The sequence below is a fragment of the Silurus meridionalis genome, chromosome 14, assembly GCF_014805685.1.
Source record: "Silurus meridionalis isolate SWU-2019-XX chromosome 14, ASM1480568v1, whole genome shotgun sequence".
Classification (NCBI taxonomy): Eukaryota; Metazoa; Chordata; class Actinopteri; order Siluriformes; family Siluridae; genus Silurus; species Silurus meridionalis.
Window position 1 is genome coordinate 17,359,959 of NC_060897.1, and position 144,179 is coordinate 17,504,137.

A 144,179-nucleotide genomic window follows, 5' to 3' on the forward strand; every position below is an offset into this window, starting at 1 on the left:
TGTCCCACTTCACATGACACAAACATACATCTTGTTTGTATCGTCTCCTATAAATAAATCGTTTAAAGTGTTTAACTCCACCTCAATAATAGTTACACTTTAAAAGGTTTAGTAATATACCTGTTTTAATGTATCTCTTCTTTTTAATTTCAAAGTTGATTTAAAATGATCTCTTTATTCTTTCTTTCCTAACAAGGGTGCATTGTATACACCAGAATCAAATGTTGTATTACCATAAATTATACCTTAAATACTGGTCCCGGTACATTGTACATCTGTTTTAATGCTGTCTTTTCTTTTAAGGCTTGATGTCAAAGTCGACATAAAATTATCTTCTCTTTATTTTCCTAACAAGGGTGCATTTTATATACCGTAATTTCCGGACTATAAAGCGCACCGTTATATAAGCCGCACCCACTGAATTTTACAAATATTTTTATTTTTAACATAAATAAGTGTCTACACTGAAACTAATGAACTTTATACAGGCTTTACCGAAAGAGAGTGTCTGTTACACGGTGTAACGGGTGAAATACGTTGTGGCTCCTTTAAGAGCAGAGCGCCATTTTGGGAACAGCATGGCACCGCATTCTGCCGGTATTACTGCATGTGTGTGTGCGTGTACCCGTGTGCGACTGAGGATTATGTGCTCATTATTTTCTGATGCTCATTTCTAAGTTCCTTTGACTAACCCATAACGCTGTTGCCAAGAAAAATAAAAAAGCACGAGTTTTGGAAACCTGTCTGTGCTTATAAGATTTCATTTGCAACTGGAGTTAGCGAGCTATCCCTTCACCCAGACTCAACACGTTACAACGGCTTGTATCTAAACAGTAGCCGACCAAGTAAGTCATTGTTCACTGTCTTCCTCCTTCCTTTCACAACTATTTCTCTCTGGAGTTTATCTTTTTGCATTGTCGTGCGTTTAAAAATCAACACCGGTGAAAGTTTTCTCTCCCGATGCCGTGCAGCTCAGAACACAGGTGAGGTGCGTTTTTTTTTTCCGTTTGGAAATTTCATTGGTCTAATGTTATTGGGCTCAGTTTTTTGGCTTGAAGTTTGTGAAACCGGGAAAAACCCAGGAAAAAAGTTGCTTCGTTGTTTAAGCCGCGGGGTTCAAAACGTGGAAAAAATAGCAGCTTATATGCCGATAAATACGGTACCTGAATATAACATTGTATGGACAAAGTTATACCTTAAATACTGGTATGTTAATAGTAAGTTAAATGTTAACTGATATGTAATGTACCTCTGTTTAATGCTGTCCTTGCTTGCCATGTCTGATATCAAAACAATCACCAAAATTCTGTTCCTTATTTTGCAAACAATGGTGCATTTTATTTGATCATGAAATGTACCATACTGCCTTAATACACTTTGGATAAAACTTTAAGTTCTCCAAAGCAAGTATAACACGGAAACCATGCCCACAAATGCATGAACAAAGGGAGTTTCTCCCTGCAAAATTTTAGGCCATAGCATTGGCCATTCCCCCAAAGATGGGTGGGGTTCAGGACCTTTAAAACACCTTGAACCCAACTAATCAATAGTCAGTCAAGAAAAGCAAGCTCGCTCACTCGGTTCGACCGGAAAGGCTCGGACCTCCGGGGCCCGAAGGCCCGGAGAGTCGGGCGCTTAGAACAGCCCAGCAGCGACTCTTCGGGACTCTTCGCGACTCTTCAAATCCTTTTTAAGATCTTCCAGCAAGCTTTATCTTCAGGAACAACAACTGCTCTGATCTTCAGGATAACCTGGAAGAACATCTGACTCCATCCTAACTGACTCTTCAAAGATCTATTTGTCGCATCCGGACTCTTGTGCAACAAGCCAATGCAAGTAACCGGTTTACCAACCAATTTAGACGTATTTAAGTTTGAGCCCCTTAATTTAAGGTGAATATGAATCCTTGATGAGTCTTGTTTTAGGCTGTATTTTATTGTTGAAGATTAGGCTTGCCATTCCTTTCCTTTCTTCCTCTCTCTCCTTTCTTCTTTTCCCCTCTCTTCCTCCTTCTTCTATTTTTAACTTTAATTTATATTATTTTAATTTTTATTTTCTTTTTCTTTTTGTTTGTTTGTGTAGTTAGTTTTATGTTATGTTTGTCTCATTCATTAAACGGCGTATTTTTCATAAGTGATTGTCTCTGAGTGCCGCTCACATTTTAAGGTTCCTGCAACATTCGATCTGAACTACATGCTCTATTAATTGTATATAGTGAAGGGGGGTTGCGTCTTTCTCTGCCGGGGAGATACCTCTTTTATAGAATTAATAAGGATCATACTGTCTGTTCGTCGGATGAACAGACCAAATAAGTGTAACGTTAATTCCATTACCGTCAAATTCAACTTAAATATTTAGGAGTAATTATAACCTAAATTCGCTACATATAATGGTGGAGAGTGCGGGCAAACTATTATTCAAACTATATACTAATTTTATCTTTGTCAATGGTTTTTCCCTCTTCTCTCCCATTCGCTACAACTTCTAGTAGTTCCTAGAATAGCAAAGTCCACTAAAGGTGGAAGATCATTCTCACATTTAGCTCCTAAACTCTGGAATAGTCTTCCTGTGGTGGGGGGTTTAGACACACATTTTCCCAGTTTAAGTGCAGATTAAAAACATATCTTTTTAGCAAAGCCTACACATAACACGTCTCACATCATAACCTTTTGCTCCAGAACATCTGATCACATGCACATTATCAACTTGTGCTGTTAATATCATAAACAGCAGCTACGATAATTTCTCCCCACTGCTTCTATTTCTCTCCCCATCCCGAGGCATCCTGAGGTTGGGGTCCAGTCACGTCCCACCTCATGAAGATTATGGACCATTGAAGAAGTAGATGGCGAACTCGCAAACATCTCAAACCATCTAGAGACGTACCAGTGCCATTTGGATCCCACTGCATGTGTGGAGTTTGACATTGGACTTCCTGAAGTGTTTAAAGGCTCTGGCATGGAGAAGCTGATGCTGGATCTGTGATGATCACAAATGTTGAGCTCAGTAGCGTCTACTTTTATACCAAAGACTGTTGAAAGAACATTTACTTATAATCTTATACTCTAGTGCTTATGTTAGTTCTCACTCTACAGTGTTCTGTATTGTTGAAAGATTTATGATCAAACTCTTGATGTCACCCAAATGAGGATGGGTTCCCCTTTTGAGTCTGGTTCCTCTCAAGGTTTCTTCCTCATTACATCTAAGGGAGTTTTTCCTTGCCACAGTCGCCATGGCTTGCTCATTAGGGATATATGCACACCGTTCACCTTGACTTTTGATTTCTGTAAAGCTGCTTTGAAACAATGTCTGTTGTGAAAAGCGCTATAGAAATAAACGACTTGACTAGTTTGTTGATCACAAACAGCAGAATCGTAACTTTCAAGGGTGCGCTGTGGACCACAAACACTCAGGTCATCATTTTGACATATCTTTAACAATTGTCTGTATTTTTGAACGCCCTTGCAATTTTAGGTACAAGAAACTCACAGTCCTAAGAAAGGATTTACTGATTACGGATTTATTCTGTGGCAATTCACTGGCTTCATGTGTTGCATCATTCGGGCTCTGGGAAGCATCTTCACATGCAACGACTGAGGAAGACTGAAAAATAGCTTCCCTGTAAAGCTCACTTATGCTATCAGTCAAACATGCTCTATGTTTCCTGGACATATGAGCAGTAAACGACGATGTAACAGTAAACATATTTTTACAACCTGTTACAGGACAAACCACAGTTCACCCCTCCACTATATGCTCTTTTAAGTGGCATATGAGTTCTTTAACAGTGTGAAACTGCGGTCACACAACGACATGGAAATGAAGTGTAGGAAATGAATAAAACACTGTTACTGGTGCCCCATATACAAATATCAGCCTGATACAACATATGCTCTAATTTTATTTCATTTTTTTATCATTAATCTACACATGACAAAGTGAAAACAAAATTCTAGAAATGTCTGAAATATTTCATTTACACAAGTATTCAGAATTGAAATGAGCTCAGGTGCCTCAAAATTCTCTAGATGGTTGCTGCGATGTTTATACACCTTGATTAGAGTCCACCTGTGGAAAGGTTTATTGATTGGACATGATTTGGAAGGGCACACACATCTTTATAGAAGGCCTCATGGCTGACAATGCATATCAGGAAAAAAACACAAAGCCATGAGATCAAATAAACAGCCTGCACAGCTCAAAGACAGGCGCATTGCAAGGCACAGGTCTGGGGAAAAACTTGCTACTGCACTGAAGATTACCACAAGCACAATGGCCTCCATAATTCTTAAATTGAAGAAATGTGGCACAACCAGGCCTTTTCCAAGAGCTGGTTGCTCAGCCAAACTGAACAAGGAGGGCCTTCAGTAAGAGAACCCGATGGTCACTCTGACTGAACTCCACAAAGTGTGGAGTTGGGACAAAGATCCAAAAGGACAACTATCACTGCAGCCTTCCACCAATCTGGGCTTTATGGCAGAGGGGCTAGATGGAAGCCCCCTTGGAGTTTGCCAACAGGCACCTGAAGGACTCTCAGACAATGTGGAACAAGATTCTCTGGTCTAATGAAACTAAGATTAAACTGGGACTTGTCAACTGGTCAGGCTTGAGGGGAAAGCTGAATGTACAGAATAGAGATATCCTCTATAAAAACCTGTTCCACAGTGCTCAGGACTGCAGTCTTATCCGAGCCCTAATCACACAGTCAAGAAAACACAAGCTTAGGAACATCTCTGTGAATGTCCTAGACTGACCCAAACAGAGCCCTGACTTGAACCCTATTGAACATCTTTGGAGAGACCTGAGAGTGGCTGTTTATGCATGTTTATAATTCGAGACACTAAACTCAACACAGAGCATGAAGACAAAATATATTAGTAAACGTTTAAAAGTAATTATGGTGTTTTAAATTAAGTAATTTATCAGGACACCAAACGGAACATTTGCTATGTTTACACACATGATTAATGAGGTGATACTGGAGAAACTGCACCTCTTAAAAAAATGTCATATGGATAAACAGAAAACATTTGTATTTGATGTGAATTTGTTCATTTAAAAGTATAATTATTGAGCTTTCTATACATATATTTATGATGTCTGTGAGGCAAATGTTCACTGAGATTCAGGGTGTTTTATTTTATTTTTGTGTCTCATATTATCTGTCTCATCCACGTTAACCCCATGGATCCGACAGTTGCCTTCTGCCTGCTCATTATTAGCTTAATAAACTAGTCTATGTCTGTGGTGTGTGAGAGCCAGGAAATGATAGACCAGTGGTAGATTGAAAAAGCCACACAATGAGAGGAAATAGGCTGATGGTCTGAAAACAGCACGCAATGAGAAGGAAAAAAAGAATTTCATTTTACCAAATAGATTAAAACTAAAGTAAAGAGCCTGTAAAAATCTAACAAGTAGAAAGTACAGATATTTGTGTCAAAATATAACGAGTAAAATAAAAAGTTGTCTGAAAAAAATAAATAGTGAAGTAAAGTACTGAGACCAGAAAAATCTACTTGAGTACAATAAGGAATTACATGTACTTTGTTACTTCCCCCTCTGCTGTCCACTGATGGTCCCCATCCAAACTGACTTGAGAGGATTTTCCATGAAAAATGCCAGAAAATCCCCCATTTCTGGTGTGCAAAGCTTGTTGCATCATACACAAAAAAAACTGAATTGCCAATGGAGATTGTAAAGGGTTGAAATACTTATATACCTGTGATATTTCAGGTTTCTTTTATTTTTTATTTAAAAAAACATTTACAGACATTTCTAGAATTCTGTTTTCACTTTCTTCATTATGGGGTACTTGGAGTAGACTAATGGGGAAAAAAAAATCTATTATAAGAATATAGAACTTGCCGGTTAATGTGAGGAATTCTCAAGAATCTTTTTATTTGCTAAAAGATTTAAATGAGCACTGTATTGACTGTTGCACAGTTTATTTAACAATAAGTTATAGAAGTATGAAACAAGTTCTTTTAATCAGTATTTACAACTTTCTCAATTTGTTTAATTCCTCATATATACAGCATCTCAATCAGCATGATTTACATAGAAGAATTTTCCTTACTCAATTCAAGTTTCATTAGAGAAAAGCCTCACATACAGAAATTAGTGACCCTGAACCTTACTCCAAAAGGGATTTTTTTTCCCACTGACCATCAGAAGAAGGGACCAAGCAATGTTCTATACCTTGAAACATATGCAATGCAGGACAATAAATTACATATTTAAGCACCTTAAAAATAAGCGAAATTACAACTTCTCACATTTTGTAGAAGAGATCATTTCTGTACAAATAAACACCAGTCTGTTTATACAAGCACCTTAGTTTGGAGAAAAACATGGTGCATTTTCAAAGGCATGTTTACAATCTAGCATATATGAATAAACATCAGCAAGTAATCATAACTTATAAACACAAAAATGCATCTGAAATTTCGAAACAGTCTTCAGTAATAAATGGCAATACATGACCTGGGGGAAAAAGTAAACAAAACAGTACAATAGGCTAAATCAATTCAGTTGCTGCCTTGACTTATATATAAAAAAAAAAAAAATAAAAATAAAAATAAAAAAAAAAGGATAAGTGATTGATATATCCACATATAACCATCAATAGAAAAGCAGTCCATTGGTTGGCATGTAAACCATTCACATTCTTTGTCTGAGATATCAATACAATCGGTATGAAAACAACACCTCTCTATCGTCTCTCATTGCTATAATCCTTCCACAAACTTCTCTAAAGTGTCTCCAGTGGTATCTCCCACCATGATCAACTCATTGTTCAGCCCTCTATGGTTTGGTGTGTTAAGCTGAGAGAGCATTGTGCTCTGCTCTGGGGTACATAGATAGCCCTGTTCCATGGAGCCTGTCATTACCCCAGCAAGTGCGGGGCGGGGGGAGCTGGAGTGCATTGAAGCATGCTGGGGAGAGGGTTGAAGCTGCATGCGTGGGGATGGACTGGAATGTTGGGGCTGCTGCAAAGGAGGATGGGGTGACTGCACAGGTGCAGGTGATCTAACTTGGTTGCCCAGTGCATTCAATATGGCCTGTCCAGGTAAATGTGAGCCTTGCTGCTGTACTGGGAGCATATGGGGCTGAGGGCTCATAGAGGTGGCTTGAGGTGGTGATCCTATTTGCTGTTTTAGCATTTGCTGTGGAAGCTGTTGTGGCGACATAAGCTGTTGCATCATATTCTGGGTTGGGTCCATGCTCATTCCAGGTTGGCTCATACCAGGCATCATGGGAATATTACCTCCCTGCATAGTCAATTGCTGCTTCATGCGTATTTGCGAGTAGTTAGCTGCACCTTGAGATTGGGAAAACCCCCCTTGGGCAGGAGTCAAGGTCCCTTGCTGCTGCTGTTGCATTTGGTGCATTAGTTGTCGGCGATAAAGCTGCTGGTTGCTGTTGTGTGTAGCATTCATGAGTTGTCCCTGTGGCCCTAGAGTGCCCATACCCTGAGATGCAGCAGCTTGCTGAGACTGCATTCCTGGTCTCATCAGTGGAGGATTCTGCATAGCAGCCATATTCTGAAACCCTGACTGGACTCTGATCATAGCTTGTGGGCTCTGCTGCAGCTGTGGCAGGGATTGCCGGGGTTGACTGGCCTGATATTTTGCTGTTCGTTGTTTGATAAATGCAGCCATTAAGTGAGGGTTTAACTTGAGAATGTTGAGGACCTGCTGCTGTTGTTGAGGTGAATGCGGTGACTTCAATTTGCACAACAACTCCTGGAGGGCACCTGGTGCAATGCTGCCTGTACCTTTTTGGATCATTTGATTTTGCTGTGGGGCTTGAGGAGGCACTGGCTGAAGTGGCATGACACCCTGTATGGGCCGTGGTTGCTGTTGCTGGATAATAGCCCGCTGCATCAATGTAGGCTGTTGAGATGAAGGTGTTAACTGAGGTTGTTGAGGTACCACATTGGCCTGTTGTGTTGGCATCTGCTGTGGTTGAGGGGCCTGTGGATTCTGCATGGGGCCTTGCTTACCAGCACCCCATGGTCCAGACTGCATTCCCTGTAGAGGTTGAGGACCTCTGTGGCTCATTATCTGCATGGGTGCCACTATGCGAGACTGGGTCATGGACATGCCATTCAGGTTGACCCTTAAATCTGCCTGCTGCTGCTTTGGCATGCTTGTCATCTCTATCCTTCGTACAACCTGCAAGGCAGCTAGTGCCATATGGTGTTGTGGTGTTGGTGGCTGTGGCATGGGCAGGGAAAATGGTTGTTGTGAGGGTGAGGATTGAGCACCTTGTTTGCCCTGGGAGCCTGGTGTAGGTGGCTGACTGCTGCGTCCATTGTTGTCTAAGGCTTGTGGCACAGTGGTCATGTTCTGATTTGATGATTGGGGCTGGTTTGGTAATGGCTGAGGTGTCTGTGGTGTACTAGGCTGCTGCTGCTGAGAGTTTGGTGTCCCAGGAGCTCCTGAGTTAGGGGAAGGCAGGGGCTTTTGCATGGTCCGGCCCTGCATGAGTGCCATGCGCCGCCTCATCAACTGAGCCTGTTGTAATCGCTGCTGGAGCTGTTGCTGGCGCAGCTTGTGCTTGATATTGAGGCAGAAGGGAACAGGACACTTATTTTCTGGGCAGTGCTTGGCATGGTAGCAGCACAACGCAATGAGCTGTTTGCACACGGGGCAGCCCCCATTTGTCTTGCGCTTACAGCCTTTTGTGTGTTGTACCACCCGCTTCATTTTTTGGCAAGATGGCAGTGAGCAGTTAGCGTTTCGACACTGGCAAGCATGTACCAGAGATTGGATACAACGCTGAATGCTCAGACGCCTGCTTTCCTGCGGACTCTTGGAAGCCTCACTATTCTGGTTGTTGCTGTCATCATCAAGGCCAAGGCCCCATTTCACCATTGGATGCTCATGACCATTCGAATTGTAGCAATTAATGCATAGGTCAAAGTCCTGGAAAAAAAATTCTAGTTAATGTTTTTTTTTTAATCTTGATACTAATTTTGATTTAATTATGTAGAATCTTGTTTTGCTAGCAAAATTCTTTTTTCTGCTATTTCAAAGTATTGAAAATGAAATCTGGTGAACAGAAGGTCTTAACTGTACACATAGACTAACCTCACAGACAGTGCAGTGCCAACGTGTCTCTACATGGTGCTTGCACTCATTGCATGTGTAGACAAAACGGTCCTGGCCCTGATTATGCAACTCTACCAGCATACACATAGTGCTCCACTTGCAATGGCGCAAGGAGCTGAACTCCCAATGCTTGTCCCGTGCCAGCGTAAGAAAGGCATCTCGACCATCCATCAGATCACAGATAAGTAAGGGATCAGGGTCCATGATGGGGGGCAGTGTGTTGATCACAGGACCAGCATGGAGGTGGATTACAAAGAAAACCTAGAATGAAAAAAAAGTTTGAGAAATGTATGTGTATATATATATATATATATATATATATATATATATATATATATATATATATATATATATATATATGTATGTATGTGTGTGTGTATATATATATATATATATATATATATATATATATATATATATATATATATATACACACACACACAGTGGAACCTCGAGCTCGCGGCCTCAGCGCTCGCGACCTCACATGCTCGCGACTTTCATTCCGACCGGCGACTCTCATTCAGACCGGCTCGTGAGCAACCGCGAGCTGCTCAAAACTCTAGTTTTAACATTTCTAATCAAGGTTTATCTCATTACAATTGTCTAAAAATTGCTTTAAAACTATTTTATGATGTAAATAGTGAAAGTGCTATTTACTCATTTAAATCGATTTCGTATAGTGTTCTTTGGGTTTTACTGGGTTGGAAGGGTGTATCAAAAGGTCGCGAAAATTGAACTCATGACGGTCTTGGTCCCTAACCCTCGCGAGCTCAGAGGTTCCACTGTGTATATATATATATATATATATATATATATATATATATATATATATATATATATATATATATATATATATAATATAATTTTTTTGAATTTTAGAAGTTTAGAGATTATAACTGACAACAAGAATTGTGATGTATACCTGTCCCTTGACATTTTGTGTGCATGACAATTTAACCTCATACTATTTGCAACTACAAACTATTGGAGACATTACCTCCTTGTGCTTCTCCATAGTTGCATAGAGCTTCTGGGACAGATCATTTGCTACATTTGGCATTCCAGGCTTCTTCTTGTTGGCTCGGCTCACGCTGCTCTTGTTTTTGTTAGTCTTCTTGTTGTTCTTCTTTTTTCCATTTTTACTATCAGCTTGGGTCCCCTTCAGGAAAAAATATATTAATGACTTTTTATAACCCCATTGTTAAACACTTGCCACAACTCCCATTATTTCATGTATCTTGCCTCTACTGTCTCAGAGGAAGCTGTACTCTCCTCCTTCTTCCTTTCCTCCTCCTCTTGCGCCAGCTCCTTGATGCTTTCCTCCAAAACATTGGGCCAAAAATCTCCCTCAAAATAAGGCAGCTCATAGGCACTTTTAATTCGATCCTCTGTAGCCTGTTTAAAGATGTCCTGTAACAAGGAATATATATTTTTCACCTGATTCAAGCAAAAGGAGATACTTCTAGTAAAAGTGACTGTTCTGTTTCAATGCTCTGGTCTATCATCTTACTTTATAGTCATGAATTATTCTTTCGGCAAAGGCTTTGTCCAGCATTTTGCGGTACCACTCCTGAAGTCTTTTGGGTTTGGGTATCTTCTGATCAGAAGGGTGACTGTGAAATATATAGTCATCTCCTTCACTTGGTGGGCAGGCCCAGATATGACCTGTCACATACCTGTATATAGGGAAAATTAAATTTTATCTACTGTGTGTAAGATTATTGTTAAAAATGAAAGAAAAAAGCAAGAGTTGGGCTGGATAGTAAAAACCTGAATGGAAACATTTCAGTATATTCTGCACATTAAAATACAAAGGACCAAGCACACAAAGTGAACAGGAAGCACGTAAATTTATCGGCAAAATAAAAAAGAACCAGAGAGATCAAAGAACAAGCAAGATGTGAAAACAGCTGCAATAAAGGCCCGGCAAACCATTCAGAAAAATCATGGGGTTTGGTTAGGTTCAAGAATTAAAATGTCAAAAATTGAGGTTTTACTTCCTGATATTTAAATCTCTGTGTGTTAAACATGGCACCTTTTAACACATCCATTTTTAAATAATTAAAATTATTGAAACCTGTATTTGGTAGATGTTGCTTGTTGCCTAGTTGTTACCTGTGATTGATTTATTAAACAATGAATAGCTCTAAAAGTGTACCCTTAGTTTAAATCTAGCATTTTGCCTGAGAAAACAATTGTTTAAAAAAACAAACAAAAAAAAACAAACAAAAAAAAACAATTATTCATGTTTTGAAATAAAAAACCTTGTGTACTATAACCATACCTTGAATAAGTCAGTCAAAAGAAAGAGCAGTAATTTATGACAAACATTTTAGTTTATTTAATTTTTTCTGAAAAGAAGTACATATGTTTATCAAGGCAGAATTAAATTTTTATTAATGCAACAAAAACAGAGGTCAACTAACGGACAGTTTAAAATCAAAAGGAAGAAAACAAGAAAAAAACAACCAAAACAAAACAGGGGACACCTGCCAATTGTCAATAAACAAAAACAACAACAACAAATCAATATTAAAACAACATTTTCCACCTTAGTTCTTAAAGGAAAAGCTCTCATTTGCTTTACTTTTGTTTCAAAATTGAATAAGTAAACTGACTACATAAAACCAATTCACCCAGACAAAAAAAATTACTTTTTTTTTACTGACTGCCAAAAGAATTAACATCAGTCTATAATCTTTATGTCATCCATTAAAGGAAATATTGTCAAAATACAGTGATTTACAATTGAATGCAAAAACTGCTTCTAAATGTCTTTCTAAATGTCACCAACAAAATTCTCTCCACATGGCTAAGTTTGTTTTTCCACATTCATCAATTGAAATATCTTGATTTTCCTCTTTGCAACATTTGTCTTATTTGAAGGTATCTATAAAAACAAATTTTGATTAAACCTAATTTTTTTTTAGTGACTCACATATATAGATTTTACCTTTATAAAAAACAATAATTAGTAATTCCTTGTGTAATCAAAGTTCGAAATCTATTATCTAGTCTGATCTGTCTTGTATCAAATTTTATAGTTTGATACAGGGGTTTATTTCATCAGCTATTCTAGTCTCAATTTGGTCATTAGCTATTAGAGCAGATAATAGAATCTCCTGCTCTATTTCCATCCATCTTGCTCAATATGTTGGACAATTCCAGCAATTTAATGGTCTTAGTAGAGATGCATAATAGTAGTATTTTAAGCAGGGGAGGCCTAATTTACCCTTTTCTTTAATTAGTAGTAATATTTTAAATCTAATTGTTTTTTTTCCCCTGCCATAAAAATCTTGATAATTCATTCTCTGAATTGCTGGGTTAATATTTCTATTATTTGAATGTGTCTGAAAAAGAAAGAGTAGACTCACTGAGTAACTTTGGAGCCTAAATGGTACAAAGGATTAAGGTACCATCTTAATAGAGCCACTTTTATAATTTTTTTCTTTTAAAAAGAGGTCCATAATTTGTACCTCATTCTAATTTACTTCTGTGGTTTGTAGTTAAACACTAATACTTGAGTCTTTGAAATATTAAGCTTATAACTAGATATTGCCGAAAATACTTCTAAAAAATGTAACTATTTACGAAGTAATTTTGTAGGTTGACACATATTAATAGATCATCTGCATAAAGTTCTAGTTTGTGTTTTTCAGTCCACAAATCAATTCATTTAATTGAATAGTTTTGCCTAATCCATTGACTCAAAGGCTCTATAAATAAAGTAGAAAGAAGGGGTGAAATCGGACAACCCTGTCTTGTGCCTCTCTCTAGTTCAAATGGATCAGACAAATATCCGTTAATACTTGCATAGGGCTTGTTAAATAGTGCTGTAATTATGTCCATAAAGCTTTTATGAAAACCAATTTTTGCTCTATTTGAGTCAAAGGCTTTCACTGCATCCAGACTTAATTGGGCAGCTTTTACACTATGTTCTGTAAACAAGAATGTGCAGAGTTATTCTAACATTGTTTTGAACTTGGCTTTGATGTATAAACCCCGTTTGATCCAAATGAGTAAGGCCTGGAAGGACTGTTTTCTTGTTATATAGAATCTAGAATCTTCTAGAATAGATGTAAACAGCTTGTAGTCAATGTTTAGAACACTAACTGGGCAGTAGTTACCACATTACATTCTATCTTTCCCTTCTTTTGGTATTAGTGAAATCAGTGCTTTCCTCCATGTGGGTAAAGTTCTTTAATTTTACATTACTTAAATCAATACATTTACCAAATTCGAAGGCAAGTGAACGGACATGGATTTATACCAGTAGCAGTCTGGTCTTGGGGATTTGTAAAAATTAAAATCTTTGAATGGACTTTTCCTCTGATGTTGCTCTCGCCTTCCCATTTTCTGACTGCTTGTTTGTAACGGTCTCTTTTTAATCTGGTACAATGTTTTAAATTTCACACCTTCAAAACCATAAACACGAGGGGGCTGGGGGGTGGGGGTGCATTGTATTATCATTTGCCAGGCCTTGTGGAGTATTTGCGGTTTAGTTGTAAAACTCAAAAAGTTAACAACAATCAATTGTGGTTTATTTCTACCAGCTTTGCACCAGCTTTGCATCTAGACACAGTAATGTTTGCCCATTCTTCTTAGCAAAACAGCTCCAATTGAATCAGATTGGATGGAGAACATTTGTGAATAGCAAGTCTTGAAGATTCTCATTGGGATTTAGGTCTGGACTTTGACTGGGCCATTCTAACACATGAATATGCTTTGATCTCAACCATTCCATTGTAGCTCTGGCTGTATGTTTAGAGTAGTTGTCCTGCTGGAAGGTGAGCCTCTGCCACAGTCTCAAGTCTTTTGTAGCCTCTAATAGGTTTTCTTCCAGGATTGCCCTGTATTTAGCTCCATCCATCCTTCCATCATCTGTAACAATTCTGACTATATTTCTAGCAATTCCGGCTTTTTTTAGCATGTCGGGCAGCACCTGCCCCACTATAGTGGCAGAAAGCTTTACACATTAAAAATTAAATAGGCTACAATCATGAGAATAGCATGATATCAAGCTTTTGATTCCTGGAGAAAACTCTGTCTAACAATCAGCTCTGGAGGAGATGGATAAAAAATAGATGAAGCAGAGGTGGCCTCGTTCATACAACAACAGCTTCAAACTTTAGGCCTAGTTACTGGTTACATGGTTACTGGTGGATGCACTACGCATGTTGGATGTTTACAAGAAATAAAGTTGGAATTGCGAATAAAAAGTCTGAATTGTGATAAAAAAAGTCGGAACTATGCAAACTTTGTTTTAATGTGGCGAAAACAGGCTTTCATATGAATCTTCTCCTTGGCCCTCGCTGTTTTCTCCTCGTTCAGCCATTTTTTCTTTATGCAGCAACTTCTGTGTTTACTTGTCCAGAGTGCTTAAGAGTTTAGCGGATAGTGCGTATGGTATTTTCTGTAGTACATTTCAGTATTATTTCTTTTAGTTTATTGTATTTTATTAATTATTGTCATACTTTGTTTTTAATTTTTTAAATATTTATAGCATTTAATATCACCAAAGAACGTGAACTCTGTATATCCACAGTAAGTGCTTAATGTGTGCACATGGGCAAATACATAAGTCCCATTCATGGTCAGTAGATTCGTTGATAGGCTTATAAGCAGAGCTGACAAAAGTACACACATCCTACATTTAAGTAGAAGTACAAATACTCGTGTTTAAAAAACACACGGGTAAAAGTTGAATTTCTGGCTATACTTTTTTTTTTTTTTTTTTTTTTTTACTTAAGTTAAAGTAAGGAAGTTTGGGCTCTGACATAAAAAGTAGCTATTATCACTACCTGTTTTAGTGTCACGCTAGTAACTGGACACCACGCCATAATAATATTAGGCTGTCAATCGATTAAAATATTTAATTGCCCTGTTCAAAATTTACCTTATATTAATACTTTTTTAATACTTTAATTAACATGGGCATGGACAGATATTGATGCTTTATGCAAATGTATGTTTACTATTTGTGAAACCAAACCAAACAGAGTATGAAGACAAAATATTCTTCTATGCGACTTGTTTTATTTAAAAGTAGACTTTTCGAGCTTTCTATACATATATGTATGTGAGACAAATGTTCACTGAGATTCAGGGTGCTTTATTTTATTTGTGTGTCTGTGAAGAGAGGAGACAGAGACGGCAGAAAGTGCACCCTGTCTGTTTTCTTTACATTACAAAAGCACAAGGATTTGTTGTTGTGTGTACAAATAAAATAGACCCTTTACATATTCCAATAATATGTTGCTCTTATCTGTACAATCAAAAAAGACAGTAATTTATGTTTGTATCGCCATTATGAGGAAATAATGCCACAAAATGTCCCAGTGCATTTGTCGACCCAGAGAGATAATTGTGTGCATCATGGGGCTTTAAGACTTGGCAGATCAGTAAAACAAATGTTTACTGATTAAAATGATTTTTTCAGTCATGTTTATGTAGCTGATTCCCTCGGTCACATCCATGTTAACCGAATACTTCATGTTGCCTTCTAGATAGGCAAGGAACCAGGGCACACCGAGGGCCCCAGTGGGTTCGCTGTCACAGACGGTCATCTCGGTTTCCCCCAAGCAGTGGCCGATAAAAGGTAAGCATATTTGCTTTAGTATAATTGGTGCTTGTGGGTCTGCCTGTAAGGCTTCTCTTAACCAAAAAACACAATTTATTTTGAAGAACATAACCAATTAACAGCGTTTTAATCTCAAAGCTATAGTACATACTATTCTTTTTAGTACTATTCTTTTTAGTTAGGTGGGCCTTGATCGATAACAGTATAAGTTAGTAGAACCCATCAGGAGAACACCATCTTCACAATAGATTAAAACTAAAGTAAACGTAAGAAGTAAAAAGTATAGCTATTTGTGTCAAAATGTATTGAGTAAAAAGTAGTCTAAAAAAAATAGTGAAGTAAAGTACTGATACTGAAAAATCAGTATTTGTACTTTGTTACTTCCCACCTCTGCTTAAAGTAATATCAATTTCTAATTCTATAAGTTTCATTTATGTCATGTGCAGGTGCAAGGCCTGCCTGTGCTGCATGTGCTGAATTAAAAAAAATAAAGATGTGGGGGTTTGTTTTTTTCTTTGCCATCATTAAATTATTATACTGAAAAAGCATAGTAGATTTTGGCGATAACAGTGACAGATATACCTGTTGTCAAATAAAAAAATTTGATGTAATAACCATTGACATAAGAAAAAGAGGTGTTACCTAGACTTTAAGAAAAAGCATATAAAAAGGCTGTTTTTTTTTTCTATAACTTTGGACACTTTTATGGAACAGTCTGACTTTGTTTCTGGAGAATAAATCCTGAAGCTTTGACATCACAACCCTAGATTGTGCACTTAGTTTTTTGGTATTGATTGGAGTCTTTACTTTGATACTAAATTTGTTTGTTCTTTTTCCAATTATCCAGATAGGCATGGAGCCAGGGCACACTGAGGGCCCCAGTGGGTTCGCTGTCACAGACAGTCATCTCGGTTTCCCCCAAGCAGCGGCTGATAAAAGGTAAGCATATTTGCTTTAGTATAATTGGTGCTTGTGGGAATAATTAGGGGTCTGCCTGTAAGGCTTCTCCTAACCAAAAAACACAATTTATTTTGAAGAACATAACCAATTAACAGCATTTTAATCTTTAAGCTATAGTACGTACTATTCTTTTTAGTACACCGTTAAGTGGGCCTTGATCGATAACAGTATAAGTTAGTAGAAGTAAGCAGCTGTTGAACTCTTCTCCTTGGTGAATCTCTGAGAGATCTTAATTAGAACTGAAAGTGACATTGAAGGCGATAAGTCCTGCCAACAGTTTTAAACTGAGTGAAGTTGTTCTGGACACATTAGAATAAAAAGATAGTATTTGGCTAAGTGTTTTCTTTACCCTTAGAGGAGTACGAGGACAAACTTGACCCCATTGCGAAGCACGAGACTAAAGGAATTTATACACGTCTGGAGAGAGAATTTATACAAGGACATATATGGGATAGCACATGTCTTGACTCTACAAAAGATGTTTGATTTATGGGGTGCAATTTAAATGGTAAAGGACAATCAGGGTCTGTTAGATGAGTGGCCATATATAAATTTTGTAGCAATCAAAGACAAGTTTTTGAAATTTTTAGACCTCATTTTCAATTCTGTAGTGCCATTGCATTTTGGTTATTTTAACATAACAAGCAAAACCATATATAGACAGAGGTGAGGAGTTACAGTACAGTCGAGGTAAGGGAGACAGATTGAAGAACCTCATTTCGCACTTTCCAGTATTTCGTAAGGTGCAGTGGTCAACTCGATGGTACACCAAGACAAGTGGAAGCCTTAACTTTGAAAAGTTCAAATCCCTAATCCCTAATAAGTTAGAAAGCAGTTGCCACGAAAGATTTGTTTGGGGAATTCCCAGAGTAAGAGGAATGTAAAATGGCAACTGCACCAGTTTAGGTGTTAGGAGTTTCAAAGAAGTGGGAACAAAGAACTAAAAAAATAAAGACACATTGGCCTGAAGCAGGTGCATTCAATGTAGTGTTGCATTAAGAGATGGGAAAAAAAAAAATACATGTAAGTAATAAAAGTAAAAAGGACTTTTTTAAGAGAAGCAGAGAGTTAGAAGTGATTAATATGTTTAAAAAAGAAGCAAAAAAAAACAGAAAATTGAGAACAGCTAGGAAAAAATATTTAAAAAAGCAGATAAGGAGACTGAGGAAAAGCTAAAGAAGGCATTTGTGAAACCTCTACCTTATGAGTCTTAAGGGGATGAGTATCCAGTAATTAAAGGAACAGTGCAAGTTGAAGGGGTAGTAAAATTAATAGAAGAGCAAGAGCAAGTAGAAGACAGAGGAGCAATAAGAGACAGAAGCGGTGCAGCAAATACAGTACAGCAGCACACCCAGAAATAAGGAGAGAGAGGAGGAATAAGCTAAGTTGGATTGCTATAAAGAGGTTGAGAATAAGTTACACGAGTTAAAGTTTACAGATTATTGTGAGAAAGACGCACAGAAGTATCGAGTGAAGTATCAAGAAGTCAGAAGTATCAAGTGAATATAAGGAAGAGGGGAAACTGATGAGGAGTATGAGAGAAGCATCAGAGGAGATAGTAAAGATTCTTAAAGAAATAGGGTAGGGAAATTGATGTAGCCAGAGAAACTTTTAAAGCACAGAAAAGGAGAGAGTGAGGTGAAGACAAACTTGAGGAATAACAGATTTTAGGAGAACATTTTGCTTTTGCAGAAGGAGGAAATTCTCCTCGAAGCAGAACAGGGCATCCATAAGATTATAGAAGGTTTGCTAAAGCTGGAGTTTTAATTGAGATATCCAGCTTATGTAATACACCAATATTGCCAGTTGCTAAAACTGACACATCCATATGGCATTTACTCCATGACTTAAGAGCTGTAAATAAAGTTGTGTTAAAGTTGTGTTGACAGGCAGAAGTTCCTAATTCACACATGTTGCTAAATAACGTTCCACCTGATGCTAAATAGTGTTCCTCTGGCTGAGGAAAGCAGACATTAATTTGCCTTTAGATATGCAAGAAAACGGCATACTTACACCAGAATGCCTCAAGGTTTTAAACATTCACTGCATGTGTTTATTCAAGTGCTAAAAGTGGATCTTGAAGAATGAGTGCTGGATAGTGTTATATACACTCACCGGCCACTTTATTAGGTACACCTTACTAGTACCGGGTTGGACCCCTTTTGCCTTCTGAACTGCCTTAATCCTTCGTGGCATAGATTTAACAAGGTACTGGAAACATTCCTCAGAGATTTTGGTCCATATTGACATGATAGCATCACGCAGTTGCTGCAGATTTGTCGGCTGCACATCCGTGATGCGAATCTCCCGTTCCACCACATCCCAAAGGTGCTCTGTTGGATTGAGATCTGGTGACTGAGCCATTTGAGTACAGTGAACTCATTGTCATGTTCAAGAAACCAGTCTGAGATGATTCGCGCTTTATGACATGGTGCGTTATCCTGCTGGAAGTAGCCATCAGAAGATGGGTACACTGTGGTCATAAAGGGATGGACATGGTCAGCAACAATACTCAGGTAGGCTGTGGCGTTGACACAATGCTCAATTAGTACTAATGAGCCCAAAGTGTGCCAAGAAAATATCCCCCACACCATTACACCACCACCACCAGCCTGAACCGTTGATACAAGGAAGGATGGATTCATGCTTTCATGTTGTTGACGCCAAATTCTGACCACACCATCCGAATGTCGCAGCAGAAATCGAGACTCATCAGACCAGGCAACGTTTTTCCAATCTTCTATTGTCCAATTTTGGTGGGCCTGTGCGAATTGTACCCTCAGTTTCCTGTTCTTAGCTGTCAGGATTGGCACCCGGTGTGGTCTTCTGGCTGCTGTAGCCCATCCGCCTCAAGGTTCAACGTGTTGTCAGAGATGCTTTTCTGCATAACTCGGTTGTAACGAGTGGTTATTTGAGTTACTGTTGCCTTTCTATCAGCTCGACCAGTCTGGCCATTCTCCTCTGACCTCTGGTATCAACAAGGCATTTGCGCCCACAGAACTGCCGGTCACTGGATATGTTCTTTTTTTCGGACCATTCTCTGTAAACCCTAGAGATGGTTGTGCGTGAAAATCCCAGTAGATCAGCAGTTTCTGAAATACTCAGACCAGCCCGTCTGGCACCAACAACCATGCCACGTTCAAAGTCACTTAAATCACCTTTCTTCCCCATTCTGATGCTTGATTTGTACTGCAGCAGATCGTCTTGACCATGTCTACATGCCTAAATGCATTGAGTTGCTGTCATGTGATTGGCTGATTAGAAATGTGCAGTAACGAGCAGTTGGACAGGTGTACCTATTAAAGTGGCCGGTGAGTGTATACACCTCTGTATATATGCCTCTGGCTGAAAGTATACATAAACATGGCTACATAATATATATAAGCTGTATATTTCAGCAAAGCCAGTTGAGCGAGATCAGCTTAAAAATGTTGAGTGTGTAAAAAACATTAGACAGTGGATGCTTGGTAACTTTCTTTTGCTCAACTCGGATAAGACGAAAGTACTTTTACTAGGACCATATGCAGCTAGAAGTAAACATTCTGATTACGTAGCATCTCTGGATGGTGTTTCTGTCTCAGTGTGTACAGCAGTCAAAGACCTTAGTGTGAATATTGACCCTAGTCTTTCCTTTGAGGCTCACGTGAATAATATTACCTAATTACCAATATTATCCTTTACCTTAGAAATATTGCTAAAATTAGAAACATGATGTTACAGGATGCAGAAAAACTAGTTCATGCTTTTGTTACATCTAGATTGGAATGACTGTAATGCTTTACTGTCTGGGTGTTCGAGTAAGTGCATAAATAAGCTTCAGTTAGTTCAGAATGCAGCAGCAAGGGTCCTCACTTAATCTAGAAAACATGAACCCTGTTTTAATCAGTCTACACTGGCTCCCAATTGAACTTGTATTGATTATAAAAGACTACTACTGACGTATAAAGCACTTAACGGTCTCGTGCCGCAGTATCTGAGTGAACTTCTGTACCAATATGATCCTCCACGCATACTTAGATCAAAAGGTGCAGGCTATTTGTTGGTACCTTAAATAATGAAGACTACAGAAGGGGCAGATCTTTCTTTTATAAAGCCTCACAGTTATGGAACAGCCTTCCAATCAGTGTTTGGGACTCGGACACAGTCTCAGTCTTCAAGTCAAGACTAAAAACATATTTATTTAGTCAAGTCTTTTATCAGTAGATTTTTCTTAGGTAAAGGCACAGATCTGGAGGGATCATGGATATAGAGTGCTCGGTGAACTGGGATATTTGTATGCTGTCGTCCCCTCACTCTCACATCTTCACTCAGGTTTGTTGACTGTGGTGTGGTGGGTCGTCTCTTATCCCAGAGATCCCTCATGTCTGTGTTACCTTCTGGTTCTCCCTTTTAGTTATGCTGCCATAGCGAGTCTTGCCGAAGTCCAAACTGCTCCTCAACTTTCATACAACAATAAAAACACATAATAATCCATATCCTTCTCTTCCTGTCACCCCTCTTCTCTCTCAGTCGAGTTAAACATGCTCCTGCCCCTCTTCCCTCCTTGGATCTTCCCACTTCGTCCAGGCCTGCCTCTGGATAGTGTTCTCTTCGATTAGAGGCCACTCTGTGCAGCTGGGGACGGTTTCTCATCAACGCCTTGGGTGGTTCCATAAAATTTTGAAGTAAGAACGGGAGCTTTGAAGATGGATTTGGACTGTAGTTAATGTGAATAGTCTGCTACACTGACTCAGGGCTACAGTTTGCTTCTGATCATCGTCACTGTACCCCACAACATTGTTTATCTGTAATAAATGTACATTTGGTGCAACCCAGATGAGGATAGGTTCCCTCTTGAGTCTAGTTCCTCTCAAGGTTTCTTCCTTATGGCATCTCGGGGAGTTTTTCCTTGCCACAGTCGCCACCGGCTTGCTCATCAAGGACAAACTTACACTTATAAAGAACATCTTATTCAATTTTATCACCACATTATTTATGTAAAGCTGCTTTAAGAATGTTCATTGTTTAAAGCTCTATACAAATAAAAATGAATTGAGTTTATTTATTTTTTTTATATACAGGGAGTGCAGAATTATTAGGCAAATGAGTATTTTGACCACATCATCCTCGTTATGCATGTTGTCTTACTCCAAGCTGTATAGGCTGGAAAGCCTACTACCAATTAAGCATATTAGGTGATGTGCATCTCTGTAATGAGAAGGGGTGTGGTCTAATGACATCAACACCCTATATCAGGTGTGCATAATTATTAGGCAACTTCCTTTCCTTTGGCAAAATGGGTCAAAAGAAGGACTTGACAGGCTCAGAAAAGCCAAAAATAGTGAGATATATTGCAGAGGGATGCAGCAGTCTTAAAATAGCCAAGCTTCTGAAGCGTGATCATCGAACAATCAAGCGTTTCATTCAAAATAGTCAACAGGGTCGCAAGAAGCGTGTGGAAAAACCAAGGCGCAAAATAACTGCCCGTGAACTGAGAAAAGTCAAGCGTGCAGCCGCCAAGATGCCACTTGCCACCAGTTTGGCCATATTTCAGAGCTGCAACATCACTGAGTGCCCAAAAGCACAAGGTGTGCAATACTCAGAGACATGGCCAAGGTAAGAAAGGCAGAAAGTCGACCACCACTGAACAAGACACACAAGCTGAAACGTCAAGACTGGGCCAAGAAATATCTCAAGACTGATTTTTCTAAGGTTTTATGGACTGATGAAATGAGAGTGAGTCTTGATGGGCCAGATGGATGGGCCCGTGGCTGGATTGGTAAAGGGCAGAGAGCTCCAGTCCGACTCAGACGCCAGCAAGGTGGAGGTGGAGTACTGGTTTGGGCTGGTATCATCAAAGATGAGCTTGTGGGGCCTTTTCGGGTTGAGGATGGAGTCAAGCTGAACTCCCAGTCCTACTGCCAGTTTCTGGAAGACACCTTCTTCAAGCAGTGGTACAGGAAGAAGTCTGCATCCTTCAAGAAAAACATGATTTTCATGCAGGACAATGCTCCATCACACACGCCCAAGTACTCCACAGCGTGGCTGGCAAGAAAGGGTATAAAAGAAGAAAATCTAATGATATGGCCTCCTTGTTCACCTGATCTGAACCCCATTGAGAACCTGTGGTCCATCATCAAATGTGCGATTTACAAGGAGGAAAACAGTACACCTCTCTGAACAGTGTCTGGGAGGCTGTGGTTGCTGCTGCACGCAATGTTGATGGTGAACAGATCAAAACACTGACAGAATCCATGGATGGCAGGCTTTTGAGTGTCCTTGCAAAGAAAGGTGGCTATATTGGTCACTGATTTGTTTTTGTTTGGTTTTGAATGTCAGAAATGTATATTTGTGAATGTTGAGATGTTATATTGGTTTCACTGGTAAAAATAAATAATTGAAATGGGTATGAATTTGTTTTTTGTTAAGTTGCCTAATAATTATGCACAGTAATAGTCACCTGCACACACAGATATCCCCCTAAAATAGCTAAAACTAAAAACTACTTCCAAAAATATTCAGCTTTGATATTAATGAGTTTTTTGTGTTCATTGAGAACATGGTTGTTGTTCAAATTAAATCCTCAAATAAAATTAATCCTCAAAAATACAACTTGCCTAATAATTCTGCACTCCCTGTATATATTTTTTATTTCCATGTGCAACTGGAAGCTCCTGTCACCAAAACAAATTCCTTGTAAGTGTAAACATAGCAATAAAGCTCTTTCTAATTCTTCCATCAGCAGGGCTTGGCAGCTGTGCATTATGCATATGAGAAAACTTCCACTTTGTCTATGGGTTATCCTGTTATTTTTTACACTCATCAAAAAGTTGTAGAACTATTAGAGCAAGGAAGGTTTGTTTTGACTCAGGCTCATTCTCTCTCATAATTATCTACACTATATTGCCAAAAGTATTCGCTTGTCTGCCTTCACATACAAATGAACCTTAACATCCGATTTTTAATCCATAGGGTTTAATATGACGCTGGCCCACCCTTTGCAGTTTTCCACAAGGTTTAGGAGTGTGTTCATGGAACAAGAAGGCCTGCATCAGTGTCTGACCTCACAAATGCGCTTCTGGAAGAATGGTCAGACACTGATGTTGCCTGCATCGCAGTCTCCGCTCTAATTTATCCCAAAGGAGTTCTATTGGGTTAAGGTCAGGACTGTGAACTTGACTGTGCAGGCCAGTAATTTTCTTTCACACCAAAATCATCCATGTTTTTACAGACCTTGCTTTGTGCACTGGTGTGCAGTCATGTTGGAACAGGGACAAGACTGTTCCCACAAAGTGGGAGCATGAAATTGTCCAAAATGTATTGGTATGCATAAAGAATGGGACTGGGATTCCTTTCAATGGAACTAAAGGGATGAGCCCAACTCCTGAAAAACCCTACATCATAATCCCCCTACACCAAACTTTACACTTGGCACAATGTAGTCAGACAAGTACCGTTCTCCTGGCAAACACCAAACCCAGACTCATCCATCGGAATGCCAGACAGTGAAACGTGATTCTTCACACCACAAACAGGTCTCCACTGCTTAAGAGTCCAGTAGCAGCTAATAAAAACCCAAAGTTTAGTACCTCAGAAAATTCAATTATTGTGAAAAAGTTTAACATTGGAGACTGGTGGTGTCACACTCTAAAAAGCTAATTAAATCCATCCAAAGACCTGCAAAGGTTTCCTGAGCCTTTAAATGGTGTCTCAGTTTGGACCACCTCAGCAGTGCCACAGACTGATCATCTCCATACCACACCAAATTGAGGCAGTTATTAAAGCAAAAGGCGCCCCTACAAAGTATTGGGTACATATACAGTAAATTAACATAATTTCCAGAAGTCCAACAATTCACAAAAATGTTTTTTTGATTGGTCTTATGAAGTATTCTAAGTTTTCAAGATAGAGAATTGGTGGGTTTTTGTTAAACATGAACCAAAATCATCAAAATCTAAAGAAATAAACACTTGAAATATATCAGTCTGTGCGTGATAAATCTATATAATAGACGAGTTTCACTTTTTGTATAACTTTTTAATGATATTCTAATTTATTGAGATGCACCTGTATAACCATGGAGGTAATTGGAACACCTGAATTCAAATACAGTGGTCCCCAGAGTTCAGAAAATCCGTGAATTTTGGATGCACCTCTGCAGCCCCTACGGTACCTTGGTGAATTCATCTAGACATTGCCACTTTAAAACAATAATGTGTTTTAAAATGTTTATGAAATTTGTTAGTGAAAATGTTATTTCTAATGTTCCTGAACATTCGGTCCTGCTGCGGATTCCCGTGAATTTTAAAATAATCCGCAACTTGCTGTTTGTTAGGTTCCAAATAAGAACCCATAAATTTTTTAAACAAGTTCCAAAACCATGAATTATCGGGGGTTGACTGTACAGGGAGTGCAGAATTATTAGGCAAATGAGTATTTTGACCACATCATCCTCGTTATGCATGTTGTCTTACTCCAAGCTGTATAGGCTGGAAAGCCTACTACCAATTAAGCATATTAGGTGATGTGCATCTCTGTAATGAGAAGGGGTGTGGTCTAATGACATCAACACCCTATATCAGGTGTGCATAATTATTAGGCAACTTCCTTTCCTTTGGCAAAATGGGTCAAAAGAAGGACTTGACAGGCTCAGAAAAGCCAAAAATAGTGAGATATATTGCAGAGGGATGCAGCAGTCTTAAAATAGCCAAGCTTCTGAAGCGTGATCATCGAACAATCAAGCGTTTCATTCAAAATAGTCAACAGGGTCGCAAGAAGCGTGTGGAAAACCAAGGCGCAAAATAACTGCCCGTGAACTGAGAAAAGTCAAGCGTGCAGCTGCCAAGATGCCACTTGCCACCAGTTTGGCCATATTTCAGAGCTGCAACATCACTGGGTGCCCAAAAGCACAAGGTGTGCAATACTCAGAGACATGGCCAAGGTAAGAAAGGCAGAAAGTCGACCACCACTGAACAAGACACACAAGCTGAAACGTCAAGACTGGGCCAAGAAATATCTCAAGACTGATTTTTCTAAGGTTTTATGGACTGATGAAATGAGAGTGAGTCTTGATGGGCCAGATGGATGGGCCCGTGGCTGGATTGGTAAAGGGCAGAGAGCTCCAGTCCGACTCAGACGCCAGCAAGGTGGAGGTGGAGTACTGGTTTGGGCTGGTATCATCAAAGATGAGCTTGTGGGGCCTTTTCGGGTTGAGGATGGAGTCAAGCTGAACTCCCAGTCCTACTGCCAGTTTCTGGAAGACACCTTCTTCAAGCAGTGGTACAGGAAGAAGTCTGCATCCTTCAAGAAAACATGATTTTCATGCAGGACAATGCTCCATCACACACGTCCAAGTACTCCACAGCGTGGCTGGCAAGAAAGGGTATAAAAGAAGAAAATCTAATGATATGGCCTCCTTGTTCACCTGATCTGAACCCCATTGAGAACCTGTGGTCCATCATCAAATGTGCGATTTACAAGGAGGGAAAACAGTACACCTCTCTGAACAGTGTCTGGGAGGCTGTGGTTGCTGCTGCACGCAATGTTGATGGTGAACAGATCAAAACACTGACAGAATCCATGGATGGCAGGCTTTTGAGTGTCCTTGCAAAGAAAGGTGGCTATATTGGTCACTGATTTGTTTTTGTTTGGTTTTTGAATGTCAGAAATGTATATTTGTGAATGTTGAGATGTTATATTGGTTTCACTGGTAAAAATAAATAATTGAAATGGGTATGAATTTGTTTTTGTTGTTGCCTAATAATTATGCACAGTAATAGTCACCTGCACACACAGATATCCCCCTAAAATAGCTAAAACTAAAAACTACTTCCAAAAATATTCAGCTTTGATATTAATGAGTTTTTTGTGTTCATTGAGAACATGGTTGTTGTTCAAATTAAATCCTCAAATAAAATTAATCCTCAAAAATACAACTTGCCTAATAATTCTGCACTCCCTGTATAGTGTATGTTGACCTATCCAGATGTGACAATCAAAAGATGTACAACTGTAAATCCAGCAGAATTGCTCCCTTTGGAATTTGAGTCTCCACATGATTGTGTTGTTGAGTCATTAGCATTCACTCATTTACGCCCAGATTTAGATTTGTCACCCGTTACTAATGCAGACGTTAATTAATTTATAGATGGCTCATGGTTCAGAGATCATCTTGGTTCTTATGCAGGTTATGCAGTTGTTAGACGAGATGATGATCAGTTTGACACCATTGTGTCACAGCATTGTCCTCAACCTTGTTTAGCACAATTAGCAGAACTAAAAGCTCTTACTACAACATGTCAGTTGGCAAAGGGAAAAGTAGTCAACAGCTATACTGATCCCGCTTATGCACATATAGATTGTGCCATTTCTTTGGGTCTGTATGGAAACAGCATGGATTTAGGAAAAGTGATGGTACTCCAGTTCAACATGCTGGACAAATTAGCCAACTAATTTCTGCCATGATGACACCTAGCAGGCTAGCTATAGTGAAGTGTCAAACACACAAAAAGGGCAATGACTTTTTTCTAAAGAGAAATAATGCTGCTGACTCAGAAGGAGAAAAGGCTTCAGGATGCCAAGTTTCAATATTTGCTCCTATTGTACTAAATAAACCCCAGGTACAGCCAGATGATATTGTTCGCATTGAAGAACAAGCAGGTGCATATGAAATGAGCATGTGGAATCAGAGAGGGGCTAAAAAGGATGCAAGTGGTATTTGCATTTACATTAAGGTATGATTGCTGGCCCTAAAGTACTTTTGCATGTTCTGGTTGCAGATGCTCATGGATTTGATCACTGTGGAAAGAGTAAAGTTCTCAGAAAGATTAAACAGCAGGGGTATTTGTCTTCAAATCTGCAGTCCACAGTAGATGAGTTTTTTTCTACTTGTAAGGTATGTGTCGAACAATGTCAGATAAAAGTTTATTACTCTGATTGGTCATATCCCAGTGCCTGGGTGTCCATTTAAACATCTAGTCATGGATTATGTAGATATGATTAAGCGAGTGCAAGACAAGAGATATATGTTGGTAATCATTGATAGATTTCAATTCAATTCATTTAGATTTGTAAAGCGCTTTTAACAATGAACATTGTCTCAAAGCAAAATAAATTTAGCAGATTAGGGCAGGTTAGGGTTAGGGCAGTGCCGTCTGCAGACCAGGGAGCAGGAACAGTGGTTAAGTTTTTGACAAGAGTACTGATTCCTAGGTTTGGCATACCATCAAAAATTTCAAAAATTTTCAAAAAAAGTTCAGATAATGGATTAGCTTTTATCCAGAGAACAGTAAAACAGGTGTTGCAGCAACTTAGGATAAAACAGAGGCTAGGATGTGTGTATCATATGCAATCTCAGGGCATGGTAGAGAAGTGAATAGTACTTTAAAAGCTAAGCTTAACAAAATCTGTGCTAGTACCAAACTAAACTGGGTTTTGCTTTGCCGCTTCAATAATGTCCAATTGCATGCAGACTAACAGAACTATGCATCTAACAACGCATGAAATGCTAACTGGTCGACCAGTGCTTATGCCTTCCTTTATATAAAGGGCCTTCACTTGAGCAGTTGCAAATGAAGCTCAAAGCTTATATTCAGCAACTAAATGCAATACATAAGTCTATTGTTCCAGGTGATCAAGTTTATGTGAGTGTTTGAAAGGAAGGTGAAATGAGCCTAGAAGGGAAAGTCCGTACACAGTGGGGAAAGCTACTCCGACAGCAGTACAAGTTGAAGGCAGTATCACTTGGTATAATCCGAATCACTGCACCAGAGTGCCAATGTTGCGACCCAGTGAAGCAAAGATGGGTGACAAAGGAGATACTCCTGACTAAGATGAAAAAGTGCCAGAGAAGGAAGAGGTATCAGAACCTAGAGTTCAGGCTGCTGCTGAAAAGTATGAGAGCGACACTAAAAATGCTTCTGGCATTAGTGTGCCTGATGTGTCTGATGAACCGCAGCCTGGGCCTAGTGCCCTGGGAAGGCAAGGATATGCTGGAACAGTACAGTTGTTGGTAATAATATTACTTGTTTTAAGTTTGCTGTATTCTTGCGTTATTTCTGTTATCAGATCTCTCTTTATAAAAGCAACCATGAAACATGAGCAGCTTGTGGACTCTCCAGAGTCAGCTGGATATCTTCGAGTGAGTGATTAATACCTGGAGATGCATGGGATCTATGAGCGGGCAGCAACTCTAGTTTGAGATCCTGAGCTAAAAGGTGTAGCAGCCACAGCACCTTTGCTGAATGAGTTACAGCAGGGCACATGGGGTGTCAATCAGGGAGAATAATATATCATTACAGGAGTTGGGTTTGGATTTATGGTTCTGGATTTTGGACTGGATATGGGTTTTTTGCTTTTTGATCCTGATCTTTGGCTTGGTCTGACATGGATTAACTTTTAGATTTATCCTCTTTTTGATTTATGTTTTTGACTACTACTAACTGCTGATAATCACTCACATACACTGGACTATACATTTTTTGCTCCTGATTTCACAGTGATTCATTTCACATACAAATATTCACTCATCTACACAAACACATACACACACACAAACATTCATATTAAGAAAGTACAAATTATTGTTGGAAAGGTTTCTAAATCACAATTTGGTTATGATCACTCACACATACACTATACATGTTTTCACACACACACACTATATATATATATATAGTGAGGAAAATAAGTATTTGAACACCCTGCTATTTTGCAAGTTCTCCCACTTAGAAATCATGGAGGGGTCTGAAATTTTCAGGTGCATGTCCACTGTGAGAGACATAATCTAAAAGAAAATCCAGAAATCACAATGTATGATTTTTTAACTATTTATTTGTATGATACAGCTGCAAATAAGTATTTGAACACCTAAGAAAGTCAATGTTAATATGTGGTACAGTAGCCTTTGTTTGCAATTACAGAGATCAAATGTTTCCTGTAGATTTTCACCAGGTTTGCACACACTGCAGGAGGGATTTTGGCCCACTCCTCCACACAGATCTTCTCTAGATCAGTCAGGATTCTGGCCTGTCGCTGAGAAACACGGAGTTTCAGCTCCCTCCAAAGATTCTCTTTTGGGTTTAGGTCTGGAGACTGGCTAGGCCATGCCAGAACCTTGATATGCTTCTTACAGAGCTACTCCTTGGTTATCCTGGCTGTGTGCTTCGGGTCATTGTCATGTTGGAAGACCCAGCCTCAACCATCTTCAATGCTCTAACTGAGGGAAGGAGGTTGTTCCCCAAAATCTTGCAATACATGGCCCCGGTCATCCTCTCCTTAATACAGTGCAGTTGCCCCTTCCCATGTGCAGAAAAACACCCCCAAAGCATGATGCTACCACCCCCATGCTTCACAGTAGGGATGGTGTTCTTGGAATGGTACTCATCATTCTTCTTCCTCCAAACACGTTTAGTGGAATTATGACCCAAAAGTTCTATTTTGGTCTCATCTGAACACACAACTTTCTCCCATTTGGATCTCCTCTGGATCATCCAAATGGTCATTGGCAAACTTTAGGCGTGCCTGGACATGTGCTAGTTTAAGCAGGGAAACCTTCTGTGCCATGCATGATTTCAAACCATGACGTCTTAGTGTATTACCAACAGTAACCTTGGAAACGTCGGTCCCAGCTTTTTTCAGGTCATTGACCAGCTCCTCCCATGTAGTTCTGGGCTGATTTCTCACCTTCCTTAGGATCACTGAGACCCCACGAGGTGCGATCTTACATGGAGCCCCAGTCCGAGGGAGATTGACAGTCATGTTTAGCTTCTTCCATTTTCTAATGATTGCTCCAACAGTGGACCTTTTTTTCACCAAGCTGCTTGGCAATTTCCCCGTAGCCCTTTCCAGCCTTGTGGAGGTGTACAATTTTGTCTCTAGTGTCTTTGGACAGCGCTTTGGTCTTGGCCATGTTAGTAGTTGGATTCTTACTGATTGTATGGGGTGGACAGGTGTCTATATGCAGATAACGACCTCAGACAGGTGCATCTAATTTAGGATAATAAATGTAGTGGAGGTGGACATTTTAAAGGCAGACTAACAGGTCTTTGTGGGTCAGAATTGTAGCTGATAGACAGGTGTTCAAATACTTATTTGCAGCTGTATCATACAAATAAATAGTTAAAAAAATCATACATTGTGATTTCTGGATTTTTCTTTTAGATTATTTCTCTCACAGTGGACATGCACCTACGATGACAATTTCAGACCCCTCCATGATTTCTAAGTGGGAGAACTTGCAAAATAGCAGGGTGTTCAAATACTTATTTTCCACACTGTATGTGTGTGTGTGTGTGTGTGTGTGTGTATATATATATATATATATATATATATATATATATATATATATATATATATATATATATATATATATATATATATATATATATATATATATATATATATATATATGTATATATATATATATGTATATGTATATATATGTATATGTATATATATATATATATATATATATATATATATATATATATATATATATATATATATGTATATGTATATATATATGTATATATATATATATATATATGCTGGAATATACACAAGTATTGTTTGAATGTATTATTTTACTATGTTGAAAGTACTGGTTGATGGATTTTTGACTAAGTGGAAGAATTTTTTAAGTTTGATTGTTATTGTATTATTGATCATTTAAAACTTTCTTTTGGCTTCTCCCATTAGGGGTCGCCACAGCGGATCAGCATATTTGATTTGGCACATGTTTTTACGCTGGATGCCCCCTCCTAACGCAACTCTCCCCATTTATCCGGGCTTGGGACCGGCACTAAGGCTTGTGCAACCCTAATGGCTGGGGTTGGTTCCCTGACATGCACTTATACAGTAAAACCCCATTGTACGAGCAACCTATAGTACAAGCAAACAGAGATATTAGCGACCTTGCTAGAAAAATGTTACCCTGTTTCACAAGCAAATTTCGAAGGCACGAGCAAACCCACGCTGCCAGTTCCCCGTTTTTGGCTCGTTGTTCAGTGCAGCAACTTAACTTTTTCTTTTAATTATTTCACTAGAAATCTTGAAAAATGTATTTAAAGAAAATCAGTGATGGTGCTGGGAAAACGAAAGTAAATAGAATTACCTTGAAAACCGACGCGGTTATGAGTGTGGTGTGTGTCTCACACTCGCAATCAACCACTACCACATGAGTAAGTGTTAAATTATGTTTACATTACGGTAATTTGTGGTGTATTTGTTTGTTAAAATAGGCTACAAATATTTTTTTAAGTGCAGAAATAAGCGATCGAATGAGATCTCGGAACGGATTAAATCACTTTTACATTCATTCCTATGGTAAAAATCTGTTCGAACGTACGAGCAAATGGACCTACGAGCAATTTTCAAGAACGATTTATGCTTGTACAACGGGGTATTACTGTATACTTATTCATTCATTTAGTGCAATTTTATTATATGCTCATTTATTATAAGATATACTGGACAAATTTTTCCTTTTTAACAGGTATTAACTATCTTGCCAAAAGAGTATTGCATTAGTTTATAGTTTGTATGCTGTATTAATGTAACTGCTAGTTAATTAATTAATACCTTTAGAGCTGCGCAACCGATATCCCATTGTTCTCAGGTGTTAATGTTTAGCAATGAATTAAATAAAAAGGGAGAAGTGTAACCATCATTCTAAAGCGTTAAGCCTCAAGCAGCGATTTCAGATCACTGTTTTTCAAAATAAAATGTAAACCAAATGTGATTGCTGAATTTGTACAAAGCACGGATGAGGAAAATATTATTGTGGTGGAGTAACAACCAAGACTTGGAGATCTGCATGGAGAAGCTATTTTACATCTGTATGTTACAATATATCTCCTTTACAATTTTATACCATGTTATAGGTTTTATTATGTTTGTTTTTATAAGAGAAATGCTTAAAAGTGTGTGTGTGTGTAAATTGTTGAAATTGGATTGGCCTTACAGCGATATGAATAGCCATGACTGTAAAATAATAGCTTGTCTGGCTACCTGACCATCAATATAAATGCCAAATCAATAGCCAAACATGTATAACAAAAGCCTTTAATGATCAGCCATTCATTTATATGCAGACTGTATGAAGAGAGTGTGAATGGCCACTTTCGCAGGTGGCTCTCAAGCAGAGGGAGAAACGGATCAGACAGTCTCAGATAAATGTTTGTAGAAATCTAATTTGTCATAAAAATCTTCATGAATTTTTAAATATAAACTCATGAGACATGTGGCTTTCAACCCAGTTCTTTTCTGGACTGCTCTAGGACTGATTTCATGGATTTATATATGAAATAAAATAATGTGAAATGCAGGAAATGTATATTTATGGCACTTCATCATCTATAACCTAATATCTTTTTAAACAATATAAACTTTGATTGACAGTAAAGCTCAAAGTGTCTTCTTTGCAAAGATATCTAAAATGTGTATGTAGCACATTCTTATCAGGAACTGTTTAAAGTTAGGTAGGGCATTTTCGATGCGAGTCCTAAAATTTGGACTGTGTGGCCCAAATTTTTTATTTAAAATATAAACTCATAATACATGTGGCTTTTAAAGAATTACTTTTCTGGATTGCTCCAGGACTGATTTCATGTATTTATACACTGGCGATTAAAATTGGAGACCAATTTGTAACACAATTGAACTATTCTGAAATAATGTCATCCTCACTGCTCAACAGTTGGAGTTTTTGTCCTGTCTATACCATGCTACAAGAACACCTTTTCCACAAAATAACTAAGGCATTTCCAAAAAAAACAACAACATTATTTTCCAGAAAACACACTGATCAAAATTAGAGAACACTTTCAGATACCTCCAAGTTATTGGTGTTAATCTGGTACCTGGTGCTAATTCCCTTGATTATCTGTCAACCCCTATTTGTCTGGCAGCCTAACTTCCAGTTTCACTGACTCTGCAAGATGGTGGGCCATTCTAAAGTGACTGAAAGCCTCCAGCAGCAGGTTGTCCAGATGAAGGCCAAAGGCGTGACCCTATCAGCCATAGCAAGACAAGTTGGTCGTTCCAAATCTGTGATTTGAAGAATATTGAATCTTTACAACATCACAAACTCATTCAAGTCCGCCAAGAAGGCTGGTCGTCCACGGAAGACAAATACAAGAGAGGATAGGATACTGCGGAGGATCTCAATGGGCAATCGTTTCCACACTGCAGCTGGAATTGCTCACCAGTTCAGCGCTGAAGAGGGTAAGGATCTGTCTCGTTATACAGTGTCTCGACGTTTAAGAGAATTTGGACTGAAAGCCCACTCTGCAGTGACTAAACCTCTCATTAGCAGAAAGAATCAAAAGGCTAGACTAAGCTTTGCTGAGGAGCATGTTGTGTGGACAGAGGAGAACTGGTCCAAAATTCACTTCAGTGATAAAAGCAAGTTTAATTTATTGGGTCCAATGGGAAACATTATGTTCAGCGACAAACTGGAGAAAGACTGAACCCAACGTGTGTAAAGAAGTCAGTGGGCAGTTGGGCCTCTTATACGGCTACAGTAAAACCCCGTTGTATGAGCAACCTATTGTACGAGCAAACGGAGATACGAGCAAACTTGCTCGCAAAATTTTACCCTATTTCACGAGCAAATTTCGAAGGCACGAGCAAACCCACGCTGCCGGTTCCCCGTTTTCGGCAGAGGGTCGCATCAGTCTCTTAGTTAATGACCTATCACTCGGTTGCTCTCGTTCTTCAGTGCAGCAAAAACTTAACTTTTTTTTTTTCACTAGAAATCTTGAAAAATGTCTCCCAAGTTAATCAGTGATTGTGCTGTGAAAACGAAAGTAAATAAAATGACCATGGAAACCGAGGAGGTTATGAGCGTGGTGTGTTTCTCACACTCGCAATCAACCACAACCACACAGGTAAGTGTTATGCGAGAAACAGAGGTGGAAGCCGAAGTCAAAGCAAACAAAGTTTATTTTGCAAAAATGCGTACTCGCAGTAACTGGGAAGTAATCCAGTGGTGCGCGGTGGGAGCGCGGTCCACTAGTCCAGAACTGGATGAGAAGCAGTCTGTGTAATATCCAAAGGAGCGTGTAGGAGAAGCGCGCCGCTGACCACAAGCACGGGAGAATCGTGACATGTACAGCCAAACCATTGATGATAACGGACAGCGAGTGAGGGTGAATGAGGGGTTTATATATGGTTGGGTGATGAGTGCTAAACGAGAGTCAGGTGTGTGACTAGTAAGCCGGCGAGCAGCTCTGTACGGGCGGGGCACGCATGGGAGAAGAATCAGGGAGCTCCCTGACGGTAAGTGTTAAATTATGTTTACATTACGGTAATTTGCGGTGTATTTGTTTGCTAAAATAGGCTACAATTACTTTTTAAGTGCAGAAATAAGCGATCGAATGAGATCTTGGAACGGATTAAATCACTTTTACATTCATTGTTATGGGGAAAATCAGTTCAAACGTACGAACAAATGGGACCTACGAGCAATTTTCAAGAACGAATTATGCTCGTACAACGGGGTTCCACTGTACATGGCAGAGTGAATGCAAATATTTTTCAGAACCTTCTTCAACAACATATGGTTCCTTCCCTGCGTTCATCACACAATCAGCCCACAGTGTTCATGCAGGACAACGCTCCATGTCACACAGTAAAACAGGTAAAGCAGTTCCTTGAAACTGAAAACATTGAAATAATGACATGGCCTGCCCAGAGTCAACCCAATAGAGAACCTCTGGAAAATCCTTGGCGACAAAGTTATGGCCAAGAAACCCACTACAGTCACCGAACTGTGGAGGAGACTGGAAGAAGAGTGGACCAAAATCACACCAGAGCAGTGTGAGAGACTAGTGCTGTCCTGTGGCCACAGATGAGCTGAAGTCATTCAGAGCAGAGGCCTGTACACTTTCTACTATTTGCTGACTGTTGTAACCTTCAGAAAAATTTGTTGTAATCTTTTTCCATGCTACAGTTATTGTTGTTCTCTAAATTTGATCAGTGTGTTTTCTGCAAAATGTTTTTTTTTTGGAAATGTCTTATTTTGAGGAAAAGGTGTTCTGGTAGCATAGTATAGACAGGACAAAAACTCCTTCAACTGTTGAGCTGATGAGTGAAGATGACATTATTTCAGAATTGTTCAATTGTTTATAAATTGTTCTCTAATATTGATCGCCAGTGTATGTGAAGAAAAGAAAATTCAATTCAGGGAAAAAAAAGTAAAAAAAATAAATAAAAAAAGGAAAATCTGCCAATAAAATCTGAGTTGTATACTTTAGAGATAAATGTGTCAAGAGATCTCTAAACCAGATGTGTCAAGGATTTGAAACTTACCCAAGTTTCTTGACATATTCAAGATAACCAATCAAGATTTCATGGTAGACACCAGTTCTTAGCATACGAGGTTTGAAGAAGTGGATACTGTCAAGGTATGATATATACACACGTCTGGAAAAGGAAAATGATAGAAACAAACAAATCAGATGTTAACATTAATAAAACAACGCATATAAATTTTTAGTATTTGACTGTTATTACCTGGTGTTAGGGAAGGGACAATCAGATCCATATTCCTGGACATGCATGCCAAAGAAACACACATCTACTCCATCTATCTCTTCGAATGCAAAAAGTGCTTTGGTTCTGTATGGAAAGTTTTCTGCCATCTCCCCTGACTCAACAAACCTAAAGATCAAATAATCAGAACACTCAGGTCATTACTATCTTACAAAAATCTATTAAATATTCCTCCCAAATCTCATTTCAAAATATCATTTCAAAATGTCTATCCAGATGGAAGGTTCTTCAGTTGAATGCTAAATACAACACACAAATGTCATATTATAATATTGATGTAGTCATGTCTTAAATACCTAGATTTCATTCCAGGTTTCACATCAGCCATCTTGTCTGAGCTCGCCACAACCCGCACAAACACTTCCCCAGCATCAGGATGGTTCTGCCTCTTCAAGTACTTATTTACACGATGCTCTATGTACGTACCAAGCCTTGTAATCTGTAATCCTAAAAGAGAGTGTGTGTGTATATATATATATATATATATATATATATATATATATATATATATATATATATATATATATATATATATATACAGTGAGGAAAATAAGTATTTGAACACCCTGCTATTTTGCAAGTTCTCCCACTTAGAAATCATGGAGGGGTCTGAAATTATCATCGTAGGTGCATGTCCACTGTGAGAGACATAATATATATTAAAAAAAAAATCCAGAAATCAAAATGTCCACCTCCACTACATTTATTATCCTAAATTAGATGCAAATGTTTGAGGTTGTTAGCTGCATAAAGACACCTGTCCACCCCATACAATCAGTAAGAATCCAACTACTAAACTAACATGGCCAAGACCAAAGAGCTGTCCAAAGACACTAGAGACAAAATTGTACACCTCCACAAGGCTGGAAAGGGCTACAGAGAAATTGCCAAGCAGCTTGGTGAAAAAAGGTCCACTGTTGGAGCAATCATTAGAAAATGGAAGAAGCTAAACATGACTGTCAATCTCCCTCGGACTGGGGCTCCATGCAAGATCTCACCTCGTGGGGTCTCAATGATCCTAAGGAAGGTGAGAAATCAGCCCAGAACTACACGGGAGGAGCTGGTCAATGACCTGAAAAGAGCTGGGACCACGGTTTCCAAGGTTACTGTTGGTAATATACTAAGACGTCATGGTTTGAAATCATGCATGGCACGGAAGGTTCCCCTGCTTAAACCAGCACATGTCCAGGCACGTCTTAAGTTTGCCAATGACCATTTGAATGATCCAGAGGAGTCATGGGAGAAAGTCATGTGGTCAGATGAGACCAAAATAGAACTTTTGGGTCATAATTCCACTAAACGTGTTTGGAGAAAAAAGAATGATGAGTATCATCCCAAGAACACCATCCCTACTGTGAAGCATGGGGGTGGTAGCATCATGCTTTGGGGGTCTTTTTCTGCACATGGGACAGGGGGACTGCACTGTATTAAGGAGAGGATGACCGAGGCCATGTATTTGTGAGATTTTGGGGAACAACCTCCTTCCCTCAGTTAGAGCATTGAAGATGAGTCGAGGTTGGGTCTTCCAACATGACAATGACCTGAAGCACACAGCCAGGATAACCAAGGAGTGGCTCTGTAAGAAGCATATCAATGTTCTGGCGTGGCCTAGCCAGTCTCCAGACCTAAACCCAATAGAGAATCTTTGGAGGGAGCTCAAACTCCGTGTTTCGCAGCGACAGGCCAGAAATCTGACTGATCTAGAGAAGATCTGTGTGGAGGAGTGGGCCAAAATCCCTCCTGCAGTGTGTGCAAACCTGGTGAAAAACTACAGGAAACGTTTGACCTCTGTAATTGCAAACAAAGGCTACTGTACCAAATATTAACATTGACTTTCTCAGGTGTTCAAATACTTATTTGCAGCTGTATCATACAAATAAATAGTTAAAAAATCATACATTGTGATTTCAGGGTTTTTTTTTTTTTTAGATTATGTCTCATGCACCTACGATGACAATTTTAGACCCCTCCATGATTTCTAAGTGGGAGAACTTGCAAAAGAGCAGGGTGTTCAAATACTTATCTTCCTCACTGTATATAAAACATATAAAGACTGAGTATACCACAGTCAGTTCTCAAATTTCTCACTTTTAGCAGAAAACCTGTTTTCTTTTTTGCTTTTCCCCGACTTTTTAAGGCAGTTGTCACAAAAAAATCTGTTAAGGAACACACACACACACAAAAGAAATACAATCAATTGTTTGATGCAAACTCATTAGAGGTCATTATTACAGAACAAGAAAAGGGGAGCTACCCTGATGGCCAGATGACATCATAGTGTAAGACACAGATCTGATGCATCTTACGCCCACAGTCTTTACATTCAACAAACCTTTAAATAACCACAGACACAAAAGTTATTCCAACAAAACAGGTATGAAAGAGCTAAATCCATGTGGTAGTTGGTAAATCTAATAGTTTAACTTACGGCTCAGGGTCCAACATGTCATTTTTCTTCTTTTCAAACTGATCTTTAGATATCATACTGCACAGAATATAGTTAATATGATTTAGACACTTAAATAGAAATTAAAATCATTAACCTAAACAGAGAACACCACCAAAGTTAACATTAATTAAAAAAAAAACTAAAACTGTCAATGGAAAACATTTTAAATTTAATATAATAAACTTTAACCAACTCTAATACAAACCAAAACTAAACAGAATTTCAGATAATAACACCTTCATTTTCATTTTTAAAGGTGTCTTACTTGAGAGCAGATAAAGTGGAACAAAGTCAACCCTGCAAAATGATAATTGACCAGTAGGTTACAACATAATGAGCATTAGAGCTCATAGCACAGCGGTGAATCAGAAGTAGTGGCTCACAAATTAAAGTATATCCTCACTGGATACTAGATTGATACAATATGTACTGGATATAGTGGGGTTTGGTTGATGTTTGAAGCGTATGAACCAGCAAGAGCTAAATTGCAGGAATTGAAATTGAGAATTGCTTTTGTGATATTTGATATTTATTTAACAGACCGTCATTCATGAAAAATTATAAATTTACATTTTTAACATGCTTATTGGTATAGGCAGTAAGAAACAATTTTTTATTAATACCAATATAATTATTACTACATTATTTCAAACATTTGCATAATTTTTTATTATAGTTTATCTCCTATTTCTATTTAACCAAAGCAGAATATTAAATGCTTCCAAGACCTTCTCGGTTTGTAAAACTATCCTAATTTGGCCCTCCATATTTCACTTTGCCACCTGAAATGTGGTTAGATGACTCCTACTCCCTCTTCAAAGGATGGCTAACTTACGTCTGAGGTTGTGCAGGGTCATCACCCAGGGTGATGCTCTCGCCCTGAATCTCGTTGAAGCACTTTTCGCAGAAGTGATACCTATCGGCAAGAAGGCCATGTTTGGGTAAACTGGACCCAGCACACAACAGCACAAACGGGCACATGAAGAAGAACAATGGCAAGCGAAAAGACAACAGAGGGCGGGCAGGCCGAGGCAAAGCAAATGTTAACATTTAAATGAATGTGATAAAGTCCTGCTCTTGAACTATAAATAATAGCATGTAATTTCTAGACTAATAACTCACTCAATTTTATATTGATGAAGGTTATACAGCCTATTTTTACTCCCAAAATTCTGTGTTCAGAGTTCCATCATAATGAGATTTAGCATCTTAACATCTGGTAATGCTAAACTTAATTTATATTGTCTAGGTATGAATATTTAAGAGTAAAATCTTTTTTTTTTTTTTTTTACCAAAAACTGTTAATGTTATGGGTGTTTGCATGTTTCTATGCGATTGCACCACAAAATTGAGCACATATTAAAACTACAACATCTATGTTTATTTCATAAAAAAAAAACTAGTACATTTAAATTTCTTTATAACTATGTAAAAATGAAATATACAGTAATATATTAAGTAGTAACTTTCTAGTACAGCAATTTTTTAACAGCAATTTAGTAATTATAAAATCCTGCTTTCTTTGTACATCAGTGTAACAAATTGATTAAATGTAGTTCAGCATGCAGGTACCTGTTTTGATAGCTGTAGTATGTTCCATCTCTGGAGATAGTGCACAGCTGTTTGCCATAGCAGCAAAGTGTTTGAGGTGAAAAATCGTACTGTAGAGGACACATGGACAATGTCAATGGACAAACATCTAAGATAATTTAATAACAGGAAGGAAACACAAACAAATGTTTAAAATGGACAACCAAACAAGCCCATATATTTAACAATTATTTTTTTTAAAACACCCTCCACCTTCAAAACAATAAAAAATAAATTTGTGGTTAAACACACATTGCATAGGTCAAAGGAACTGTCTGCAGAACTCAGACAGGACTGTTCCAGGGCACAGATCTGAGGAAAACTACAAAAAATATTCTGCTGCACTGAAGATTCCCAATAACACAATGCCATCCATTAATCTACAATGGAATAATTGTGACACAACCTGAACTCTTTCAAGAGCTGGTCGTCTGGCCGAACTGAGCAATCTATCTATAATCTATTTACAATAGAATATAGATAACATATCAAATGTTATCAAATGCTTTAATCCGGATGACATGGAGTCCCAGTTTTCCTTACATGTACATTTTATTTTTTTTACATGTAAGGAAAACTGGGACTCCATGTCATCCGGATTAAAGAGGATAAGGACACCCCAAGTTGTTATCAGCACTCAGTTCAGAAGCATGCATCTCTGATGGTATGGGGTTGCATAAGTCCATGTGGCATGGGAAGCTTACACATCTGGAAAGGCACCATCAATGCTGAAAGGTATATCCAAGTTCTAATACAACATGTGCTCCCATCCAGACGTTGTCTTTTTCAGGGAAGACTTTGCATTTTCCAACATGACAAAGCCAGACCACATAGATGGCCTGCCATCTTGTATTTTTGGGTTGTTGTTTCTGATTATACTTTAACCCAAAGTGGGTTATAATCCCTTTATTTAATAAAGTTAAAACTTTTTTTTTAACATTTTCTTTGTCATATGCAGATTGATTTTAAGCAGGGGGAAAAAAAATAGATTTAAATCGCAAATCGGATTTTTTGTGAAAAAAATCGGGGATTTTTTTTAGGCCATGTCGCCCAGCCCTAGTTTGCAGACTGTTATAAAAAGAAGAGAGGATGACACACAGTGGTGAACATGGCCTTGTCCCAACTTTTTTGAGATGTGTTGACATGAAATTTAAAATCAACTTATTTTTCCCACTTATTATACATTTTCTCAGTTTAAACATTTGATATGTCATCTATGTTGTATTCTGAATAAAATATTGAAATATGAAACTTCCACATCATTGCATTCTGTTTTTATTCACAATTTGTATAGTGTCCCAACGTTTTTGGAATCGGGTTTGCACATGGAATATTTTAGGTATTTTAGTTATTTTTTAATTTACAGACACATTTACAGACAAGGGTACCAAGTATACATTAATTAGGAAAAAAAACAAATTTAAACAATTATTTTTATTTATTTCAATTTGAAATCGTAAAGAAATTGACAGAAGTCTGAATATTTTCTGAATGCACTGTATACACAGTTAATGAAAACCCCTCATTTCAGTTGGGATTATGATGAGTGTTTTGAGTTGAGTGTTGGCATTTAAGATGCTAAAAGTGTTCATACTGATTAATTAAGCCAGTATGGCATACCAGTTAACCAGCTTTGTAGTGATTCCCTAAGCTTTCTTTAATATGTAATGTGAGGCATAAACTAGAACAAATACTTCTCTTTCAAAAATCTGGGGGTGTTTCCAGTAATTGCAGGTATAATATTCTTAAGCCTAGTGTCTTCATCTTTCAAAAGAAGCAGTTTGGATATTTTGGTTCAGTATTTCAACTGTGTGATTCAGGAAAAAAAGTCTGTCTTCATTTGGTTTACAGACAAAATGTGCAATGGCATCTTTTACAACCATGCTTATCACACATAATGATGTTTTATTTCAATTTTATTTACTTTTTATTTATGCATAACCAGTCACAAAAACAATAGGGAACTTTTTTTTTAGTTGTTCACTACGATCCTGTCCTCTAAAAATCCTTTTTACTGGCCACGATCTGCTGTGTTCCCAAGGGTCCATTCCCTTATATATATATATTCTGGAAATTTAATTTAAATGATTCGATAAAATGTGATTTACACCATTAGTTAATTTATTTATTCAATAAATGTATTCAATACAATTACTGAATTCCTATTGATTTCTGTTGATACTTCTGTCTTTGATACTATGAAAGCTACATCTCACTAAAACCTGTGATGCCCGACCATTTAAAATTATACAGGCTAATTTGTCATTTTGAGCTATACACAACGGTCTTTACAATATAGTAAAATTATAAGACAACAGCACTTACCTTTCTCCCACAGCAATAACCCAAGCCCTGCATAACTGGGTCGATTTCCTGCTCAAACACTTCAGCTAGTTTGGAGCAGTACTTGTAAACCCTTGATGTTTTGCGGTTATAAAGCCAGGCATTGTTGAACATGAGCCAGATGTCATCCACATATTGCCAAGGCTCCAGGTACTGCCCGGTGTCTAACTTCCGCTTAATTGTTGAAAGGTCAATAGGATTCTTCACAATGTCAAAGTAATCCTTACACCCCAAAAAGAAAAACACAGTGGATTACATTTTAGGAGTTTTAAGAAATTAAAAACACAAAACAGTAAAGCAATGTACCGGAATGCCGAGCAATATCGGGTCCACAGGCTGGCGAAAGGGCAGAGATTCAGGATCTTGCCTGTACAGTGATTCCAATGTGGGCATCAAAGCCTGTCTCAACTCTTCTGGCTTAAAAACTGAGGATATCACAAAGACAGAGCTTCAGTCTTTCAAACTGAGAATAGTATAAGCAAATAAGCAACAAAAAAAACCACAACATTCTTACACTTCTTGAACGTCTGTGAAGACTGAGTGGATGGAGCTGTACAAATAGTATCTCCATTTTCCTCCTGTTTGGCTTCTATCTTTACCTCCATTTTTTTCTCCTCTGTTTCCATTGGCTCCTCCTTAGGTGCTACATTCTCTGGCCCTTCCTTCTTAACAGGTACTGATTTTACACCTTTATCCTGAATCAAAATTTAAGAAACTTATCTGTACTGAAGACGAAATTCAAATCAATTTTACTTATAGAACAGACAGATTGTTCAACAAAACACAGATCGCTATGAACAAGAGGTCAGCAAGAATACATCAGCAACTACTATTTTTTGCACGTCCCAGAAGTTGCACATTATATCAGAAAGCATCATGTCCTATATTTGGCAACTGAGTTAAATGCTAATCAATACAAGAAATTATGAGCTGCAGTAGCTGTAATTAGACAGACAAAAGTCAACACAATTTTGATAATTACTATGGTTCACACTGTGCTGAAGAGTTTAACACCAAATTTGAGAAGACCAAACAAAATCTCCTGGACTAGTTAGCAAAAACATGTCTTGCATATTGTGCAAATCTCACATTCACAAAGGCAAAGCTAATTTGTTCAAAAAGTAATTGTTTCATTCCAAAAATCAAAAGAAATGTTTAAACATTTTTTTTTATGTGTACTAAAAAGAACCTGTACTGTAGAGGTGTCCTCAATGCCCCCTGAATCTAGTTATTGAGTATCATAATAACACATGTTAACTCCATTAAATGGTAAATGCAAATTGCTTGACGTTGCTGAAGTATATAGGTCATCAACAGCTCATTAGGACTAAAAAAAAAAAAAATGACTTGACAGTTATTTAGCCCAGCACTGCCCCCTATGAATGACATGCCCCAAAATTTGCATAGAAGAAGTGTTCATTTTTACAGCAAGTTTTGATTAAGTCTTTTGACTAAATGGCATTTATTTTTAGTTACATTTTAGTCATCTGAATTGTTAGTTTTTGTCTAGTTTTAGTCAACTATATATGATAGGATTTTAGATGACAAAATGTACAGTAAATGAAGTCAAACAAAATAGGTTTCGTTCAGTTGTAATGCATTAAGTATTTCTCAAAGTTCCAAACTCTATATATTCCTGAAGAAACAAATGTTAATATGAATGATAAGGTTTAAAATTGCAATACAGACATTAAAATGTTGTGACATAATAAATCTTTATTTAAACTATTAATTCATGTTTGTATTTTATTTTGATGTTTGTCAATTAGATTGTTCATTTTGCTTTTCTCTGGAACAGTCACCCTTTTAGCTACTGTCTCCATCATAAGAACAGAGTCCTCATCTTTAGTCATTGTGACTGGTAGTCCTGTGGATCCAACACATTTTGCTATGGCTTCCTTCTTGGTTTGTTGTTTTTTTACAGTCACTTTTGCACTTTGAATCACTCAAGATAGAAAGATGTTGCAATTTTCTGTTGGAATGCGGACGGTTTATTTGAATTTGTTGACATTTTTACCAGTGGAAGTCTTTTGTATCTGTGAGGTTGAAAGAGGGGAAAATATGTTAATATGATTTTTCCTTCTCTCACACATCCCTCTCACTCAAACACGTGCCTGCGTGTACGTGCGCACAGTGAGAAACTGAATATAGCAATACAATTTTAAACAACACAGCATAGTATACATTATTTAAACAAAAAATAGATTAAACTGTGCTACAAAAAAAGTTACAAAGAAAGCTAAGAAAGTTATTCAATCAGGTGCATAGAGTGAATTTGTCCTGAATGTCATGCTGCCCGCGGGTAATTGAGTACCCTGTACCATATTTCAGGTTTACTGAAACACACAAGCTAGGGCAAGCTGGTAAACATTTATAAACCAAACAGTAAAAAAAAAAAACCTTTAAAGGTGCTTACTTTTTCATGAATTTCAGGATGAGTTGTCTGCAAATGGTGCTTCAAGCTTGTTTTTTCACTCCACTACGAATGTAAAATTGACCCATATGTCTGTTATTCTTTTACTCCAGGATGTTGACATTTTGAAAGTGTTGTGCAGCATGCAGAAAATGTGTGTCTGGTCGGTAGAGCAGTGCAAAAGTGTGCACCTGAGCCATTCAAGGACGCAACTAATTATTCTTATTGGATCTCTTCCCTTTAATTTCATCAACAAATAAAAAACAAGGGGAAAATGTTAGGGTGTGATGATTGAGGAAGAGCTCCAAAAAGAACAGATCGCCTTCTTGATAGATCAACACTGCATATGACTAGTCCTGGAACAAATTCCTTGAGTAATTTGAATAAACAAAAAGCTTTGTTTAGTCCATTTAACTACACACGGAGCATTGGGTTTCACCGTGGACCATTATCGCACCACCCGCTAACTCTGACATGTTCTAGACGTGTAAACAATCTAACAATCAGTTCTGGAGGAGACGGATGAAGCAGAATTAAATAAAAAATAAATAAATAAATAATGCCTACACTGAATCTAATAAACTTTACACAGGCTTTAACGAAAGACAGTGTCTGTTACACGCCTTGTATCTAAACAGTAGCCTACCAAGAAAGTCATTGTTCACTGTCTTCAGCCTTCCTTTCACAACAATTTCTCTCGGGAGTTTATCTTTTGGCATCGTTGTGCGTTTAAAAAGGTAGCTTTTCTCCCGATGCCGTGCAGCTCCGAACACAGGTGAAGTGCGTTTTTTTTTTGGTTTGAAGCTCGTGAAACCGGGAAAAATCCATAAATTAGCCGCTTCGCTGTTTAAGCAGTGGGGTTCAAAGCGTGGGAAAAAAGCAGCGGCTTATAGTCCAGAAAATACGGTACTTGTCCTATTTTCTTGCACATTTAATATTGCTCTTTAATAATAATTACTTCTTATCTGATTACTGAATTAATTGTTGGAATAATCAGTAGAATACTCTTAATAAAAGAATCGATAGCAACAGCACTACATTTAACCTCACAATGTTCTCTGGTGTACTTTTTAAGCTTTGTAGAAATGAGATTTAATTTTTTATTTGTCTGAGCTAATTTTGGAACTCAATTTCCCCACAGTTATGCCAATTATATAGTGTCCAGCGGATCATCTATCTTCAAACCCTTGCAGATTTGCAGTCTTGCAGATACTCTTCTATCACAAATCACTCCTGCCACTCTTCTCCAACCTGCCTGCACTCTTTTCTTCACTTATCTAACAGGTACCTGAACTCTTCCACCTTCTCCACCTCCTCTCCCTGCAACTATACCACTCCACTGCCCTCCCTCTAATTCACACACATGTACTCTGTCTTACTCCTACTGACTTTCATACTCCTTCTCTCAAGTGCATACCTCCAGCTCTGCAGGCTCTTCTCAACCTGCTCCCTACTCTCACCACAAATAACAATATCATCACCAAACATCATAGTCTATGGAGACTCCTGTCTGACCTCGTCTGTCAACCTGTCCATCATCACTGCAAACAGGAAAGTGCTCAGAGCCAATCCTTGATGCAGTCCAACCTCCACCTTAAACCAGTCTGTTGTTCCTACTGAACACTTCACTGCTGTCACACTGTCCTCATACAAATCCTGCACCACCCTCACATACTTCTCTGACACAGCTGACTTCCTCATACAATACCACAACTCCTCTCTCAGCACCCTGTCGTACGCTTTCTCCAAATCCACAAACACACAATGCAACTCATTCTGACCTTCTCTATACTTCTCCATCTACATTCTCAAAGCAAATAATGCGTCTGTGGTGCTCTTCCTCTGCATGAAACCATACTGTTATAAAAACCAGTATACAGAAGCTCCAGCATCTCAACCTGCATTTAGATGGATGTTCTGTAACTACTAGTTCAACAGTAAAAGACCTGGGAGTTACTTTAGACAGCAACTTGTCTTTAAATAATCATATCAACCAAGTTACAAAAGCAGCCTTCTTTCACCTTAGAAATATTTCTAAGTTAAGAAACATGTTATCTATATCCGATGCAGAGAAGCTCGTCCATGCGTTCATGACCTCTAGAATAGACTATTGTAATGCATTACTAGGGTGGATGTCCTGCATCATTAATAAACAAGCTTCGGTTAGTTCAGAATGCGGCAGCAAGAGTCCTTACTTATAAAGTTTGGCTCCCATGTATCTCTCCAGTCTTTTAACACGCTACGATCCCTGAGATCTCAAAACTCTGGGCTTCTAGTAGTTCCTAGAATAGCAAAGTCCACTAAAGGTGGTAGATCATTTTCACATTTAGCTCCTAAACTCTGGAATAGTCTTCCTGACAGTGTTCGGGGCTCAGACACACTCTCCCAGTTTAAGTGCAGATTAAAAACATATCTTTTTTTAGCAAAGCCTACACATAACATACGTCACATATCATAACCTTGTGCTCCAGAACATCTGATCACATGCACGTTATCAACTTGTGCTGTTAATATCATGAACAGCAGCTACGCTAATTCCTCTCCACTGCTTCTCTTTCTCTCCCCATCCCGAGGCATACTGAGAATGGACTGCTCCAGTCACATCCCACCTCATGAAGATTATAGACCTTTGAAGAAGTAGATGCCGAACTCGCAAACATCCTGAAACATCTAGAGACGTACCAGTGCCAATTAGATCCCACTACATGTGTAGTTTTGACATTGGACCTCCTGGAGTGTTTAAAGGCTCTGGCATGGAGAAGCTGATGCTGGATCTGTGATGATCACAAATGTTGAGCTCATAAAACTAGGAGCTACTAACCATATAGGCTGTATAAGACTGTAGAAAGAACATTACTTATAATCTTATACTCCAGTACTCATGATAGTTTTCACTCTCCAGTGTTCTATATTGTTGAAATGTCACCCAAATGAGGATGGGTTCCCCTTTTGAGTCTCTCTCAAGGTTTCTTCCTCATTACATCTAAGGGAGTTTTTCTTTACCACAGTCGCTACGGCTGCTCATCAGGGATAAATGCATACCGTTCACCTTGACTGTTGATTTCTGTAAAGCTGCTTTGAGACAATGTCTGTTGTGAAAAGCGCTATAGAAATAAACTTGACTTGACTGTTGCTCACAGATAGTCACCTTCTCATAAATTCATGTTGTGACTGATCAACTTTATTCCCCTGTAGTTACTGCAGGTCTGCACATCTCCCTTATTCTTAAAAACAGGTACCAGCACACTCCTTTATTCCTCAGGCATCCTCTCATCTTTCAAAAGCTTGTCGAACAATCTAGATACAAACTCCACTGCTATCTCTCCTAAACATCTACACGCTTCTACTGTTATGTCATCTGCTCTCACTTCCTCCTTACTAATCCTATCCACTTCCTGCTTCACCATCTCCACATCATACAACCTTCCCGCTCTCTCATTTTTTTCATTCAACAGCTGCTCAAAATACTCCCTCCATCTTATCAACACAAGTCACTCAGTCAACACACAGTCTGAGTCCTTTTTTGCTCTAACTTGCAGAACATCCTTCTCAGCTGCCTGGCCAATTGATATAAATACTTTTCTCCTTGATAATAGCACACTGTCAACCCTGTCAAATGGCTTCTTAAAGCCTTAATATACAGTCACTGACAAAGGTCTTGTCGCTTGTGTACAAATTGACCTGAAGTGCCGCTGAAATATATTTCTAATCAAGATTTCTTTTTTTTATTTTATTTTTTTTACAAGAAACGGCTCATTTTTATCCCAACAGCTTTTGTAATAATGTTTCAGTGCAAAACGAAACTGTCAAAAAGTATTCTTATATTCACAGCTTGGTAAAGCCCATTCAGTCAATTTTTGCAAAGATACAGTGCCCTCCACAATTATTGGCACCCCTGTTTAAGATGTGGTCGTGGACTTCAAAAAATTCTCCTTTTTTTTTTAAAACAACATAGAACCCAAATGCAAAAAAAGAGAAAAATCCAACCTTTCATTTAAGTACATTACTTTGGTGGTAAAAAAAATCACACATTTAGAAAAAAAAAAAAATTGAAATCATGTGTGCCACAATTATTGGCACCCCTGATGTTAATACTTTGTACAACCTCCTTTTGCCAACAAGACAGCACTTAATCTCCTCCTATAACATTTCACAAGATTGAAAAACACAGAGAGAGGGATTTTTGACCATTCTTCTTTGCACAATCTTTCTAGATCATCCAGTGTCCTGGGTCCTCTCTTATGCACTCTTCTCTTTAGCTCGCCCCACAGGTTTTCGATTGGGTTGAGGTCTGGGGACTGAGATGGCCATGGGAGGACCTTGAGTTTGTGACTGCTGAACCACTTTTGTGTAGATTTTGCCACATGTTTTGGATCATTATCCTGCTGAAAGACCCAATGACGACCCATCTTCAGCTTTCTGGCAGAGGCCATCAGGTTTTTATTTAAAATATCCTGGTACTTCAAAGCGTTCATAATGCCATGCACCCTAACAAGGTTCCCAGGGCCTTTGGAAGAGAAACAGGCCCACAGCATCACAGATCCTCCACCATACTTCACGGTGGGCATGAGGTGCTTTTCGGCATACTCATCTTTTGTTTTACGCCAGACCCACTTAGAGTGTTTGTTGCCAAAAAGCTCAATCTTAGTCTCATCTGACCAAAGCACACGATCCCAGTTGAAGTCCCAGTACCGCTTAGCAAACTCCAGGCGTTTACGTTTGTGAGTGTTAGTGAGAAAAGGCTTTTTCCTTGCATGCCTCCCAAACAGCTTGTTGGCATGTAGAGCGTCTGATGGTTGTTTTGGAGACTCTGTGACCCCAAGATGCCACTCTTTGATGCAATTCTGTGACGGTGAGCTTGGGAAATTTTTGACTTCTCTTACCATCCTCCTCACTGTGCGTTGTGGCAAGATAAACTTGGGACCTCTTCCAGCCTTGTTTGTCACTGTTCCAGTTGTTTTAAACTTCTTAATGATTCCTCTGACTGTAGATACCGGCAAGTTAAGGCGGTGGCTATTTTCTTGTAGCCATTGCCTGACTTATGAAGGTTGACACACATCTGCCTTACTTGAATGGTGTGTTCTCTTGTCTTTGCCATGTTGACAAATGGGTAAGAGAATTAGGCCTCTGTGTCACGTCATATTTATACCCCAGGGAAACAGGAAATCATGAATTACTAATTAAAAGTCCCTAGATACCCTGACCAACCTTAGCAACTACAGAAAAATATATATATAAAAAAAAAAACAATTAAATTTTTCAGAGGAATTGTTAGGGGTGCCAATAATTGTGGGACACATGATTTCAAGTTTTTTTTTTTTTCTAAATGTATGATTTTTTTTTACCACCAAAGTTATGTACTTAAATGAAAGGTTGGATTTTTCTCTTTTTTTGCATTTGGGTTCTATGTTGTTTTAAAAAAAAGGAGAATTTTTTTAAGTCCACGACCACATCTTAAACAGGGTTGCCAATAATTGTGGAGGGCACTGTATACCGTAATTTCTGGACTATAAAGCACACCCATATATAAGCCGCACCCACTGAATTTTAAAAATATTTTTATTTTGAACATAAATAAGCCGCACCTGCCTATAAGCCACACTAATGAACTTTACACAGGCTTTAACGAAAGACACATTACACATGGTGTAACGGGTGAAAAATGTTGTGCTTCCTTTAGGAGCATAGTGGTATTTTGGGAATAGCCTGCCACTGCATTTTTCCGCTATAACTGCGTGTGTTCAAAACGAGGATTATGTCCTTATTATTTTCTGATGCTCATTACTAAGTTTCTTTGACTAACCCGTAACGCTGTTGCCAAGAATAATAAAAAAGCACGAGTTTTGGAAACCTGTGCTTATATGATTTCTGTTGCAACTGCAGTTGTTGAGCTCTCCCTTCACCCAGACTCAACGCGTTACAACGGCTTGTATCTAAACAGTAGCCGACCAAGAAAGTCACTGTTCACTGTCTTCCTCCTTCCTTTCACAACTATTTCTCTCGGGAGTTTATCTTTTGGCATCGTTGTGCGTTTAAAAAAAAAAGTTTTTTCTCCCGATGCCGTGCAGCTCAGAACACAAGTGAGGTGTGTTTTTTCGTTTCCGTTCGGAAATTTCATTGGTCTAATGTCATGGGGTTCAGTTTTTTGGCTTGAAGTTTGTGAAACCGGGAAAAACCCAGGAAAAATTCTTTAATACGTTCAAAACGTGGGGAAAAAAGTAGCGGCTTATAGTCCGAAAAATACGGTAAGTGTTGTCGCCTTGTCATATGAGCCTTACCTGTGACTAATAATGGATCAATTAGGTCTCAGGTGTGTATAAAAAGAACCCCAGTACACTAGACCTTCACATCAACTGAAACTAGACCTCTGCAAACATGCTTAAGATTCACCCTGAGACTAAAGTTTTTCACTGCTGATGTGGCAGACATCTTCAATGTGTCTCAGCGTCAAGTACAGAGGATAAAAAAAAGATTTGAAGACACTGGAGACGTTATTGACAAGCCCAGGTCAAAAATCGAAGGCCTGCACATTTTCCACTGCAGCAGAGCTCCACGAGACCTGGTTACCTAAAGTCCCTGTGTCAACCAGAACAGTTTGTCGGATTCTGTCTCGAAATGGCCTCCATTGTCGAATCAGTGCCCAGAAGCCAGCACTAAAAAAAAAGACAATTGAAATACCGTGTGGCAGATTCACCCAGAAATTCATTTGAAAGGGTTTTAGCTTTTCATATGAGCTATTTCTAACACCAATTGATTAATTAAAAGTCAGGTTAATAGCAGGTGTTTCTACAAAATAGATAAGCGACAAGACTTTTGTCAGGGACTGTAAGCTCTTGCTCAGTATAATAGATTTTTTATACACTCTTTAATAGTTTGAAAACAGGTGCCCATTGTATATTTCACAATCAAATGACAGGTCCGAGATAATCTAATCACGATAATTATGTACTGGCTGCCTAGTTACGATTTGTAAACACATCAGGAGTGATTATTATAGCAAGGCTGTGTTTGAACTAATTGATAGATATATATATATATAGTGAGAGTGAGACAGATGTAATAAGGCTGTAGCATAACAAAATGCCTCAAACATTGAGTGCAGTGTCAGTTTTTTATAATAATATTCATCTTCTTTATTTGGCTCCTCCTGTTGGGGTTGCCACAGCAGCTCATCTGTCTCCAGTTTTTATAATAATAATATTAATTATTATTATTAAACCTTAAAACATACACGAGGGGTATAAAAATAAAACTAGATTTTGCGCAGTGTCACTGACTCACTCAGTATTGGAATCAGATTTTACTTATATACATATCTGTATTACCCAAATGGGATCTAACAAATGTAAACAAACTTAATTGTCAGGATTTTCTTCTTTTAAGAGAAATTCTTGTAGCAAATGCTTGAGAATTCATATCATAATGCGCAAAACATTATCTAAAATCTTATGCCCCAGCAATAAATTCTCAGACTAATAAATCAATTCTTAAATCAAGCTGTGCATACTTTATACCTCTGTTTTTTGTTCTGGTGGCTTCTTGTCATTTTCATGATCTGGTTTGTCCTCTTTTGGCTCTGCTTTGCATACTGCACTAGCAAAATCTGTTTGAGAGTGTGTTTCAGCCACAGATGCAGGTGTGGGGACACTGTCACCCATGTTTACTCCTGTCCGATCAAGCTGTGAATTTAAAAGGGTCATAAAAAGGAATCAAGTAAAAATGTATTCACAAACATTTAAAACTAATAATGAAAATATGGACTGTGCATTGAAAATTTTTACCCATTTTCAAAAGCATTACAACAAGGCATACTCAGCTGACAATTTTAGATAGATGGACAGAAGCAATATTGTCAGCTAAGTATGCCTAGGTTACAGTTCTGAAAGCCCTGAACATTACTGGCCACATAATAAATACTTTACACGGTTAATCTTACCGGAGTGGCAGGGTGCTGTGCTTGCTCAGAATGTGGCTGTTGAGTCAGCATAAGGGACTCTGGCTGGGACAGAGGTGGAAGCAACTGTGAAGGTTTGGGTGAAGAGCAAAGGCCTGATGGTACATGGGGTATGTGGGCAGTTGTGGCTTGGTTTCCAGCAGACACAGTTGTGGAGGGCTGAGTCATGTGCTGTAGGCTAGGGCCTACAGGAGTGGAGGTGGGAGGTGGAGGGGTGGAGCACATAGCAGGCTGTGATGCCAGGGAGCCCAGAAAATTCAAGGAGAGATTAGAGTTCTGCTGATCAGGCTGCATGAAAGATACACAGATATATGGAACTTTAAAATATACAACACTTACAAAATTGCATACATACAGACCAAGAATCATCCAGACCTGATTATACTGCACATCTACAGATTTAACAAAGTATCAAACATCATTTTATTTATTTATTTTTTAAGATGAGTATTCAAAGGCAGTTATAAAACTGATAATTTGGTCCTACAATCTAATTAGCTAAACTGCATTTATATTCATAATATCCTCAAAAATGCACACACTGCATGCTGAAACCAGATCACAGGAAATGATGTCTGTATTAAGCAACAGGTCTTAAGCCTCTAGTATTACACTAATACGAAGGTACCTTACACAAGTTACATAATTTACTCAATACTGATATTTTCATGTGTAGCTTATACACACTCAAAAAGCCCCTTTTAATAAACTCCTAAAACAAGTAAATTCTCAACAAGTACATTTTCAACATGTCAAGAAATAAATACAAGAACACTCTATGCTGTACATTTGCTCACCAGCTAATCTGGTGGTTACAATGATCATCATTACAGATGTTCAACTAATTGTTCTTGGGGTAAAAAAAAAAAATCCTCCACTTAGTGGCAGGGGCATGAAAAATGTAAAGTGACTAAGAGTGCTGGAAGAAAAATCTCTGGTGCTTTGCCAGGAATCATGGTGTGTTTGCTCTTGCTATTTCCTAACCTTTTGGGTGACATGCCAGATAAGCTGCTGTGCAAGAGGGCTAGTAAATTACATTTCCTCCCTAACTCTCATCGGATGTTTCTGATCACAGTTTACACAAACAGAATCATAGTCAAGACAAACCAACAAAACATCTAATATAAAACAAAATTGAACAAACTTAAACATAGGCTATTGTTCTGCATAAGAAATGCCCTAAACCTTCTATTTTATAATATAAGCAAACCAGAGCTTACTGTACATGATACCTATATATATATATATATATATATATATATATATATATATATATATATATATATATATATATATATATCAATCATTTATTTATTTATTGAACACCAGATTCTGGTATTGTGCTTAAAAATGCCCTTACCTGTGATAATCACTGTAATGCAAACCCGCTGACTAGTATGTTACTTCAAAATATGACTTTCAAATAGCAAGGAATATAACAAGTTATTTTGTCAATTTGTTATTGTCAGACCTGTACCTGCAGATACCACATTTTCCATAAGACATTGAACCAGACATTGTAATGCGGTGTCTTGGATTGTAAAGCAGTAAGATTTTTATTAAAGACGCACCCTTGGGATGACCTAGAAAAACTGTAAATAAAGACTAAGACCCCTTACTCAACATCTGGTGTACACCTACCATTAGACATACAGTGTGGTTTAAATAATGTTTTTGCCACTATCTGTAATCCACCACAGTGAAAATTAATTATGAATGTTTTATCCTTTTGTATCCTTTTATTTGTTTATTTATTTTTTTATTCAGTAGCCATCCCAACCCGAAAAAAATCATCCCCCACCTGTGTACCACTGGCCGTTCCTGCTTGATGAGCAAAGTTCACATTTACACACCCTGCAGAAGTTGGAAAATGTGCCTGGTTCATGAACTGATTTTGGTTGTGGGTCTGGCTCACTATGCTGTTTGCATGGCCTCCAATGATGCCCTGAGCTTGCATCATCCTTGAAGGAGACCGTACCATCTGCAAAGAAAATACACTTCAGTGTAACATAAAGCATGGAATTTGTCATACATTTTATATTCAGCAAAACATGGATTTGAGGTAACTGTTTACCGGAGAAACAGAGCCTTTGTTCATTTGAGGCTGGTGATTCATGGGGGAAGCTGCTCGGGATCCTACTGTAGACTGGGACATCGGCATATTTTGCATCACCATTGAATTGAATTGATTCATTCCTGTAGGACAAACATAGACATGACAATCATGCATCATGTATACATGGATAGTGATAATCTCTCAGTTTTGCTTATTACATTTTTTTTTTCAAAACAAACAAACAAAAAAAAACCCACTCGTTGCAATCTTGAATGTAGATGGGTGACTGTGTATTGACGCAAGTGAGTAAACATGTCCCATATACCTTGCACTATACCCTGCACCTCAATAGAGGCTCTTTAAAAACTGGTGCAGTAGTATGCCTCTGGACAACAGGACTGTTTCTGTCTCACACTCTTGGGCCACGGTGTCAAACAGAAGGCCAAAAGACCAAATCAACCTTTAGCATTGTTCTATACTTTTAAATTAACCTAAAATCTTTGTGGCATGAATTCCATAATATGATGGAAACAATTTTTTGATGATTGAAAATGGAAGAACTTCTGAATATATCTAATAATATAGTTAATAATGATATTGATAATATATTTAATTATAATTATGTATTTCTTGTCTAACAGGTAAAATGTGCATTATTGCAGCCACATGTTCACAATTTTTATCTATCTTTGAAAACAGGCATGACACCAGAGCATTTCAAGATCGAAAAATATATTTCTGTTTAAAGCAGAGGGTCCACAGTGTTTTAACAACTATAAAAATATATATAGTTTACCATTCTATTCTTTACAAACTTCAATATGGATTTCGAAAAAAATTATTCTACTAATTAGGCTTTGCTTCACCTAATTGACAAGGGTACCCTTGCATTGCAAGAATATATATTTTGGCCTGTCAAAAGCTTTTGATACAGTTAATCATTATATTTTATTGAAAAAGTTGATACTTTTTTTATTGTCTTACCTATAAATCGTTGAAAAATATAATTTCCGGACTATTAAGCGCACCCAAATATAAGCGGAACCCACTGAATTTTACAAAGATTTTTATTTTGAACATAAATACTCCGCACCTGTCTATAAGCTGCAGATGCCTACATTGTAACTAATGAACTTCACACAGGCTTTAATAAAAGACAGTGCTTGTTACACGGCTTGTATCTAAACAGTAGCCTATCAAAAAAGTAATTGTTTACTGTCTTCCTCCTTCCTTTCACAACAATTTCTCTCGGGAGATTACCGTGCAGCTCAGAACACAGGTAAAGTGTGTTTTTTCATGCACGGTTGTTTTTAGCGTGACGAATGATTTGCATTTCCTGTTGTCAGTCCAAGTGAGAGGCAGGTCAAACGTCAGAGGAACCTCATCCATATTTATGATGTGGTGCGGCCCGATTCAGTGGGAGCGCATCTGATTTAATATAAAGAGTTTCATTGGTTCACCTGACACCGTCCGGCAATTTCATTGGTCTAAATGTTATATGGCTCAGTTTTTTTGGCTTAAAGCTTGTGAAACAGGGAAAAACCCAGGACAAATCCATATATTAGCCTCTACATTTTTTTAAGCCGCGGGGTTCAAAGCGTGGGAAAAAAGTAGCGGCTTATAGTCCGGAAAATACGGTAGTTATTTTTAATAGTGAAAAATTCAAATTAAGTCTATTGTGGTGCCTCAAGTGTCATCTAAATATTTTGTTGGAGTTTTGTTGATGAGCAGAAAAATACATAGATTTACTGGTATAATAGGCGGGTTAGGCGTCTTGTTACTACAGAGTGACTTCTAACACTTTACTATAGTTTAATTTATCTGTATCTTTCATTTTGTACTAAAGTTTAGGCATGTACTTTTCCCACTACTCTTCAAAAAAAAAAAAATCTTTATCTTCCAGAAATGTCAGGTTCCTACTAATTACTATTTTTTTTATATATTATATATAAAAAATAAAAATAAATAAAAAATTATAATATTATATAATTATAATATTATATAATTAAAAATTATAATATATATACAGTGGAACACACTTATCTCGACCTCGATGTTTTTGAAGGGGAACCGCCAAATTCTCGCTTCTTCTAAGCATTTTTTTATCGGTTATGTCGACTTTTTTATGTCGCGAACCTTAATATCACATATATGTGTGTGTATATATATATATATATATATATATATATATATATATATATATATATATATACACACACACACATATGTGTGTGTGTGTGTGTGTGTGTGTGTGTGTGTGTGTATGTATATATATATATATATATATATATATATATATATATATATATATATATATATATATATATATATATATACATACATACACACACATATATAAAAATATTATATATTTTTATATATGATATTTTCTTAATTTTTGATATATTCAATTGAGGTTAACATTCCAGGAAAATAGAGAATGTATTTTAAAGCAAATTCACAGGTTCCCTCTCAGGTAACCTGTCAATTTTCTGATTTTCATTTTCCTAAAATTTGTAACAATTTTACATTAGTATTTGATCAAATATAGGGGTATTAAATTATGGAATGGGTACATTGGTTAGATGTACATAAACTCCATATATTGATGTACATCAATATACCGAAAAAGTGAATACATTTCTTTTTATATGGATGTAAACCTGGCACATTACCTTGAGTAACTTTCATGTGGTTTACTATTTGATTTGTCACACTGGACAAAGGCACAGATTCATCTGGTGGTAAAGATATTTTAAAAGTTATAAAAGATACAATAATACTAGGCATTATTGCTAAATAATATTACTAGTTATTAGGCAAACAAGTTCATCCTTACTTGCCGGCTGGGTGGGTTGTGCAAATCCTATGGAATTAAGCTGTGGAATGCCAGCCTGTTGTAACCCTGGAGTGCCCAACAAAGGTTCTTTGGGAAGCCTTGATTTTCTTTTTTCTTCCAGCTCCTTTTGAATCTTGTAAATCTTCTCAGCTAGGAAGTGGTAATACTCATCCTAATAGAATATATAAAATGTTAAAAACAATTTAGAGCCATGCATACAGTATAGATAATGGGTTAATATAAAAATGTGAATAAGAACTAAGATCTTATGAGAGCCAACTAAATATTGTGAGAGCAGGTGGTTGTTTTACTGTCATGCAGTGAAAACAAGACATGTTGATCAAAGTTAGTTTTGCACTGCATAATACATTTAGTGCCTTCAACTGTATCTTTAGTATTTGCTTTATTATTAACAGGGTTTCTAATTGCTTCCTAATTTTGCTTTCTTGTCCAATTCCAACACAAAAACTCTCCATCAGACAACATATATTAGCTGGGAAGGTGGAAGGTTAGCATCTGCTTCCTTCAAGACATCTTTTCAAACTGATGCTTATTCTATGAGGTGGTGTCAAAAGATTCAAGACTAGCTCGGTTCCAGCTCTCTCTCTTTCGCCGAAGGTCCTCCCTCAGACGCCTTAAAACCTGGCAGTAGAACTCACTATCGACGGTCTGGCAGATCGGAACGAATTCTTAATGCACAGTGTCGCAAATGTCGTAAAAGACGATCCACAAGTCCTTGTTCAGACTGCAGACCTGCCTTGCCTTTTTAAGTCGTTAGGGAGATGATGGGTTCTTTCATTGTGAAGACTGTTGCTTCATCTCAGGGTCGTACCTATGGACCTATCTCCTTCTAAGTTTCATGAAGGATGGGTTATCCACAACATGCTAATAGAGTTCTTAGCAGAATTCAATGCAGTGTTCCTTCTGCTCCTGGGTCAGCAGCCTGGGAACAAACAGCCTGGGCAGAAACACGGTGCATGTTCATATCACACATGAGGATTGCCTGGACTGCTCTGTATGACAGACAATGGCAGCAATGTTGTGGACTGTTCTCCAATGATCATCATGCATAAGTTGCTGAATGCTTTAGACATTTTCAGGGGTTGAGCTTGTTGATGGTCTTCCTGACCTCTCTTTGTCTTCCAGTGAAGTTCTTCCGCTCTTGAAGAGCACGTGCCACTCAAAACATAAACTTGTCGAATCAAACATCTCTGTGGCAGATTTGGTCAGTTTCACACAGAATTTCACATTTGTTCTTTGTTCTAACTTGCTGTCCATGATGAAATCACAGATGTGGTAACGCATGTGTTCAGAATAGCACCAGTTGCACAGCTCCGGATGTACAAAGAATAATGTCTTTTGGCACACTGACTTATGAAGATCGGTGATTCATGTGACTGTGCATGCAGCCCTTATGCGGTCATCTGTTGGCATGATAAAAAACTAGCCTTGGAACTTTTTAATACCAACTTGTACATCAGAAGGTAGACCCGCAGCACAATAAAATTACTTGGAATATCTGCAAGAATGCAATCATGAACATGAAAAAATCTCAAACATCTTGGAATCCATGTCACGAAGAATTAATATTCTATATTCCAAACAATTTTCAAAAGGAAATGCCAATTGTATTTGCACTTGTTCTTATGTGGATACATAAATTGACAAAATCCAAATGCGACTGCAAATCTTGCATTAACGTTTTCGCAAACGCACAGTGACTGCCAAATTTCAAATGGAAATGCAAAGCCCATTTGCAACTGTATTTCCCTGTCTTATGAGTCATTACCATGTCATTTAAATAGCAATAGCTTGCATGGCTGCTTGGTGTATCTGAGCGAATCATAATGTCCTCCACAATTTCATTCCGCAAAATTGTCTATTACTGGCATTTCCCCTATTGGCTATTGGTTGACAGCTTTCTGTTCTTGAAATTGCGATTCCATTTGAGTTTTGGCAGGCTAAACATGGCCAAAACAAAGTCTGCTGTTTCAGTGTTTTTAGATCTTTTTGTCAGACGTTACTATGGTATACTGAAGTATAATTATGAGCATTTAATTAGTGTCAAATTTTATTAAGTTTATGCAGAGTCAATATTTGCAGTGTTGACCCTTCATTTTCAAGACCTCTTCAATTCACTCTGGCATGCTGTCAATCAAATTCTGGGCCAAATCCTGACTGATGGCAACCTATTTTTTGCATAATGAATGCTTGGAGTTTGTCAAAAACTGTCAAAACAATACTCTGACCTGTGTCAGAGATAATCACTGACATGATATCTGCTGGTTTTGTGGCAGGGTTGAAAAGCAGTGGAAATTTATTTTTTTTGTGCCAAAGAGGGACTTTGCAATTAATCTGATCCCTTTTCATAACATTCTGAAGAACATGCAAACTGGCATTATAAAAACCAAGGCAGCAGACTATGTGAAAATTAATATTTGTGTCATTCTCAAAACTTTTGCCCATGTCTGTGTGTTTGTGTGTGTGTGTATATATATATATATATATATATATATATATATATATATATATATATATATATATATATATATATAGTGAGTAAAATAAGTATTTAAACACCCTGCTATTTTGCAAGTTCTCCCACTTAGAAATCATGGAGGGGTCTGAAATTGTCATCGTAGGTGCATGTCCACTGTGAGAGACATAATCTAAAAAAAAAATCCAGAAATGACAATATATGATTTTTAAACTATTTATTTGTATGATACAGCTACAAATAAGTAATTAAACTAGGGATGTCAATTTCGACAAATTCTCATGATCAATCGTCGTTTAAATTAACGATCAATTAATCGATTAATCGTTAACCTTCATACTGCAAGATGCGTCTACAGTAGTTATCGCATGAATTGTTGTGCAATGACACTAAAAACGCAAGCGTCCTCCCACAAAGGAAAGGGTTTTTACTGTAAATAAAAGGCTAGTAGGATTATAAAATGAATCGATTGATCATTTCATATAATTATTTAATTCAAATACAATGACTAATATAACGCAGTCTCAGATGCACTCTGGCATATGAGCTGAGCGAAGCGGAGTGGTAATATTTCCTTAAGAGCGCAGAGCGCCTTTCTGAAGATTCCACTCCGCTCGCTCAACCCAGTTCATAATCCAAGCGTTCTAAGTGCATTTAATCTTGTGTGCGCTTTTTCACATGCTTTATAATCCATGTGTATTTTGTAAAGATCTACGCACATTTCATCTCGTGTGAGTGTGTACGTTTGTGTTTTAATGAGCCTATTTTGTATATTCTATTGAACAACAACGGCAGCTATTTTCACGGAAATAAAGTGAATGAAAATCAAATACACTTTTTCAGTTTTTGCATTTTAGGAATGTTTGCTAAGGATAGATTAATATATTTAACACATTTTAATTAATACAATTAATACAATTAAGAAGAATTAAAAAAATTAGTTTGGAAACATAATAATTGCTATTTATCAGCATCTTCTAGTCGGCTGGTTTTCGCGGCTCTTGATGGTATGTTGTAGTCTGGCTTAATGAAATTAATCAACTCTCGAAAACCACCACCTTCGATGACGCTTATAGGCAACATGTCATTTGCAATCATTTTGCACAGTCGTTCAGTTATTTCTTCTGCCTTCTGAGTTCCTACCTTTTTCCCGGCTAAAATGGAGGTTATTGTTGGTTGTGTCGAATCAAATCCTGTCCCGGAAACCGCTGGATGCACTTTTTTCAAATGATATATCATGGTGCTCGTTGATGTATTATATTTTAAAACACAGGCAGAATGTTTGCAATTAACATTATCACCATTTAAAATAAAATGATCCCAAACAAAACTCTTGCGTGCTCGCTTCATTTTCCTTCACAACTGCTGTACTTTACATGTTTTGGCATAAGCCGCGTGCGTCGTCCTCTTTTGGCGGTTGGCAAACCAGCTAGCTGCCTACATCTCAAACTATGCACGTTAATGGTGATCATGCTTAATCGACCATCGATAAGGTTTATCGATTAAAATATTTATCGACAATTATTTCGATCGTCGATTAATCGTTGACATCCCTAATTTAAACACCTGTCTATCAGCTAGAATTCTGACCCTCAAAGACCTGTTAGTCTGCCTTTAAAATGTCCACCTGTTTGAGGTCGTTAGCTGCATAAAGACACCTGTCCACCCCATACAATCAGTAAGAATCCAACTACTAACATGGCCAAGACCAAACAGCTGTCCAAAGACACTAGAGACAAAATTGTACACCTCCACAAGGCTGGAAAGGGCTACGGGGAAATTGCCAAGCAGCTTGGTGAAAAAAGGTCCACTGTTGGAGCAATCATTAGAAAATGGAAAAAGGGGGTGGTCATGTGACCCTGATCAAGATGGCAGCTTAAGAGTTTTGCTCCGCTTTAGAACGCCGTATTTTTTTTTTTAATTCAGCCCTATTTTCTGCATATTTTGTGCTATTTCGATAGCGTGAAGGAAATGGAAGGTGGTGGGGATAAGGATTTTCCTATTTTTTCATCTACAAGGTCACAGAAAAGTAAGGAGAAAAAGAAAAACACCGCCGCACGTGATGGAGAAGGGGAAGAGGCTAGTGCTGGCCTCAAATCGGACACTTCACTTATTTGATCTGGAAAACCGGGGTCGCCGTAAAAACATGAGGATTGTTGGGCTTCCTGAGAAAGCTACTTTATTACAGTCTATGTTTCCGGTTTGGCTTCAGCTTCCCACAGGTTTCCCTGCTATCGAGATCGAGAGAGCGCACAGAGCCCCCCTTCCGCCTCATTTAACACCGAACGCACCGCCGAGGAGTGTTATTGTGCGGTTCCTCCGCTTCCCAGTAAAAGAGGTGGTTTTGAGAGCTGCCAGGAAAACACCGGTAAACCATAGTGGTGCCACGTTACGCTTTTTTCCAGATTTATCGGCGGAGATTGTGCGGAAACGGCAAGTGTTTGGAGGCGTGTGTAAAAGAATGGTGGATCGAGGGTTATACCGTGGCTTTGCTTATCCAGCTAGACTCCGCTGTTTACACAATGAAAAGATAATTCTATTTGACACTGTGGAGGCAGCTACTAACTTTCTGGACGCAGCCGAGTGATCTTTTGCTTTTCTGTAGACAATAGGATTATTCCCGTTTTTTTCCATTCCTTCAATCACTTCGAGGGCGTTTCATGTTTCTCCTTACTGAACTTGAACACAATTATATGGCTTTTTCAGTTTGTTGCAGGACCATTCGGTGGAATTTTGTTTGTTTGGACGAACTTCAGTTCTATATTTAGGACTGTTATGCCGGTCTGCACTAAGGTTTATTTATTTATTTATCTTATTATTTTTCCTTTTTAGTTAAAAAAAAGCCATTTAATTACATGTCCACAACTTTTTTTCTTCTCTTTCTTTATAGGTTGTATTTAATTGATATTTTTTCTTGTTAAGGTAATTTATGGTGGACTTTGTTTATCTCTAGAAGTTTTTAAGGGGTTCTTTCTGTCTGTCTTGTTTCTGGGTGGTCAATGGAGGTGTTGGTGGATGGTGTGTGTGACGAGTTGATATGTGAGTCCTATCGTTTAGGGATAGGGCAGAGGGGGGAGGGTTGGTGGGGGTTTTTGTTTATGTTTAGGAGAGCCGGTTATGTTACAGAGTTATGTTGTCTTAATCTTACTCCTGTCGGTCCACAGCATTTAAATACTTTAAGCAGCACTGCTGTATGTCTGATCTGACTAGGGTGGTCACATGGAACGTGAAGGGCATGGGTAACGTAGTCAAAAGAAAGAAAGTTCTGACATTCTTGAAGAAGGAAAGGGTAACTATCGCACTCCTACAGGAGACGCATTTGTCAGACGCCGAACATTTAAAGCTTAAAAGGGACTGGGTTGGAGAAGGTTATTTTAGTTCTTTCTCGTCGAATAAACAGGGCGTGGCCATTTTGATACATAAAAATTTTCCTTTCATCTTAGAACAGGTTGAAAAAGATCCTGAAGGCAGATTTGTTCTGATTACTGGTCGCATCTTAGGAAAACCTCTTACTGTTTTAAATGTGTATGCCCCAAATGAGGACAGCCCTGACTTTATATCAAAAATGGTCCTATTGTTTAATCATAAGTGTAATGGCCTGGGGATTATGGCTGGGGACTTTAACTGTGTCATAGATGGTAGGTTAGACAGATCATCTTTCACGAGATCATCTGCCCGTTCTTCAAGAACTCTGCAAAATATGTGTCACGCTTCAGGCTTAGTGGACGTATGGAGGGAGCTGCACCCAGGGGTCAAGGATTTTACATTTTATTCCTCTCCCGATAATTCTTATTCCAGATTAGACTATTTATTCTTGCCTTCCAGATTTGTTAATTGTATGAGATCCTGTGAAATCGGTCCAGTGGTTCTTTCGGACCATAGCCCAGTGTATTTAGATTTAACAGGATCTGACTGGAAATGTAAAAGTTCTCTCCTTAATGACAATGCGTTCTGCCAGTTTCTTGAAGAAAAAATATCCCAGTACTGGCAGGATAACGAATTCTGTCCAGTTGACAACACCACTAAATGGGATGCGGCTAAGGCCACCTTAAGGGGCCACATTATCTCTTTTACCACGTGGCGTAAAAAACAGAAGGCAGAGAACAGGAAAACATTAGAGGAGGAGGTTAAAAGATTGGAATTGATTCATAAACTATCACCCATGCAAAACAACTGGAATCTTCTAATTGGTGCCAGGTCTAAGCTAAACTTAAACTATTTGGAACATGTAAAAAAGTTAGTGATGTTCAGCAGGCAAAGGTTTTATCAGTTTGGGAATAAACCCAATCATCTCTTGGCATATCAACTTAAATGTGAACAGGCTGAAAGGTCCATTAGGGCCATTGAAATCACTGAGGGAGTAGTTTCACATGATCCTGCTGTAATAAACTCCAGTTTTAAAGATTTCTATGAGAATCTGTACACCTCCTCTTGCGCACCCCAAGACCCTGCCACGTTTTTGGATAGGATACCCCTACCCTCAATCTCAGACGAGGACCAGGCTTTTCTCAATACCCCTCTGACAAAAGTTGCTATTCAGTCTATGCCTAGTAGGAGGGCCCCAGGGTTGGATGGCTTTCCTCTGGAATTTTACGAAAAGTTTTGGCATGTGCTGTCGACTATTTTTATGCCAGTAGTTGATAACCTTGTTGGAAGAAAGGTTGTCTGTAGATGGTGACCCGGCTGCTATAATATCTCTGGATGCAGAGAAAGCTTTCGACAGGGCTGAGTGGAGGTTTTTATTTCAAGTGTTGGATAAGTTCAATTTGGGCTCTAACTTTATCAAATTAGTGAAGCTCCTTTACTCTAGCCCATCAGCTGTGGTTAATACTAACGGTTTACTATCAGGTAGACTTTCGATCCAAAGAGGTTGCCGTCAGGGCTGTTCCCTGTCGCCACTCTTGTTTGCCTTATATATCGAGCCTTTGGCGGAAAGTATTCGCATGCATAGGGGCATCCGGGGGGTGATGGCAGGTGGGATGGAACAGTCTTTTATTATATGCGGATGATGTTCTTCTTTACTTAAAACAGCCACAGTTATACATTCCCAGTCTGTTGGAGACAATTAATCGTTTTGGTCAGTTTTGGAAAATCCCAGGCCATATTTTTAAATACCCCACAACCGGTTAAGTTACATTGTCCCTTTCACATCACTGACTCTGGGTTTCTTTATTTGGGCATACACATAACCTCTGACTTAAAGGATTAATTCTCTAAGAACTACTAACCCTTAATGGCGAAACTTAAGCATGACACGAATAGATGGGCCCCTTTACCAATTTCTTTATTTGAAAGAATTAATACAATCAAAATTAATGTGCTCCCTAGTTTACTCTATTTACTTCAGTGTTTACACTGTTACTTGGACCAGAACTTTTTTAAAGATCTGAATGCAGCTATTGGTAGGTTTGTATGGGACAAAAAACCTAGGATTAAACTTGCTTCTCTTTTGAAGCCGAGGGAGTGTGGGGATGGCTCTTTGCCCAATATGAAGCTATTTTATTGAGCTGCTCAGATTAAACAATTGCTTAGGTGGTTTTTAAATGATACAGACTCCTTGTGGGTCAGTATGGAATCTTTTGCATATGCGCCAAGACTGCTAACATCCCTTCCATTTATCCATAACTTTAGGGAGGTCCACCCAGTAGCTGGGAATTGAGGATGATGTCAGGAGATATCTTAATGTCCCCAAGAATTTGTCCATGCAATCCCCGATTGCTTTGAACCCTGACTTCCGTGACTCGTTAGCCGGTATTGGCCTTCTGGCCTGGGCAGAAAAGGGTATATCTAATTTGGCTGATTTATTTACAGGAAAGGTCTTTAAATCTTTTGAGACACTTAGGATAGATTACCAAATCCCCAAAACAGATAATTTCAAATTTCTCCAACTACATCATTTTATTCAGTCTAAAGTGAGACAGGGGAAAATTTGCTGGGAACTTTCTGATGTTGAAGATAATCTTCTTCCGGGGGCGCTAAAGGGGCAGATTTCTTGTCTGTATTCTTTGTTATCAGGGACCTCTTCTCCATTGGATCCTTTGAGAAAGGTTTGGGAAAGGGATATGGGCCAGTCATTTACTGATGACAAATGGCTCTCCATACGAGAGAAGGTTTTTTATAAATCTATCTCAAGGTCTGTGCATGAACAAAACTTAAAATTTATATACAGGATATATCTTACCCCAGTACGCCTCCACAAAATGTACCCACATGTATCTCAGATGTGTTTTAAATGCAAATCTGAAATAGGAACTTTGATGCATTTATTTTGGGACTGTAAGAACATCAAACCTTTTTGGCAGGAGGTACATGATATGGTTCAGAAGACGCTGGATAGACAATTTACTTTGTCTAGAACTATTTATTTACTAAACTGCAAAACATCATTGAATTTCTCTACTGACTCACAGTCTTTGTTAAATATTATTACTTATCTGGCGAAGAAATGCAATCTTATTCTCTGGTCATCTCCAAAGGTACCAACTTTAAAGATGTGTTTAGCACAAATGGCTAATCTTCTCCCTTTGGAAAAACTTACATACGACTTACAGAATAAATCCGATGTATTTTGGCGGATATGGGCCGCTTTGTGGGATTTACTTACTCTGCAGGCAAGACCCTAGCCCTGATTTATGTTCTTTTTTGTGTTTTGTTTACCCATTTGTAGTTGTTTCCATCCTGTTTTGATTTGCCCTTTGCCTTTCCATGTTCACTTTCCCATATTAGCATTATATTGTTGTTATTAATATGCTTGAGTGTATGCTGTGTGTGTTGACTGATCGGCTCTGTTATTTTGTTTTAGTGAAAAATAAATAAAAATATAATAAAAAAAAATAAATAAAAAAAGAAAATGGAAGAAGCTAAACATGACTGTCAAGCTTCCTCGGACTGGAGCTCCATGCAAGATCCCACCTCATGGGGTCTCAATGATCCTAAGGAAGGTGAGAAATCAGCCCAGAACTACACGGGAGGAGCTGGTCAATGACCTGAAAAGAGCTGGGACCGACGTTTCCAAGGTTACTGTTGGTAATACACTAAGACGTCATGGTTTGAAATCATGCATGGCATGGAAGATTCCCCTGCTTAAACCAGCACATGTCCAGGCACTTCTTAAGTTTGCCAATGACCATTTGGATGATCCAGAGGAGTCATGGGAGAAAGTCATGTGGTCAGATGAGACCAAAATAGGACTTTTGGGTCATAATTCCACTAAACGTGTTTGGAGGAAGAAGAATGATGAGTACCATCCCAAGAACACCATCCCTACTGTGAAGCATGGGGGTGGTAGCATCATGCTTTGGGGGTGTTTTCCTGCACATGGGACAGGGTGACTGCACTGTATTAAGGAGAGGATGACCGGGGCCATGTATTGCGAGATTTTGGGGAACAACCTCCTTCCCTCAGATAGAGCATTGAAGATGGGTCGAGGCTGGGTCTTCCAACATGACAATGACCCGAAGCACACAGCCAGGATAACCAAGGAGTTCTGGCGTGGCCTAGCCAGTCTCCAGACCTAAACCCAATAGAGAATCTTTGGAGGGAGCTCAAACTCCGTGTTTCTCAGCGACAGGCCAGAAACCTGACTGATCTAGAGAAGATCTGTGTGGAGAAGTGGGCCAAAATCCCTCCTGCAGTGTGTGCAAACCTGGTGAAAAACTACAGGAAACGTTTGACCTCTGTAATTGCAAACAAAGGCTACTGTACCAAATATTAACATTAACTTTTTCAGGTGTTTAAATACTTATTTGCAGCTGTAGCATACAAATAAATAGTTAAAAAATTATACATATAGATTATGTCTCTCACAGTGGACATGCACCTACGATGACAATTTCAGACCCCTCCATGATTTCTAAGTGGGAGAACTTGCAAAATAGCAGGTTGTTCAAATACTTATTTTCATCACTCTGTATATATATCTATATATATCTATATCTATATCTATATCTATATATATCTATATATATATATCTATATATATATATATATCTCTCTATATATATATATATATATATATATATATATATATATATATATATATATATATATATATATATATATATATATATATATATATATATATATCTCTATATATATATATATATATATATATATATATATTAGAGGTGTAGTGGTACACACATTTGGTACAGGGCTTTCTGTTGATGCGCCGTGCATACCAAATGCAATCCCTCTTACAGAACATAATAGTTACAATCCGAGTTTCCTCAGGAATGTATTAAGTGGCAGACCGCAACTTTGTTTGGTCTCCAACTACCACTTTGAGCACAAATTTATTTATTTATTACTGCCAAAACATAGACTTATAACATTTTATATATATATATATATATATATATATATATATATATATATATATATATATATATATATATATGAAAAATTATTTCTCTTAAAAGAAAAAAAAACCTGACAATTCCACACATCGAGGGAGGGAATGCATGAAGGACTGAAGGAATGAAGACATTTGTTAAAGTATGCAAAAAAAAAAAAAAAGCAGAACATTTACGTAGATCATATCTTTAGAAAATAAAATTTTAAATGTAGAACACACACTTATATACACACTTGTATTACCTAAATGGGGTCTAATAAATGTAAACAATATATATTTTTTTAATTTTATTTAATTAATTTAATTTGTGCCAATTCAATTGATTACACAATTTAATTAATATAATAACTGTGTTGCATTTTATTTATTTATTCGTTTAATTTTTTTATAAAATATAAAAATATTTGATATATTATTAACAAAGCAAGCATTTTATTTAAAATTCTTCAACTGTAAACTGCTGATGTTCACAAACGTTACTAATAAACTGCGTTATTAAAAAATGACCAACAATTTTGTTTTGCATTTCTATCCTGTAACCGTACTAAAATCTAACCATGACTTAAACCCCTCCCCCCTATTTTGTTTAGTTGTGAAGATATAAGCATCAAGAATATAAATCATTTCATTTTGTATAATAATTGAATGATATATGTATAAATTGAATATACATACATTGACAGCAAGCATTTAAACGTAGTAAAGCCATACAGTACATCAGTCTAAAAACAGATAAGTCACTGTTGAAGTAGTCAAATGCTATAAAAAGAGAATGGAACAGATAAACTAAGCAAGCTAATAGGCTTGAAAAGAACAACTGTCCCGAAGTTAGCAAACAAATAGTTTACACAGCAGCACTTCATTAAACTATACCATTTTCACATTATGAGGATTATACAGTTTCTGCTTACCAAGCTGATGTAACTGGAGCAGCCCAATTAATTGATAATTGCCATTTGTTGACAACGAATTTCATTATTGATTATGAATGATTTTATCGATTAGTTGTTGCAGCCCTATTATACACATACATACATACATACATACATACAAACAAACAGTATTTACACCCCTCACATTTCAGCAACCATTTTAGTATATAAATTTCTCTATATTTCTCTATATTTCTAGTATATAAATTTCTCTAAATTTCTCATTTTAGTATATCAATTTCTCTAGTATTGTCCGTTCAGAAACGGACAATACTAGAGAAATTGAACTTATATTTATTTAAGATATATTTTAGAGCAGCCAGTGTGCAGTTATATAGAAGTATAGATTTACTGTCCTCTGAGAATAACTCAACATACAGCTATTATTGTGAAAATGCCTGGCAACAAATGGGAGTACACCCCCTAAGTTATAGCAGCAGCATGTCGTGTAACCATGCAAAGCCACATGTCTTATTCATCATGTTCATGTTTTTGTCTGCTTGACAAGACCATACAAATTTGTGTTTCTAGTATTAGAGCAAGATTTGGTGCTTTGAGTGCAGTTCTCTCATACTGACCACTGGATGTTCAAAATGATACCTCATGGCAATGAAAACTCTGAGGATTTCAGGATAAAAATTGTTGCTCTCCACAAAGATGGCCTAAGCTATAAGATCAGTAACAACCCTGAAACTGAGTTACAGTGCAGTGACCAGGGTCATACAAAGGTTTTCCAAGACGGGTTCCACTCAGAACAGGCCTCACAAGGATCGATCAAAGAAGTTCAGTCCTAGCTTCAATCTAGCTTAAATTAAAAAAAAATAACAGACACATGAATGCTGCCAGCATTGCTTTAGAGGTTGCAGAAGCTCAAAGGCGACTGCACACTGTAACAAGTCGGTTTGCATGGCCATTGTCCCATAAGGAAGCCTCTTCTCTAAATGGCTCACAAAAAACTTGCAAATGATTTGCTGAAGACAACCTGTCCAAGAGCATGATTTACTGGAACCATGTCCTGTGGTCTGATAAGACTAAGATCAACTTGTTTGGCTCAGATGGGTCCACCTTGTTTGGTGACACCCTGGTCAGGAGTAACAAGAAAATTGTGTCTTGCCTACAGTCAAACATTTTTATTTTATTTAATTAATTTAATTTGTGCCAATTCAATTGATTACACAATTTAATTAATATAATAACTGTGTTGCATTTTATTTATTTATTCGTTTAATTTTTTTATAAAATATAAAAATATTTGATATATTAACAAAGCAAGCATTTTATTTAAAATTCTTCAACTGTAAACTGCTGATGTTCACAAACGTTACTAATAAACTGCGTTATTAAAAAATGACCAACAATTTTGTTTTGCATTTCTATCCTGTAACCGTACTAAAATCTAACCATGACTTAAACCCCTCCCCCCTATTTTGTTTAGTTGTGAAGATATAAGCATCAAGAATATAAATCATTTCATTTTGTATAATAATTGAATGATATATGTATAAATTGAATATACATACATTGACAGCAAGCATTTAAACGTAGTAAAGCCATACAGTACATCAGTCTAAAAACAGATAAGTCACTGTTGAAGTAGTCAAATGCTATAAAAAGAGAATGGAACAGATAAACTAAGCAAGCTAATAGGCTTGAAAAGAACAACTGTCCCATAAGGAAGCCTCTTCTCTAAATGGCTCACAAAAAACTTGCAAATGATTTGCTGAAGACAACCTGTCCAAGAGCATGATTTACTGGAACCATGTCCTGTGGTCTGATAAGACTAAGATCAACTTGTTTGGCTCAGATGGGTCCACCTTGTTTGGTGACACCCTGGTCAGGAGTAACAAGAAAATTGTGTCTTGCCTACAGTCAAACATGGTGGTGGCAGCATCATGGTCTGGGGCTGCACGAGTGCTGCTTGTACTGGGGAGGTGTGGTTCATTACGGGTTAACATGGATTCCAACACGAACTGTGACATTCTGAAGCGGAAGGTGAAGAAGCGCCATGTGTCTAACATCCAGCTGATCTGTGATGTCAGTATGGAGGCATGGAAGAGGATCCCAGCAACAACAGGTGCAGCTCTGGTAAATTCCAGGCCGAGGAGGATTAAGGCAGTGCTAGATAACAATGATGTTTAGACAAAAGATTTACATTTTGGACACAGTTTTGACATTCTCACTTAGGTTGTACTCACTTTTGTTGACAGCTATTTATACAATAATGAATAATAGGATAGGATAAGATATACCTTTATTCGTCCCACAGTGGGGAAATTTCTTTGTTACAGCAGCAAAGGAAATAAATAAAAATAAATGCAAATATATAAAAAGAATGGCTGTATGTTGAATTATTTTCAGTGGACAATAAATCTATACTGCTAATCAAGCTGCGCTGCACATACGCTAAAGTATATCCAATTCATTTCTAAAATATTGTCCCTTAAGATCATATAGTAAAATGGTTGCTGAAATGTAATGCACTCACTTTATGATATACTGTGTGTGTATATATACAGGGAGTGCAGAATTATTAGGCAAGTTGTATTTTTGAGGATTAATTTTATTTGAGGATTTAATTTGAACAACAACCATGTTCTCAATGAACACAAAAAACTCATTAATATCAAAGCTGAATATTTTTGGAAGTAGTTTTTAGTTTTAGCTATTTTAGGGGGATATCTGTGTGTGCAGGTGACTATTACTGTGCATAATTATTAGGCAACTTAACAAAAAACAAATTTATACCCATTTCAATTATTTATTTTTACCAGTGAAACCAATATAACATCTCAACATTCACAAATATACATTTCTGACATTCAAAAACCAAACAAAAACAAATCAGTGACCAATATAGCCACCTTTCTTTGCAAGGACACTCAAAAGCCTGCCATCCATGGATTCTGTCAGTGTTTTGATCTGTTCACCATCAACATTGCGTGCAGCAGCAACCACAGCCTCCCAGACACTGTTCAGAGGTGTACTGTTTTCCCTCCTTGTAAATCGCACATTTGATGATGGACCACAGGTTCTCAATGGGGTTCAGATCAGGTGAACAAGGAGGCCATATCATTAGATTTTCTTCTTTTATACCCTTTCTTGCCAGCCACGCTGTGGAGTACTTGGGCGTGTGTGATGGAGCATTGTCCTGCATGAAAATCATGTTTTTCTTGAAGGATGCAGACTTCTTCCTGTACCACTGCTTGAAGAAGGTGTCTTCCAGAAACTGGCAGTAGGACTGGGAGTTCAGCTTGACTCCATCCTCAACCCGAAAAGGCCCCACAAGCTCATCTTTGATGATACCAGCCCAAACCAGTACTCCACCTCCACCTTGCTGGCGTCTGAGTCGGACTGGAGCTCTCTGCCCTTTACCAATCCAGCCACGGGCCCATCCATCTGGCCCATCAAGACTCACTCTCATTTCATCAGTCCATAAAACCTTAGAAAAATCAGTCTTGAGATATTTCTTGGCCCAGTCTTGACGTTTCAGCTTGTGTGTCTTGTTCAGTGGTGGTCGACTTTCTGCCTTTCTTACCTTGGCCATGTCTCTGAGTATTGCACACCTTGTGCTTTTGGGCACTCAGTGATGTTGCAGCTCTGAAATATGGCCAAACTGGTGGCAAGTGGCATCTTGGCGGCTGCACGCTTGACTTTTCTCAGTTCACGGGCAGTTATTTTGCGCCTTGGTTTTCCACACGCTTCTTGCGACCCTGTCGACTATTTTGAATGAAACGCTTGATTGTTCGATGATCACGCTTCAGAAGCTTGGCTATTTTAAGACTGCTGCATCCCTCTGCAATATATCTCACTATTTTTGACTTTTCTGAGCCTGTCAAGTCCTTCTTTTGACCCATTTTGCCAAAGGAAAGGAAGTTGCCTAATAATTATGCACACCTGATATAGGGTGTTGATGTCATTAGACCACACCTTCTCATTACAGAGATGCACATCACCTAATATGCTTAATTGGTAGTAGGCTTTCCAGCCTATACAGCTTGGAGTAAGACAACATGCATAACGAGGATGATGTGGTCAAAATACTCATTTGCCTAATAATTCTGCACTCCTGTATATATATATATATATATATATATATATATATATATATATATATATATATATATATATATATATATATATACACACACATATACACACACACACACACACACACATATATTATATATATACACACACACACACACACACACACACACACACACACACACACATACATATATATACACATATACATATATACACATACACCGTAATTTCCGGACTATAAAGCACACCCTTGAATTTTACAAATATTTTTATTTTTAACATAAATAAGCCGCACCTTGTGTATAAGCTGCAGTGAAACACTAACAATAATGAACTTTACACAGGCTTTACCGAAAGAGAGTGTCTGTTACACGGTGTAACGGGTGAAATATGTTGTGGCTCCTTTAAGAGCAGAGCACCATTTTGGGAACAGCATGGCACTGCATTCTGCCGGTAGTACTGCATGTGTGCGTGTGCCTGTGGAGAATGAGGATTATGTGCTCATTATTTTATGATGCTTATTTCTAAGTTTCTTTGACTAACCCATAACGCTGTTGCCAAGAAAAATAAAAAAGCACGAGTTTTGGAAACCTGTCTGTGCTTATATGATTTCATTTGCAACTGGAGTTAGTGAGCTATCCCTTCACCCAGACTCAACACGTTACAACGGCTTGTATCTAAACAGTAGCCAACCAAGTAAGTCATTGTTCACTGTCTTCCTCCTTCCTTTCACAACTACTGTATTTCTCTGGGGAGTTTATCTTTTGGCATCGTCGTGCTCTAACAGAGGGAAAGAGGTTGTTCCCCAAAATCTCGCAATACATGGCCCCGGTCATCCTCTCCCTAATACAGTGCAGTCGCCCTGTCCCATGTGCAGAAAAACACCCCCAAAGCATGATGCTACCGCCCCCATGCTTCACAGTAGGGATGGTGTTCTTGGGATGGTACTCATCATTCTTCTTCCTCCAAACACATTTAGTGGAGTTATGACCCAAAAGTTCTATTTTGGTCTCCATTGGAGGATGCCTTCTTCCAACTGCTTTTTTTTAGATCTCTCCACAGGTGGTCTATGGGATTCAGATCTGGACTGATTATTGGCCATTTCAGAACTCTCCAGCACTTTGTAACCATTTCTGAGTGCTTTTAGTAATTTGTTAACGGGTCATTGTCCTGCTGAAAGACCGATGACCTCTGGTGGAGAGGCAGCTTTCTGACACTGGCCCTACGTTGCACCCCACAATTCTTTGGTAATCAACAGGTACCGTAATCAACATGATACCGTTTACACAGTCAAGGCATCCAGTGTAAGAAGCAGCAAAACAACCCCAAAACATTTGTGAACCTCCACAATGTTTGACTGTAGGGGCTGCCATGATGTCCTTTACCAAAAAGCTTTACTTTTGTCTCATCTGTCAACAGTATGCTCTCCCAGAAGGATTGTGGTTTTATCACATACGTTTTGGCAATCTCCAGTCTTGCTTTTTTTATGCGTTTGTGTCAGCAGTGGTGTCCTTCTGGGTCTCCTACCATAGTGTCTCTTTTCATTCAGATGGCGATGGATAGTGCAAGCTGACAATGTTGTACCCTGTGTCTGCAGATCAGCTTGAATTTAATTCGGAGTTAATCGGGGTTCTTTATCCACCATTCGAACAATCATTTTTTGTAATTTTTCATTCATTTTGCTCTTCTGTTCAAGTCCAGGGAGGATCACTACAGTGCCATGGGCTGTAAACCTCTTGATGATATTGTGCACAGTGGACACAGAAACATTCAAATCTCTGGAGATGGGCTTATAGCAATTTTTTCTCTCAAATCCACAGACAACTCGTTACACTTCTTTCTTTTCCTCATGCTCAGTGTGACACAACACAAAGGTTGATTAACTTTTCCCCATTTTAACTGGTTGCAAGTGTGATTACTATATTGTCTACACCTGCTATTTGTCACAGGTGTGTCTAAATACAAATTACAGGAGCATCACATGCTTATAAAGCAATTATTTCTTGAAATTTTTACAGGGTGCCTGAGTTTTGTGTAAAATCTTATCAAGTTTGACTTTTCTTCTCTGGTTATTGTGTTGTTGCAGTGCAAACAAAAACAATAAGGAGGTGAATACCAAAACATTTGCAATTGGAACAATTTTCTGAGAGAAGTGTTACGTTTTCTGACAGAATTGCTCATAAACTCATATACATATACATACACATTTTATATATATATATATATATATATATATATATATATATATATATATATATATATATATATATAAATATATAATTTTTCTTTTTACCCTTTAATTATAGTAAAAAAAAGTGAATCCTCTGTGGAGATCGTCTAGAGCACCAAATTCCTTGGTGTTCATCTGGCGGACAACCTCACCTGGTCACTTAACACCAGCTCCATCACCAAGAAAGCCCAGCAGCGTCTCTACTTCCTGAGAAGGCTGAGGAAAGCCCATCTCCCTCCCCCCATCCTGTCCATGTTCTACAGAGGGACCATTGAGAGCATCCTGAGCAGCTGCATCACTGCCTGGTTTGGGAATTGCACCGTCTCGGATCGCAAGACCCTACAGAGGATAGTGAGGACAGCTGAGAAGATCATCGGAGTCTCTCTCCCCTCTATCATGGACATTTACACCACACGCTGCATCCGCAAAGCACACAGCAATGTGGACGATCACACACACCCCTCACACACATACTTCACCCTCCTACCATCAGGAAAACGGTTCCGAAGCATTCGGGCTGTCACAACAAGACTGTGCAACAGTTTCTTTCCACAAGCCATCAGGCTTCTCAATACAAAGAACTGAACAGAACTCACACACTCACTTACACACACACACACACACACACACACACACACACACACACACACACACTCTGTGTGTGTTACTGAACTGTACAACCTGGACTAAACACAATCATCACTCATCTCGATCCACTCCACCACCATTTACTTATTTATTATTATTTATACTCGCACCTTGTATTCAGTATAATGTTTACATGCTGTTTTTGTACCTTTTGTATTCAGTAGAATGTTTACATGCGGTCTTTGCACCTCCTTGCTGCTGTTTTTTTGCACTACATTGCTTTGTTCTGTTTGTACTTTCTCCTGGGTATAGTTTTTACATTTCTGCTCACACAGTACTGTATATTTAAGTATACAGTAGGTTTACTAGTCGGCGCTATACTTGGTTTTTGTCTTTTGTCTTGTCTTGTCTGTCTGTACTGTTCTTTTGTTTGCACTGTTTGCACCAGGCTGCACTCGATGCACTTTATGTTGTTTTGTTGTTTAGTGTAGCACCAGGGTTCCGGAGGAACGTTGTTTCGTTTTTACTGTGTACTGTGTACCACTGTGTATAGTAAAAATGACAATAAAAGCCACTTGACTTGACTTGATTTCACGTCTCTCCAGAGATGTTCAATAGAATTCAAGTCAGAGCTCTGGCTGGCCCACACTTAGCTAAATTTGAAAACAGCCTTTTTTTTTTTTTAAATGCTCTGTGTAAACATTATCGTTTTAAACCAGTTTCCAAAGATTGCTCATCCACACTGAAACAACTGAAAATGCTTCTGTCCCTGTAACAGCCCATGAGCAAAAGTAAGGCGCTTTGACCAGCGCCATTTGTGACCGCGTTTATTTACTTTTTCGGCGAATTAAAACTTTGCAGCAATGTTGAGGAAAGGCACATTAACATGAATAAAATTGGTCTTTGTTTTCAAAACCTTAATCTTCAGTCAACACTGCGATGCAAAAACACTGCTTTCAAATATATCCACGCTCTTAACAGCTCTTGGATAGTTATAGATGCCACTGTGCTCTTGAAAATCTTCAGTTCAGCAGATCTATGCTTTGCAACAATCCTTTTTCTGAGCTATGCAGGCAGTTCCTTTGCCCTCACTGCCCTCTGATATGCATTGTCAGCCTTCTACAGATATGTATATTTTTTTTAAACGTGGAATCTAATCGAGGTGTAGGAACATCAGAAAGAAACAAGAGAGTTGGGAGGCACCTGAGCTAATATTCAAGTGTTGATGCAAAGGGACGTACCTGTATGTACATGTGATATTTAATGTTTTATGGTGATATTAACTGAAGTGATATACCCTGCTGTTGGCAGACTCATACATGTCACCCTCCACCTTTCGAGCATAAGCAACCAAGTTTTCCATTCGTCTGTCCTTTAGTGCTGCAGGGTCTGGGGTGGGAAATATGGCTTGAACTCTATGTGAAATTAAAAAAAAAAAAAGTGGAAAGAAAATTGTAATGTTATAAATGTATCTCTATTTAAATTGACAGCTTAAGCACATTTTGTATCAATTATAATTAACCTATACTATATTTAGAAGTGATTATTTCACTCACAGTTTGTGCACTAGGTGGTTACGCAGATCCTGCGTGACATGTTCATGCCAGGCCTTTTTTATGCCAGGCATAGAGGGCGCTGTTGTTGATGACAGATTCACCAATCCACTCATTTCACAGCCATTGGACATCAGCTGTCTATAGAAACATTATCACAATTAGAGGCTAAACAGTATAAATCCGAAGTCATTAAATGTGACTACAAATGTAAAACTTTTTATCTCCAACAAGTTTCTATATAATTAACGTACATCTGATATGGGTTAATATTTCATTAAGAAACGGAAGCGATGAATTCAGACTATAAGAGATGCATGGCTCCCGGAAACATATTCAGATGGTTTAAATGTTCTTTAGGTAGGCTACTAAAGTCTCTGTGTCAATCATTTATTTGCCATCATGAAGAGAAAATATTGTATTCTATTAAACATAGCAATTCCTACTGATAAGTCTGTTAATCGGGGAAGTGGTGTAATAAATAAACTTTTAAAGGACATTACAACAATACATTCTTTAGCATACAGGCATTAGTTTGTTATATCCATAACATTGACTATATGGTTAAATGTTACATGGTGAAAAGTTAAGTACATTATGAATGCAGCTGGCTAGCTAATGAGATTTTGGTGCCCAATAGACAAACCATCATTAAATTGCCCATATTTTATCTCTGCTTTGTCGCTAGAAAGAAAAATAATATAAACCTGATTTCTATTTCCTATTTTCAAACTTATTGAACTGAGGCATTAGAGGTGGGAGGTGAGAAAGGGGTCAGACTCACTTGTTGTTGAGGGATGAGGGGAGGGGTGAGTCAGTGTGAAGACTCATCTGATCAGAAGTGGGAATGCTTATACCATTACCTCCCAAGTTCATCTGGTTAGTGCCTGAAAGGCCGAGACCGTGCATGTGCACATGCCAAACACACATCACATACAAACACACAAAATGCAATGTTTTGTTCTGGATGGTTAAACAACAAAAGCATTCATGAAACTGAAATAGATGAAAATGTTAAAGAAAAAGTTAAATGCAATTATTAGTTATTCTTTGCACTTTTGTATGCCTGTGTCATGTTACACAGTGGTCATTAAGCCCATTGTTTTTTTTCATCATTTTTCTGTATTCAAATTTAGAATAACTACATTTAAGATGAACAAAATAAAGAAATAGTTTATAATTGATCATTTTTATTTTATATTACCATGTGATTCCCATATGCAAATCAGAAGGTGTACAACAATTTTTATATTTTACATGAGTTTATCTTGTTTTGGCAAACTTTACCTAGAGAGTTAATGGTACAAAGCTGCTGCTGATGTGGCTGTGTCTGTGCCGGCGTTTGGGTGGCACACTGGTTTCCATACGGAAGGCCAAGAGCTGCATAGGCTCTCTGCATAGAGCTTGGGTCTATATTAGTGCCGCTGCTGATAATAGGAGCAGTTGGCTTACTAGTGCCCACAGCTCCTATAGGTGCTTGCATAGCAGCATTAGTTGGATTCAGCATGGCTACAAAAAAGCAATTAGGAAAAGAATCAATTAATTGTGAAGAGGAAGGTTTCCGGTTAAAAAAAAAAAATACATTACCCAAAATATTTATTGACTAAATTTCACTGCACATTTGAATTTATAAAAATAAAATTCTGCACATTTTAAAGCATAATACTGAAAGATATAAAAATGTCTAAAAACAGACTAAAAACAATGGACAATAAACATATAAATGATTGCATGCTACAGTGATCCATTTAGTAAAATTCAGCTTACTAATGTCTATAATTGAAACTATGAAATTAAAAAAAAATATATATATGATGTATTACTCAATTCAATTAAATTGTATTTGTATAAATAAAATTGCATAAACAGTTTTATAGAAATAAACAAATACATTTTAATTTAAAATTAGTTCCTAGAAGTCAATTGCGAAAATTATATATTACCATATTATGCAGCCTTAACATATCTTTGAGCAATATTGTCACCCTTTGACACTATATTATGTAAATCAAGACTTAATTATCTATTTATTATTTAGTTAAAAAAAAAAAATAAACAGCTAATGCTTTCAATCTACTGATGATAACCAAATAACCATCAACCGACAGATGAAAAACAATGACCCCTCCCCCAAAGTGCCAGGCTTGTGCTACACTGTGCTGCTTTGCTAATCTAAAGAAAACTGGGCTAGACCCTCAGAAACATAGGGACATTGCTACACTGAATTTGAGCTTGTGATATATTGACACTTCCAAGCCAGAACTTTAAATTCACTGGCAGGTCATTGTGCATTGGTACCTATCAATGTGTTCAAAATGAACAGTCATTTCTGAAATATAATGTGCGTTGGAAGCTGGAAAATTCCCCAGGAACCTAAGTAAATTTGAAAAAGACTAAATTGTTAGGGGTTTAATGGGTAATGGGAAAGAGAATCTACAAAACCTCCGGTTTCTTTAGTTCTCACAATATGCACTGTTTAGTAGCTACCGAAAGGGGTACAAGGAGGGGCAACTGTTACAAAAGAAAGCATGGACATGGGTGCAAAAGACAAAATCAACAATGAAAACAATGTTTATCTTGTCTGTTGAAGTCCCACAGAAGAGCAGCTCTAGTGCAAAAAAAATAAAATTCCACCAAAAAAAGTGTTTCATAGTGCTGTGCATGCACACACTGGTCAGAGTGCACCTACAATGGGCACATAATAAGAAAACTGACAATGGAACACTGGCTGCCTCATCTGAAGAACCTCATTTCTCTTGAATATTACAGTCAGGTAAGTTGCACCTGCATTATTTACCATAGAAAGAGATAGGACCAGGATGCACTAAGCGGAAGCCGGTGGAGGCAGTGTAAATCTCTAAACATTCAAATTTACAGTATTTGGCAAACACCTTATCCAGAGAGACCGTCATTGATTTCATTCACACATCTGAGCAGCTATGGGGTTAAGGGCCTTGTTCAGGGGCCCAGGAGTGGCAATTTGGTGAGGCTAAGATTTGAACTCAAGACTCCAAAGTCTAGTGCCTTAACCACTAAGCTACCATCTCCCCAAGGTGACCCTCGGGGACAATGTTATGCTGGGAAACCTTGAGTTCTTACATTCATAGGGATGATAATTTGACACATACCACCAAATTAACACGGTTGCAAACCAAGTATTTCCTAAAGGCAGTGGCTTTTTCAGTGAAAAATATACCATGTCACATTGCAGAAATTGCTCAGGTATGGTTTGATGAACATGACAAGACTGATGACATTGTCTCCAAATTCCCTATTTCTTAATCCAATCAAGAATCTGTAGGATAGCTACCTGCATGTCTTCCCTCACCACATCCATAAACCTCCTCCTTGGCCTTCCTCTTTTCCTACCTCCTGGCAGCTCAATCGTCAGCATTCTAGTGCCGATATACCCATGTACCTCTTGTCATGTCCAAACCATCTCAAAGCTCTCTGCTGTGTATCTTGTCATAAAATTACTGATCGGTGTGAAAAGGACATGTCCTGAGTGGCCCTGGGATACAGTTCTTCACAAAGAAGCTCCTCTGATAGGTGTTAGGAATGTCCAGGTGCATCTGACTCAACAAACCATGCGTGCATGTTCTGTGCTTGCGTGAAATAACAGAACACTCCCATACCAGTAGTCTTGTTTTCAGCATCTAAATTAGGAAACCAGAAGCGCTACAACTGTAAATATATAAAGCAAGCAGCATTCATTACTAACAAAACCTGGCAGCTTTTTTCAATCATGTCCGCTAAGTTGAAAAGTGCAAAAATGACAACAAGCATGTTCCATGTTTATTTCCTGTGCTCATTCGCTAAGCTAATTAGGCATTTGGAGTTCTCTTTCTCGCAGACGAGCTCCGCAGCCAATTCGACATGCAGAAAAAAATAGCTGAAGCAGTCCAACACTTAAACGCAACCCCCTGCCAAAAAAATCCCTAGTGTGTACCTGGCTTTCTTTCTTAATGACATTCTTATCATTCTTTCTTAATCTAGCCTTATATATTTCACTGGTTAAATATGCAGATTCTTTTAGAGAGAAAATAAGAATAAAATTTGGAGCGAGAATAAAAAACCTTTTGGAACTGTATTTTTAGTGAGCCTTCAACCAGCTGTAGTTAAAGCTACAGGTGGACACAGATACCAAAACCTGGGGTTTCCTATTCAAAAAACAGTGACTTACGCTGCTGGTTTCTCTTATCACTGGCAGTCTTCAGGGGCAGACACACAGGACAGTCGTGCCGAGTACAGTTTTTCCAGTGAGAAATTATTTGCCTAGAGGATGCACAATGTGCCACTGAAAAAGGCCAAACAGTATGCAAAATAAAACTTATTCAACTAAAACCAAGAGACAAAATTCAACAATTAAAAAAAAAATATTGATAGATTAATGTGTTTAAAATTTATATTTTTAACTATGAAAATGGAACACATCATAAATTGATTTCACAAAACTGAAAAACTCACAAAAAATTGACAGAATTATCAAATAGTGGTTAATAATTTTGGGTGTCTGCGACAATCGAAAATTATGCACTGCATGATTTCTTGGCAACTATTCATGAAATTCCACTTTTTAGCATATTTAAGGAAAGTGTTGCAGCTTACAAGCAGATAAATTAAGAAAACAAACTCCAACAAGTATATAAGAACACATTTACTCACCTTGGCAGGATTTGCCAGCCTGACAGTGGGTCATATGATTTAGGACATTCTTCATAGTGCGGCAGTGGGGCAGCGTACAGGAACGCACCTCGTCACTGGCTTGTTCCCGGCGCTGGCATTTGTGAGCATGCAGCAGCAAAACCAGCTGCTGCTGGATTAGTTTTCGCTTCTCTGGATCGGCTGTGGGAGCTGCAGGAGCCCCCTGGCCTGGCATCATACTTGCAGCAGGCACTTGCTGATTGAGCTTAATGGAGGAAAAAAAAAAAAAAAAAAACCCACAGTGTGCATGAAATTAGGAATTTGTGTGTGTGTATATATATATATATATATATATATATATATACCGTAATTTCTGGACTATAAAGCGCACCTTTATATAAGCACCCATTGAATTTTACAAATATTTTTATTTATAACATAAATAAGCCGCACCTGTGTATAAGCCCTGCACTGAAACTAATGAACTTCACACAGGCTTTACCGAAAGACAGTGTCTGTTACACGGTGTAAGGGGTGAAATATGTTGTGGCTCCTTTAAGAGCAGAGCGCCATTTTGGGAACAGCACGTCACTGCATTCTTCCGGTATTACTGCGTGTGTGGGTGTGAGACTGTGGATTATGTGCTTATTATTTTCTGATGCTCATTTCTAAGTTTCTTTGACTAACCCATAACGCTGTTGCCAAGAAAAATAAAAAAGCACGCATTTTGGAAACCTGTCTGTGCTTATATGAGTTAGTTTGCAACTGGAGTTAGCACGCTATCCCTTCACCCAGACTCAATGCGCTACAACGGCTTGTATCTAAACAGTAGCCTACCAAGTAAGTCATTGTTCACTGTCTTCCTTCTTCCTTTCACAACTACTGTATTTCTCTGGGGAGTTTATCTTTTGGCTTCGTCGTGCGTTTAAAAATCAACACCGGTGAAAGTTTTTCTCCCGAAGTGCGTTTTTTCGTTTACGTTCGGAAATTTCATTGGTCTAATGTTATGTCGCTCAGTTTTTTGGCTTGAAGTTTGTGAAACCGTGAAAAACCCAGGAAAAATCCATAAATTAGCAGCTTTGTTGTTTAAAACATGGGAAAAAAGTAGCGGCTTATAGTCCGATGTATATTTTTATATATATATATATATATATATATATATATATATATATATATATGTATGTGTGTGTGTGTGTGTGTGTGTGTGTCAAAATTGTCGCAGTCAATATTACTATGTTAATGCAGCGTGCATTTGTTTGACCATTTTTATAAAAAATATATATACAGTGGTACCTCGACATACAAGTGCCCTAACATACGAGATACAAGCGGTCACTCGGTCGATTTTTTGCTTTGATAAGCGAGCAAAAACTTGAGATACGAGCTTGAGACGCCGCTGCTAAATGGCGAATCGAAGCCAGAAAGCGAAGATTGTGACGAAAATTAAGATAAGCAAAGAAGAAAACGTAAAAATGTAAAAGTTTAGGGATATGTAGTGTGTGTCAGCCCGCTTGAGCACTTCAGGCATTACCGCCTCAATCACAGAGGAAACGCCCACTCCCAACCAGCTGCACGGATATGGCGTCTAATTTTCTGGCACTTATAAGGACGCCTGAATCCTCCAGACAGTGCCAGATTGTCTTTAGGCTTGCCCTGATCACTCTCCAGCGTATTCTCTGTTCTTTTGTTTCTGACCTGACCATTCTGTCCTCCGGTTTCCGGCTCGGCTCGCGCTGAACGCGCTCCGGTTTCCGGCTCGGCTCTGCTCTGCTCTGCTCGCGCTGAACGCGCCCCGGTTTCCGGCTCGGCTCTGCTCGCGCTGAACGCGCGTTTCGGTTTCCGGCTCGCGCTGAACGTGCTCCGGTTTCCGGCTTGGAATCCTCACCCACCGCGCACATTGGCTCCCTGAATCGGCTCCCTGAATTGGCTCCCTGAATCGGCTTCCCGATTCAGCTCTGCACAGCTTTTCTCCCCTGCTCCTTTTGCATCTGCCTTGGATCCTATAACCTGAACTTTCTGACAGAACAATCTGGCCAACATGGATCCCGTGGATGTACCTGCCTCTAGCGCCGCTTTAATGGCCTTGTCTCGCCGACAAGCGGCGCAGGAGCAACAAATACAAAACCTCTCTATTGGCGTGCAGGAAATCATGGGATTTTTGCGCACACGTTTTGGTGACCGACTCACCACAGGTGCTCCGCCGCCATCATCATCTGCTGCCCCGGCCCGGCAGGCCCCTGCTCTTCCTACCGCCCCTTCAGCTATGCGTGAGCCTCAGCTCGCGCAGCCAGCCCGGTTTTCGGGCGACCCTGACTCCTGCCGATCGTTTATTATGCAGTGCGACCTGATTTTTAGCATGCAGCCCTCCCAATTCGGTACAGAGCGCTCCAAGGTGGCCTACGTCATTTCCCTCCTGTCAGGCCGAGCCCTAAGGTGGGCCACTGCGGAGTGGCAAAGCCAATCAGCCAACTGCAGATCGTTCGCCGCCTTTTCTGCTGAACTCCAAGAAGGTCTTAGGCACGTCTACGCCACGCCAAGATGCCGCCCGCTCCCTGCTCTCGGCCGCACAGGGGCATCGCTCTGTTGCAGAGTTCGCGGCTGAGTTCCGGACCCAGGCCACTGACAGCGGATGGGATCGCATTGCGCTTTATGATACTTTCCTCCAGGGCCTCTCCTCTGCTGTTAAGGACGAACTTGCTGCTCGTGATCCACCCCAGGATCTGGATTCACTGATCTCACTGGCTACACGCATCGATCAGTGCATAAAGGTCCTCACAGTCCTTTAACTGCGAGCGGTTCCCCACCTCGTCGTGGCACCCGTTCTTTCTCTCCGCCGCAAGCCATGGAGATAGGACGCCACCACCTGACCCCCGCTGAGAAGGAGAAACGTCGGTCTCTAGGTCTATGCCTCTACTGCGGAGGTAAAGGGCACATGGCCGCATCCTGCCCAGTAAAAGGCAAGGCTCATCGGTAAAGGAGGAAGCACCCACGAGCCATTCCTTCCCCGCTCCCTCCAAACCCACTATCTTGGTCCACCTTCAGGTTGGCCCCGGAGGCACAGAATTGGCTGCGTTCGTCGACTCTGGGGCTGATGCCGAATTCATCGACCTCAAGCTTGCCCAGCAACTGCTGGTTCCCATGGAACCCCTACCTGAAGCTCTGCTGATCAGAGCCCTGGACGGCAGCCTTTTAGGCCGGGCCACGCACCGCACTAAGCCTCTGCTCATGTCAGTGGGGGAACGACATCAGGAGTGGCTTTCCTTCCTGGTCATCTCCTCTCCCCAAGCCCCCATTATGCTCGGGTTCCCTTGGCTTCAGAAACACAACCCACGTGTTGATTGGATGACGGCGTATTCTTGATTGGGGTGTGCATTGCTTCAGCCACTGCCTTGCTCTCCCTCCACCCAAACCACTGCCGGCTGTCACTCCCGAGCACTCTGATTTAGCATCGGTTCCTGAGATCTATCATGGCCTTGCACGCGTGTTTAGTAAGGTCTTGGCTACCTCCCTGCCTCCCCACCGGCACTTCGACTGTGCCATCGAACTGCATCCCGGAGCCAGGTGGGTGAGAGGGAGCTCCTGGCTGTCAAACTGGCCTTGGAGGAATGGCGCCATTGGTTGAAGGGTGCGGAGGGTGCTCAAGAATGGCATAAGGCTTTGCCAGAGGGCCAACCGTAGGCGGCGCCTAGCCCCCCGCTACCGTGCCGGGCAACGTGTGTGGCTCTCTACTCGGGACCTTCCCCTTAAGGCCACCTGTCGGAAGCTCGCCCCGCGCTTCATCGGCCCCTTCCCCATTTCCAAGGTCGTCAATCCCGTGGCCCTCCGACTCAAGCTCCCCAGGGCGCTCCGGGTCCACCCTACATTTCATGTGTCTAGGGTTCGACCCGTTCAGGCCTGCTCCCTGGTGCCCTCCGCCAGACCCCCTCATTGATGGGGGTCCTGCCTACACCTTGCGCCCCGCCTGCTCCGCTCCCGTCGTCGTGGTCGGGGCCTTCAGTACCTTGTGGATTGGGAGGGCTATGGTCCTGAGGAACGCTCCTGGGTCCCCTCCCGCTTTATCCTGGACCCTGACCTGATTGCTGGCTTTCATCTGGCCCACCCGGGGCGGCCTGTTGGGGCGTCCGGGGCCGCCCTGGACGGGGGGTACTGTCAGCCCGCTTGAGCACATTACCACCTCAATCTCCGAGGAAACGCCCACTCCCAACCAGCTGCACGGATATGTCGTCTAATTTTCTGGCACTTATAAGGACGCCTGAATCCTCCAGACCTGCCAGATTGTCTTTAGGCTTCCCCTGATCACTCTCCAGCATATTCTCTGTTTTGTTTGTTCTTTTGTTTCTGACCTGACCATTCTGTCCCCCGGTTTCCGGCTCGGCTCGCGCTGAACGCGCTCCGGTTTCCGGCTTGGCTCGGCTCTGCTCTGCTCGCGCTGAATGCGCTCCGGTTTCCAACTCGGCTCTGATCTGCTCGCGCTGGACGCGCTCCGGTTTCCGGCTCGCGCTGAACGCGCTCCGGTTTCCGACTCGGAATCCTCACCCTCCGCGCACATCGGCTCCCTGAATCGGCTCCCTGAATCGGCTCCCCGATTCAGCTCTGCACAGCTTTTCTCCCCTGCTCCTTTTGCATCTGCCTTGGATCCTATAACCTGAACTTTCTGACAGTGTGCAGGATTGATAGTTTAAAAAACTAGTTTTCCCTCCGCCTCCGCTTAAAGACGTGTCAAACACAAGGCCTGTGACAAATCTGATTGGCAAGGGTGGCATTTAAGGTGTATTTAAGAATGCAGTTGTAGCAATGATATTTATTCAAAAGTACAATCTATACTTGGTCAGCACCTTATTGATAAAAGAAAATGTAAGTGTTTAAGCAATAAAAATGTGTGTATAAAAGTGTGTGGTACTATGCAAAAGTTTTAGGAGTTCATGAAAATGCTGCAAAGTAAGAATTATTCATAAAAAAAAATGTGATTAGATTCAACCTTGTCATTACACATGTACAAGTACAAGGCAACGAAATGCAGATAGAATAGAAGAATAGAAGTGATGATTTTTCATTCAACAAAATGGAAATCAAATGAATAAAAGAGAAATTCACATCAAATAAATATTTAGTGCAACACCCTTTGCCTGCAAAACAGCATCAATTCTTCTAGATACATTTGCACACAGTCTCTGAACCAAACCATGGACTCCTTGATCCAAGACTCCTTGATTTTCTCTATGCTGCAGATAATTCTTAATGACATTGATAGTATGTCTGGGGTGATTTTCCTGATATAGAATGAATCATGAATGAAATTGAAATCATTTGATGAATCATGAAATGGGAAATACAACAAAGAAGACCCACAACTACTGAGCAGAAAGAATCCTGTATCAGACACAAATGGGGCAACATTTTTATACTAAAGCTATAGCAACTGGTATCATTAGTTCTTAAAATTATGCTGCAAGTCACTTGGAAATTGTCTCCTGCAACAAAACTGTATGTGGAAAGAGCTCACCAGGCACTTATACCAAAACCTTGAATGAACACAAGACCCAGATCGATCATAGTGAAATTCCTCAGGTACAAAATGAAATAACAAATGAGCTGAAAGGCATAGAAGAAAAAAATAGATATCTTTGTGGGCCACCAATAAATCCACTTCGATCATGATTACCCTGATGCAGTTCTTCAGAAAAGGAAGGAATACTCTGAGGCGAAAAAAGTGCTGAAACACAAGAAGATTCAATTCCTGACTCCATACCTAGCAAGACTACATGTATATTATAAGGATGGGACCCACATATATTGCATATCTGAAGAGGCTTATTAAGATATGGTGAAAAGAGGGTTCCACATGGAGAAAACTTCACCGGCAGAGTCAATAATGGAACAACTCGAACGCGTGTCTTGAGAGACTGTTGCACAACAAAAGACAAGAGGTAAATAAATAAATAAAAAATAAATTCAGAAATTGGACATATATCAGAGACTATCTACCGGCATATAGAAGATTATGCCATTTGCAATTAAAAAATCCTGGGGGCTATTCACAGGTTTCGACTGTGAACTGTTAGATAAGCTTTGATTTTCTTCTCTCTTTGTATTGTTGTATAATAACATACTGCAGAATCCCCCGGGAACCCCGTAAGTTCAGAAAAGAAGTGAATTTTGTACGCACCCCCAATACGCCAATACGGTACCTTGGTGAATTTATCTAGACATCTGTCACTTTAATACAATAGTGTTTTTACAAAATGTATGAAATTTGTTAGTGAAAACACTTTAAAATGTTATTCCTAACATTCGGTCCCGCTGCGGATTCCCTGCAAATTTTAAGAAAATCTGCAACTTGCTGTTAGTAAGGTTACAAATGAGAACCCGCAAATTTTCCTGAGCTGCGAGTTTCGAACCGCGAATTATTGTGGGTTAACTGTACATCTAACACGTCAGTTATGTTTTCTTATATCTCAAGTAAAGACGGTGAACTGGGGGGGCCCCTGAGCACCATGGCGATCCGATCAATGGCTAATTTAGGTACAATCTTACTAGCAACAATTTCTTTTCCAGTGAATAAATTCCTGTGGAAAGCATTATTGAGTGCACATTTTCTTGCAGGTAACCATGGTTAAGAAAAATGAAAAACAATGAATTCTAGCACCACCATAATTTTAAAGTTTCCAGTCTGTTATTCAAACTCAATCAACATGACAGAGTGATCTCCAGCCTTGTCCTTATCAATACTCTCACCTGTGTTAAGGGGAGAATAATTGACATGATGTAAGCTAGTCTATTTGTGGCAGAGCTGAAATGCAATGGACATGTACATTTCCATTGCAAAGAAGGACTTTGCAATTAATTTAAATTCATCTGATCGCTCTTCATAACATTCTGCAGTATATGCAAATTGCCATGATAAAAACTGGGGCAGCAGACTTTGTGAAAATTAAAATTTGTCTCATTCTCAGTACCTTTGGGCCATGGCTGTACCTGTGCTTGAATGAGAGAACATAAGTCTCTAATAACAGCAGTTTTCAGTAATCTGTTTTCAGCATCCAAACAGGGAAACTGTTAGACTTAGTACTGTGAATATATAAAGTAATTAGCATACACCTGCTGCGATCATTACTAACCGATTTGTGTAGCTATTTTAAATCATGTCTGCTAAGTTGCAAAGGCAACAGCAAGAATGACAAGCGTCTACGAGGGCACCCTCTTTACTCAGTCATTGTTTGCTTTTGTCAGGTTTTTTTTTTGTGTGCACACGCTCATTTGCTAAGCTGAATAGCCAATTCCCTTTCATGCCAAAGAGCTTTGCTGGCAATTACACATGCAGAATATGTTGAAAAGCAGCTGACACCATCCGACTAGAGCCAATGGCGTGAAACCTACCAAAAAAAAAAAAACAAAGCCATACGATGCTCAAAAATTATCTGAAATTTCCTGACAGCCAACTGTCAGCTTGGTGCACCCCGGGCTTTAAACTCTTATTCTTCGCTATTTATCTAGCCTTATATATTTAATTGGTTGAATATGATGCTACATTTGGAGAAAGAATGAGAGTACCTTTTGGGAACTGTATTGTTAGAGAGGCTTCAACTGTAGTTGGACTGTAGTTTAGGAACAGGTAGGCACGGGTACTTGCTAACAATTATACTGATTGGAAAGGCTAATGTTGTTCAATAAATGTTTAAATTAATTTTTAAACATTAAATTCATTAGCGATTATTATCGATTAGTTGTTTCAGCTCTACAAATTCTTCACGCACTGTTAAAAATGGCTTTACCAGTCTAATTCTACAAGATTTGTGAAAAAGACAATAGATAAGCAGCCCAAACGCCACCAACCTTATCAGACATTTGAAGGTTACTCACGTAAAAGAATAAGAGCAGTTTTCAAAGTTCGCTAGTTCAAAATTAAAATTAAATTAAAGTAAAATTAAGCAAATGTGCATAACCTGGGAACACAGGAAAACTGAGTCTCATTGAACAAAACAAGGTTCACGCTTACAGACGTTTGCCAACCATGCCTTTAATTGTGCATAAGAAAATCACATTCTTATGTAATTCCAGTGCTGAACTCTGTGGACCCTTCTGACACATTTTCAACACCGCTAAAAATTTTCGGGCGGTCACTGCTTTCCGTAGGAGCTTCAGGAGTAACCATAATAGAAAAGGTTTCTGCTCCACTTCACTGTGAATCGCATGGTCACCCATTCACTTATTTTAATCTCTGAACATTGGTCAATTAACCTCATAGAACGTGGCTTATTACTGAAATTATATTTGGCCATAATGAAGTTCCCCTGAGGGGATAGTGGTTACTACAAATGAACACACGCAGTTTCAGAGAGGGAAAAACGATCCCCTAAACTTGACTTACGTTTATAAATGGAAACTATGTTCCTCTGCAGTGAATGCAGTCAGCCACACGCTCGTTGGCAAGTTCACTAAACCAGCTAACAGAAGATATTCGAGACCGGATGCACTGCATTGCACCGCACATGTTCACATTAAGGTACCAAACATAGAATATGAGAAACATTGGTTTGATGATAAAGAAATAACTAAACCTTTGTTGTTAAAGCGATTGTTTTTGAACACAATCGAGTTGGCAGACCACAATTGTTATAGATGGATCATTTCCACATGTCTCGCTCATCACCTGCCAGAGCCTTCCTTGGAAGAGCTTGGGCCCGTGGATGAGGAGGGCACTGAGGGAACTAGATTGGAATGGACCTCAGATCCTACAGTTTTCTGTAACAAAGAACACTTAGCCACTAAAGAACACTTCCCTAAACTATAGAGTTCCTTTAACGAGAGTTGTCAAAATTATCCCATCTGCTAATTACTACTCTAATCGCATTAGCCATTTACGGCACCCAACTTTCACCAAAATGTTGATCAATGAATCACAGTTACAAATGTGGGTAAGATTAAAGAATGTCCACCGTTACACATCACAACAAAATCTGACTATCGCCAGTGCAAATCTCAATATATGCTTAATACAGAGGCTGTGGAGGGAATTATACCCGTGTTTGAGATTGTGATTGTACCCTGTCTATCTGAAAGCAGTGAATGAAGTAGTCGTTCAAAGAGCTCCGAATGTACCAAATCCTTACACAATCCTGAACCAATTGCTGTTAGTTAGTCAATGGTTCTCGGTCGTAGACCTCGCAAATGCATTCTTTAGTCTACCTGTAGACCCATTTAGTCAATTCTTGTTTGCATTCCTATTCAAAGGCAATGCCTACACATTCACTCGACTCTGGTCAAGGCTACTGAGAGTTACGAACCATTTATAATGAAGCACTGAAATGCAGCCTAGAAGATCTGCAGCTCTCTTCAGGCTCAGCTCTTTTGCAACACGTAGATGATTGCTAAAAGCTAACCAAGCTTTTGACACACAGCTATCTTACAGACCACTCAGACTTTAGGCACACCTGACCCAACCAGACCTTTCACACAGACAGTGGACAAGAAAGGTGGATGTACAACATCAGTGCTTCTACATAACAGAAAACGGAGACCTGTTGCCTATTTTTCAGCTAAACTAGATGCAGTAGCAGAAGATTTGCCTCACTACCTGTGGGGTAGTGGCAGCTGCTGAAAAGGCAGTTAATGAGTTGTGTGACTTTGTGGGATATAGCGAACTGACTCTACTGGTTCCACATGCTGTCTCTCAAATCTTAATTGAGCAAAAAACATTTCACCTGACACCTGCCCGCTGGCTGCGTTACAACACTGTTCTATTAAAAATGCCTAATGTCACTGAGAAACGCTGTACTGTACTTAACCCTGAATCTCTTCCTCCAACAGCAGCGGATAGTGAACCACACGATTATGGGGCAGCAGTTGAATGAATGTTGTTCCCCTAGGCCTGATCTGCAGGAAACACTGTTACCTAACCCAGACATTGAGTGTTTTGTAGAAGGCTTAGACTTGAGAGATTATACCATCAGGCAAGAACCGAGTGGGGTATGCAGTAGTAAGGCACTATGACATTCTGACATCTGGACCACACCTATCACATTTCTCTGCCCAAGCCGCAGATCTAGTGGCCCTGACTGAAGCATGCAAATTGGCTGAAAGAAAAAATAGTTAACATCCACACTGATAGCAGATATGCTTTTGGGGTATTGCATGATTTTGCATTATGGAAACATTTTCTGACCTCGTCTAGCAAACCCATCAATAACCCACAATAACAAATCTCATCTTATTTCACAGGGAAATGCCAAGGCGGATGTGGCGGTTGCTCTCACATTATTAAATCATGGAAACTAACTTTTTGAGTTGTTCCACCCGTACAGTTTCGATGCAGGAAATGCAAACTGCCGCAACACTACTAGAGAAAGCAGCCTGGAGATCAGCTGGCTGCCTCGTTCTTGACAGGGTGTGGCCCCAAAAATCTCCCTTGCCTTACAAACACCCTTATGGAAAATTAATGCACAGGGTAGACCATGCATCAAAAGGAGGTATGTTCAATCGCCTGTATAGAGATTGGTTCACAAAGGGATTTACAATATACGCCTAAGGCTTTTGTGAAAGGTGTGTTATACAGTGAGGAAAATAAGTATCTGAACACCCTGCTATTTTGCAAGTTCTCCCACTTAGAAATCATGGAGGGGTCTGAAATTGTCGACGTAGGTGCATGTCCACTGTGAGAGACATAATGAAAACACAATGTATGATTTTAAAACTATTTATTTGTATGATACAGCTGCAAATAAGTATTTGAACACCTGAGAAAGTAAATGTTAATATTTGGTACAGTAGCCTTTGTTTGCAATTACAGAGGTCAAACGTTTCCTGTAGTTTTTCACCAGGGTTGCACACACTGCAGGAGGGATTTTGGCCCGCTCCTCCACACAGATCTTCTCTAGATCAGTCAGTTTTCTGGCCTGTCGCTGAGAAACACGGAGTTTGAGCTCCCTCCAAAGATTCTCTATTGGGTTTAGGTCTGGAGACTGGCTAGGCCATGCCAGAACCTTGATATGCTTCTTACAGAGCCACTCCTTGGTTATCCTGGCTGTGTGCTTCGGGTCATTGTCATGTTGGAAGACCAAGCCTCAACCCATCTTCAATGCTCTAACCGAGGGAAGGAGGTTGTTCCCCAAAATCTCGCAATACATGGCCCCGGTCGCCCTGTCCCATGTGCAGAAAAACACCCCCAAAGCATGATGCTACCACCCCTAAGCTTCACAGTAGGGATGGTGTCCTTGGGATGGTACTCATCATTCTTCTTCCTCCAAACACGTTTAGTGGAATTTTGACCCAAAAGTTCTATTTTGGTCTCATCTGACCACATGACTTTCTCCCATGACTCCTCTGGATCATCCAAATGGTCTTTGGCAAACTTAAGATGTGCCTGGACATGTGCTAGTTTAACACTCTGGAGTCTGAATTGCCGCCGGCGCCCAAACGTGCTTTTTTTTCAGATGCCAGCAAAAAGAGCATAAAATGTTCGATCATATTTGATCAAACATGTCAAAGTAATACATCATTTAAATCTGTAAAGGGTCTACTTTCATTTGTGTATGCTCACTATATAAACAAAACGTTGTATTTTTTTTAAATGAATAAAATAGTCATGGTGCGCCATCTGTCACCTTTGTCTGCGTAAACTTTGTTTAGAAACACGTCATCAAAAAGCGCTGAAACTCGGCCAATAGCTGACACGGAAATAAAAAATATATCTTTAGACAGTGTGTAGTGTGTAGTTTTAGAATAAGTCGGTGAAATAAAAAACATATGTTTCCAATAAATATAAATCATATAAAACCAAGTAGAGGCACAGATTTTCCACCGCAGCTCATTATCTGATAATGAGCTGCGAGCGGACACGCCCCCCCCGCTATTCACAGGTAAAACAGTTCACACGTTGAGCCACACACACACGCCCCCCGGACAGTGGCATAAAACAATGCCAGAGAATTTACCTTTTCATCTGAAGAAGATTGCGATTCCGACGAGGAGCGTTTGCATTTTGAAGAGCGAGGACTTTCCAGCAAGTTGCTACGATGAGTAAGTTATTTAGTCTTACATTCTGATCATATAAACTCATATTGTTTGTAGACATCTCTGCCTAGCTTTTGTCAGCATTGCCTTTTAATGTTACAACAAATATCCACCAATATCTGCTCATTTGTAACATTAACTGTTTGTGATTGTATGCCCTAAATATTGTTGACGTTATATAGTTATATTTTAGCCTCAATTCAGTTTTGGTTGGTGTCAATGATCATCCTGAAAGGCTGTTATGTAGTGTTAGCTAGCAGAGATGTTCCCGAATGCTGAGGTGTCAATGCTATATGTACTATAATGCATGCTAACAAATATATATTGTTCAAGTGTATTCATCAAAAATACTGAAAAATATATTGTTTTATTATTTTTAGGAGTGTGGCTGCATCACCCCTGCCTTCACTGGAAACTCACACCAGGCCATGCAGGTGTCGCTCCATTTTGAGTTCGACCGAGAATCATCCTGAGTAAGTACATATTTTATATTTTCCTAAATTATATTTAGTTTGAATCATTATTGCTTTGTATGACATATGCAAACAACTTTATCAATGACAATATTATTTGCTCAGCTGTAAATGGTGATGGTGTAAATGTCTGAGATGCATTATGGTCTATGGCCCATCAACAAACATTTATCTGTCCTATTGCCCATCAACAAATAGGCCTATAGGCTTTACAATGCATGCTAACAAATATATATTGTTCAAGTTTATTCATCATCCTAAAATATATTGTTTGATTATTTTTGGGAATGTGGCTGCACACACAGTCCACCATGTCATGGGAGGATCAGACAGATAACGACACAGTTCCACGGACTCTGCGATTCCTGCCCGCACGTGAACCTGAACCTCAACTGAGGTCTTCTGACTCTCATTCTCCATGTAGTCTATTTAAAATGTTTTTCCCGGACAGTGTTGTGTCAACTTTGTGCCACAACACAAATGCTCAAGCTGCCAAGTCAATAGCCAAGGGACGCAAATACAAATGGAGAGATGTAACGGTGAGTGAGATGTATCGCTACATTGGGCTCTTATTTTACATGGCAATGGTAAAGTTGCCCTCCATCATAGACTACTGGCGACAGAGCAGTATTTTCACAATTCCCTTTCCAGCAACAATTATGTCAAGGGACAGATACAGGAACATTTCGTGGAATGTACACATAAGTCACCCAGATGCAGACAAAGAAAACGACAGAAAGAGGGGCACATCTGAACATGACCGTCTGTTCAGAGTGAAACTGATTATGGACACAATCTGTAAGACATGCAAAGCAAATTATCATCCTAGAAGACATTTAGCCGTGGATAAGAGGATGGTAGCATGCAAAGCTAACACTTGGAGGACACAGTGCATGAAAGCCAAGCCGACTAAGTGGGTGTTCAAGTTGTTTGTTCTTGCCGATTCCTCAAATGGATACACTATTATTATTTAATGCATAGTATTGTAGCCCTACAGGCTAGGATTTGCAGAACCCTACTGTAGTGTATTGTGTTAGTTTTTGTTGCACTCTTTATTTTTTATACATACTGTACTGTATTGTTTTATTGTTACACAATTCCTTTTAATGCTGTCCTTGCTAATGTGTATTTTTAATAAACACAAAGGAAACACATTCCTTGTTGTAGTACTGTACTTCTCACTGTGATCCTGGCTGTCCTGTAATCGACAGCTCATTATGCGACCCATTGTCTACGAAGCTGTCAGTCACAGCATGTCGACGCCTCTTCGCATATGGCCTTTCAAAGTAGAAAGTGTCTTTTAAATTTTAAATCAAAGTATTGTTTAAGGTGAATGAGCAGGCAGGATGATTTTCACATGATTAAAAATAAAAAAACCCACATTAGAAGATCTGTTCTCAAAAAGTCTTGGGGAAACAGTTTTACTATCGGTTTTGTAGCCTTATTTCAGTGAGGTTTTTTTTTTTGCTTTTTCAAAAAACATGCATAAACCTTATTTTGTCAAAAATACAAACAAACACATAAGTTGTTTACATATTATGGTAGCCCAGTTTGTGCTGAATACAGTGTAATAAGCCTTTTGTCAATAATATATTTTAAAAGCAACTAAAAAGAACCCAATATAAGAGCACGTCAAAATCTCTCAAGGGGTCAAAAACACCCTCAGACTCCAGAGGGTTAAGAAGCAGGGGAACCATCCGTGCCATGCATGATTTCAAACATTGGTCATTGACCAGCTCCTCCTGTGTAGTTCTGGGCTGATTTCCCACCTTCCTTAGGATCAATGAGACCCCACGAGGTGAGATCTTGCATGGAGCCCCAGTCCGAGGGAGATTGACAGTCATGTTTAGCTTCTTCCATTTTTTTAATGATTGCTCCAACCGTGGACCTCGTGCACCCCACACCTAAACAACCATTCCAATACTTGCAAATGGACTTCATTGAGCTAACGGGAAAGAGATTTAGCCTCGTCATAGTTGACGTTTTTTAAATGGGTCAAGGCCTTCACAACCTCTAAACAAGATGCAAGTGCAGTAGAAAAGGCCCTCCAAACTGAAATTATTCCAAGATGGGGAATTCCAAACAAAATTACCAGTGATAACGGCACACCATTCGCAAATCAGGTTCTGAAACTTGTAAGTGAACACCTGGGATTTGACCTGAGACAACACTGCTCCTACTACCCAGCCAGTGGTGGCGTTGTGGAAAAAAAAAACGGTAGTCTCAAAAAAACAAACTGGCTAAAGTGCTGCACAGAAACAGGTCTGCCATAGCCAAAGGCATTGCCCCTGCTGCTGTTTCATATGAGAACCAGAATCAGAAACAAAACCAAACAAACCCCGCCCATTTGAGGTCCATCCCACCACATGCTGTTGGGCCCCATATCTCTAAAGGTTTCAGTCCTGATAGTATCTTACTATGTCTTTTTGGTCCCTGTATCTTCCACTGCCCAAGACATGTGGTAATACAGTATGCCCAAGGGTTCCAACTGATTTGCATGCCTTCTAGATATCCCAATGACCCGGACGTTTGGGATCCACCTTATCCAGACTGGCCTCTAAATCTTGATGAAACTGACTATGACCCACCCGAAGACACACAACCTCATAAAGACACATTGATCTAAGATTGTAGTTAGAAACTGAAATAATGCAAATATTTGACTGTGAAAATTCATGATGATATAACTTAAAACCCTTTATGGGAATGGTTGTGTTTGATGTTCCATTTTCTGTTTTACTTATATTAATTGGTTTGCATTTGCTTAGTATGTTACATTTGTATGTGTCCATAAAGAACAAAATAGAGGGAACCGTTTGTGACATCGTGTGCCCAGATAAAAAGCAAGCATTTTTAAATGTGAGCTTGAGCAGAAACACCGTGGCTGAGCGTACATGTGAGCTCGCCACCAATCTACACAAACAGCTGATGAAAGAGGGAAAAGATGGGCACCATAACACGAGTAGTTATCTTCATAAGAGCCAAAGGTTTGAATCACCACCAGTTCAAGTCTTTTCTGGAGGAGTTTGGTTTGGAATACACAGACATGCCCTATCACACAGATGTGAGATGGCTAAGCCAAGGAAAAGTACTGAACAGATGTTTTAAGCTGCGTGAGGAAATCTGTCAGTTTCTTTTTGCCCAAAAGATCTGCGTGCTGTAGCTTGTTTTTTTTCCGGAATGAAAACTGTTCTTTATACAAGAATATACTTTGCTATATGTTCTCCGTGAGTAATAATTTCCCCTCCACTAGTTCTACACACACACACATTTGTTTTTCAGGCGGTTAATCCAGATAAATCCGGAAAAGAGCACAAGACTGTAGGAGTCATATCAAAGCGGATGTGCCTCCAGTCTACTTAAAAAATTAATAGATTTTAAGTGGGACTTTATATAAGTAATACACACCACAGACACACACAAACATCGCATACACACACTCAACACACACATCACACACATGCATATTCACTCAAAAATAATGTTTATACTTGGGTGTTTTCTGTCATTCACTTTGTCTTTCTTTTTAGAGTAAATTTATTTTTTACCTTTAGATGTATTTCCATGCATGTAATAAGCTTTGGGCTTTTGGTTGACTATTGTTTTTATTTTATACAAATGTTCTGTAAATAAGAATCTGTGTTATTTTTTTTTATGTTATTTAGGTTTTATACTAAGACAGTTTAATAAAGAAGAGATGTTTTGAAACAACTCTCTAAAGCTGATTTACTTCTGTTAAAGAGTACATTTAAACATTGTAGTAATGTGGTGTTTTGTAGTTAAACTGGGGCAATTTCTTAAATCACAAGGTTAAAAAAAACTGCTAATTATATTTTCAGAAATATACTTTAAATGTATAAACAGTGTTATGTTGTATTTGCAAAAACAGTAGCCAACTGTAAATTTCACCAACACTAAGACACTGGTAATTTTACAGTAAGTTGCTGGCAACCGTGCTGCCAGTTCTTAACTGTTTTTTAACGGAAACATTTTTAACAGTGCAGTTTTTAATTAATTATTATTTAGCCATATGTCTAGAAATAATAATATTGAAGCCGTTCATTTTATATCCAATTTTTTTCCTATTACTACGATTTGCTCATCTACCACCCACATGATTACACCTATCTGCCTGGAAGTAATGTTACTTGTTAATACTAACAGAGCACAATGTTCAGCAGATTAAAATAAACATATATAGATAACAATTGATGTGAACCAGGTAAAAAATTAACTTCATGAACACCGTAGCTGTAGGCATTATATAGTTACTTACCGGGTTCTGTACACTGGATGATGGCTTTAGTGTGGGTGGGAGGCTGTTTGAAAGTGCTGCCTTATTCTGGAGCTGTGCATTAACACCAGCACTGGTGATCTGCTGCACTGAACTCTGTGCATACTGTTGCCCAAAATGACCATTAGTGCCCACCAAACCCACCTAAGAAAAAGAGAGAAAATGAAAATATTAACTAAAATCAGCCTGGATGCAAGAAGTTCCTTTTGGAATGTGTATGTGTTTAGACACTTGGGTAGTGACTTTGTCCAAATATTATTCTTAACAAAAATAGAACAAAACAGAACAAAATCAGTAAGGTCATAAAATAAAAAAGTATAGGTCATAAAAGTCACTGTGTGATTGTCACTGTAATATATTTTAAATGTTTCCAAATACAATACTAAAAGAAGCTGTGTGACAGTCATTTTCTTCAATTAACTAAAGCATAATTTGAATTCAGAAGCAGATAACCACTTTTATATGTGATGAATAATACTGCTTATTGAAAAGGTATTAACTGGAAAAGACAGTAGTGTAATACATTCAAAAGGTGCTTCAACCAAGTATTATAAACACTTATGCATGTTATTGTAAATTTATTTTTCTCTAAAATGTTAAAAATGGCTTATTACAAAAAAGCCATTTGACAGTTGAGTATTGTAATGGTAGACTAGCATGAAAACGGAGTTGAGGATCCAAGTGCAGGCTTTATCAGAAGAGAGTGGTTAGACAGGCAGGGTAAATAATAGCAAACAGTAACCAAGAATAGACAACAGGGTGATCCGGCAATGGTCAGGGCAGGCAGCAAACAATCAGAAAAAGAGGTCAACGGTATAAAGTCAAACACGTGAAGGCAATAGTACATGGAAATGTGAGAAAAGCAAAACATGAGCTTGTTAGTTAGTTAGTTTATTTGTTTGTTAATACACAGCAACTTGAGTGTGTGTTCCTTTTAAAGTCCTCCTGCTGGGAACTGGGAGAAGTCTGTAATTGGTTTCCGGGCAGGGGCTTCTAGGAACTGCAGTCTAAAAGGACACAGTCTGAGTGGACATGGCACACTCTGGTGGTGAGTGGAAGGAATGACATGGATTCCTAAAAGGATAGACCTTTTACACCACTTAAACGATTTTAGTGTGTAAAACATCTCAGTAGCTTGTCAAAAACAGGTTATGTTTTAAAGGGGGAAAAAATCCCTGTGTACCTGAAATAAAGAGCTTAACATAGAAATCATCCTGAATAATCCTCTTGTTCATATCTGTGAAAAGAGACTGGGCTGATTTGAATATTTTCAAAGACTGCTTGCCAATGTTTTTATAAATAAAGTAACCATTTTCCCAGCATGAATGCTATTAGGGAAGTACAGAGCACACATCCCAATTGACTGTTTATTGTTAATAAATGTCAGCATTTGGACAATGCAATGTGAGAGGATAACATGCTGGCTCTTGTTTAAAAACATGCCCTGGCGATTTTGGCTTACAGGCTGTTCATCAAATGTTACAAACCGATTCTGAAGCAGATGAAAACCTAGACAGGTAAAGCCAGTTCTGCGCTACAGGACTGTAGTAAGCACAGTGCCTGGCACATTTTCAGGGAGACTGCCAAATTTACCAGCTTGGAGGATTACACTTCATCAATGACCAGCTTCAGTGACCACATTTAGCAAGTACCTCAAAGACAGCCACCTCAATCTTATTTTAATCTTTACAGTATTTGATAGCAATGGTACTAAGAAAAAATATTTTGTGGTAGACTAAACCTTAAATGATTAATCCAAATAAAAAAATGTGCATCTGCTGAAAGCTGAAATCCATGTTAAATGCATAAGCATATTCTGTAATCTAACTGTATAGATGAGAAAACAAGTGCAATTTTATTTACTACATTTCTTCATGTGTGCTGTGGCAAAAACTAAAGTGCACATGCATATTTACAGCAACTACCCTATATGGCCAAACTATTGGGATACCCAATATTTCCAGCCTGTGTATCAAGTTGGAGGGACATAAGATATATTATATAAGATATACGATGTCTTAGTGTGTGCTAGCATAGAATTTATCCTTCAGTAAAACTAGGAATCCCAAACCTGTTAAAGCTTGACAGTGAATGGCCTGCGTTAAAGTTCCAACCTTACCTCTATTTAACAACTTTGGAATGAATTGGAATGAACACTGATTACATCAGTTAGACTACATCTTACCCTACATCAATATCTGACTTTACTAACACCGCCCTTCTGGTTGAACGAGCACAAATTGCCACAGTCACACTCCAAAATGTAGTGGAATATCTTACCAGAAGAGTGGAGGTTATTTTAATAGCAAATGGGAAAGAAGATAATATTCTGGTCGAGTGTCCACGGGAAAATTTTTTTTACCTCTGGATAGCCACACCCTAGATCAGGGGTCACCAACCTTTTTGAAACTGAGAGCTACTTCTTGGGTACCCATTAATGTGAAGGGCTACCAGTTTGATACACACTTCTGAAATACCAACTTTGCTCAATTTACCTTTAATTATATGTTATTTCCCCTTTATAAGGTCCTGATTCCAGTTCACTCACTGTCGAATCTATTAGTTGCCATGATAGATCTACCGGACTTCCTACCACTAGTATTCCCCTTCCATGCACCTGGCACCGCTTCGGAGGAAGCGTTCAATATAGATTTGCCTGGTCCCAGGTGCATTACAGATTCTAGCCGCTCTCCGGTTCGTCCTTTTCCTTAAGCCTCTGCCTTGTATATGCTCAGACTAAATAAAGACAAGGTGTTTAACCATACTCCAGTTTCCAACTCTTGGTCTATCCGTGACAGATTTAAAAAAGAAGAGCAACAAAAAAATTAGATGCAGCTCACTGGTAAGTGGCGCTATGGTGAGCTATTTTTAGAAAAGGCCCGCGGGTGACTAATGTGGTCCTTGCGGGTGACCCTGGTGCCCGCGGGCACCATGTTGGTGACCCCTGCCCTAGATGTTCAATGAACAGTGGATACTGTAAAATCTTTTATGCAAAGAAGCCTAGAATTAATCCTGGGTATAAATGACATGTACTGGGATAAATATTAAGACACCACACTTTTCCAAAGTATACTATTCTACATTGTACATAATTCAGACTGGGACAGTATATCTACATAAAGAACATCTGCATGGGATGGCAAAATAATCTTGTTTACCTTATTCATGTTTCCTGCATGCTGAGGGCTGATAGATTTGTGTACACTCATTTGTGTTGCCACTTGGGTCAGTGTCTCTGCCAGCACACTGCTAGCCATGCTGACCCCTTTAACCCCTGATGTGACACCTCCTACCACTGGTGCTCCCTGCATTGTCTGGCCCTGGTACTGCATGCCTGGTGCCACCCGGCCTCGCCCTGCTGGCCCTAAAATGCCATTCAGCATTTGTCCCTGCTGTGCCATCTTTTGGCCCATGAGCCCATGGCTTTGCCCACTGTTCAGCACAGTCTGGTTAAAGCCAGTGTTGATGCTCATGCCTGGGCTTCCACTGTTGCTGGGGACACTTGCTGTGCCAATGGTTTTCTGACTTGGTGAGGCCTGGCCCAGGGGGCTCTTGCAGAGTGTGCTTAACTGCCTGCCCATAACAGGCCCCCCAGTGACTGACTGCAGAAGCTGTGAAAGCTGCTGGTGCTTGGTGGCAGCATCAGGCATGATGGCACTCATTCTTCCTGCAACTCCTTCACCATGAGTGGTCATAGATGGCAAGACCGCATCACCATTGGGGATCAGCTCATCTGGGAGATCGTTTTCCAAGTCAAACAAGGAGCCCAAATCTAAAATGAGAAGAAAAAAAAAAAAGAGGGGGAGAGAGAGATTATACATGTACTAATACAGTGTGCTTATACAACGAATTAAACGAAAGGATAATTTTTGACAATTTACCATTTTTAAATGATTCTCAACCATTGTATAACTTCATACAATTCATTGTATACATGCATTATTTTTGCCTTCAAGGTGGCAAATCTATTACAGTCTGCACAAATGTTGAGAAATAAAGCTAATCTCAATAAATCGCTAATAATTATTTAACTTTATTTATTGAACTTTAGTTTTATATTTTCTAACCTAATAGTCAGGAAGAATCTACTAGTAATTATACAAATTATATAAGTGCCTTCATTAATGACAAACATTTTGTATTTACTTCATTACACTTATTTTTAATCTGGTGTCATTATCTTCCACCAATACAAAAATATTTTTCAATTTAGTTGCATTACATTGTACATATGTCATTTTGAAAAAATAACTTTAAACAGAGACAAGACCTGTGGTGTCATAGTATTTAAATGCTTTCATACTTTCATACAAACATGAAAACATTTTCAAAACATCCGTGAATCTGATGAGGTAATTATCAACCTTGAAGTGGTATTATGAACATTTTGGTATTTTGTCACCCACTATCACAACTGACATTAAAGACTAAGACGTTTAAGAATTGACATTTTGGGAATCACATGATGCCCTGAGAAAGGTGAAATGTGTGCTATGGAGCCACTTGCCATTAAGAGTAAATTTTATTATAACAGTTTTCCAGCGATTGTACAATAAGGTAGAATGAATGTACCTCAACTCATTTTTGTACACAACCATCTGATAGTACAACCAAACAAGTGTGAAGAATGACACAAGAGCACATTTAAAGACAAAGACAGCAATAGCCTGTCCGGCTCAAGTGATAATTACATACAGCTAAAATAGTCCTGTCCATGCTTGGATTGTATTTCACCACGGACCGTTAATACTGACGCATCACCCGATAAACTCTGGAGCACTTTAGACAAATAAACACACTGCAGAATGGAAAAAAATGGAGGAACGGGGAGAAAACAGCAAAGGGCGAGGAGAAGATTCATATGGAAGTCCATTTTCACCACTTAAAAAAAAAAAAAAAAGTGCCTACTTCCGATTTTTTTTTTTTTCGCAATTACGTCTTTTTTTGCTAATAGGGCAGCATCATCCTCTCTGTAGTGCCAGAAAACTTTGACATTGAAAATGAAAGAGGCTACAATCAATAGAATCACATGGTATCAAACTAAGCCTCCGACCACTGGAGAGAACTCTATCTAACAATCAGCTCGGGAGGAGCCTGAACAATATAGATGGTTACCGGTGGATGCACCAGAAATGTTGGATATTTACGAGAAATCAAATAAGAATTGTAAGGAAAAATTTCGGAATTGTGGCGAAAGTAGGCTTCCAAAAAAATTTCAAAGAAAACGACAAAGTTTCCAAAGTTTGCAATCATTTCAAACTAAAACATAAAGGAACACTGTACAGTGCGTTTCCTTTTTTTTTTTTTAAGAGTAATCTGAAATGTATTCTTATTTATGATTTTTTGTGTATTTGCATTTGATGTAATATGGCAATTAAATGCACTAAATGGTTTAGTTTTCACAGATATTCTTATATTAACTTTTTTAAAAAGGAAACAAATTACATACTTATCCAATTATTCGATTGATCGTTGGAATAATCGTTATAATACTTGATTACTAACAATCGATAGCAACATCCCTAATCAGAACATGAACATTTTTTAAGTGGCCCAGTATCTCTCTTTCACACTTATTATGACCACTTGAACATTAAAACTGACACTAAGCTAAATGGATCAAGCTGGAACTTTTGAGCAGAAGAAGAGTAAGGGGGAATATCCAAGACCAATCTTTGTGGAGCTGCACACCATTCAGAGATAAAAGACAAATTCTAGATGCTGCAAGATTTCTGACATTTCTATTAAGGGGAAGCAGCTGACTGCAGTATGATACATAATATGTAAACACAGGCTGTTTATTTATTTATTTATTATTTTCCAGGGAAGCGGTAGGAAGTGTCCTGTGGGTTTACTATCGAGCTTTTACATTCTTAGGATGTTAATTATTTTGTTTTTTTTCCTGGATCTTCTTACTTTTAATTTCCAAATGAAATCCTACTTCACTTTTGGTTGTATTGATTGAAAAGTTGTAATTATGCTTTAATTTAATAAAAGAAAATAAATAAATAAAATACATACCACCTGGCCAAAAAGAACTTGTTGCATCTTTGCAATGTGACAACATATATTTGCATTCAGAGGTACAGTAATGCCAATATTCTAAACTGTAGATTAAGTCATCTCCAGTTCCAAAAACTGCCAATGGATGATAAATTGTGAAATCATTGGGGCAAAGAAGTATAAAGTATTTAGTCAGCAACCAATTGTACAAGTTCTCCCACTTAAAAGATGAGAGAGGCCTGTAATTTTTATCATAGGTACACTTCAACTATGAGAGATAAAATGAGGAAAAAAATCCCGAAAATCATATTGTCTGATTTTTAAAGAATTTATTTGCAAATTATAGTGGAAAAAAAAAGTATTTGGTCACCTACAAAAAAAGTTAGATTTCTGGCTCTCACAGACCTGTAACTTCTTTAAGAGGCTCCTCTGTCCTCCACTTGTTACCTGTATTAATGGCACCTGTTTGAACTCGTTATCAATATAAGAGACACCGGTCCACAACCTCAAACAGTCAGACTCCAAACTCCACTATGGCCAAGACCAAAGAGCTGTCAAAGCACACCAGAAACAAAATTGTAGACCTGCACCAGGCTGGGAAGACTGAATCTGCAATAGATAAGCAGGTTGGTGTGAAGAAATCAACTGTGGGAGCAATTATTAGAAAATGGAAGACATACAAGACCACTGATAATCTCCCTCTATCTGGGGGCTCCATGCAAGATCTCACCCCGTGGGGTCAAAATGATCACAAGAACAGTGAGCAAAAATCCCAGAACCACACGGGGGGGACCTAGTGAATGACCTGCAAAGAGCTGGCACAAAAGTAACAAAGGCTACCATCAGTAACACACTACGCCGCCAGGGACTCAAATCCTGCAGTGCCAGACATGTTCCCCTGCTTAAGCCAGTACATGTACAGGGCTGTCTGAAGTTTGCTAGAGGATCTGGATGATCCAGAAGAGGATTGGAAGAATTTCATATGGTCAGATGAAGCCAAAATATAACTTTTTGGTACAAACTCAACTTCTTGTGTTTGGAGGAGAAAGAATGCTGAGTTGCATATAAAGACCACCATACCTACTATGAAGCATGGGGGTGGAAACATCATGTTTTGGGGCTGTTTTTCTGCAAAGGGACCATGATGACTGATCCATGTAAAGGAAAGAATGAATGGGGCCATGTATCATGAGATTTTGAGTGAAAATCTCTTTCCATCAGCAAGGGCATTTAAGATAAAACGTGGCTGGGTCTTTCAACATGACAATGATCCCAAACACACTACCCAGGCAAGGAAGGAGTGGCTTCGTAAGAAGCATTGCAAGGTCCTGGAGTGGCCTAGCCAGTCTCCAGATCTCAACCCCATAGAAAATCTTTGGAGGGAGTTGAAAATCCGTGTTGGCCAGCGACAGCCCCAAAACATCACTGCTCTGAAGGAGATTTTCATGAAGGAATGGGCCAAACTACCAGCAATAGTGTGTAAAAACCTTGTGGAGACTTACAGAAAACGTTTGATCTCTGTCATTGCAACAAAGGGTATATATAAATCTCCAATCAAAAAAATGTTCTGACCACAAAGTCTACAAAGTTGACATTTCACATACATCTACACATAAATAATACACCCACAGTACATGGATACGTAAAGGATAATTCACAGCTAGGTGTGCAAAACACAATTTTAATGCAGTTTGCAAAGGCAGCCACCTGCTGCTAGACATCAGTCGGTTTGTCAACTTCCATGTTTTACATTAAAATTAGGGATGCACTGAATATTCGGCCACCGAAAACTTTCGGCCGAAAATGGCTCAAAGGTGCATTTTCGGGTTTCGGCCTAAAGACTTTGATCACCAAAAGAACACGTCCGAAACAGTTGGTTGTGATGACGCAAACAGAAACCGCGGCCTGCACGTGCATGTCTAAAACAACATGTCTGCGGTGTGGACGTGTTTCAGTATATCTGAGAAAGATCCACGGATAGCGATTTGCAAAACATGTAATGACGAAATTTCGTCTGCAAAAACTTTCTCCACGTCGGGTTTAATTTATCACCTGAAATCCAAACATCTGATCACTATGCTGAATATGAGAGAAACGCAGCACAGAAAAGCAAAACCCCTCCGAGCATGCGCACTCCGTCTGTGATGGACGTTTTTAAAAAGGCAGGAAGTTTCCCAGTGATAGTGTTGTATTGTATCTTTAAGCAGTTGCACTTGTTCTAAATACACTTTGTTTTTATAAAAGAACATATTTAATTGTACAACCTTTCAGCAGGCCAGAGGGCCTGTACATTATTATTTAATGTACATGAGTGCATTAAAGTTAAACATTTAAGACTAAATTTTAATTTATTTTATCCTGTGCATTGTTGCAATGTGCTATAAATAAATATTTTCATAATTTGTAATTGATTAATTCTTTGAGACTTTAATATTAATTTATGCAATTGAAATGGCTTGATTTTAGTAAGGTTAGTACACAGTCAAAGACATAAATGCAATGGTAATAATAATTGCCATAATTTCTTTCGGTGTTTCGTTTTTTTCGGTTTTCGGCCTTGCTTTCCATCTTTTTCGGTTTCGGCCAAGATTTTTTATTTCAGTGCATCCCTAATTAAAATAGTGTGATGACAAGTTAAGGCTATGATAAAATAAATGATAAAATAATTGAGTATTCAGATAGAAACATTATACAACTGGTAACATAAAAACAGAGGGGCTTGTAGACTAATTAGACGTGTACCAGAATTACAGGAAAAGACAAGTATAAAGAAAATAAGGGGCTCTTTTTTCTATTGCAAAAATACCACTTTATCAATCAAACACGGTGGAGGCAGTGTTATGGAAAGGGCATGTAGGGCTGGTAATGCAACTGGGACTGTTGACTTGGGGTTGTAAGATTTTTGCTTGATCCTAACCAAAAGGTCGGCCCCCCCCGAGAACACAGCATGGATGCCCGAGAGGGGTGTGGGCCAGGATGTGGGCCCTAACACGTTTTCCTCCAGGACTCACGGCAGGGGACTAACGACCCCGCAACCCCCCTTTCGAGAACCAGAACATTTCCTGGAATACAGTAGGCTCCCCGGAGAGTCTTGAGTCTTGACCACCACATCTCCATACAAATGGTGGATCTGCAGACAAGTGTCTGACCCCTCTTCCCCTCCTTTTCCTGTTACATCCTCAACACAGAACATTCTACAGCACACCAGATGATTATGTGTAAGAAAGGTCATATCACATGTAAATAACGACAGAAAATGTTCATGTTTCATTTCTTTACAAAGGTTTATCGCGACTGATACACAGGTCCCATTCCCACAGCAATAGAACAAATAAGAAAAAAAAAGGTTTTAATAAAGTTAAAGAAAACATAACTCTATACAAGGGGCGTGCCCCACTACAGATGTATACAGGCGAGGTGCCTCCCACAGGTCTGTAAGAACCAATCAATGCAAACTTCCATGGCTAAATAATGTTTACATAATGCTTACTCTATCTGGGTATTTAAGGAGAACTGACCAACAATTCAGGGAATCTGTAAACAGATATCCCGCACGATTACTGTGTGTAGTCTCGTACCAGGTATGAAAGGTTTTATATTTCCTGTTTAAATGTAAATACTATTGGTTTGTATTTATGTTATATTTTAATTGAACTATAAATTGGCTTTGAATTGTGATTTTCTTACCTGGTTAATAAATTGTTATGTTTGATTTTATTCTGTGTTGCTCGGTAAATGTTGACACTGCAAGTAATAACGTTGCATCCGCAGTTACCGTAAGGACTGGAAATCAGGCTAGGATCGGCCTAAATCCCAGTTAGATAGTAAATATCAACTGAGGATTTTAGAGATACGACTAGCACTTGGCGTTAGTTTAAGTGTACTTAGAAGCGTGGAGGCTAACAATATGTATTTCCGTTTAGAGTAACATTTCTAATCACTCTAAATAGGGTCAGCCTCAACCTCTGATTATTTCAATATTATTCTATTCATTATCTGTGGTTAGAAATAATTATTGTAATAATTAAGTGTCACCTCTAAGGGGACTAAATAAAGTATGTTTAAAGTTGAGCACGCAGAGAGCGGCCGCAAGCATATAGTCCAACCTCTGGCAGCGACCAATACTGATTCGCTTATGACCGTTGACCAGTATGTTAATTATAGGGCCCATACTAGGATCTTGTGCGACTGTGTGAACCGAATGAACGAGTGTAATGCCAGAGCTTAATCAGAATAACTAGACAAACATCCATCAAAATTATACTATTAGTAAAATAACAACCTATGCAAATATTTATTGTTTTATCTAAATGGAGTCAGATAAAAGGTCAATAACAAAAATGAAGTAATACATTAATCCAAATCGTATTATCTAATGTGAAAGGAAAGATTAGAACGCGCGAGAATCCTTCGCCACGCCTCTGGAAACCGTCGTTGGACCAGTGGGTGGTTCCCCGCCTTACAGGAGAGATGGCAGTAGAGTTTTTAACCAGATTGTTAAACAAAATTTTGGAAGGTGAGAGGATGCCTGAGGAATGGAGAAGGAGTGTGCTGGTACCGATCTTCAAGAATAAGGGAGATGTGCCGACCTGCAGTAACTACAGGGGAATTAAGTTGATCAGTCACATCATAAAGTTATGGGAAAGAGTAGTGGAAGCCAGGCTGAGAGAAGAGGTGACCATCTGTGAGCAACAATATGGTTTTATGCCGAGGAAGAGCACCACAGACGCATTATTTGCTTTGAGAATGTTGATGGAGAAGTATAGAGAAGGTCAGAAGGAGTTGCATTGTGTGTTTGTGGATTTGGAGAAAGCGTACGACAGAGTGCCAAGAGAGAAGTTGTGGTATTGTATGAGGAAGTCAGGTGTGTCAGAGAAGTACAGTGAGGAAAATAAGTATTTGAACACCCTGCTATTTTGCAAGTTCTCCCACTTAGAAATCATGGAGGGGTCTGAAATTGTCATCGTAGGTGCATGTCCACTGTGAGAGACATAATCTAAAAAAGAAAATCCAGAAATCACAATTTATGATTTTTAAACTATTTATTTGTATGATACAGCTGCAAATAAGTATTTGAACACCTGTCTATCAGCTAGAATTCTGACCTTCAAAGACCTGTTAGGGCTACGGGGAAATTGCCAAGCAGCTTGGCGAAAAAAGGTCCACTGTTGGAGCAATCATTAGAAAATGGAAGAAGCTAAACATGACTGTCAATCTCCCTCGGACTGGGGATCCATGCAAGATCTCACCTCGTGGGGTCTCAATGATCCTAAGGAAGGTGAGAAATCAGCCCAGAACTACACGGGAGGAGCTGGTCAATGACCTGAAAAGAGCTGGGACCACCGTTTCCAAGGTTACTGTTGGTAATACACTAAGACGTCATGGTTTGAAATCATGCATGGCACGGAAGGTTCCCCTGCTTAAACCAGCACATGTCCAGGCACGTCTTAAGTTTGCCAATGACCATTTGGATGATCCAGAAGAGTCATGGGAGAAAGTCATGTGGTCAGATAAGACCAAAATAGAACTTTTGGGTCATAATTCCACTAAACGTGTTTGGTGGAAGAAGAATGATGAGTACCATCCCAAGAACACCATCTCTACTGTGAAGCATGGGGGCGGTAGCATCATGCTTTGGGGGTGTTTTTCTGCAAATGGGACAGGGAGACTGCACTGTATTAAGGAGAGGATGACCGGGGCCATGTATTGCGAGATTTTGGGGAACAACCTCCTTCCCTCATTTAGAGCATTGAAGATGGGTCGAGGCTGGGTCTTCCAACATGACAATGACCCGAAGCACACAGCCAGGATAACTAAGGAGTGGCTCTGTAAGAAGCATATCAAGGTTCTGGCATGGCCTAAACCCAATAGAGAATCTTTGGAGGGAGCTCAAACTCTGTGTTTCTCAGCAACAGGCCAGAAACCTGACTGATCTAGAGAAGATCTGTGTGGAGGAGTGGGCCAAAATCCCTCCTGCAGTGTGTGCAAACCTGGTGAAAAACTACAGGAAACGTTTGACCTCTGTAATTGCAAACAAAGGCTACTGTACCAAATATTAACATTGACTTTCTCAGGTGTTCAAATACTTATTTGCAGCTGTATCATACAAATAAATTGTTTAAAAATCATACATTGTGATTTCTGGATATTTTTTTTATTTTAGATTATGTCTCTCACAGTGGACATGCACCTACGGTGACAATTTCAGACCCCTCCATGATTTCTAAGTGGGACTCCTTGCAAAATAGCAGGGTGTTCAAATACTTATTTTCCTCACTGTATGTGAGGGTGGTGCAGGACATGTATGAGGACAGTGTGACAGCAGTGAAGTGTGCAGTGGGTACGACAGACTGGTTCAAGGTGGAGGTTGGACTGCATCAAGGATCGGCTCTGAGCCCTTTCCTGTTTGCATTGGTGATGGACAGGTTGGTGGACGAGGTCAGACAGAAGTCTCAGTGGACTATGATGTTTGCGGATGATATTGTGATTTGTGGTGAGAGTAGGGAGCAGGTTGAGAAGAGCCTGGAGAGGTGGAGGTATGCACTGGAAAGAAGGGGAATGAAAGTCAGTAGGAGTAAGACGGAGTATGTGTGTGAATGAGAGGGAGGGCAGTGGAGTGGTGCAGTTGCAGAGAGGAGAGGTGGAGAAGGTGGAGGAGTTCAGGTACCTGGGGTCAACAGTGCAAAGTAACGGAGAGTGTGTTAGAGAAGTGAAGAAAAGAGTGCAGGCAGGGTGGAGTGGGTGGAGAAGAGTGATAACAGGAGTGATTTGTGATAGAAGAGTATCTACAAGAGTAAAAGGGGAAGTTTATAGGACTGTGGTGAGACCTGCTATGTTGTATGGTTTGGAGACAGTGGTATTGAGTAAAAGACAGGAGGTGGAGCTGGAGGTAGCAGAGCTGAAGATGTTGAGATTTTCATTGCGAGCGACGGGGAAGGACAAGATTAGAAATTATCTTATTAGGGGGACCACGCTCTCTCACACTAATAAGCATTTAATAAAAGTCAGTTAAACAAATGTAGCCTAATTGCACTATACAGTGGAATCCCATTGTACGAGCAACCTATAGTACGAGCAAACGAAGATACAAGCAACCTCGCTCGCAAAATTTTACCCTGTTTCACGAGCAAATTTCGAAGGCACAAGCAAACTCACGCTGCCGGTTCCCCGTTTTCGGCGGAGGGTCGCATCAGTCGCTTAGTTGATGACGTATCACCCGGTCGCTCTCGATGTTCAGTGCAGCAAAAATGTAACTGTGGCAGCGGGGGCGTGGCCGAGCTGCGGTTTGTGAATAGAGGGCGGGTCCGGGTGCAGATAAGCAGGGTATTGCCTCACCTGAAGTTAATGTGACCTAATGATTGTTTTTTCTTTTCCAGTGATTGGAGTGTACATTTAAGGAGGAGATGCGTGTATGCGTGTGTGCGTGTGTGAGACGTGCTGTGTGGGGCACTAAGCAGACCGACACAAAAAAAAAAAAAAACGAAAGTGGATGTGAAGCCTTTGCACCTGACCTGTTGTGGCGTTCCTTATTCCCGTAATTATACATGCTCCCACAGTAACTTTTTTTAGTTTTATATTTTTATTTCACTAGAAATCTTGAAAAATGTCTCCCAAGAAAATCAGTGATGGTGCTGTGAAAACGAAAGTAAATAGATTTACATAGAAACCGAGGAGGTTACGAGTGTTTTGTGCATCTCACACTCGCAATCAACCACTATCACATGAGTAAGTGTTAAATTATGTTTATATTACAGTAATTTGCTGTGTATTTGTTTTTAAAAATAGGCTACAAATACTTTTTAAGTGAAGAAATAAGCGATCGGATGAGATCTCAGAACGGATTAAATTACTTTTACATTCATTCCTATGGGGAAAATCAGTTCGAACATAGGAGCAAATGGACACACGAGCAATTTTCAAGAACAAATTATGCTCGTACAACGGGCTTCCACTGTATCTATGATTTATAGCAGCTAGCATTCAAGTTGGAGACCTGTATATGAAATATATTTTTTATTCATTATTTTTATTAGGGCTGCAACAACTAATCTGTAAAATAGATAATAAATTTCGTTGTCAACAAATGCTGTTATCAATTAATTGGGCTGCTCAAGTTTAGGGCTGCAACCAACGATTATTTTGTTCATTACTGAAAACAAAAGCATCTAGAATAGATAATTCTAATTTGTAAGATAATTAAATCAAATATACATAAATCAAATATACACACATTGAAAACAAGCATTTGAATGTAGTAAAGCCGCAGTAAATCACATTTTTAAACAGAGAAGTTAACTGTTGTAGTAGACAAATGCTATAAAAAGAGAATAAAACTGAGAAACACAGCAAGCTAACAGGCTTAATTTAAAAAAAATAATAATAAAAATAAACGACAACAAATCAAACCGCAACAGTGACTAACAATGTAATTGTTTACTGCTGCTGTTATTTGCTGCTTTTAGATTTAGTGTTTGTTCAAACCGTTTCAATTGAATTCATCACTATGTCGCGAGTCACAACGGAACAGATCCGGTGCGACTGTCCCGAAGTTAGCAAACAGTTTGCACAATAGTGCTTTATTAAACTATACCATTTTCACATGATAAGGATTAAACAGTTTTTGCTTACGATGCTGAAGTTTTGCTTTCATCCATGACACCAATGTGTTTTCTTTTGTGCATGCGGCATGTGGTACTTCCATGCCACACAAGCTCAGCTTTGCATAACTCCCAGGTACGGTTTTCTTTGTTGCGTTTAATATAAAATGCTCCCATGCCTTGACTTTCGACGCACACTTTTTCCTGCTGCTGGTTAAGCCTGTAAATTTGATTTGATTTGATTTGTACTGTCTGCCATTTTAGAAAGCAGCTATGTCATCTTGCCATCACGCTAACCCGCAACTTGAGCAGCCCAACTAATTGATAAAGGCATTCATTGACAATGAAATTCATTACCGATTTTATCAAATCGTTGTTGCAGCCCTACTCAGGTTAACACACTGGTGTCTCAGATAAAGGCAAAACATTAGCACGGTAAACAAAAACTGTATTATGTGAAAATGGTAGAGCTTAATTAAGTGCTGATGTGTAAACAGTTTTAGGGCTGTAAAGATTCCTCAAGTAATTCCATCTGAAAAATTTGTTTAATCAATTTAACTACACATGGAGCACTGTGATACCCACAGGCCATTATTACTGCATTATTACTATAACCTGCTAAATTCTGGAGCGCTCTGGACAGGTAAAGCAGGAGATGCTGCAAAATGAAAAATAGAGCAACTGGAAGATATATAGATTCATATGAAAGCCTATTTCTGCCACATTAAATGAAATGTTTGTGTTTATTTTAAAAATCTGTTTTTTCTCACAATTTTGACCAAGAAAAAAACTTGGAATTAGGCAAACTTTTCTTGGTGTGGCAGAAACGGGCTTCCATAGGATTCAGGCCAAAGACAGTTTAGGATCATTTCAAACTAACAGAAAGAAAACACTGCGTTTATGGTTGTTTTTTTTTTTTTTTTGTTTTTTTTTTATAATCTGAAATTTATTTTTATTTATTTATGAATATATTTGTATTTACATTTTAATGTAATGTGGCAATTAAGTGCACTAAATGGGTTTAGTTTTCACAGATATTCTTGTATGCAATTTCAGCAATAAAAATGTAAAAAAAAATTTAAGAAACAAATTACTTGTTTATTTTAAGAGACCTCTCTTGTATATTTAGTATTGCTCTTTAATATAGAAAAAGCACTTCTTATCTGATTATTGATTAATTGTTGGAATAATCGGTAGAATACTACCAGAATACAACAGGTTGTGCAATCGCCTCGCTCACAAAATTCTGATGGAATCGAAACGGTGCGAGCAAACACCAAAACAACTTTGAACAATTGCAAACAAATTTGCAATTCGAAAAAACTGTGAACAAACACCAAAACCAGCAAATAACAGCAGCAGTAAACTGCATTGTAGCCATTGTTGTGGTTTTCAGCAAACAATTATGCATTTTTAGCTGGCTGCGTTTTTCCGTTCCATTCTCTTTTTATAGCATTTGTCTACTACAACAGATAAGTTACTGTTGTAGTAAACAAATGCTATAAAAAGAGAATGGAACGGAAAAACGTAGCCAGCTAAAAATGCATAGTTGTATATATTATATATATATAATAATATATATATTATATATTATAATTTACTTTATAATAACTTTATAATTACTTATAATTACATTATATAATGACATAAAACTTAATTATTCTAGATGCATTTATATCTTCAAAACTAAACAAAATGTCTTATTTACAACACAAATTGTCAAAATGTATTATATTTTATATTATTATTTTAAGCAATTATCATATATATATATATATATATATATATATATATATATATATATATATATATATATATATATACACAAGATTAATCGAAAAATAATCATCTGATTGATCGATTATAAAAAAAGGGTTGCAGCCCTAATGGTGACCGATTGAATAAATCACATTGGGAAAAGCTGTGCTGCTTAAAATATGAATTAAACAGCAGAAGAACAACCGAAGATACCTTTATATTTTATTCTAAATTAGATTGGATTATTAAAAAGACAAACTGTCATTATAAAAAAATGTATTTGACCAATTTCACAAACCACAATTTCATTTAATGCCACTAATCATGTGTTGCGTAACGTGAACCAACACAGTTCTACACCAAAAACAGATGATATGAAGGGGTTCCGGAATTATTCTTTACTGTTTACACTTCTTTGGCTGCACGCGCGACTCTCTGACTGGGTTCAATTTATAAAAGCCAAGCATTTAAACCGTGTAATATACCGCCAGTTCAACTTGCTGTGGTGACTGCTAATCATCTTTAGAAAATTAGCATGTATATCAAAACCCGTACAGATAAAAAAAAAATGTTATACACAACAGCAAAGGAGCAAATAAACAGTTGTAAACAATCATTAAAAAAACTGAAAGCAAGGAGGCAGCATCTGTTCCGACCGGAAGCGTGTCGAATCTGACTTTTCTGCTCAGCTCGCGCTGAAGCTACATTATTAGCAGTTAATGAGAAACATTAACATTGGCTCGTAACTAGCAGACTATGTTTTTAATGTAACTGAGTTGAGATTTTTCCCCCCATCTGAAAGCTGTACATGTTAAAATCCTGATGCTTGCTGAATGAGTTTCTTTACCTGGGCCGTCGGATGCAGACAGAGCAGGTGAACTGAGCTTTGGACGTTTAGCACTGGAAGGTCCCATATCCATGATGTTATCAGCCATTATGACTAGGAGTTTTGTTGTAGTGTGGCTTGGAGATAAGGATGGGGTATGTATTTATGTTTTGAGTTTGCAGATTAAATCATAGTTTTCTGGCAAAAAATAAAAGTTAGTAGCATTAGCGAGCAATATGGATAAGATGAAAATGTCTCCAGACAAGAAACAGCGCCCCGCTTCGCCACTTCCATATTCACCATCAAGTACCTTCATAATTATTCTTATTTAGCCACCGAAATGTTTCGGTCGTTATTTTTTTAGGGCGATGAACAGAATCAAGTCTTTAATCAACGCCTTACGTCATCGTTTTTTTTTTTTTTTTTTTAATGATAATTTCCGAGTAAAAATAAATAGCCTCGATACCTATTTCCAACTATAGCCAAATGAACATTCAGCGAAAATGATCGTCTACATGTGCAGTTTTTACAAATCCAGCGCAGTACATACTGGACATGACAAAATGAGCGAGATAGTAAGAAGCAACGCTTGGTAAAGGGGGAAATCAAATATACGGGGCTTTCCAAGAGACCAAATCGGCCACATTTTAAGCCCATCCATCAGAACGACCCCCGAAATTCACCAGCTCTTTTCTATCTTTCACCACGAAGCTATACAGACCCTGTCGGAATCCCTATCGTCCATATAACTATTATTATGTTCGCCCAAATCCCAACTCTTGTCCACGACAAGATGGCGGTTGTTGAATCCTTCTACACAAAAAGTTTTTTTCTTTTCCAGGCAGACTGTGGAGGAGGGGGAGGGGGAGGAGACGCGCGGCCACGCCTTTACTCCTGCGTCACACCACACAAATCGGGGGGGGCGGGGGATTCCAAGGGGAGACGCCACAAAACTTTAGGAGAACCACTATGGAACCGTGCACATTTTAACGTAGGTTCACGCACAGAGCTATATGCGCAGATAATTATATACAGGGTCATACACAGACATTTTAAGGCAGTTGCGATAAACAAAAAAAAGTGCCAATAAGGGAGTAAATATTCAAAATCTTCTATTTGATCATTTACCTGCTGGCTTACTGGAGCTTGGAATTCATTTTTTTTTAAATGTTGCACTGCCTTTAGCAGTCTCCCTCCATCTCTGTTTTTTGTTTTTGGTGAATGCATTGTTTTTTTTTCACTTTTTATTTTTTGTCTACAAATTCTGAAGGGACTCCAGCCATAGGACAGAGGGGCAGTGGCTTTAGCCACCAGGGCACCCCCCTGTGCACAGCCATAGTTATGTAGGACACACTATTTGGTTTGGACATTAATTAATTATTATTATTAGTAGTAGTAGTAGAAGTAGTAGTAGTAGTAGTATAACCTACCATAATGTTTTTAGGAGGTGGGGAAAAAAGCCAAAAGGAAATGCATTCAGACCGAATACTTGAAACACCATGGACTTTAGGTCAAACAAGAGACAACAAATCATTGAAACCGCAATGCTTCTCCCTATTTCCCTGTTAATTTATAAAAATGTGCAGAAAAAGGACTGGAATTTAAGCAACACTATTCTATTATGGCTGAGAGACATGCTAATAATTTTCAATATTAATTCATCTAAAGCACAAACCTTTTCAAAGCTATCAGACTACATTTTGTAATCAGTTTCCAAATCAGTGCCCTTTCCAGTAGGGCTGAAACGATAATTAGTCATTTGAATACAAAAAATCAATGGGGAGAAAACAGCATACAGTGTGCTTACTTTTTTTTAAAAGAGTAATCTGAAATGTATTTTTATATTTTGATTTATGATTTTTATTTATATATTTGTATTTGCATTTTGATGTAATATGGCAATTAAATGCACTAAATGGGTTTTGTTTTCACAGATATTCTTGTATGCAATCTCAGCAATAAAATGTTGATTTTTCTAAAAAGCAAACAAATTACTTGTTAATTTTAAGAGACCTTTCTTATTTTCTGTTCCATATTGAGTATTGCGCTTTAATATAGAAAAAGTACTTTTTATTCGATTACTCGATTAATCATTGGAATAATCAGTAGAATGCTCGATTACTAAAATAATCAATAGCAACAGCTTAATTTTGAAGTTGATTCTAATTGTGAAGATTTTTGTTATTCTATTGTATTGTTATATGTATTGAATGTTACAAATACTGATGTTCAAAAAAACACAAAAAAGCCTATACTTGTGACTAAGAGGAAAAGTCAATACAAATTATTTTAAAAGTAAGAAATGCTAAAGTCTGCATAAGAAATTAATTTTTTTTACATATTCTAAGCACTTGCCATCGGTGGGGCACTGTTAAATCTATTATTGAAAAATGAAAATGACACCACTCTGTTAGAAGGAGGCCATTAACTAAAGTTAGTGACCAGGTAAGCAGAGTATTACTCAGAGAAGCATCAAAGGGGACAAAGATAATTTATGACTTAATGAAATGCCAATTTCCAAACCATGTAGAGATGTGGCTGCTCTGGATGCTAGATGGATGATAGTCCCCTGTGGAATGTGGTGCTGATAGGTGGTGGGACCTGGGTTTTCCTCAGCCTTCCTAAAAAGTAAAGTTGCTAATGGACTCTCTTGGATATGCAGCTGGATGTGAGGTATCAAGTAAAATTCTCTACCTAGTGGACACCATTAAATTAGGTGCTCTTGATGATCTCCATGGAGAAGCCATTGAGGTTCAGTGGTAGTGTTTCACTCAGTGTTCTCCTGAAGTCAATAACCATCTTTTATTTCATCCATATTTAGGTGACAGATTGTTGCCTCTTCACTAGTTTGTGAAGCTGCTGCATTTATCTCTGTAAGTTGAATTATTATTGTTGCTGATGGGACACAAATCATGTCATCAGCAAATTAATGAAACACACAATTAACATTGTGTGTGTGAAAAGAAGGTACACAGAACACCGCCCTAGAGGGCCCCAGTGCCCTAGTGCCCAAAATTACAGGATCCAATTGCAGAGGGTGGCGTTAAGGTCCAACAGGTGTCCCTTCTGTCAAGGTGTTTGAAGGCTGGTGCAGTGGAGATGGCATTATCTGTGGCACAGTTTGGTGGTAAGGCAAGTTAGAGTCAATGGGTTTCTAGGGGGCGAAAAGAGTGCTTGCAGGTGGAGGCAGGAACATGATGGATCAATAAAGTGGTTTTATTGCTAAAACTGCAGTAGTTATTGAGTCAGCATTGGTAGCAAAGGATGGCTGTTGCTGAGAATGACAAAAATCCCACACTATTTGATGAAAAGACGGGTTGGTAAAAGTTGGTATTTTGGAGACGTGATACTGACCTGTACAGTAACCTGGTCAGTAAGAGGTAGGGCAAGGAACAGTGCTCAGGAAATTTCCGCTAAGGATTTACAGTGAGGAAAATAAGTATTTGAACACCCTGCTATTTTACAAGTTCTCCCACTTAAAAATCATGAAGCAGTCTGAAATTGTCATCGTAGGTGCATGTCCACTGTGAGAGACATAATCTAAAAAAATCCAGAAATCACAATGTATGATTTTTTAACTATTTATTTGTATGATACAGTTGCAAATAAGTATTTGAACACCTGAGAAAGTCAATGTTAATATTTGGTACAGTAACCTTTGTTTGCAATTACAGAGGTCAAACGTTTCCTGTAGTTTTTCACCAGGTGTGCACACACTGAAGGAGGGATTTTGGCCCACTCCTCCACACAGATCTTTTCTAGGAATTATGACCCAAAAGTTCTATTTTGGTCTCATCTGACCACATGACTTTCTCCCATGACTCCTCTGGATCATCCAAATGGTCATTGGCAAACTTAAGACGTGCCTGGACATGTGCTGGTTTAAGCAGGGGAACCTTCCGTGCCATGCATGTTTTCAAACCATGACGTCTTAGTGTATTACCAACAGTAACCTTGGAAACGGTGGTCCCAGCTCTTTTCAGATCATTGACCAGCTCCTCCCGTGTAGTTCTGGGCTGATTTCTTACCTTCCTTAGGATCATTGAGACCCCACGAGGTGAGATCTTGCATGGAGCCCCAGTCCGAGGGAGATTGACAGCCATGTTTAGCTTCTTCCATTTTCTAATGATTGCTTCAACAGTGGACATTTTTTCACCAAGCTGCTTGGCAATTTCCCCGTAGCCCTTTCCAGCCTTGTGGAGGTGTACAATTTTGTCTCTAGTGTCCTTGGACAGCTCTTTGGTCTTGGCCATGTTAGTAGTTGGATTCTTACTGATTGTATGGGGTGGACAGGTGTCTTTATGCAGCTAACGTCCTCTAACAGGTCTTTGAAGGTCAGAATTCTAGCTTATAGACAGGTGTTCAAATACTTATTTGCAGCTGTATCATACAAATAAATAGTTTAAAAATCATATATTGTGATTTCTGAATTTTTTTTTTTAGATTATGTCTCTCACAGTGGACATGCACCTACGATGACAATTTCAGACCCCTCCATGATTTCTAAGTGGGAGAACTTGCAAAATAGCAGGGTGTTCAAATACTTATTTTCCTCACTGTAAATGCTTAAACTGCTTTGCAAACATGTGTAGCAAAATTGTACTCTGTTTTTCAAGTAAGAAAAAGATTGACAGTATGAGGTGTACACAGAGTTTAAACGGATCAATAAAGAGAGCGGTACAGTGGAACCCGGTTATGTCGATGTCCTAGGGGGTCGCCAAAAAGCATCGAGGTAACCGATGATCGAGATAAACGAAAATCAAAATGGCGGCAGTATATTAACGTGCTTGAAATTTCTTTATGTACATGATGTGCGTTAATAAATGAGAATGTATATGAACATGTTTTTAAAGGGTTTTTTTACACAACAGCGTTGCCGCGATTTGTTTGATGAAGGCATGCTATAAAAATACATACAGTACATGTTTATCTGTCAGGAATCCACATGCCACGCCCCCTTCGGCCCCCTTCAGCGTGTCAGGTGCTTTCTCAGCCGCTTTCTCTGAAGCTCCCGGGTTCAATCGCGCACATATGGTGCTCGTTTATCATCATCACCAGCTCCTATTTAAACTTCCACACTCTCACTGTCCGTTATTGTTGGTATATGTTGGTTCACGGCGGTCGTTGTTATCGCGCATGCGTATCCCGGTTTGTGCCTTCCCACCGGCACTCTCTCAACGTCTGCGCTTTTCTTCCCAAAGCGCATCGCGGATTCCCCCCGATCCTGCCGGTGTTCATTCTATGCTTCTGCTCATCCTACGTTCCGCGCCGCCAAGCGCGGCTTGCGCCTCCCGTTCATCGCATAACATTTAACAACAAAAGGCATATGTGCACTAACTAACAGCAGAGATTCACCAGTTGTCAGGAATCCACCTGCCACGCCTCCTTCAGAGGCTGTCATTGCCTCCGCGCGCTCCCAAGCTTGCAGCACAAATCATGCACAGCTAAAGCGCGTTACTCACTCACTCCCGGCTCCCATATAAACCGCTCACTCACCCACACTCGGGGTCGGTTATTATATGTGTTCATGCGTGGTCGTGTGTATGCTGCACCCGCTACATACCGTCTCCTCCCGGACTCCTTGCTACTCCACGGCTGCGTTTTCCTTCCCCAGCGCACCTCGGACTTTTGACGCTTCCCCATCGCTTCCTCTGCGCCGCGCTTCCTCGATAACGCACCGTTGATGTTATTATTGGACTGCCGTTTGCCGGATTATCCCGATCTACGCGGGTATTTTGTGTTGGCTCTGCCTTTGTTAAATAAAGTTTCTGTTTGCCGTTACTCCGGCTTCCGCCTCCGCACCACGCCTAACACCAGTATACAATTCAACACCTGTAGCAGCTGTAAGCCTTGATTTTTCCGCCACTTTCGCGAGTTCTTCTGCGGCTGCACCGAGATAACCGACGTTAAATGGCAAATTTTTCCCCCCTTGTGCTCGAGATATTAGGGTTCGGCGACATAACCGATAAAAAATGCTTAGAAAAAGCGAGAATTTGGCGGTTCCACTTCAAAAACGTCGACTTAATAGGGTTGTCGAGGTAACCGAGGGCGAGATAACCGGGTTCCACTGTATTTATATGGTGGACTACATCGTCGAGTTTGAAAGTCCATACAACAGGCTACGTAAGTTCCAAATGGACTTTCCTGGTGCCATACTAGCCATTAAGCTACTTAATACTGCTGGATTTATTGTTAAAGATGAACAGTTAACATGCACAGCTTGATCCATTGTTTCTTTCACCAATATGAACTCAGCTTTGAAAATAATTTTTGGAGATAACGTTTCTTTACCACGAGAGCGCGTCAGAGCACTGCAGAGCACAGATAGTAACGCGCCCTGTTACATTCTAGAACTGCTGTAGTTATTGAGTCAACATCTTGGTAGCCCCGAATGTCTATTCTTTGCAGTTCCATTGTTGAGGTGTGTAGTAATAGGCAGTGTTGGGGGTAACGCGTTACAAGTAACATGCGTTACATAATAATATTACTTTTCTGGATTAACGAGTAAAATAGCGCTTTACTTTATAAATTTACACATTAATATCTGAGTCACTTTTCAGTTAGATTATTTTGCATTAAAAAAAAAAAAATATATATATATATATATATATATATATATATATATATATATATATATATATATATATATATACTGAATTAAAACGAACGTAGTCACGTAGAATCGCGCACTCATATAAACTCCCCATAACATTTGTTAAATATGTACAGTTTCTGGTACCAATCCTGGAAAATGTTTATAAAACATTTTTAAAAGACAACTCCTGTTAGATTATGTCACACATATGACATCAACGGCAGCAAAGTCTGGCCTTTGGTATGAGAAGATCCAGGATACAACAACTCATCACCATTATGTGGCTCCTTCTTTGAGACTCTACAACTCTCTTTGGTAGTCTCCAGGTGGCATCAGATTGAATTCAATTTGTCTCATCACATTGAAGCTCAGTTAAAGTTGTCTGTATGATCAATAACAAGTAAAACAAAAATCAGTTGGATGCTTTGCGTTGAAATAGAAATATGGAATACTAAGCATAAGCAGAATTAAAAAAAAAAAACAAGTATGCTCTCACACACATACACATGCACACACACGCACATGCACACACACACACACACACACACACACACACACACACACACACACACACACACACATGATTGTTTACCTATATAACCTCTACCCTTAAATGTGCTCATCACAGAAACATGCTAAACAATACATCTAAATACAAATGTGTTTTGATTGATTTAGAAGCCTTTTCAAATACTGTGATGAGCACATTTAACTAGTGAGGACCAGTAAAATCTCACAAATTTGGTTATTATAATACTTGCCTATATAACTTTGGATATTATAGCCTCACAAGTGTAGTTAGACATAAACCTACACAAAACACAATCATGTCACAATACCTCTGATCTGATGCCTTTACTACTCTACTGTGATTTTTATAAGTATTTCACAGCTTAGATAATGCATTGAAATGTAACTTCATTCCCCTACCCAAGCTTCCCTCTGCCAAAGAAACTGCCCAGCTCCTGCTCCAACACGTCTTCTGCCTGCATGGTTTACCTCGGGACATTGTGTCTGATCTGGGCCCCCAATCCTCTGCCCATTTTTGGAAGGAGTTCGGCCATCTTTTGGGGATTTCTGTCAGCCTTTCCTCTGGGTTTCATCCTCAGTCCAACGGCCAGACTGAAAAGCTCAACCAGGAACTTGAGACCAGCCTCCGTAGCCTCTGTGCTTAAGACCCCTCCCGCTCATAATACTCTTCCCACCACTGCCACAGGCCTCTCGCCCTTTCAGGTCGTGTTCGGCTACCAACCCCTACTGTTCTCCACCCGAGAGCCCGAGACCACCGTTCCATCTGTCCTGGCCCAGTTCAAGCGTTGTCGGCGCAAGCGTTGAAGGTCTGGCTTTCTACTCGTGACCTACCCCTCAAGGCCATGTGCAAAAAGCTTGCCCCTTGTTTCATGGGTCCATACCCCATTTCCAAGGTCATAAACCAGTACTTCTCAAGCTTCCCAGAGTCTTATACATCCACCCAACCTTCCATGTCTCCAGCCTCAGACCTGTCCAAGCATCTCTTAGACCTGTCCAAGTTCTCTGGCTCTTGACCTCGGACTGTTTTCGGACTCACTATCCTCTCTCAGATCCGCCCCCAGCTTCGCGCTCCCAGCACCCCGCTCCCAGCACCCCGGAAGTTTGGCATTAACCCTGTGAGTGCCGCGACCGAGTGTTCAAAAATATTCAGACATTATCTCTTTCCTGCCTGTGCTAACCCTTCTGACCTGGTTCTGTTCTTCTGGTGATGTCCTGCATAATTTTTCATTATTTAAAAGCAAATGCAAACATTTTGAGATATATATCGAATATTGTAAAAGTTTTGAAAATATTGAGATATAAAATCTTTTTATATATCACCCAGCCCTAATCCAGGATACTTAAAATTATAAACATACTCGCCTGTAGCGCTGGTTTTCTACATGCAGTAAAGGTTGCCTCATTGTTAAAGGATTGATTTATTACCTAAAACAAAAATGAAAACACATTATACAAATTAAATTTATAACTTGTTTGTGTGTATGTTTATAAAATTTTTATTGTATTTACAAATTATTGACATTAGCATTGTATAAATTGCATAACAATATAAAACATGAAGAACAGCATAAGTAGGCCTGAGAGAGAAATTCTTGCCTTTTACTGTGTGCATGAAAAGTGTATGGATGTTGTTTAAAATTATTTAAAAAAAAAAAAAAAAAGTTATAAGCTGTTCTATATAAAATCTTACATATTAAAGGCGAGTTACACACGATACCTACTTAACATCAAAAAAAGCATTTAGCCTTCTAAAGTTGATGATAATAATATTAATAATAATATTAGTAATAGTAGAATAATAGAACATAATAAGTCATCATCATCAACAACAACAAAACAGGGCTGCAGATATTTCGCTCTTTAGCAATACTAAATATGCAAGAGAAAATTAGACAGGTGTCAGGTAGCCACCAGCCACGCCTCCCTCCTTCACTCAACGCTCTCGCTCAGCCTCTCTCTCCTAGTAATCCCCTACACCTGTCCTCCTCCTACTAATCATCTACACCTGTTCTCCATAACCCATCCCCTTTAAAGGCCCATATTCCCTTTCACTCACCGTCCGATCTACTAGTTACGACCGTAGGTCACTTGGACTGGCATTTGCACCGGCTCCAGCTCACGCTAGCGGCTGCACCGCTCGCCTCCAGCGAAGCAGCTGAGTGCACCGTCTTTCTTCCACAAGTCAGTCTCTACGTCGAGATGCAACCTGCCAAACTCCCCACCGAATGCTCCAAGGTCACGCTCCTAATCTCGCTACTAACCGGGAAGGCTCTGTCATGGGCCAAGTGCGATGTGGAATGTCGATCAGGACATCATCAGGCACTGCTGAGTTGTTTGGTGTTGCAAAGTCCGACCACCACTACAGCCTTCACCGCTCAGGGAAGGCCCCGGACTGGACTGCAGACATCTGGGGGCGCCAGAGTACCTTATGCTCAGGCCCCACTGGGGGCATCGCCCAACCGTTGTTCCTCGCTGTGGGTGTTTTTGTTTATTTTCTTGGAGCTAAGGGGAAAAGTGTCAGGAATGGTGACTGTGAGGACCCAAATGCATGATGCAACTGGAGTATAATTGAGCAGTCTTTAATGAAAGTAGCAAACAGAGTAAAAAATAAAGTAGGAAAACAGTTCCAGGGTCAGAGTTGACCAACAGAGCAATAAGGCAAAAACACAGTTCAATAAAAGGTCTGAACACAGTCAAACTAAGCAATGCAGGCTGAGACTAAACTGAATTAACAACAGTCCAAAAATCATTCATGGCAAACAATAAAGGCAAAGCAAAAACAAAAAACAAAATCCAAAAAAAAAATTCTAATTCCAAACCGGTTAACCCTGCTGAAACAGGGCTGAAACAGGGATCCCGAAAAAGAGAGGTGGAATGGTATAATGGATGAATGCATACATGTCTTTGTGTAGAGAATTTAAAGGCAAAAAGTGAGACAGAAAGGATGTCCTCTTGGGGTCTGCAAGGCAGAGGATGTGGCAGCAAAGTTGACACGTGGGGCTGAGTGAGGTAGAGTACTGGTAGATATTGGATTAGCCGTGGCCTTCTAAAGCAACAGGAGAAAAAAAAATCTAAGCAGTGGAAGAGTGGCCTTGGCATTCCACTAGCAAACAGATACATACCATTTTGTGGTTGGCAGCAAATCTCTAAATCGTCCCCAAATTTCTCTTCTCTAGCTTCTAGCTCCAACAATGAATCTGCTGTCATTTTCTCTGCTTTATAGTGCTCAGAAACTTTTCTTTCCAGGCCCCCTTTTTTGGGTTAAAAATATTTTAATAAAAAAAATAAAATAAATTAAATAGTAACTATAGGCAGAATAAGGGCCTAAATAATTGGAAACTACTTGTAATCTGGCTATAGGAAAGGTGGTTTCCCAGTTTCCCAAAGTACATTTCCCAGTTTCACAATTCTTCTCATGAAAGAAAAATATCTGTTTTACTTAGGAAATAAAAAAGGAGATACTTTCAATTCAATTCAATTCATTTTTATTTGTATAGCGCTTTTAACAATGAACATTGTCTCAAAGCAGCTTTACACAGATAATGTGGTGATTAAATGTAAATATGTTCTTTGTAAGTAAGTTTGTCCCTGATGAGCAACTATGGCAAGGAAAAACTCCCCGAGATGGCATATGGAAGAAACCTTGAGAGGAACCAGACTCAAGAGGGAACCCATCCTCATCTGGATTGCACCGAATGTCCATTTAAAGCAGGTATATAATGTTGCGGGGTACAGTGATGATGATCAGAAGCGAACTGTATCCTGAGTCAGTGTAGCAGACTGTTGACATTAACTACAGTCCAATCCATCCTCAAAGCTCCCGTTCTTACTCCGGAATTTCATGGAACCACCCAAGGTGTTGATGAGAAACCGTCCCAAGCTGCACAGAGTGGCCTCCAGTCGAAGAGAACACTATCCAGAGGCAGGCCTGGACGAAGTGGAAAGATCCACGGAGGGGAGAGGGGCAGGAACAGTGGTCACTGGAGCCTCAGGAGGATGTTTAACTCGACTGAGAGAGAGAGAGAGAGAGAGAAGAGGGTGACAGGAAGAGAAGGATATGGATTATTAGGTGTCCTTATTGTTGTATGAAAGTTAATGTCACTGTGCAGTTTGGACTCTGGCAAGACTCGCTATGACAGCATAACTAAAAGATAAAGAGATAAAAGATACAGGTTTGATCAGAAAATATAGACTGAATGATGACTACCTCTATAAGTGATTGGCAAATAGTAATCTGGCTCAGGCATTATTTACTTAAAAGATCAAAGATTATGACACATTCATGCTGCAAATTATTCCATCACTCCGACATGCAAAAGTTTTTGGTTATACATTTTGATATACAGTTTTTGAAGGTCTCAATGTTTGGTCAAGCAGACTTTATAAATTGCTTTTCTATCTTCATATACTAGTAAGAAAAAGAAAAAGAATCGAGACAACCAACCAGGAAATTCAATATGTTTAAAGACGTGTGTTGTTGGTTATCTTAAAGATTAGTAATAGTTATTATAGAAGTCGGACACAGCTGTGCCTTTATTAAGTCAGGTTTCATTTAATATATTCAGAATCTATTAAATATATTCAGACTTTTCATTTAATATATTTAAGATCCATTCAATATATTCAAAATTCATTCAATAATCTTATGTTTCAATCAATATATTCAGAATCACCATAAAACCATAAAAACTAACTAACCATAAAAAATGTAAAATACTTAACCCTGTATATTCAGTATTACATCATAACATGAACAATGTACAGTATAATGTACACATAAGACCAGATATTAAAATTAACCGAATAGCTTAATAAGGGTGAAATTTAGGGTAAAACAAGAATAGTTGTAACTAGAAAATGATCACATCACAGAAGCAGGACCAGAAAAAAAAAAAAACATCAACATAACCCCACCCAGTTTAAGAATTACAAGCGGAGGTGGGAAGTAACGAAGTTCTACTGTACTCAAGTAGATTTTTCTGTCATAAGTACTTTACTTCACTATTTATTTTTTAGACAACTTTTTACTTTTACTCATTACATTTTTATACAAGTAGCTGTACTTCTTACGTTTTCGAATCAGGCTCGTTACTTTAGTGTAAATTTTTCTTCTTCCCATTGCGCACTGTTTTCAGACCGTCAACCTATTTCCTGTCATTGTGCGGCTTTTTCAATCTGGTTTATCGTTTTCAGGTTATCACACACCACAGACGTATACAAGTTTATTAAGCTAACAATGAGCAGTCAGAATGCAACAAGAACAGAGACATTCCTGATCACCTGATCATCATCATCATCTTTGCTCTGCTTGTGTTCTATATGGTGGATGTTCAGCCTGGATACATTTATTAGGTAACAAAATGTTAAATTTGTTTTGTGTTAATATATTAATTAATGCTGTCAAAATGAAATTTATTTGAACAGTACTGGTTTTATTACGCACAATTAATGCAGTGCGCATTTCTATTTGACCTTTTTTAATGAAAATATAAATAAATGAAGAAATAACTATAAAATAGGCGAAGCATTTGTTTTACTGAAGTGACAAGTCTCAAATCAAATTTAAAAAATGCGTTTTGTGACATTTTTTCCTCATAATGCCGAAACTAAAATAGATTACTCTTATTTGATAGTACAGATAAGAGCAACACATTATAAAAATCTGTAAAGGGTCTTTTATTTGTACACACTCATAATAACAAAACGCTGTGTGCTTTCTACCATCTCTGTCGCATCTCTTCAAAGACACACAAATAAAGCTACCTGAATCTTAGTTAATATTAATAATAATAATAATAATAATAATAATAATAATAGCCTCAGAGACATAATAAATATATTTATAGAAAGCTAAAAAAAAATATTCACATTGAATACAAATATTTTATTATGTAATCCAGGGATGTCCAAACATTACAGAAAAATATACGAAGGACAGGGCCACTCACTAGTTGTGATATATACTGTGATATATACGGCCTCACTTTTAATGAAGTAATATTTGTAAATCAAATGCAGGTAAACTGGGTTTGATAATTGAACATGTTTGAAGACAAAAGCCTCAATCACAGATCTCCATTAGTAGATATTCATTAATTCTTTTACAAAAAGGCAGGTAATTCTTTCAGTGACAGCCACATTTCAGGTGACCCTGAGCAAATCTTTCCTTTGATTGCTTGCTTTGTGGATGTGCTGCCTTGTTCAAGACAGTACCAGGACGTACTGTTGTTCAAGACCTATTGTTGAAACTCAGAAGTACAAAACATTTAAGCGCAAATGAAAGAGAAGGAGTTTGGTATTGTATGAAGAAGTCAGGCGTGTCAAAGTGTGTGAGGGTGGTGCAGGACAGTGTGACAGCAGTGAAGTATGCAGTAGGAATGACAGATTTGTTTAAGGTGGAGGTTGGATTGAATCAAGGATCGGCTCTAAACCCTTTCCTGTTTGCAGTGGTGATGGACAGGTTGAAAGACGAGGTCAGACAGGAGTCTCCGTTGATTATGATGTTTGTGGATGATATTGTGATTTGTGGTGAGAGTAGGGAGCAGGTGAAGAAAAAAGAAAGTAAGAAGAAAATTTATAGGACTGTGGTGAGACCTGCTATGTTATATGGTTTAGAGACTGTGGCACTGACCAAAAGACAGGAGGTGGAGCTGGAGGTAGCAGAGCTAAAGATGCTGAGGTTTTCATTGGGAGTGACGAGGATGGACAGGATTAGAAACTAGTTTATTAGAGGGACAGCGCATGTAGAATGTTTTGCAGACAAGGTGAGAGAGGTGTGATTGAGATGGTTTGGACATGTGCAGAGGAGGGACATGGGGTATATCGTTAGGAGAATGCTGAGAATGGAGCCACCAGGAAGGAGGAAAAGAGGAAGGCCAAGGAGGAGGTGCATGAATGTGGTAAGGGAAGACATGCAGGTAGTTGATTTGAAAGAGGCAGATGTAGAGGACAGGGGGGTATGGAGACAGATGAGATGATCCACTGTGGCGACCCCAAAATTAGAGCAGTCGAAAGAAGAAGTAAGTGCATTCTCAAAACAATGACCAAACAGCACAATACATTGGATTTCTTGCAAAAGCCTGTACTTTTCACAAAATCCTTAGTTCATCTCTCAAAAGTTAGTAATTGTGTCAATAGACATCACTTACATCAGAATGAAGAAATCCCTGCATATTTGATATATATTGATTACAAGGGACCGGACAGGATTCACACATTTACTGTACTGTATAAGTGTTTGTTAATTTCTTGTTTTCATATTTTATAATTCCATGTTTTGTATAGACTCTCCAATTAAAGGTTCACAAGCTTCACCTTTGACCTATTTTAGAGAACTAGTTGATTATTGGTTGATCTGATTCCGTTCACTCACTTTCATTATTGAAACTTAAGATTCATCTGCACAATTCATCAATTCAAGAAACATTTACCAAAAAAAGTTTAATAGAAATTTTAGATGACAGATCATAACAAGTGGTTTGACCATTTTGAATTCAATGACTTATGCCATGAACTGATGGCGAGATGTGTTGGGGGTTACAACTATTCAGGTGAAACCAGTATAATATATTTTGATCAACACAACATAAACAACTGATAATGTAGGAAATAGCAGACACTTGTACACAATCGATTAAATGCATTCGCAATTTGATCAAAGCAACAAGAAATTGTTCTTCTTATTATTATTCTTATTATGAGCACAAATGACTAAATGATGTGACGGAGGGGAGAGGGGCAGGAACAGTGGTCACTGGAACCTCAGGAGCATGTTTAACTCGAACAAGAGAAAGAAAGAGAGAGAGAGAGAGAGAAGAGGGGTGACATTTAGCCCTCACCCACCTGGATAAAAACAACACCTACATCAGAATGCTGTTCATCATGCATTCTGACATGATGTTTTTTGCTTTCTAGAAAGTAGCCTCTAGGACATCAGTATGTTATGAATTACCAGCTTTCAGAGTAAGCATTCAGACTGTGTCTGAAATCACATCCTACATTCTCATTTACTATTCCCTACATTAGTTTACATGCATATTACAGCTTCGAGTGAATGAAAACAAATGAGTGAATTCAGACACTGATGAACACATGCTGTTCGCAAGCAAAATTGCTAAAGGAAAGAACAAGAAACAAAACTACATATAGCCACAATTTCACGTTGTTTATGATAACAATATGACTTCAAAATAATTAGAAAAACATTTTAAACACAAAACCTTTAAAACAGCAGCACCATTTTAATGCACACAGACATAAAAAATCATTAAAAGAAGCACAACAATGGCGACCTTAACAAAAAGAAATTTCATGTAGCAATGCATGCGGGTTGGCAGCATAGCACAAAACTCCCAGTATGCATTGCAGCATGAATAAATTATGTAGCTGAATGTTACTACTATTTTCTTTTTTGCTTTTTTGTTGTTTTTGTTGTGACTTTTTAGTAAACTGTTTTGTGATTTACAGAGTTTATTTTTTTATTTTTGTCCCAATGTTTTTATTATCACCATAGTTGTGATTCATACATTGATTGTTGTCTGTCTGTCTGTCTAAGTTCTACTATAGTGCAAAACATTTATTTGTGCATGATGTGTGTTGGACTGTCTCATAGTAATTGATTACTATTCATCATCACAAGTCTCACAACAGTCCTATAAACTTTTCTTTCTCACAGATAACCTTCTATCACAAATCACTCCTGCCATTTTTCTCCACCCACTCTACCATGCCTGCACACTTTTCTTCTCTTGACTCCAGGTACTAAAGCTCCTCCTTCTCTTCTTCTTGCAATAGCACCACTCTACTGCCCTCTCCACTTCCTCTTCACTCCAGCGCATACCTCCAGCTCTCCAGGGCCTGCTAACCACTCTCACCCCAAATGACAATATCATCTGTGTTCTGTCCTCACTAAACGTGTAACTTCTCTATCCAGCTAGACAGACAGCGAACAGGCGAGATGTTGATTCATGGCTTTTATTCTTCCCGTAGCTTTCATGAATCTTTCCTGTTTTAACTTTAACATTAGAATTAAAATTTAAATTTAAATTGTAAAACTGTAAACAAACATAGAAAATACAGCAATTAGAATTGTAATTAAATCACATTCAAAGTGCATAGCCAACTGAACAGTATTTACTGCCTAAAGCATTCAAAGAAACATAAAATCACACATTAAATCAATGCATTAAACATTACGTTGTCACGTGCATTTAAAATTATATTCTTAGTTCTAAATAATTGCTTGTAATCCAATCCAACAAAAACCCAAATTAGCCTAATAACGATAACAAAAGACCACTAGCATACGGTGCTACCTGAAGCTCACACTTTGCACTTTACATTTTGTTCCTAGCAACATTTGCATCGCTAGATTAATGAATTTACATCTTTTAACCTACTAAACATCATGTTTATACGACAAATAAGACATACAGAAGTTACTATACACAATCCTCGCCACAAGAGGGCCCTTAAAGGTCAACATATAACCAGAATCACCATTACAATTAAACTGAACCATTACACTCCCCGCCTGGTATAAATGCTTTTATACTATTATTTAATACTAATGAGTCTTTGTATCACTACATTGAGGAGGCAGGAGAATAAGTTGAGTCACTGGGCGCAAATAGACACGAGTAGTCCCTTGCTTTACAACTTTAACTTTCACTTTTCTGATTCTCTTGTCTTCGCTTGGGATTCTTTTAGTAATGAGTCCAATGGGCCATTTATTACGTTTAACTTGATCATCTTTTAACAAGACTACGTCCCCTTCTTGAATATTATCTTTGACATGAGTCCATTTCCTTCTTGGCTGAAGCACTGACAGATATTCTTGTCTCCAACGCTTCCAAAAGGTATCTGCAAGACCTTGAACGTGTTGCCATTGCTTTTTATACATGTCTTTTATGTCAAATGGTCCTTCAGGAGTGGGAGCAACTCCTGCCTTTGGCGTTAGAAGCATAGACGGTGTCAAAATCATTGGCGAGTCTGAATCCATACTTATGGGAACCAATGGACGAGCATTAATGATTGCCATGACTTCAGCCATTAGTGTTGTGAGGACCTCATGGGTAAGACGAGTTGGACCTGACTGCAGTAACATTGCGTCTAAAATGCGGCGGGCGATGACCAATCATTCTCTCCCATGATCCACCCATATGTGATGAGTGAGGCGTGTTGAAAAACATCTAAGCCGGCCCTAGTGAACGGGGGCTCCATGGTGAGTCGATCTTCTGGGAGATTGGCCATTTTTGTTCAATAGGTTTCCTTCTAAGCCTACGACAAGTGACACACTGATAGATTACACTTGAGACTAGTTTTCTGCCTCCAATTATCCAAACACCAGCAGATCGCAGCGCTCCCTCAGTGAGGTGACGACCTTGGTGAGCAACTCCTTGATGGTAATGTCTCACAAGCAGAGTTGACACATGATGTTTTTTTAGGGAGTATAAGAGGATGCCTTTCCTCATACGGGAGATTGGCTAGAGATGTCCGACCCCCAACCCTTAACAGTCCATCTGAGTCTATGAAAGGGTTTAGAGTCCACAAGGGGCTTGTTTTTGTGATACATTCCCCTTTATGCAGTTTCTTAATGTCCTCTTTGAATGAATATTGTTGGACGCTTAAGTCTCACTATAAGTTTAGCTTGAGTTTGAGGATTTGAAGCGTAGAGTTTTGATTTGAAGCTTTGGACTTGTTTCTAGCTAGAGTAATGAGTTTTGCCATACCTCGTATGAGATGTTTCCATGTTGAGAATCGTTTGAAACGGTGTGATCTGTGGGGTTCGATGCTGGCTTTAGTTGCATAGACATTCCACTTCTGGTCGAATCTCTGAATCATGCTCTGGTTCTATTAGACTGAACTTGTTTGTATCTGGTGTAGATGAACACTGAGGTAGTTCCTTCGACAAGAATGGGGGTCCGGTGAACCAGTATGTTTGTGGCAGTAGAAGTGCTGCTATTGGGCGAGTAGCAATGTCTGCTGCGTTGTTTTCTGATGAGACATGATGCCATTGTGTTGGTACTGAAGATTTTCTGATTCTACAGACTCTGTTTGATACATAGATGTAAAATCTTCTTGACATGTTGTAGATGTAACCTAATACAATCTTACTGTCAGTGTAGTACTTTACAGAATGAAGCTCTAGGTCAATTTCTTAGCATATAAGCTCTGCCATTTCTGTGGCAAGGACAGCGGCGCATAGCTCCAGTCGTGGAATTGTGTGATCTGGTTTTGGTGCCAGTTTGGCTTTGCCCATGACCAATCCGGTGAGGTGATCTCTCTGCTCATTGACAACTCGCAAGTAGGCAACAGCTGTAATTGCTGTGGATGAGGCGTCACTGAAGACACACAGCTCTCTGTGTTGTGTTGAGGCAAGAGACAATGGTATGTACGGTCTGGGAATGTGCAGGTGTTCTAACTCGAGAAGACGTCTCTCCATACAGACCATAGTCTTTCTTTGGCTGGCGATAGGGGGTCGTCCCAGTCACATGATTCTGAGGTTAGTTCTCTTATGAGTGCCTTTCCCTGTACAGTTATAGGCGCAACAAAACCTAAGGGGTCATACAAACTATTAACAGTGGATAGCGCAGCTCTTTTGGTGAATGGTTTTTGTTCTTTAGAGACTTAAAAAGTGAAAGTGTCCGATTCAAGACTCCAGCTGATGCCTAAGCTTCTTTGCACAGGTAATGGGTCAGTGTCTAAGTCAAGGCTTTTGATGTCTTTTGCTAAATCATTTGCTGGGAAGGCCTCCATGACTTTGCTGCTGTTTGAGGCAATTTTATGTAAACGCAGATTTGACTCGGCTAACATTTTCTGCGTTTTTTGCAGGAGATCAATTGCTTCAAATTCAGTTGGGAGTGATGTTAGACCATTGTCCACGTAAAAGTTTCTAGTGACAAAATGCTCTGCGTCCTTGCCATATTCCTTCACACTGGATTCAGCTGCCTTCCGGAGCCCGTAGATTGCAACAGAGGGAGATGGACGATTTCCAAAAACATGGACTTTCATTCGATACTCGATAATTTCCTTTCTGACATCATTGTCTCTGAACCAGAGAAATCACAGGAAATTGCGATGGTCTTCCCTTACTGCGAAACAGTAGAACATTTGTTCCACGTCCGCTGTTATTGCAATGGGCTCTCTGCGGAATCTGATTAGAACCCCAAGCAAGGCGTTGTTGAGATCTGGGCCGCTTAAAAGGACATTTACATTTACATTTACATTTGCGGCATTTGGCAGACGCTATGCCCTCATGTTTGGCGCTTGAGTCAAAAAACACACGGATTTGCTTGGGTTTCTGTGGGTGATACACCCCAAAAATAGGGAGATACCAACACTCTTCATTCAGTTGTAAGGGGGGCGCGACTTCTGCTTGCTTGTTGTCTGTGACCTTTTGCATAAACTGTACAAAGTGCCCTCTCATCTCAGGTTTTTTGTTGAGACTTCGTTTTAGTGTGTTGAGTCTTTTCACAGCCTGATCTCGATTATTTGGTAGACGTTGTCTGGGTGTGACAAAGAGAAGGGGTGCAACCCAGCTGTTGGTCTCATCCTGATACATTTCGTTCTGCATTATTGTGAGAAATTGCGCATTCTGTTGTGAAGGTGCTAACTTTTCATCATCCTCCCTTCCGATAAAGATATTGTCCCCAAGATTGTCTGTTTGTATCGCCTGGTAAGTATCTGTACAGGTTTGAGTGTCTTTTAGAGGCCTTACAGATTTTTCTTTTATTTGCAGGACACTGGTACATGGACTGAGGTACGAAGGACGTCCATTAAGCAATGTGTTTGTTTTGTACGTTATGACTGACCTTGGTTTGTGTGCGCCATTCAAACAGACATCTCCCACAATAACCCAGCCGAGATCAAGGCGCTGGGCGAATGGTGCATTATGGGGACCATTGCACTGCTCTCTCACTTTGTGTAAGCTCATTATGTCTCTACCCAAGAGCAACAGGATTTGTGCATTTGAATCTATGGGATGTATCTTGTGCGCAAGCGCCTTTAAGTGTGGATAGTATTGGGCGACTTCAGGTGAAGGGATCTCTGAGCGATCCTCTGGGATCATGTCACATTCCAGCATCGGAGGCAGCGGCACCTTTATGTGACCATCTATAGCAGGGGTGGCCAACCAGTCAGAGACACATTTTTTACTGTGTTACCGCAAAGAGCCACATCATACACATGGGCACACATGAACATCACCCATTCCTTCTTCTTACACACACACACACACACACACACACACACACACACACACACACACACACACACACACACACACACACACACACACACACACCTCTGCTCAGCCAGATTTATTGTAAATGTCACACACCAACATAATGACAAAAATTGACTTCTACAGTTCTAAGACCACAGGACAGTCATTTTCAACAATGAACATTGTGTGCACTGCCTCACACACACATACTCTTAGTTTAACCAAGTCTACAAACAAAAATATAATAATTTACAATAGCGTTTTTCTTTTACTCTGCATGTTACTTAGTGGGACTTTTGGCATTCCTTGCCTTGAACAATCCCCTTCAAATCTGCCTTGTATTCCGTTGTTGCCACTCCAAGCAATTCTTTCACATGTGTGTCAGTCAGAACAGACCGATGCTTTGATTTCAAGTGTTTCAGGGTAGAAAACACAGACTTTGTGTTTTTTAAATTTTTTTATGTGCGTGTTCACTTTGCTTGAGTTTAATACGGTATTTTCGTCAAATGCGCATGTGCATGAGATGAATATACCGCAGGGGTGGGCAATTCATTTTTATAAGGGGCCACATGAGAAACCTGAATTGTGTCAGAGGGCCACACCAACGATAATATTTTAGGGATGCACCAAAATGAAAATTCAATTCAAAAGGCAATGAAATCCATAATTTTTTGTGTTATGCCTTTTGCCTTGGCACCATCACTGGAAAACTTTCCTGCCTTTTCAAAAACGTCCGCTACAGACGGAGTGCGCATGCTCGGATTGACTTTACTTTTCTGCTCCGCGTTCTTCTCATATTTAGAATGGCAATCGAGATGTTTGGATTTCAGGTGATAAATTAAACCCGACTTGGAGAAACTCTTTGCAGACACACCCCCTCTTGAAATTTCAGCATTGCATGTTTTGCAAATCGCTATCCGCACACCGCAGACATGTTGCTCTTATCCAGATAACCGTGTGCTGGCTGCGCTTTTTTATTGCGTCATTACAATTGTGTTTCGTCTAATATACCGCAAAGTTTCCCAGTAGGGGCAAGCTCATTTAAGTCTTAAAATACCGTATTGAACTCAAGCGAAGCGAACACGCACATTAAAAAAACAAACAAACACAAACTTCGATATGAACGTAAGAGCCGCATGAAACCAGCCAAAGAGCCGCATGCGGCTCGCGGGCCGCGGGTTGGCCACCCCTGATCTATAGACTCGACAATGAAATCTTTAGCCTTTCTCCCTCTAACTTCCATGATACCTGAACATGTTTTTAAGGTATACACCTCCGTGCCTCCTTTAACACTAAAGATGTCGAAAAAGTCAGAGCAGGCAAGAGACTGATTACTTTGTTTGTCCATAACAGCATACAGGTTTATTGCCTTGTCCCTCTGACCTGATGGATACACTTTGCATAGGCATATTTTAGCACAAGACCTTGAGCCACGCTGTTTGCCACATACCTCAGTGCACATTGCTGTAGCTGAGACTGATGGTGTGCTAAGCTCAGGCTCCCTGCCATGCTGTTTCACCTCTACTGGCGGTGTGGTGGTGTTAGGAGGGGGCGGGCCTGGATGTAATGCTGTGTTGTGTCTTTCACTCCCACATTCTTTGCAGGTGATTTTTATCTGACTGTTTTTGGCTTGGTGTTTGGCTGATGCGCAACACTTGAAGCATATGTTTTTATCCTTCAGATACGTTTTTCTCTCTTCTAGGGACTTGCTGCGGAAAGTGCGACATCTCCTGAGGGGATGCGTTTTTTTATGCAAGGGACATTGTTTGTCTGGATCCTCGCTAACATCTGTTGTTTCATTACTCTGTGCTATTTCTGTCTTTTTCACTGAAATCATAGGACGCGTACTGTTTTTAACAGGTCTGTCAAACTTGGACTGCGCTGCTGACAGAAAGGAGAAACTAGGATCATTTCTTATGCGTGCTTGCTCCCGTATAAAGTTAGAGAAGGTAGAAAATGGTGGAAATGTAGCATTGTAATCTACCTTGTATCTGGATGCATGAGATCCATCTTTCTTGCAGGGAGTAAGGGAGCTTTTCCACTATTGGATTTACACCACGAGCTGTATCCAGAAAGGCTAGTCCAGGTGAATAACCCTCTGCTTTAGCCAGTTGTAGTTCAAGCAAGAGATCTCCTAGCTCCCTTAGTTTACTTGAGTCTCTAGCCGTAATCTTAGGGAAGTTTTCAACCTTTTGAAAGAGTGAGTGTTCAATTACCCCAGGTGCTCCATAGGTTTCTTTCAAGTGCTGCCAGATCATGTTAAGGGCTTCAGCAGCATCCTTGATTTGAGCCGCACTGATTGTTTTAGCTTGTTGGTTTGACTTTGGTCCAAGCCATTTTACAAGTAGATCTAATTATTCTTTAGGGGACAGGGACAGGTCTTTAATGACATTCAGAAATGAGGATTTCCAGCTACGATAATTTTGTGGATCATCATCGAAGGTTTGCAAAGTGGCTGACACCAGTTCCTGTTTTATTAAATATTTAGCCATATCATTTACCGTAGATGTCTGTTGAGGGTTTCGGGGCGTTGAGCTGAATGACTGGTGTTGATGATTGAGAACCGGATGTGACATGTTAGGATGTGGCGTTGACATATATATAGATGGCCTTTGTTGTCTGTGCTGCGGGGTTTCTTGCTTGATTACAGGAGTAATGTAGGGGGATGGTGATTTGAGGCTGTGATGGCTCAGTTGAAGAAGCAGAGCACCGGGATCTCGTTTCCAGTACCTCATCCTGTGCTTTCGGCATGTGGCTCCATGGCAGTCATTGGGGTTGCGGGTCCGATGGCTGCCACATGATGATTCGATGACTGAAGTTAACAGCTTCTGAAAGGCGAAAAAAGGCTTTTTACTGTTTTGTCCTCACTAAACGTGAAACTTCTCTATCCGGCTAGACAGACAGCGAACAGGTGAGATGTTGATTCATGGCTTTTATTCTTCCTGTAGCTTTCATGAAACTTTCCTCTTTTAACTTTAACATTAGAATTAAAATTAAAATTAAAATTGTAAAACTGTAAACAAACATAGAAAATACAGCAATTAGAATTGTAATTAAATCACATACAAAGTGCATAGCCAATTGAACACTATTTACTGCCTAAAGCATTCAAAGAAACATAAAATCACACATTAAATCAATGCATTAAACATTACGTTGTCACGTGCATTTAAAATTATATTCTTAGTTCTAAGTAATTGCTTGTAATCCAATCCAACAAAAACCCAAATTAGCCTAATAATGATAACAAAAGACCACTAGCATACGGCGCTACCTGAAGCTCACACTTTGCACTTTATATTTTGTTCCTATAACCAGAATCACCATTACAATTAAACTGAACCATTACAATCTGCAAACATCATAGTCCATGGAGACTCCTGTCTGACCTTGTCAGTCAATCTGTCCATCACTATTGCAAACATGAAAGGCCTCAGAGCCGATCCTTGATGCAGTCCAATCTCCACCTTGAACCAGTCTGTCGTTCCTACTGCACACTTCACAGCTGTCACACTGTCCTCATACATATCCTGCACCACCCTCACATACTTCTCTGACACACCTGACTTCCTCATACAACACCACATCTCCTCTCTTGGCACCCTGTCATACGCTTTCTCCAAATCCACAAACACGCAATGCAACTTTTTCTGACCTTCTCTATACTTTTTCATCAACATTCTTAAAGCAAATAATGCATCTGTGCTGCTCTTCCTCTGCATGAAACCATACTGCTGCTCACAGATGGTCACCTCTTCTCTCAGCTTTGACATCAGAGCCACTCCCGGCTCCTCTGTCCTGCATGCTGGTTGTGCTTAGACACACTGGGCAGGGACTGGTCAGTATGGCGTGATTAGACACTCGTTCCCAAAGCGTTTCGATGCAGATTGAGTTCCTGAAAGGGAACGTCACTAGGTTACGTATGTAACCCTAGTTCTTTGAGGGAACACGACGCTGCATCAACAGGCCATACTCTCTGCATTAATGCGGCACTTACCTTCTCCTTTTACAGAAGCTAATGTCGTTACCATTGCTCACCCATTTTGTAGCTTCCTGGTTTACGTCGCCCGCCAATGACGTTACAACTTGCCTATTGGCCGGGTTTCAAAAACGTGATTCAAAGCTTGGACAACGAAAGGCGTTTCGATGCAGCATCTAGTTCCCTCTGGGAACTAGGGTTACTAGGGTTACAAACCTAGTGACGTTTCCATGGCTCTTCATTTAGCCCACCTGGATAAAAACACCTACATCAGAATGCTGTTCATCGACTGCAGGAAGTCCTGCGTTCAATACAGTCATACCCACTTGTCACCATATAAAACAATGCATTCTGACATGATGTTTTTTGCTTTCTAGAAAGTAGCCTCTAGGACATCAGTATGTTATGAATTACCAGCTTTCATAGTAAGCATTCAGACTTTGTTTAAAATCACACCCTACATTCTCATTTACTATTCCCTACATTAGTTTACATGCGTATTATAGTTTAGAGTGAATGAAAACAAATTAGTGAATTCAAACACTGATGAACACATGCTTTTCGCAAGCAAAAATTCCTAAAGGAAAGAACAAGAAACAAAACTACATCTAGCCACAATTTCACTTTGTTTATAATAGCAATATGACTTCAAAATAATTAGAAAAACATTTTAAACACAAAACCTTTAAGACAAGACCAAGAGTTTAACACACACAGACATCAAAAATCATTAAAAGAAACTCAACAATGGCGACCTTAACAAAAAGAAATTTCATGTAGCAATGCATGCTGGTTGGCAGCGTAGAACAAAACTCCCAGTATACATTGCAGCATGAATTATTATGTAGCTAAACTACTTTTTTCCTTATTAGCTTTCTTTTGTTGTTTTTGTTGTGACTTTTTAGTAAACTGTTTTGTAATTTACAAAATGTATGGGGTTTTTTTTGTTTTTTTGTTTGTCCCAATTTTTTATTATCACCATAGTTGAGATTCATACATTGATTGTTGTCTGTCTGTCTGTTTAGGTTCTACAATAGTGCAAAACAGTTATTTGTGCATGATGTGGTTTGGATAGGTTTCTAGTCATTGGTTACTGTCTAACATCACAGGTCTCACCACAGTCCTATAAACTCACAAATACTCTTCTCTCACAAATCACTCCTACCATTCTTCTCCACCCACTCCACCATGTCTTCACACTTTTCTTGACTTGACTCCAGGTACCAAAGCTCTTCCAACTTCTCTTCCTCTTCTCCCTGCAACTGCACCACTCCACTGCTTTTTCTCTTATTCACACACATGCAATCTGTCTTATTCCTACTGACTTTCATTCCCCTTCACTCCAGCACATACCTCCAGCTCTTCAGGCTCTTCTTAACCTGCTTACTACTCTCACCACAAATCACAATATCATTTGCAAACATCATAGTCCATGGATACTTCTGTCTGACCTTGTCAGTCAACCTGTCCATCACCAATGCAAATAGGAAAGGGCTCAGAGCCGATCCTTGATGCAGTTCGATCTTCACCTTGAACCTGTCTGTCATTCCCAGCAAAACAGGTCATCCCAGGTGATTCATCTCCAGGTCAAGCTCTCCAAATAACACTTCATGACTCTCTGCTCTCCCCTTCAGCCACTGCTCGTAACCTTGGGGTAACTATGGACAATGAACTGTCTTTCTTCCCACATGTCACTAATGTTGCTCGTTCTTGTCGATTTCTTCTCTATATAATCCGAAGGATTCAACCATTTCTGTCCATAAAGGCTGCCCAGGTGCTTGTTCAGTCTCCTTCTCTATACTTCTCGATCAACATTCTCGAAGAAAATAATGCATCTGTGCTGCTCTTCCTCGGCATGAAACCATACTGGTGCTCACAGATGGTCACCTCTTCTCTTAGCCTGGCTTTCACTACTCTTTCCCATAACTTCATGGTGTGACTGATCAACTTAATTCCCCTGTAGTTACTGCAGGTCTGTCTATCTTCATTATGCTTAAAGATCGGTACCAGCACACTACTTCTCCATTCCTCAGGCATCCTCTCTCCTTCCAGAATCTTGTTAAACAATCTGTTTAAAAACTTCACTGCCATCTCTCCTAAACATCTCCATGCATCTACCGGTATGTCATCTGGTCCAACCGACTTTCCACTCTTCATCCTCTTAATCACTGCTCTCACTTCCTCCTTACTAATCCTATCCACTTCTTGCTTCACCTTCTCCACACCATCCAACCTTCTCTCTCTCTCATTTTCCTCATTCATCAGCTGCTCAAAATACTCCCTCCATCTTCTCAACACCCTCTTCTCACCAGTCAACACATTTCCATCTCCATCCTTTATTGCTCTTACTTGCAGTACATCCTTCCCAGCTCGATCTCTCTGCCTGGCCAATCGGTACAAATCCTTTTCTCCTTCCTTAGTGTCCAACGTTACATACAGCTACATACAGTTTCTAGCAGCAGGAAAGATGCACACAGTAAATTAATAAGTAAAAGAACATCAGAAAGACCAGAGGAACAGGACAGAAAAGAAAGAATGCAGTAATGCACCCACCCTGCATCACAACTGCAAGTGAGCAGGCACAGTTAAAAATTTAAATGATTGTGTTGAGAACTAGTAATGGTTTAGGCAAGGGTAGTTTGCATGTACATATCCACACCGCTGATATCAAAATGAAAATGTAACTCCCATAGAAGAAAGTCTACAAAGCACTTACAAAAAAATAAAATAGTGAATGAGTAAATGGAAAAGTGTCATGAAAAAATCAGTCATATCTTTGAAAGTTGTCCTTCTCTTAACTGATAAATAAAATGATTTAAAAGCTCTCATGGTTCTAATGCTAAACGTTTTTTTATTAAAAGAAATAAAGTGTCATTTATGTAATTCTAGTAGCTTTTTGTTTTTATTTATAACTAACACATATCTTTTAAGGAAGATACACACATGATTATTAACGATTGATATAATGCATATTTGATATAATATAAGCAGAAAAAAAGATTTTATCCTATTAATATACCATATAAAATGTAAACATACATAACAGGCTTTATAACAATCTACAGCTCATATCTAATATCAAGCAAATATATATTAAACTGTGATAGAAAATAAATTACATCACAAATGGACATAAGACGGACTACTTTGATTATGATAAGTGTTTGGGAACTAGTAATCTGCCTCAGTGTGTGGTCATCGATGAAAAA

General features: G+C 39.0%; 1 protein-coding gene across 4 annotated transcripts; it reads right to left on the reverse strand.

Annotated features, from left to right (window-relative positions):
• Nucleotides 1-5,928: 5,928 nt before the first annotated feature.
• On the reverse strand, nucleotides 5,929-117,483 carry crebbpb (CREB binding protein b). Of its 4 annotated transcripts, XM_046865894.1 has the most exons (33): nucleotides 116,951-117,483; nucleotides 116,662-116,838; nucleotides 102,615-103,228; nucleotides 99,439-99,600; nucleotides 82,702-82,945; nucleotides 82,220-82,333; nucleotides 79,324-79,545; nucleotides 78,821-78,923; nucleotides 78,040-78,177; nucleotides 77,781-77,898; nucleotides 57,834-58,005; nucleotides 57,670-57,732; nucleotides 55,013-55,134; nucleotides 54,740-54,919; nucleotides 52,921-53,226; nucleotides 52,499-52,663; nucleotides 44,988-45,050; nucleotides 43,086-43,266; nucleotides 42,878-42,996; nucleotides 42,554-42,793; nucleotides 40,211-40,299; nucleotides 39,474-39,584; nucleotides 38,618-38,674; nucleotides 38,444-38,521; nucleotides 38,278-38,345; nucleotides 36,486-36,636; nucleotides 36,151-36,297; nucleotides 35,947-36,060; nucleotides 10,627-10,792; nucleotides 10,359-10,526; nucleotides 10,114-10,275; nucleotides 9,096-9,377; nucleotides 5,929-8,930 (listed from the first exon to the last, which is right to left on the reverse strand). In XM_046865894.1, exons 2-33 carry the CDS (start codon nucleotides 116,747-116,749, stop codon nucleotides 6,729-6,731), a joined length of 7,209 nt encoding a protein of 2,402 aa, XP_046721850.1. In that variant the 5' UTR covers nucleotides 116,750-116,838; nucleotides 116,951-117,483; the 3' UTR covers nucleotides 5,929-6,728. The 4 variants fall into 4 exon arrangements, with proteins under 4 accessions (XP_046721850.1, XP_046721851.1, XP_046721853.1 ...); XM_046865895.1 differs by having other exon boundaries at nucleotides 39,474-39,554; nucleotides 116,662-117,483; XM_046865897.1 differs by lacking the exon at nucleotides 44,988-45,050 and having other exon boundaries at nucleotides 39,474-39,554; nucleotides 116,662-117,483.
• Nucleotides 117,484-144,179: the final 26,696 nt, after the last annotated feature.

Coding starts and splice junctions, on each gene's coding strand:
- crebbpb (XM_046865894.1), bottom strand. CDS start 116,749: ATGGCTGATAACATCATGGATATGGGACCTTCCAGTGCTAAACGTCCA. Junction 79,546..82,219: donor TGATAAGAGAAACCAGCAGC/GTAAGTCACTGT, acceptor GCTTTTTTGTAG/CCATGCTGAATCCAACTAAT. Junction 9,378..10,113: donor CTATGGAGAAGCACAAGGAG/GTAATGTCTCCA, acceptor TTTTCATTCTAG/GTTTTCTTTGTAATCCACCT.